At 36.4% G+C, this 120,000-nt stretch overlaps 1 protein-coding gene across 1 annotated transcript; it reads left to right on the top strand.

Moving 5' to 3' along the window:
• Positions 1-29,159: 29,159 nt before the first annotated feature.
• On the top strand, positions 29,160-97,056 carry LOC121385899 (scavenger receptor class F member 1-like). The gene is made up of 14 exons (XM_041516690.1): positions 29,160-29,205; positions 45,440-45,503; positions 51,334-51,651; positions 55,735-55,860; positions 67,286-67,378; positions 71,360-71,404; positions 72,266-72,310; positions 74,630-74,722; positions 81,239-81,292; positions 84,312-84,428; positions 85,104-85,141; positions 87,126-87,572; positions 95,920-95,937; positions 97,045-97,056. Exons 2-14 carry the CDS (start codon positions 45,449-45,451, stop codon positions 97,054-97,056), a joined length of 1,461 nt encoding a protein of 486 aa, XP_041372624.1. The 5' UTR covers positions 29,160-29,205; positions 45,440-45,448.
• The last annotated feature ends 22,944 nt before the right edge of the window (positions 97,057-120,000 follow it).

Genomic DNA, 120,000 nt, shown 5'->3' on the forward strand with positions numbered 1-120,000 from the left:
AAAGCAGTCTGTTTTTGTGATTTTCTAAACCAAGTTCCTAGGCTGATTTACCTGACATTTGGTGTATGGGGGGGGGGGGGGGGGGGGTGATTTGATTGTGGCGTGCAATGTGTATTGGCCTCTATCGCGAATTATGTGGACTTTTTCATCAACAAAATTCTTCAGCTGTCTGTTTTGTCATTTTGTAAAACACGTTCTACACCCATATTGCTGAGATTTGGTAGTTATTTAGTCCCGCCAGGTGGATTGATCGTATTAAACAGTTGTGTTTATAGGTTATGTGTATTGACCTCTATCGCGAATTTCGTATTGTATGTCAGTTTTTATGAAATGTGCAGGTAAAAACTCTTGAAACTGGGGGTTTTCTACTGCCTATCTATATAAAAGTCGATCTAATTAAAATTAGCTCCACTATTACATGTGGATCTAACAGCAGCCCGTTGGAGCCCATGTCCAGTTGACCATTCATTCAACCGATCAAAACCTTACTTGCAAAATCATGCCATTGATTTGAAAACATTTGGGATTATGCCGAAGGTATACAAAATGATTCGAGTGAATTACCAAGTATGCCGGAAACTATAGTATAGCCATAAAATCTATTTATACTAGTATACAATCCAGAGTTTATTACTGCACTTTCCCCCAGTTTCTTCAGTGTTGAAATTGACCAACACGTTCGCCTATTGCATAAATAGTCTCGCCCGATATTTTTAGAATGTGTATGCTCCCGAATAATGCTTTAAAAGGCGAAGTGTAATTGGTCGATATTTAAATTGTTATTTATAGATGAAATATCACCTGGACATTGCAGTCCACGCAATGCTGTTAAATCTACTGGTAGACCCAGTAGAGCTAATTTTAATTAGATTGTATAAAAGTGTCTCTATAAATCTTTTAATGTGAGAGAAATACAATGTGTATGTTATAATTAATCATTTACTGTTTTATTAACGTGCAAACTATGAAAGAAGTGAAATGTTATTTATTTGTTAATATGGCAAGACATTTAAACAAAATACATCCTCAATGCGTGGCTACTTTCGATTCGTCGAGATGCACTGGGCAATAGGTCAGCTCTGTGTGTAAGAGGTCAGCCATCGAAAGTTCTTTAAGGAATAGTAAACTCAAATATGAGTCTCACGTTTTATGTGTTTGATTTTAACAAGTATTATTGTTCTTTGTAAATTACTTTCTGGGACGATTTGCCTGAAATGCGGTAGTTGGTTTGGTGATAGTGTATGCGGGTTTGGGGGTTGCGGGGGGGGGGGGGGGGGGGGGGGGGGGGGGGGGGGGGGGGGTAATTATTAATGTAATTAGATAATATTTGTGATTAATAGGTCATTGGGTGTGTGTGTGTGTGGTAATGTATGTATTATGTATGTAGTATTATTACTATATGTATGTATGTATGTGTGTAGTAGTAATAGTAGTATAATTGTTTTATGTGTGTATGTATTTATGTATGTATATATGTATGTATGTATTATTATTATTATTATTATTATTATTATTATTACTATATGTGTGTATGTATACTCTTCAAAAGAAGAAACGCTAAACCACATTGTCGTAACATTTGGAGAATTGATTTAATTATTGAATGGTGAGTCCGATAATTACCAAATGTTGCAGGATTGTTCACAATTCACTCTAGTCCATTGTGAGTAAGTGATAGGACACACCACCAAGGTCAAGGTCATCTGGAGTCAATACCGGGTGTGGCCTCCGCGTGTGTTGACAACTGCCTGGCACCGCCTGCCCATTGAAGCAACCAGAGTACGGATGACGTCCCGGGGGATGGTGGCCCACTCGGCCTGCAAGGCTGCTGCCAGCTCGGGCAGGGTCTGGGGCTGTGGTTGTCGCTGTCGGAGGCGTCGGTCCAACTCGTCCCATAGATGCTCAAATGGGTTCAAATCCGGTGATATCGATGGCCAAGGAAGGACATTAATGTTGTTGTTCTGTAGGAAAGCCGTTGTGAGACGTGCTGTGTGAGGCCTGGCGTTGTCATGTTGGAACACTGCGTTGGCGTTGGCCATAACTGGAACGATGTGTGGCCGGAGGATCTGGTCAATGTAGCCCTGTGCATTCAGGTTGCCCTGCACGTGGACCAGGTCAGTTCTGCCAGTGTGTGAGATGGCTGCCCACACCATGACACTACCTCCGCCGAATCTGTCCACTTCCTGCACGCAGTTTGCCGCATAACGTTCACCACGACGCCTATACACGCGACATCTTCCATCATGACGTCGGAGCAGAAATCGGGACTCGTCACTGAACCACACCTGTCTCCATCGCAGTTGAGGCCATTGTCGATGAATCTGGCACCACTGCAGTCGGAGTCGACGGTGTTGTGGTGTTTAGATGACACCTCGAACTGGACGTCTGGCACGAATTCCTACCTCACGTAGGCGGTTCCGTACGGTCTGGTCGGATATCCTGCGCAAACCTGGTATTGCTGCGGCTGTGGAGGTGGCAGTAGTCAATTGTTCCCGAAGGTGGCGTACCCGGATGTAGCGGTCCTGCCCGGGGGTAGTGACCCGTGGTCGACCGGATCTAGGGAGGTCACGTGTTGATCCATGTTGCTGGTAACGGTCCCACAGTCTGGAGATGGTGCTTGGGGACACATGGAATGCCCTGGCAACGGCCGTTCTGGATTCGCCTGCGTCTAGTCGGCCGATGGCATTGTTTCTCTGCGGTTCACTGAGATGTGGCATGTCCTGGATTGTCAACTGTCGGCCAGATACAGAGGCCAGGCAAGCGAACACCCTGCACTTTTATACTGTCGGTGTTCATGTTGCACGTGCAGACAACGCACGTGCAGTGGTGACATGGTTTGCACGTGGCTGCGTTTTTGCGAATATTCACATTTTGGAACTTTATTGTACAGTAGCTGCGTTTTATCGAATGTAACCGTGGGAATGACCTTATATTCACAAAGCATGAACCGGTAGGAAACATAAAATCGGATTTATAACCCATTTGTACCCTTTTGCGTTTCTTTTTTTGAAGAGTATGTGTATGTAGTAGTGTTAGTATTATGATTACTATATGTGTGTGTGTATGTATGTAGGTATGTAGTAGTAGTAGTAGTAGTAGTAGTAGTATTACTGTATGTGTGTATGTATGTAGTAGTAGTAGTAGTAGTATTATTACTATATGTGTGTATGTATGTATGTATGTAGTAGTATTAGTATTATTGCTATATGTATGTATGTATGTAGTAGTAGTAGTAGTATTACTATTACTATATGTGTGCATGTATGTATGTATGTATGTAGTAGTAGTAGTATTACTATATGTGTATATGTATGTATATATGTATGTATGTATGTATGTAGCAGTATTAGTAGTATTACTATATGTATGTATGTATTTATGTAGTAGTATTAGTATTATTACTATATGTATGTATGTATGTATGTATGTATGTATATATGTAGTAGTAGTAGTAGTAGTATTACTATATGTATGTATGTATGTATGTGTGTGTGTGTGTGTATGTATGTCTGTGGTAGTATTAGTATTATTACTATATGTATGTATGTAGTAGTATTAGTATTGTTACTATATGTATGTATGTATGTATGTAGTAGTATTAGTATTATTACTATATGTATGTATGTATGTATGTAGTAGTATTAGTATTACTATGACTATATGTGTGCATGTATGTATGTGGTCAAATCCATCGTTATGGGTGTTACATTTTGAGAGGTGGAGGGTAAATGTTTTAAAGTGAAATTGCAGAGAATATTATTTGTATCACTCTCCTCATTATTTAAGTTTTATACAGCTAACATGTTTCTCTCCCAACTTCCACAAAATATTTAAGATTTAAAATTCTATGTACTAATTAAAAGACCTACCCACTTCCGTTACGGGTGTTACACTAAATGGACAAATCTTTTTTTCAAGAAGTACATTTTATCAAAATCCTGTGATGTGTATGGGCAACTGTAATAAAACTTGTATCATATGGGTAGGTGGCCGTAGGTAATTACTGGAATAGAACCTGGTTTCATTGCTTGTTAGATATTAAGTCAATTATGCACAGTGATAACTGTTACGGGTGTTACGTTACGAGTGTTACCTCGCCCGCCAGCCCCCAGTAACACCAACAGTCTAACAACCGAACCAGACCAGAGTTTCATAAATGTTCACCTGACAATGACATGTAAAAGTGCAAAATGACTATATACCTCAATTTCATATACTGAACTTTTAAAATTATTATTATAATATTAGTATTACTATTAATTATTATTATTACTATTAAATTACTATTAAATTATATATAAAAATGTATTTTACATATGTATGTATGTTCTTCTTCTTATTATTATTATTATGATTGTTGTTATTATTATTATGGCACCGAATCTGAACTTGCTACACTACGTTCTGAGCTAAAACTGAGGCCTCCACAAACTGGCGGAAATGTACACTGAACTACTAACTTTCATTCGCTCCTGACAATGATATGCAAAAGTGCAAAAGGACCGAATACCTCAATTTGATATACTGAACTTTTAAAATTATTATCATTATTATTATTATTATTATTATTATTATTATTATTGTATGTATGTATAAATATTCAGTGTAAAAAACGTTTTTGATAAACCTAGTACAATTTTTTTCGTTTTGAGGTGATATCAGATTAATGAAGATAATTGCTAATGGTAGACCAGCATTTACTTTCACAAAGGGTAAAATGTACACATTTCTCAAATAACTATATTTGTTGCATACAAGTAGTACATGGAGCTGATCTTCAATAAAAAAAAACCCTGGTTATTATCTTGGCAAAAAGTGCATAATCTTCTCTCATATACAATACTATTAAATCTACCTGTATCTACACATAAACCAAAACTATTGCATCTAAATTTTGATAATGCAAAGGAATCTCAAGGGGATATTCATGTGTAAATAACATTCAACATTTAATAGAGATTTATACTGGTTATAATAATAGCAAGAATCCGAACCGCTCATAGAGGATGCCCATTCTTGTTGTAGAATATCATATAGTCTTTGCTTAAATACATTAATAAACCGAATAATGTCTCCAACATCCTGGCTTATCCATACAAATCCAAAACCAAGTTTGAAAAAAATAATAATGCCTGTCGCCCAAGTAGTATGACCTGCATCATCAAGATATTTAAGCATGACATAACACGTGTCTGGGCAATCTGAAAAGAGGAAGCTGTATTAATTTACACCAGTATTTGATAGCACGAGTCATGTAAATTGGTTGCAGAGGAGCTCTTCCACACTTACCTAATACCATATAATTTGTTACTGACTTCCCCACCTTTAAAAGGTGTTTACACAATTTAATCTGAATGGCTTCTATTATCTTGCTTCTTGTAATACCCCAGATTTCTATGTATTACTCATATGGTTAAACATATATTGATATATTGGTGACGTCATAGACTGACGCACTACAACCTTACAGGAATGTCGACCAAAGGAGTTCAGTTATGAACATTAATATCTATTATGGGTAATAGACAAGATATTAAACTTGCTACAATATTGTATCATTATTCAATGGAAGCTCGTTTAATATCCTATAAATGTTGTATCTATGTCGAGTTTGACTATTACATACATTTGTTGTTGTTATTGTTGTTTTTGTTGTTGTTGTGGGTTTTTTTTTTTTGGGGGGGGGGGGGTTCTTAACAGTTTGCAGATGTAAAAATTCTTTTTTTTATAATATTACCAATATCAACACTACGTCGATTGTAAATTAATCGAAACATTATTTTATCTCTTTGTGTGGCTTTACCAGATTCCAAATAGCTTTTCTGTTGGTAATCTACGAATCCAGAAGACCCCTCGTTCAAGGAGTGCTCCGCAGGGCTCAATGGGTAGGTGTAAACCACTTGCACCGACCACTGATCCATAACTGGTTCAACAAAGGTCATGGTTTGTGCTATCCTGCCTGTGGGAAGCGCAAATAAACGATCCCTTGCTGCTAATCGGAAAGAGTAGCCCATGAAGTGGCGACAGCGGGTTTACTCCTAAAATCTGTGTGGTCCTTAGCCATATGTCTGACGCCATATAACCGTAAACAAAATGTGTTGAGTGCGTCGTTAAATAAAACATTTCTTTCTTTTTTCTCGTTCAAGTCTCAAGAGGTCTGCTTCGTCTTTTGTACAAAATATCAGGTGTTGATCAATTGGAATTATATACACACACACACACACACACATCAAATATGGGGTAATCGTAGTCGACTACTCGTTTTCATACATCACAATCGTAATCGATAACGTTGCTTATGTAATCGTAGACTGTGATTACTTTCACGCTTGGGTAATTACTGGTTAAACCAAAACATTTTTTAAAAAGTTTTTAATTATAGTGTATGAACGACTAAGAGATCAATACCTACAAGCCTGGATTCATAACTTAAACTCTTATCCAAAATGCATTACTTATTGGATATTTAAAACACAACATGAATGTGAAAACTACCTTCTGTACTTGCCTGGAAAACCTCGCATTATTTTTAGCTGCTTCAGAACAAGCAATCATTATCTGCTGACTGAAACAGGCAGATAGAATATTGAGAAGAAAAACAAATTCAATATGTCCTCTCTGTAACATTGCAGTAGGTGACGAGTTCCATTATTTATTTTAGTGTCCTCATGTTACAAATGAAAGAAGCACATATGTAAAGAAATATTTTGATATTAGTCCCAACACCTTTAAATTAACTCCACAAAAATATGAAATATAAAGAAATTATGTGCATTTATTAATTTGATTAACGACGTGTTTAAAAACATTTATCTTTTGTAACTTACTTAGGCGTAAGTTTGATTATGTTACCTGTATATTATTGTGTACATATGTTGTAAATGTATTTATTTAGTTATTTGAATGTTTGATTGCATTATTCTTTTAAGCAATACACCAACATATTTCTAAACAACCTCTGAGTGAATAAAGTTCTGTTCTGTTTTTTCCTGATTACGTTCATGATTACTCATAATGTCCTGAACCCATTAAGCTGTATCCTAACCGGACACGAGCGACGCGAGCGAGTATGTTATACATCATTGATTTGTATTGCCGCATTCTAACTGCACGCGCACAATGCGACAGGTTTTTATGTCACATCGCATGCGTGCGGTTAGGATACGTCTATTGAAATACATTAGTTCTAAAATAATCGCTCGCGCCACGCGCAGCCGGTTATGATACCGCTTTAGAAATGTTTAGCAGTAACAGCGCCTGCATATTATGTTTCCATGTTAAAGCCAAATTAGCAAATAGACTGTTAAAATCAGGTTTAAAACATCCTATATGACATTAAAACATTTAATACTAAAATAAACACATTTAATTAAGAAAAAATATTAACATCTGCATTTCTTTCTTCTGTTGCTCAGTATAGCATATTATCAATATATTATTCTACAATATTTTATTATGTCCTGTAAAGCTCGTCTTCTGACTGTAACATATTGTTACAGTATGTTCCTCACATGCCGTTGTGTAACGGCCTGAGCCTAATAAAGTCATGTTCTGTTCTGTACTTGGATGCGGCACTAGGCAGTCAGTGTAGACAATATAAGTGATCTCCCATTGTCTTCTACTCTAATAGTGGAACTATCCTTTGCCTAAATAGAACTGATCTCCCATTTTGTTCTACTCTAATAGTGGAACTATCATTTGCCTAAATAGAACTGATCTCCCATTGTTCTCTACTCTAATAGTGGAACTATCATTTGCCTAAATAGAACTGATCTCCCATTTTGCTCTACTCTAATAGTGGAACTATCATTTGCCTAAATAGATCTGATCTCATATTGTCTTTTACTCTAATAGTGGAATTATTATTTGCCTAAATAGAACTGATATCCCATTGTCTTCTACTCTAATAGTGGAATTATCATTTCCCTAAATAGAACTGATTTCCCATTTTGCTCTACACTAATAGTGGAACTATCATTTGCCTAAATGGAACTGATCTCCCATTTTGTTCCACTCTAATAGTGGAACTATCATTTGCCTAAATAGAACCGATCTCCCATTTTGCTCTACTCTAATAGTGGAACTATCATTTGCCTAAATAGAACTGATCTCCCATTGTTCTCTACTCTAATAGTGGAGCTATCATTTGTCTAAATAGAACTGATCTCCCATTGTCTTCTGTTATAATAGTGGAACTATAATCTGATTAAACAGAACTTTAATCTCAACTGATATCCCATCTTCGTCTACTCTAATAGTGGAACAATCATTTGCATAGAAACGGGATCATCATGACTGGATTATTAAATGAACAATAACCAAGGAGGATGAGGCCACATACTATCATAAGAGCATTTATCTTGTTTAGTTGTGTTATAAAACCACATCAAAGAATAGCAATACATAGCAGGGCACTGGCCTTGCCCCAATTTTATGCCGCCCTGCTGTTTGTTGTCACCATGCCACGAGTATCGCCGCCTGCCTAATTGATTGCCATACACGATTTTAAATAATAATAAACAATAAAAGTAAACAAAAACTTATGGGTTTTGGGGTGGGTTTTTTTTCCCACAAATCACGTAACTAATTCAGCAAACAACTAGTTGAAACTAGACAATCAAGATAAACCTTTGTTTATTTTTCCTTTATGCTAGATTCTCGTCGCATAACCCATTAGGTTTTAACCTGAGCGCACCTGCCTTAAGAGTGACAGCTGACAGTCCGAGTAGTAGGGTCTGCTGAGGCCTATGTATGCAAATTAGGTCACGTGACCTGGGCGTGGCCTCTTCTGATTGGCTGAACTCTAAGCGTGGAGTGTCACGTCATGGCGTGGGGACGCTAACCTTGAAATACTTCAAGTATATAGACCTAATGGGGTTAATGACTTGGACAGCTGTGGGAACTTGAACTTTCTGTCAGGAATCACCGGATGTCCAGATTTATGGGTGTGTTAACCGTCGGGGGTCCTTTGATGTACAGAAAACAGATGGTGCGGAAGTTGTTAATGACCCATAGTGGTTTCGGATTATGGAGGGTTTATCTGACTGTGACAGTTGGTCTTTTATGTACAGGGAACAGTTGTTGAGGAAGTTGTTAATGGCTATCAGATGGCAAGATAGTGTGGGTTGAATGGATTTTAGCTGTCAGGGATCTATACAGGAAACAGATGGGGCGAAAGTCCTTAATGGCTATCAGATGGCAATATAGTGTGGGTTTAATCGTTTGGACGTGCGTGCATAATAAGAACCAGATGTGAGTCTTGGTAACGGGGAGTGAAAATTTCCATATACGGCGATGGCTATGATTGATCCCAGAACGTGCATACACGTCTTGGCCTCGAGATAGCGTTCGTTTAATAAGCTTGACAGCTGTGTACATTCGGGGAAGGAAAGGTTTGAAACGTGCCCATATACACCGACGATGAGGGAACGCCATTGATTCATCCCAGAACGTGTTTAAACCTCTTGACAGCGTGGGGGACGCTATGGATGGGGTGGGGTAAGACTGGTCACTACCCAGACGTTTCACTGACCACTACCTCCCACTGTTCTGGACAGGTAGCCCCATAGATAGTTTAATTGCATGTGCACCTGCGTGTGTCCAGGATAGCGTGCTTAAACCTTAATTGATTATTGGATTAGTGTTAGACTAGAGAATCTCTCTCACGCCTCCACTATCACCAACTGTCCTACATAGCCCCCAGATAGCTTAACTGTATGTGTCCAGGATAGCGTGCTTAAACCGTAATGGCTTATTGGATTAGTGTTAGATCGGAAAATCTCAACAATTAAATAATACCCCCACTGTCCTAGATAACTGAATTGTGTGTGTGTTTGCCCAGGATAGCGTGATTAGATCTTAATTGGATAGAGTACAGAAAATAAATATAAAGAAACAGTGTTACATGGTTTGAAACTTTATTTCACAAAGAAAACATTAGATGCGTAGCTAGGTCTTAAAATACAGAATATATGAAGGAATATATTAGATCGTGTGCTAAAATACGTTGATGAAGAACACATGCCGTTTTCAAGTGAAAGTGTTGCTCTCTTGTGAAATATGTCGCCTGGCGGAAATATAATGCCCTGAGTCAAAACAAATGTCGAAGCCGACGATACGTTTCAAAGAAAAGAAAATAAGACTGGGAAAAATAGATACTGTTAATCGGTGACCACTATGGGAAAAAAGGAATATTCGTAACATGCCAGCCCATTACTTTAAAAGCGGAAATGATTTAAAAAAAAAAAAAAAAATGTGTTCTTAAGGGGAAGAAAGGAATGTGTGTGTAACACCCCAGCCCATTGTTTTAAAAAGAGACAGTATTGTTAAAAGAAAGGAATGCATAAATGCCTTAATCAGTAGGGGAAGAAAGGAATATGTGTATTTAACACCCCAGCCCATTGTTTTGAAAACAGACACGATTATTAAAAGAAAGGAATGTGTAGACGACTTCATCGGTAGGGGAATGATGAATGAATGAATGAATGTTTAACGACACCCCAGCACGAAAAATACATCGGCTATTGGGTGTCAAACTATGGTAATGCAAATAAATAAAATGATGATCAACATCAATATAAAAATTCAAGACTTAAACAATAACAGTGTAAAGAACTGTGCAAAAACACACATATCACAGAATTTTACGGATACTGAATTTTACTCAAAACTTCAATTTTGTGCTGTATTGGCCATTCTCAAAGATAATGTTACACCCCTGCACCACGGGAAAGAAAGGAATGTGTGTGTAACACCCTAGCCCATTGTTTTTTGTTTATTTGTGGGGGTTTTTAAACATTATTATTAAAAGAAAGGAATAAATAGACACCTTAATCGGTAGGGGAAGAAAGGAATATGTGACACCCTAGCCCATTACTTTAAAAGCGGAAATGATTAAAATAAAAAAAGAAATGTGTGTTAAGCGGAAGAAAGGAATGTGTGTGTGTGACACCCCAGCCCATTGCTTTGAAGAAGGAACGCGTGTATTGCAACTCAACGCTCCAAACTAACCTATGGTCAAGGGAAATAACTACATTTTAAACACAAGTACTTCCCTAGAGGACTAGCCTTTACAGGATCGTTTAATATAATGTTTACCAAATGGGTAAATACAGTGGTCGATCTAGGCAACCAGTGCATTATGACTGGTATATCAAACGTTGAGGTATGTGCTGTTTTGCGCACACATCCCTTGATACTATAAAGTAGCTGGTAGTGGTACAAATATCAACTGACATTCAATCACAAATCTAGTCATGAAGTAAAACACACACAAAATAAATGCAATGCTTTTGTTTTTTTCATTTTATTTCTAAATTACAAATCACTATAGACAACTACACATATATAAAATGGACACACATTGGGTTACATCAAGTGGCCTTAAAGGTGACATGTGAATGATATTAGTGTTCATTTCTCTTCATCATCATTTTCGTCCTTATCATCAGTATCATTGCCATCGGTATCGTCGTCATCTAGTTTGTCAAAATATTTGCTGATCCAGCAACGATAGTGATTTAATTTAGAAAGAATCTGGGTCTCAGATCTCTGTTGGGATTCACAGACTGTAGAATTTTCCTCTTGTTCAGGCCTTTGTCAAGCTAATGCATATATGTCAGGAAGCGAGAGTACGTGTCTTTAAATAACTTCCATTGTAAAGTATTCATGTTTCTTTCGATGACATCATGGAACATATTTTTACTTCGTAGCGTTTCCTCTAACTTTCAAGATAGTCTCTATTGATGTCAAAATTCAGTCTCGATCATCAGACATACACATTCGTTTTCCAGATCGGACGACGGCTGTTCTTCTTCATTTCCCTCCTCGCACATTTTAAGTCACAGATGTCGCTGCAAGTCACCCCCGTCTTTAAAGACCAGACCACATGTATTGCAAGACTGCATCCTCTTGACGTTTTTCAGATAGGGCTCTACCTCATCTTCTTCTTCGTAGTCACTTTCATAGGCGGGTATGACTGGTAGTTTTATCTTGAATGTGTTCCTTTGCATGATTTGCACGTAGAGCTCTTTCTCCGACGGTGGTTGAAACTTTTCTGAGACATTCACCATTACGTTCATGCTTTTATACCATTCGGACGGCCCCTTCTCTAAACCATTAGGTCGAAGACGCCAATGTTCGGGCGTGTTCACAAGAATTGTCCGTATGGCTTGTGGGTAGCTTCCTCAAACAGTTGCATCAAACGACGAGTATTGTCAGGATACATCTGCTGTGCCAAGGTTAGGACTTGTTGTTTGTCGATGGGGTTGTTGAACAGTGCCAAGTAATGACAGTTTCTTCTTCTTCTGTAGTGACTTCCTTCCATGAACAGGTCGGTGATGCGAGGGTCTTTTCATCAGATTATCCAACATGATGCGATTTCTGACTTTGAGATCCAAATAACGATCCTTTTCCAAATTCTCGGGTATGCCTTGAAGAAATTTCACGCGAACGGCTGCCCCAATGATGTTGTAAAGGGGTTGCCATAGTTTGCACAGCCAGATGATGCGTTGAGGCTATGTACAACGGAAATGTTTTTCGACACGAAGTCAGTCCCGACACGATCATGGTGAATGGATGTAACAATCTTAGGGGCTGCTGCTGCTACTGCTGCCGAGAAGGTTTCTTTTCAGATTCTAAGAGTCCATGTTTATTTCGTACGTGCCGAGTTAGGTCGTGGTTCCAAACATATTTTGTTTTGCAAATGTGACACTGATTCATGATGTTGACTGTTGAAATGCTCGACGTGAACAGACGATGTTGAAACTGCCATGCCCCGTTTTATAGTCTTCTCAGAAATGCTTGTGAGGTTTTTTATCCACGCCAGTCTACTGTCGTCGTTTCTGTTCCATGACACTCTGTTCTCGCTTCCGTTTCTGCTCGGCCTTGGCTTGTTCTGCTACCTGTTGCACTGAGCAGACCATGACGACTCTGGGTGTCGGGGACTTGTCCTCTTCCTCTTTTTCTTTTCTCCACGTGGAATCGTAGAGTTCTAGACATTGATCTACACTGTACATCGTCTGACTTTTCCCACCACGTTGCACTGGAAAATGAGGCTGAAGTTTGCCTTAAGCTTGAAACTTGTAAAAGCGGGTCCACTTGCCTCATTGGGGAATGTACAACTTGTACTGATATGACATGTTACTTCTCTGAAGGTTATACCTCAAATGGCGAAGTTATCTATTGTCCTTTTACTTATACTCTCTATACACACACAAATGTAGTTTGCTTTTGTGTCATACGCTGTACCTGTGCCCCCCCCCCCCCCCCCACACACACACACACATCCCGAAAGCATAGCTCATGCACGGCCCAGGGTCACCCTTACATTAATAACAAACAAAACGTGTTATTCACATGTTTGTTTTACAAAACAAAAAGTAGCACACACCCAAGTAATACGTGTTTAATGTCTGAACACATTTTTAATGTTGGGACATCTCAGGGACAGTCTGTAATGTTCCATTACTGGATCATCCATCTTCTTCCATCCGCGGGTGCCTAGTCCACAACAGTAACAGATGACGGCATCATGGTCTCCCGTGTAGAAGAAACCGGCCTTGGTGAGATCCCTCCGTTTCTGGCTCATCTGGATGGACCATCGACCAAATGTGTAGAGTCGTCTGTATAATCCTCTCATTTCGGAAAATGGCAGAACAAGTAATGTCTCGAGAGGCCATCCCATTAGTCATCGGCGTCGTAGGCATCATCATAGGGAGCAGAGTCCGTTTTATATTCTAGAACAGCATCCGTCTGATCCATGGGTTCTTCTTCCACGATTTCGACGGGTTAACGGGTATCCACGGGTTCTTCTTCCACGATTTCACCGGGTTCACGAGCAGCATCTGTTTGATCCATGTCATTTTCTTCTGGTTCTTTTGCATTTGATCGCGTGTCTTTTGGAACATTTGGCAAAACATCGTCACCACTGCTATTGTGGCTGTCCATTCCCAAGCCATTTGGAGCGTACGTCTTCTCTCTAGCAGTGTCACTGAGCGAATGACAAGCACTCTGAATGTGAGATTTTTATAGGCCCCAATGTAGCGTCCCCACGCTATCTCGAGGTCAAGACATGTCTGAACAGGTTCTGGGATGACTCGTGGCCATCGCCGTATATGGGCACGTTTCAAACACCGTGAAATTTTCCACTCCCCGTTACCAAGGTACTTATTATGCACACACGTCAAACCTATTAAACCCACGCTATCTTGCCATCTGATAGCCATTGACGACGTCCGCCACATCTGTTTCCTGTATAGACCCCCGACAGCTAATAGACCCATTAAACCCACGCTATCTTGCCATCTGATAGCCATTGACGACGTCTGCCCCATCTGTTTCCTGTATAGACCCCCGATAGCTAATATACCCATTAAACCCACGCTATCTTGCCATCTTATAGCCATTGACGACGTCCGCCCCATCTGTTTCCTGTATAGACCCCCGACAGCTAATAGACCCATTAAACCCACGCTATCTTGCCATCTGATAGCCATTAATAACTTCCGCACCAACTGTTTCCTGTACATCAAAGTACACAAAGGTCAGGTTCCACGCTTATCCCACATGTCAAGGTTAGCGTCCCCACACCGTGGCGTCATTAGGCCACGTCCCCACGCTAAGGGATCAGCCAATCAGAACAGGCCACGCTCCCATACTACTAGTCAAAGTTGGCATTACTTCAAATGTAAACACTTCCTCAAAGCGGATTTTAATGGATTTTGGATGTTTTACAAAACACTTCATGAGCTACTCTTTTCGATTGGCAGTAAGGGATCTTTTATATGCACCATCCCAGAGACAGGATAATACATACCACGGCCTTTGTTACACCAGTTGTGGAACACTGGTTGGAACGAAAAATAGCCCAATGGGCCCACCGACGGGAATCGATCCTAGATCGATCGCACATCACACGAGCATTGTACCACTGAGCTACGTCCCGCACCCGTGAGATTATAAATGAATCATTAATTTCATCCTTATTTATATGTCACAAAGCAAACTACCAATGCTATTTACTTGATGCATATTTTATGCATTGATACAATAATTCTACCTATAGATATGGGTGTTCCTTTTTGTTAACAATCCAAATTTAAGAATAATAAGTCTGGTTTTGGAAAATTATTCACTTACTCCAAAACCTCGAAAAAAGGAGACAAAAGTTATCAAATGGTTAGTAAAGTAAAAATAACCATGAATAATAACAATAATAATCTGATCAGTGTTCTTAGTTTATAAATTTCTAAAATTATTTAATAAATGATGCAAAATTATTCATTATGTCTTTCAATTAATGAAACTGATATGATTGTTGAAATATAATGAACAAGTTCCCATTGGTAACATTTTTCACTAGTTTTGCATATTTGTGGAAATGTGATGATGAACACTGGACAATGTATTCACAATCGTCATCAATTACTCTTAATGTCCGTGTAATCGTATTCAGGACATTCTTAAATACTCGTACAGGGATGCACAAATGTGAAATTGTGATAGTTGCCAAGTGGGCAACCAGTAGCTGAAGTTTGGTTGCCCAACATCATCTCTTGGTTGCCCACATATTTCATAAAACGTTTTATGAATACAAGTTTGAACTGTCTTTAAAATGAAACTGAAATTTAAAATGTTTTTATTATTACCATTACTTATCAGTTTAGTTTTATTTCTTTTTTAACATTATTTATCTACAGCTCATCTTCGCTTAGGCTGAAAAACAGTTTGTTTTGTTTAACGACACCACTGGAGCACACTGATTAATTAATCATCGGCTATTGGATGTCAAACATTTAGTAATTCTGACTCCCGCTACATTTTTCCCAATGCAGAAAGGGATCTTGTATATGCATTTTCCCACAGACAGGAAAGCACATACCACAGCTTTTGTTCGGCTGTGTTGCACTGGTTGGAACGAGAAACAACCCAATCAGCTGAATGGATCCACAGAGGTGGTTCGATCTCGCTTGGGTTGTCACAGTCATAATACCTGATGAACTCAGGGCTCATCCAAGATTAAAAATACCTGTTGCCAAAACATTTGCCAAATGGGATTTTTATTTGCCATAATGAAAATGTTTTAGCCAAAATTGTTTTGTGTAGTACTGTATAGAGTATTTATATATGAATATGAAACTTGTATCTTTTTCAGCTAATTATGTACAAACTGGAATACATCTGAATAACAAAATTATTCCCGATCAAAATCAAAGACAGCAATGGGGGTAGGGGCAGTTAATATACTTTGATTTTTCAGTGGGTGAGAGGAGATATGCAGAGTTGGAAGTCAATGCCCTCTGCAAACACACCCAAAATTCTAAGGCCTATGGTATTAATAAAAATCTAAGAGCCAATACTCTTCTTCTTTTTTTAAACAGTGCTAATTATTTCTGTAAAATAGCAATCTTTATTTTGGTTTTAACTGCTTTTACTTGTATTTTAAAATAACCCATCTATTCCCCACCCCAACATTATCGTAATTTGCGCCATTTTGTTGATTTCCGCGTCGTGTTAAATGCTTGTTGTTGATTTCAGCTTGTAAAATACGTAGCCTAAGAATGCTGACTTGACGTTATGACAACTATCCATTTACGTGAAAAGGTTTTGATTAAAACAAAAATTGCGGTCTTTTTAAAATCTAGCTAACTTTTGAGATGTCACCTCACAGTCAACAAATTTATATATTTTATCTAACAAATATCATGGTTATTGTAAACTAACTGTATTCAGTGTACGTTTAACCGCAATTTGTATAAATACTGCATGTTCTTTTCCCGCGATCGCGAAATGCATGAGTGCGAAATTAACAAAGACAACGGAAATAAACAAACGAAACAGAAGTTAAGTATTCATTAATGTGAACAACTATTTGGTGGTGGGGTTTTTTCTCACAAATTTACATCAAGATTTACTTGCGTGTAATCGTATTGTTTAATGTCTGCAACAATGTATTTTGATACGTGCAACAGTCTCGGCTGACTGTCAAGCGTGACCTATATGCACACTGAGAACTATGCGATTGGTTCCCGACGTGGACATTGGGTTTAACGTGAAGCGCATAAACCAGTTTAGCGGACGTTTTTGTTTTGCTCGGTCTACCTGAACTTGGCCCTCGTCTACTTGTTTTGGCCCTGAACTAGCATGCGTATTGAAACTGACACGCAATTTCGGTCCGTTTTTATTACTTTGGCTCAAAGACTTTACAGAGATAAAATAACACGCTACAGATTTTTCAGACTTTTCTTGCATACATGTTGCCGTTAAAATTAATAACTGTGATTATTAAAATAAGCAAACATTGTTATGCTGAATTCTTGATGACACCGCTTCTCGTTACCAGTCGCGAGATCCCTGTTAATATTTGCTATTATTATTATTATATATTAGGTGTCGGATAGATTATGTAACCGACTGTTCACATCGGAAGATAGAAAATGGCTTAGCCAAATTTTTACCTCAGAACTGGATGCTTGTTGGTGTAGTTTGTGACCTTTGACATGTCTTGTGTCCTTTGCTAATAGGCACCATTCTGAAACGTATCTGTCTGCACTGAACTCGTCAAAATCATGCACGGTGGACGCTGAGTGGATGGCAGCGTTAGGGTGGATATCTATATTGCCTGCCAGTCAAGTTATCAGTTTCGATACTTTTGAATTGCCCATGACTGTCCGAGTGTCGGGAAGTTTTGTTTGACAAAGAATGGTTGCCCGCAACATATTTTGGTTGTCCCGGGCACGTGGACAACCGATTTGTGCACCCCTGTCGTATATCTCTATATAACGGTTTTTTGTTTTTTTGCAATGTTCCATTAATTCATTTGCTTTGATGGTATACCATTTGTACAGTAGTCCCTGTTATATACACTGACTTGGACTCTGTGTGCGTGTGGGTGGGCGCGGGGGGGGGGGGGGGGGGGGGGGGCAATCAGAGGATAGGTACCACATAGGGTGTTTGATCTTACAATTAAAAAAGTCAGGCGATTCCTATTCCAACTGAGCTAGCAATGAACACAACATACATGTACAATACTTAGTAAGATTGTTCAGATATAAATGCAGGCTAATACAAATTCACCCAACGTCATCAGTCCCACCCAACCATTTAGTTTGCAGATTACCTGCCAATGATGGATCCACCAAATATCTTATAAAAGGTATATACAGGGTTTCATGAAGTGTCACAATTAAGAGGAATATAGTTCATATATATCATTGTTTCTGCTAATTTCCGTTCATGTGACATCAATTTACTCCCCCACACACACGCACACACCCCGCCATCTATTCTAAATAGTCCTGACACCGAGCTACAATTAGATAAACTAATAACATTACAAATATGTACAAAACGTATACATTTTGTACAGGACGCCACGTGTGTTACCCATATAGTCACGTGTGTTACATTGCGTATCACAAGTGTTACCACGGTTTGTGGGAAAGTTTAATAATGTTTAATTCATCTCGTGTAAGAAGCCTTCGCCAGACGCCAACACAGAATCCAGCTTGAGATTTTTTTTTATCACAGCTTTTTGCAGGAAACAAATCTTGTACTGTGACATGTGTACCACCAAACCTGAAAAAGGAATTTTTTGACTGAACTATGAAACTATAATGAAAAACTGTGTATATAGTTTTGGAGACTGATATTTAGTCCATTACTGAACGAACACCACTAATTTGGCTTAATTGTTAATAGTTTTTTTTTTTTTTTAATGTACGTGTGTACAGCTACAGTCTTTGCAATGTAGCATTCTTACCGTCCACTCAGTATAACATTTAATAGCTGAAACAGTGAGTAACACGTTGGATATATCAATTATGCAGAACGGTTTAGTTACGTGGGTCTTTGTCCTTGTCAGATAAGAATAAACGACATTCACCCTGAGGTTGATATTTTCGTGGAATTGCCCATAATTTCACACCTATATTGGTGGCCAGCTTGGATTTCTTATTATGTAATCCCTAACCAAATTTGTAAATGTTTAAACAAATGCATTGACCCCACATAACTGTGACTAGACACTAAAATGAACAGTTGTGATGGAATTAATGCGAAGAAAGTTATATTCAAAAGATAAATTGCCTGCCATGTTGGGGTCCATCCCACTCCCAAACCCTATGGCTAGGCACAACACTTATCATCCTAGGCTTAATATAGAAGCAGTTATAGCCAATAACATGAAATGGTGGCCATCTTGAATTCTGTAACACCCTCACGCACCTTGCCATTTGGAAAATAACTGCTTGGTATATAAAACATATTTATTAAAAAAAAGAAGAAGACCGAACCAGACAGTTGTGTTGTTTGTGTTATTTAGCATTAATTAATCATACCCCCAAACTCAAAATATAAGGCTGAAAGAAGGAACAATGCCTTTTATTTCGACCCCCTGTTGCCAAAATAACCCGTTTACAGAAGGAAAACACATGCATTTCATCTTTCTATTCTATGAGCTTTCTAAAAAAAAAAAAGGTCACAGATCCCGCCCCGGGGTGGGTGGGGGGGGGGGTGTGTGTGTGTGTGTTACACTCTCCCTGCTGACGGTCTATGTAGGTTACTCAAGTGATACACATTTCGTCGTCTTAGGATTATAATGTTCTAAGTTCATTTTTTGAACAACAAAAAATAGTTCTATATACCATTTAGTTGGTAATGAAGTGTTCTATCTCCTTATTAATTGTTCATTTAGCTAAAAATAACTATAAGTGACTTATTGCCAATTCTGTTTTGTTCTATGTCCAAAGATAAAAAAAACGATCAGTACTTTAATGTTTTATGTCCATTGATCAATCAGTTTTCTCAATATCAATCACGTGACTAGATGTGTATATTACAATCGGCATGGCCATGGAATGGCATATTTGATGTCTTTTCTTAAACACATTATTTGTTGTAGAATTAATTTATTAAAAACATAAACAGAATTTAAATTTAATGAATCCTTTTGTCGGAAAACATTATTTTACATCATTTTATTATGGAGAAAGAACATTATATCTACAATCTTTGTCAATGTTACCATAAAGATAGAACATCATTTAACTTATTTCAACATTACATGATATAATTTATTCTAAATACAAACAGTAAACACAATAGAGCATGTTACGGAAAGCTCATAAAACATACCACCCCATTAAATAGCATTATCTGTTTTATTTTTACATTTTCACATTATTTGAAATTAATATTACAAGAGTTATGAGTTTGTGCACAGTGTCGTTTCCTTTTCATTCATCCCCATTTGATCCATTTCAATCTTGATGTTATTAATATAAGCTGTTGAAGTCAAGATTGTTACCTTTTGTTGTTTTAATGTCACTTTAAAGAATTTGCATCCCTAAAGTGTCCACTTGATTGAACTGTTTTAATACATGCAATTTGCGTTAGGTTACTTGCACCAGCATGCTCGTTACCAGAAAATAAAACTGTTTCTCAGAAATAATAATTATAGAAAATTATACATTTTGTTGTTATGACTTTATATAAATAAAAAGAACACCGAGCTTTTTTACTATGTTAATTTTTATATTAACCCTTATCAGGTTGCACTGTTTTTATAAAAAAAATCAATAATTTGACCTATCATACATTTTTAATGATATCTTTCTTAATTTTTGGTATATTGAAATGAAAATATACACACATATTCTATAATGGACTGGCTACTTTACTACAATATTTTAAAATAAATATATTTTATTTATGTTACCCTGGCAACAAGTACAAAGTTCAAAATATTTGTTCTTTGATACTACTTAATAATTTTTTAATTTTTTAAAATCAATTAAGTTCTTGTAATATAAGACTATATCTTTATTTATTAACTATGTTTATGATTCTAATGGATTCCCCCCCCCCCCCCCCCCTAACCTTCTAGCTTTTAGGGGTCACCCGATCAAAGCGCAAAGTCATATTTTGCTCATCGTGTCACTACCAAACTATTTAACAAACCAGGGGCAGATGCCCCCCCCCCCCCCCAATTAAACCTTTTTTTAACTATTAAATTTTATAAAATTATACACAAATACATACATAGTGTGGGTTGCCCCCTCCCCAATTTGGGTTGTGCACCCCCACCCCCACCTCCACGTAACAATTTGACCTCAGTTGTCTGCTGCATGACCTTAGTGATAGATAGCCACATGTATTGGGGTTGGGTCATTAGGTCAAAGGTCAAAATTACTTACATAAAAACTAAAATTTCAAAGTAGTTTGTTTTACAAACCATTCAACAGATATCACTATTACGTGCTAAATGATTTTAAGTCATTATCAGTAAAACGTGTACATTAGATTTCTATGTATTGCTGTTGAAATCATTGAGAACAAACACCACAAAATCCTCATGTAAAGAGTAGTTTTAGAACGACTTTTAAGGTCACAGAGTCATATATCAAGGTCACTCTACATCATTTTGTAAAAGAAGGTTTTTACATCATTTTACTACAGTCAATTTGACATGTTCACCTAAAACCTGTAACATGAGGATGGACAAGCTTCACTTACATCTTTAGAAACAGGTCGCTGCGAAAAAAATGTAACAAATGCACACTTTGATACCACTTATGTGCAAACATCAGCAGGGCGGAGCGTTTGTAAAGAAAGGCTACATGACAAAATCCCCTTGAAATCCACTTCACAAGTGTAGGAACATGGGGATTAACACATCTTCATAAATCAAGGCTAATATTCGTTCCTCGTATTCAGCCTTGATACATGTAGTCAAGATTACTGATATCCACTACTAGCGCCCTCTATTGGAAGAAAATTTGCAACACCGATTATGTCCCTTACACGATGACATCGCTGACCAATCACAGCATAGGTAACATGTGACAATCTTGAAAGCAATATCACTGTTCGCCAGCCAACATGGAGTCCGTTTATGACGATATATGCACAAGATTTAAAATTTATAAACTAACAAACAATCAGGTGAAATCAATCAAAGCTGTATACGATGTTTTAGAAATATTATCATTGTCTTTTGGGACATGCCCTAAGATTTCGCACAATTGTGTGAACACTCCAAAACTTTACCCAAAAATTAACCGCCGAAACCTTTTTTTTTTAACATATCGTGACAAACACGACACGTTTCCACGGACGCTGACATCTTTGTTTACAATAACAAGGGAATCTATAAGGAACGTTGCGATTCGTTGCAATCAGATCTCATCGCATCCAATGAAATTTAAGCATTTTGTGGCACGATTTCTTGACTACATGTATCAAGGCTGAATACGAGGAACGACTATTAGCCTTGATTTATGAAGATGGGATTAACAGGGACATAGGCTGGGCTGCAACCCCCCGCCCCCCCCCCCCCACCCCCAATTTGTTTTTTTATAGTGCATATTAGGCTTGTTTGTACTAAGAAGTATGTTAGTATGTAGATCAAACTCATCAGATACAAGACCAAACTCCTGAGCTATGTATAATACTACATTGTGTAAATTGAACCCAATTATTGTAATACATTTACATTGGGTTGCCCTTATATTGTAATGTATGCATTATGGGATGGGACAAGGCCACGATTCACCCTCTCATTGAGAGCTTTACGTAAACAGGCACGGTGGAGAGAGGGCTCTAGTCCCACCACCACCACCACACTAATTCTGAATCAAAAATAATATTGTAGTACAGATGAATTTTATTTGTATAATGCTGGAAATTGCATTTCAGGCCATCTAGTTTTCACAAGTTTACGGGGGAGTATACCCCCGAAACCCCAAACAAATTATTTCCCTCGATCTGTCAGCCCCCTTCTCTCCCCCCCCCCACCACCCCCCAAATGTCTACTTAATTCCGTCGTGCCTAGTAAAATGTGTCGAATGGCCCCGTTATTCATTCGTAAAAAATAAAGTAATATCGCTGGTCGGTAAATTATGTAAATTTTTGACCGGATCGACACGCACTCTAACAACCCTTATTGATATTGATATGTAGTTCCCCTACATGATATGTAGTTCCCCTGCATACCAATAAGCGGAGGGATGGAGGTGAATCGAGCTAGCAATTTAACGGTCGCTGAGCAGAACTATTAACCGTATGCAAACACGCACATTATATTCGACCGACACACGACTTTACATAATGAGCACAGACATTACTTCAAAAATAGGAAGTTGCACATTTTAATTAGTGTTTTCACTTAATTTACAACTACTGTAATAACTACTTTTAACTTAAAAAGACGTTATCAGAACATTTTTTTTTTTTAAAGAAATAATAATGATATGAAGAAAAAAAGTACGAAACATATGCACACCTTTTGGAAAAACAAAATCGTCTGCTCAAACTCGCACAGAAAATATCGCATTGAATGTGTTGCCGAAGATCCCAAATGATATGTGTTAACGAAAATGGTTAAATCAAAACAAAAAGTTGTATTCGTCTACCAAAAATGTATTATATCGAACAATGTAGGTCTATTACTAAAAAGTACGATACAACAGACTGTATCAAAACAGGATACACCTAATTTGCATATCTAGGAGAGCCTGCTTTGTCACGTGATTCTCCATTTAACTGTCGGTCGGAAAGCCCGAAACCATGGAAACTAAATTTTATCGATATCAGTTTTATTTTAATCTAGTGTTCATCATTAAAATAATTTATCTTGGGTGTCAAATATTATTTTGACCGCCTTTATAAAAACGAAACTACTTTTATAAGTTAGCGATATCAATGCGATGGATTCATTTGAAGAATATAAAAAAATAAAACAAACAGAAAATTTTATCCCACGTTAGGGGATTATTTCCAAAAATCTTTATTCTTTTTTTCAAATCTCTTTAAATCTTTATTAAAATATAATAGTGAAACTTTGTATCGGTTCAGGTGCGTGTGCAAGGTAGGGTTTCAGGGTGGAAACCTCTGCGTATTCAAGGACACTTTTTCTCTCCCCCCCCCTCCCCTCTCCCCCCCCCCCAATATATTTTCTCTTAAAACTGCGCTCGTCAGACTAAGACCCTCGACCCCCTCCTTGTTAAAATGCCTGCATACAAGCATTACTGGACTAATCCAAATGCAGCGCCATTCCGCTCCATAATTATATGTGTGACATGCCATGTTCGGATTGTGTGATTGGTTCCTAAAATTTAGGAAGTTCATAGCAATCCTCTCTGCGGTCCTATCGGCCTCCCCGAACTTCTAAGAATACATAAGCTACCGGTAGTTTCGTTTAATGTAAGAGTGATATGATGGGAATTGGGGAGAGAAACAGTATCGAGAGTAAATGTAGTTCACCTTTATTATTATTATTATTATTATTATTATTATTATTATTATTATTATTATTATTATTATTTATTTATTTATTGTTGTTTAGACAAATAGCGATATAGGCCTGTAAATCGCATGTGATATTATACTGAATTACCGTACCATAGAGTTTAGTGAATTGTTTATGAAGTACAACAATAATAACGTAATGATTTAATAATGCATGATGATATTTGTTGATACGCTGGCGCTACTGACATCTTTCGTGATAAAAGGAAATGGTACTTGTGCTGTCAAATGATCCATTTTTGTAATAAATATCAACTGCTTTATGACATCTGATATAACATCAACAAATATTTTTTTTTAAATCGTTTGGGAAAGCGGAAACGAGGTCAACAATGATATCACGTGATCAGCTGTCGAAAATGGCGCGAATGTCCTTTTGGGTACCAGACGTCGTCAGGTCGTTATAGTAAAACGTGTTCCATATAACTACGTTTGAGTAATAGTTCGAAGTGAAACTACACTGTTCTTGTAACTCTGGTGATATAGCAATGTATAATACAGTTCGTTGTAGCATGTGGGTAGACCTACACTAAGGAATAAAAACCGCAACATCATAGATTAAAAACAAACTCATCTTTATTAAAACAATTTTTTTAATTTGCAATAAACACCGATTCTCAGCTGTCAACTGTCTATGTCTTTGAGGATTTTATGCACCTATTATCCGTTTACGTTTTCATATGTAAAACAATTAAAACAGACAAACCATAGCGAGGCTATGACAACGGTTCTATGTGACGTCATAACATTTGACCATAGATTTAAAACAAACGCATCTTTGTTTGTTTGTTTGTTGTTGTTGTTGTTTTTGTTTTTGTGGGGTTTTTTTATTTTGCAATAAACACCGATTGTCAGCTGTCAGTTGTCTATATCTTTGAGGATTTTATGCACGTATTATCCATTAACGTTTTCATATGTAAAAAAAGAAATAAAACCGTCAAACCATAGCGACGCTATGACGACGGTTCCATGTGATGTCATAATACTTGACTTAGAAAGTGTATGTACACGTCTGCAGCAGTCTACGGGTTAAATAGAATTTGCATATACGTGTGTCTTAATGTGTTCTCTCTCATTGTACTTTAAATGCTATGGCCTTTGTTCTTACGTATAGACATGTGCTTAAAGCGGCAGTATCCGGAATATTTTTTATTATTTAAGCATATAGAACAGAAAATCCAATTACGTTTGGTGCATATATGACGCCGCACTCCGCATTGTTTTCACTACGCTGGCTTATCCAGGTCAAAAACAAAGCCAGTATTTTGAAAGTGGGACGTACCCATCTCGGTTTTCATTGTCTTATCACAAGTATAAAATTCCCCAACAAGAGATCACGTGAGATTTCGCAATTTTTGAACAAATTTAACTGTCTTGATTGAAGGGGTCGTCTCATATCTCCAAAACACATTTATATCCATAGAGGTATGGTACAATGCATTTCCAGGGGTCGGTGGGTGGGGGATTTGCCTTGAAATTTGGACAGTGGCCAGCTATTGGCATACTCGTTACATGTAAGGGGGTGTTACTAATTACGTAACGCTCTATGGGTAGAGAAGAAGGGTACTGTGTTCGATTTACGTAACATTTTTTAAAGACTATATGTTATTTTTATGCATTACTTGGACCTAAAAAGGTGGGGGGTTTTTAAATGCGCGGTCAGTCTAGGATCGATCCCCATCAGCGGGTATATAAAATACCATGGTATGTGATATCCTGTCTGTGGGATGGTACATATAAACGATCCCTTGGTAAAAAAAATAAATATATAGTGGGTTTCCAAGGCGCGTGTGCAGGGATTTCAGCGGGGTTGGGGTTATAGACTGTGCTGAGCGAAATTTATATGGGGCCATGCTCCCCCCAAAAATACATTTCAATTTTTGTTTTAAGCTTGGGCAAATAAGGGTTTCGACCTCCAATACCCTCCCCCTGCACATGCACCCGATTCCTCTCTAAGATTATATGTCAAAATCATGGGCGTCAATCCGGCTTTAAAAGTGGGGGGGGGGGGGGGGGGGGGGCGTGTTAGTGTCTGTGTGTGTGTGCGTGTGATAAAGGAATGTCAATGAAAATCATAAAACTACACATTAGTTGTTAAACTTTTAATTTTTGTTGTTGTTTTTGTTGGTGTTGTTGTTGTTGCTTTTGCTAAACGAAAATTTGGAGGGGGAGGGGGGGTGGGGGGGGGGACACTTATATAGATTGTCCCCCGGCGTTGAAAAGTGAGGGGGACGCGTCCCCCCTGTCCCCCGCCGATCGACGCCCATGGTCAAAATTACCAAATGTTAGACATCCAACAGCAGACGGAAGGAAGGATAGGATATGTTTTATTTAACGACGCACTCAACACATTTTATTTACGGCGGTATGGGGTCGGATGATTATTAAATCAATATGCTTTATCTTTGATGATGTTAAACACACCTCTCCGCCCCCACCCCCCAACTTTACCCTTTCCAAACGAAATAATAATTATTTGAATTTGTCCACGTAAAATTAAGAAGTGAAAACGTTCATTGTCTACTTTAGTATATTTTATTTTTAAAATATATACATGATTAATGTGTTACTAGTATACAAACTAAACTTAGAAAGTTCTACTGACACTTTATAAAAGATCAATTCTGAAATAGGAAGGTACGACTGTCGATAATACGTTGTCAAGATCAAACCAGTTTTAACGAAATACTCTAGTACCGTATCCTCAACCGAACGTTCTTCGTACAGCGCTAGATTTCTCTTTTAATTTTTTGAGACGAACCCTACAATTTGAAATCGGCAAACGCACGTGTTAACTGAAACTGACAACAGGCTGTCGTTTGTGCTATGCCGAGCTATGGCGGCACAGGCGACGAATCAAGCGTATACGTTTGACGATATCCGTTCATAGCGAACACACACGACGTTTTTTAAAAATGCATTTGAGCTTGTATTTCACATGTGTACATGATGTTATAATATGGTAACCAGAGAATGTAACTTTAAATATATGTTCTGTTGTAAAACACTATAGTTCAAAAATAATCAGTCAAGTTGTATGTCGCAATGCTCTAAGTCCAAATCGAATTTTACAATTTTACAGAGAATGCGATGTTTTGGAGCAGTGCCAGCTTAGAATAAGAATATTTAGAAAAACAATGTATACTCTTCAAAAAAAGAAACGCAAAAGGGTACAAATGGGTTATAATTCCGATTTTATGTTTCCTACCGGTTCATGCTTTGTGAATATAAGGTCATTGCATGTCCCAAACACATTCCCACGGTTACATTCGATAAAACGCAGCTACTGTATAATAAAGTTCCAAAATGTGAATATTCGCAAAAACGCAGCCACGTGCAAACCATGTCACCACTGCACGTGCGTTGTCTGCACGTGCAACATGAACACCGACAGTATAAAAGTGCAGGGTGTTCGCTTGCCTGGCCTCTGTATCTGGCCGACAGTTGACAATCCAGGATATGCCACGTCTCAGTGAACCGCAGAGAAACAATGCCATCGGCCGACTAGACGCAGGCGAATCCAGAACGGCCGTTGCCAGGGCATTCCATGTGTCCCCAAGCACCATCTCCAGACTGTGGGACCGTTACCAGCAACATGGATCAACACGTGACCTCCCTAGATCCGGTCGACCACGGGTCACTACCCCCGGGCAGGACCGCTACATCCGGGTACGCCACCTTCGGGAACGATTGACTACTGCCACCTCCACAGCCGCAGCAATACCAGGTTTGCGCAGGATATCCGACCAGACCGTACGGAACCGCCTACGTGAGGTAGGAATTCGTGCCAGACGTCCAGTTCGAGGTGTCATCTTAACACCACAACACCGTCGACTCCGACTGCAGTGGTGCCAGATTCATCGACAATGGCCTCAACTGCGATGGAGACAGGTGTGGTTCAGTGACGAGTCCCGATTTCTGCTCCGACGTCATGATGGAAGATGTCGCGTGTATAGGCGTCGTGGTGAACGTTTATGCGGCAAACTGCGTGCAGGAAGTGGACAGATTCGGCGGGGGTAGTGTCATGGTGTGGGCAGCCATCTCACACACTGGCAGAACTGACCTGGTCCACGTGCAGGGCAACCTGAATGCACAGGGCTACATTGACCAGATCCTCCGGCCACACATCGTTCTAGTTATGGCCAACGCCAACGCAGTGTTCCAACATGACAAATTCCAGGCCTCACACAGCACGTCTCACAACGGCTTTCCTACAGAACAACAACATTAATGTCCTTCCTTGGCCATCGATATCACCGGATTTGAACCCAATTGAGCATCTATGGGACGAGTTGGACCGACGCCTCCGACAGCGACAACCACAGCCCCAGACCCTGCCCGAGCTGGCAGCAGCCTGGCAGGCCGAGTGGGCCACCATCCCCCGGGACGTCATCCGTACTCTGGTTGCTTCAATGGGCAGGCGGTGCCAGGCAGTTGTCAACACACGCGGAGGCCACACCCGGTATTGACTCCAGATGACCTTGACCTTGGTGGTGTGTCCTATCACTTACTCACAATGGACTAGAGTGAATTGTGAACAATCCTGCAACATTTGGTAATTATCGGACTCACCATTCAATAATTAAATCAATTCTCCAAATGTTACGACAATGTGGTTTTGCGTTTCTTCTTTTGAAGTGTATATATCCAAATGAGAAACCGCACACAGATAACTACTACAAATAACTTTAACATTGTTTTTCTCGGTAACGAGTAAATGGCGCATATAACATTATAATTGTAAGACGACGACTTTGTGATGTGCCCGATCACGGTGTCACGTACTGTAGTGTGTAAATAGACTAACCAACGTCATTGTCATCACATGAGCTAATGACGTCATATCTACCCTGCATTTTGAAGATACGTGTTAAACGTGAAGCGTCTTATTTAAATTGGGTAAGTGTAATTAATCATTGAAATAGTAAAAAGACTAAGGCAGTGGCGGATCCAGAAAATCCATTTGGGGGTGGGAAGGCAATGACAAGAGGCGCTATACCAAGGAAACTTTAGGCTGCAATGTTGTTTACAATATGGAATTTCATTCTACGAGTTCACGTTGTGAAAATCCGTAGCCTCTGTGAGATCAACAATATTCACTTTAAACAACAATTATATTTTACAGTATTTTCACTCCAGTCTCCAATAATAGATTGTTTCGAAAATAATCAGGCGCGGATTCAGGCCCGGACCCACCCCACCCCCACCCCTATATTTGGTCAAACAATATATATTACGGAATACACCAAAAATGCCAACTTATCCGGACCATCTGTCAAGGATCTTTAAATTCTATTTTCAAAAAGAGCGGCTTCTATTAAACATATTCTGGATCCGCACCTTCTAGTTTGTTTTTTGTTTTGTTTTAAACTAAAATCCGAACCAAATTTTTAACATCAACTACCATAAATTAGTCTCCTACCTTTAATTACCGTTACATTTCCCCCAAATTCAGGCTGTCAAGCACAACGTTATGAAAAAGTAGGACAAAAGTTGGAATTAAAATATAGAAAAAATAGGATAAAAGTAGGAAAATGGAAGAAAAAATTAGGGCACAAGTAGGACTGAAACAGTACGTAGCGATGTTAGCCATGTTCATACTGGATAAATGAATGTGTTAACTTCAAAAGGTGTATTATTGAGAATACACTTAAATCTGTTTTATGTGGTGTTCAGTTTGTAGCTACCGTATACGTTTTGTTCTATCCAAAATAGTATGAATCTTATGTAACGGTCACGTTATACAGTGATTTGTATTAAATAGTTTTACACTATATTAAGAAATACACCTATTTATAAGTACAGTAATGTTGATGCACCTAGCTTGCAGCACACTAAATCAGATTAACATGATTAATTTAAATTTTCCATAACGCATTATTAAAGCGATTCGTAAAGCGATTCGTACACGTTGTACGCCTACATTGTAATATTAGTCACTGGAAAAAATTGTATTTGAAGCAATATCACAAACAGCTAACAGAAAAATTTACAATTATACTGAATTTAAAAACTGTTACTAGCCCTTATTTTTCAGACACAAGATATTACAGTTACACAAACTTAATATAAAAATATCATCTGTTAAAACTAAACATGTTAGAATGGCTTTTTAAAACTACTGCGGATAACATAGAAAGTATATTAATGCAAAATGCATAAAATAATGGAAATAGCTGCAAGTAGTGCTATCTTTGTTTGGCATGGGATAAAAAAAAGGTTTTACAGAACCACCTTTAGACTGGGTCTTTTAATGTATAAAACCGAGGTGGAAAAGTATAAATAATGTGAACTTTAACGGCAACTGGATATAAGGAGTGGATATTTTGAGGCTGAAATTCTAAAACACCACAGAAAATTACTAAAGTTGAACAGTGATGTGAGTTAAAGTTTATTTGTTTTGTTTAACGACACCACTGGAGCACATTGATTAATTTAGCATCGGATAAATGGAGAGAGGAAATCACATACCACGGCCTTTGCCCAGTTGTGGTGCACTGGTTGGAATGAGTGGAGAAAAAACAAACAAACCCAGTGATGTGAGAGGCATCTGAGATAAAAAATACAAAAAGTCAAAACCTGTCTACAGGCTATGAGTATAGATGGTGCACACTACTTAGACATTGGCAAACATAGCATTTGAGTGTCAGAAACTAAATTCTACCTCACACAATATTATTGACTTTTAGGCTCTGAATTTAATATCTTGAAATAATATGGTACCTCAAATTGGGAAATACATCTTGCTAAAAAAATAAAAATCCATAACTGTTGATTTTTATAGTAATACAAGCAAGATGCACACTTTAACATTATATTGCGGCATTTTGAAACAACACTAGGACAAGGAAGGAAGGAACTATTTTATTTAAGGACGAGGCACTCAACACGGTTGTTTGGCGCCAGACATATGGTTAAGGACCTGTCGCCACTTCATAGGCTACTCTTTTCGATTAGCAGCAAGGGATCTTTTATATGCACCATCCCACAGACAGGATAGCACATACCACGGCCTTTGATATACCAGTCGTGGTGCACTAACAGGAACGAGAAATAGCCCAATCGGCCCACCGACGGGGATCGATCCCAAACCGACCGCGCATCAAGCGAGCGCTTTACCACTGGACTACGTCCCGCCCGTGAAAAAGATAGGACAAAGACCTACAAGTAGGAAACGGTAGGAAAAGAAGGATCGCTGGACAACCTGCAGATGTTGTCCAGACAAAAATCATGAAAAAGAAATGTTACAGTGACACAGATTCCACATACGATACTGTAACGATGTCACCGATATCAACTTCGCTGAGATCGCATAGGGCAAAATACATGCAGTTTCTCCCACATTTAAAGGGAAATGCTACTATCGCGCGCAGCACCACTATGCTTGGTATATGGGCACGTTAAAATAGTTATTTATGTATCACTGGCCTGGGGACTAGTAGCTGAAAAAAGTTACTAGTCCCCAGGAAAAATCACTAGCCCCCCATTACGGCAATTTTCGGAATTCGGAAACAAAAACCGGAAAGTTCCGATTGTGTTTGCAGTAAATATGTATTTATCGAGACCAAACGAAACTTTAATACATCTACAGTTTGTATATTTAACACGTTTCATTGGCAACATAGTTTGACTGTCTTCATCATGAATCTTGGTCACAACTGCCCAGTATTACTCGCCCGGGGGATTAGCGCCATTTAAATTGCACTCGCACCCAGGGATGTCTACTCGCCTGGGGCGAGGGGGCGAGCGTTAGCTTCTATCCCTGCTTTTAGTTTCCAACACATGTTTTATTGTGGGGGGTTTTCATATATAATTTTTGTTTGTTTCAACGTAGGGAAAAAAGAAAACACTGACACATACACAATGATGTAACAAAATCCCGTCTGTCTATATAGGCTATAGCCATAGTCTGCTTTAAGTTTTCAAAACATGTTTTCTCATATCATTTTTGTTTCTTTCAACGTAGGGGGAGGGGGAGGGGGGGGGGGGGGGGGGAAGAAAACACTTTTGGCAAAAACAGATGATGTTCTGTGAAATTCAATAATTTTCAACGATTCTGTGATTTAAGGATACTGTGGTGTAGGCCTACGTCCATGTTAGTCCTACAATGGACGGCAATCACAGGACTCATTTTACTTCGTATTCAATCAAATATCACATATCTTAGTGTAATTTGTTTAAATAGTTCGTCAGGTTTCAGTAGATACAGATATATGGGAATAGTACCCCGCCACCCACCTCCATTCTCCACCCCGACCCAAATCCCACCCAAACCATAACGACATTTTTTTTTTAAATGGAAAATAATGTTATTTGTACTGTTTGTGTTTCATCGGTGACAGTACATTTTTTATTAACTTATATAAATTTACTATATGTGCAAAAATTAAAAAGGTGTAATGACTTTTAGATCATGTATACAATTGTAAAGTAAATAATCGTGAAATATTTTTAAAAGTATATTTTTTTTTTTTGCTTTAGTTTCCATGTATTTAAAAACTCCGTTTTAGTAGTGACGTTATGTACTTGAGTGTCTGTTGGATTTAATTCTAAGCGACACAACTAATGTTCTCTCTGTTGCCTTACAGAACGGTATACAATAAAATATGCTTAATGGATATAAACCATGATTAATTCAACTACGCACGGCAAAACGGAAACGTCATAGTGGTTCATACACCTATTCACTTTATGGCCCATGGATCAAACTTTTGTCCAGTGGCCTATGAATTGTGTTGGACATTCCAGTAATAATAATAATAATAATAATAATAATAATAATAATAAATAATACTAAAATTTAATACAAATCAATAACATGCATATAATTACAGAAATAAATATTAAATTTTCAAATGAATCATCAGTGTTCGAGATTAACGGTATCCCGATATCGCGGGGATACCAGAATTTAATTTTGGATACCAGACTTGAATAACCCAGTATCCCACCGGGATACCATACAAAGTTTTTTTTTTTTTTTAATCCTGCCATTTTATTTTTCGCTGAAACAATGAAAGTCGTCATTTATTGGTGAAGTTAGGTAACAGTATTTTCGAGCTCGTACCCAATCTAATGCTATGCCGTAACAGTATCTCCCCCAACTCGTACCCAGTCTAATGCTACACTGGAGCAATAGCGGGGTAGCAATACACTGGAAACTGCTACGTCACTATTGTTATTGTTGGATGCTTCCTCCCTTAAAATGTTTTTGAGATATTGATTCCACATCTGCAGAAAATTGATACAGGTAGGTTTATCATTAGTAATGTCAGAAACACTATAGATTACTGCTAAATATTAATTTATGTCAGTATTACTCAACAATAGATGCAGCAAATAATGTTGCCGATTCTGTTTGATTGCGAATTTCACGAATTCCGCGATTTCGATTACGGCGTAGTAATAGATCGGGAACAGTCCGTCCCATCATTCTGTAAAAATGTTGTAAATAATGCCAGTTTGGTTTGACGTAAGAAAAAAGTAAAAGTGGTTTGGAAATAACAAAACAATACTATGTTTCTGTGTAACTTACAAATCGGTCGGCTCAGAAATAAATCATTTGTAGTAAATTCCATATCATGAAAAAAGGCGTTTTCTGTTGGATGGAATATAAGTGGGATACTAAATTATCATGTGGGATACCAGATTTTAAAATGTTACTATCTAACTGGGATACTGCCTAAACATTTTAATCTCGAACACTGATCATAACCCCCCCCCCCCCCTAAAAAACAAACCCAACAACAACAACAACAACAACAACAACAACAAAAAAACAAAACAAAACAACAACAACCCCACATCGCGCTTCTAATAATACCCAAATCATTTCTATACCATATTGTTTTCCGGGTTCAGCCTTTTTCGCACCCTTGTTTTTGCTTCGTACACAATAAATATTAAATATTTAAGTAATATTTTAATATGATATATTTGACAAAAGGTACTTTTTGTATCTTTTCTTTTAAATTTTAAACTTAATAGCGAGAGAAATTACCTATACCAACTGAGTCCCTATGAAATGAAATTGCGGTAAGAAAAACAACAAATAATGTATGTTTATTTGCGTCTATACACTTTACGGCAATCTGACTGGTCGAGAGGTACTGGCTTTTTTGTTCATATCTCATTGAAGCGAAAACAATTAAGCCACGTCTACCCCTCCCACCCACCCTTGCCGACTTGCGGTTCTTTTCTGTAAATAGCCGGATTATTCAGGCAAACATATTTATAAGTTCCGTCCCATCATTCTATAAAAATGTATTTTGTAAATATTTTTAGTTTGGTTTGACGTAAGAAGGAAAGTAAAAGTGTTTAGAAAATAAAATTAAAACAGAAATACTGTTGTTGTGTTCAATTCAAAAATCAATCAGTTCAGAAATAAATAACTTAAGCCATCAACATGCACACAGCTAAAACTAGCAGAAACTAGCTTATCGAAAGTACTAGTCTGTGTGCTGACGGGGCCCACCTTGCACCCCCCCCCCCCTCCCCCGAATTGACCAAACTATGTTTTTCTAACAGTTTCGGACCTATATTTTAGGATTATGAATGTTAACATTGGATAAACAGGGACGCATTATGGTTTTGGAGGGGTTAAAGTGAACCATGACGCAAGATTTTTGGAATTAAAATTATGAGGTAGGTATAACAAAAATGGACATAACTTAAGTTTAGAATGACAGAGAATACTCTGTGACCACTCAAAATATTGGTATCGGTGGCTTATGTTCGTTGGTGTGTATATTATAATTATTATTTAGGTGTCCAAAGTTCAAAAGGTCGCAGATTTCAGGCAATGTTTAAAATCTGACATATGTATTTATTTGATTAGTACTCTCTTAATATTATTTTTTTTATTTATTAACAACTTGAAAACTGTAGGGGACATATCTTGCAAAAAATCTGAAGTGTTCGTGTTTGCGTGACAAATGGGAAAAGGTCTTACTTTTAACGTTAACAAAAATTTAGCTGTAGCTAAGCGTGATTTAGCGATATGTAAAGATGTCTTAGGGCTATTGACATGCTTCAAACTGGTAGAATTCAGCGTGATGTAGCCAATATATGTTCAGTGTTACGCCAGCAAACCCATAACGTTGATGGTCGATCCCATTAGCAGGATCGATTCATCAGAAGTCAGGGTCTACGAAATGGAGCTCAAACAACGACTCAAATCAGGGTCTACGAAATGGAGCTAAAAATGTGACTCAAATCAGGGTCTACGAAATGGAGCTCAAAGAGCCACTCAAATCAGGATCTACGAAATGGAGCTCAAACAGCCACTCAAATCAGGGTCTACGAAACGGAGCTGAAACAACCACTCAAATCAGGGTCTACGAAATGGAGCTCAAACAGCCACTCAAATCGCTGCACAATTACACCAGGCTACTAAGGTCTGAGTGACGGGTCAGACGATTCGAAACTGTCTAGATATTGCTCATCCGCATGCTTGACGACCACGTGTTGCGTCACTGTGAACGAATCACCACATAGTGAAGAAACGGGGAATTGTCGATGGTCTCGTGTAATATTTTCTGACGAGTCCAGATTCACTCTGCACTTCTTGGATAGGCGTGGTCACGCTTGGTGACATCGAAATGAACGCCAAGCAAACATCAACCTTAGGCCAAATAACAAATTATGATGTGGAGTGGCATCACTATGACTGACGTATTGTTCAAGGGAGGGTCATTGGTCAGTATTACTGGCAAGCAATGAACCGTGACCTTTTCCCCATATAGCATGTCTGGGACGTGATCGAGAGACATGTACAACGACGTCAACAGCCGCCGGCTACTTTAACTGAACTTGGCCTGGCGCTGCAAGAGGAGTGGGATATACTTCCTCAAATCATCATTGCGAGATTGTTACGTAGCAAGCAACGTCGAATAACGAAATGTTTGACGAATTGTGGAGGTATTACCCATTATTGATAAAAAGACGTGAACGTTCAATTCTCACGTCATCCCTATCTTGTTTCAAAAGTCGTTTTCAAAGGTCGTTATCATTCATCTATTCCTAGACAGTGATACTTCTTAATACTTCTTTAATTGGTTATTACTTCCTACATTCCTCTAATTTTGTTAAAGAGTATATTAACCATTAATACACACACCCGACAGTAGCCCCTTTCAATAATGTTCTGGTTAAGTACGTAAATATGTGATGAAGGTCAGTGACGGGTTTCTTCCTGTACTGTAGTGTGTGTATTAGTGATTAATATGTCAAATATTTGGTATAATCGAACTCAAAAATGATCAATATGTTATTAAGAAATGACTAGGTTTTGCTTCAATTTTGTTTTCCAACGTGCGCGTTGCCGTGACTGCTGTACAATAGTTCCCAATCAGAAAGTCAGTAGGTTAAAGAGCATCTGTTTCATATACTATAGCAATAGAAAATAAATGTTGAAGACTCACCGTGAGTTCTACAAGTGAGCATTTCCACCATATTTTCCGTTTACCAAATTAAGAGGGACCAATAATCTTGAAAAAAAAAAAAAATCAACTTTATTGGAAAAAAAAAAAAGTTTAGAAAATCTGAAAAGTCATAACATGGAAGGAATTTATACTCGGTCCCGTTCGCGTTGGATAGATGAAGGCGAGAAAATTACTAATTACTTTTGTAATCTCGAAAACCGTAACTTCAGAAGCAAAACCATGACTTGTGTAGAAACAGCTGATGAATCCTTAATCACAGATGCTGATGGTATTATTTTAGAAACGAAGATATCTAATGAAAATGTATATATGTCCAAAGAAAGTAGCCTTTCTAATATTGAGTTGTCATCCATATTGTCGAAGGATGATTTACCGGTTTTGACATCTGAAAAATCAAATCGTTTTGAAGGACTAATTTCTTACATAGAACTGACAAAGGCTATTAAAAAAGATGAAAAATAGTAAGTCGCATGGTAGTGATGGTTTCTCCGTTGACTTTTTAAAGTTCTTTTGGAAAGATTTGGGTCACTTTATTGTTAGATCTGTTAATCTTGGATTTTTAGATGGAGAACTCTCCACTACTCAGAAACAAGAAATTATAACCTGTATTCCTAAAGGAGATAAACCCAAACAATGTTTACATAATTGGCGTCCTATTTCTTTGCTTAATGTTGTTTATAAACTTGCTTCTTCTTGTATTGCTGAACGGTTGAAAGCCGTTTTACCAAGATTAATGCATGAAGATCAAACAGGGTTTATGGCCAAACGATATATAGGTGACAATATTCGTATCCTTTTGACAGTTTACTGTATATTGAAGCTGAAAATATCCCAGGATGCTCTTTCTGATTGACTTTGAAAATGCATTTGATTCTGTTGAATGGTCTTTCATTGAAACAACTTAATCTTTTTGCATTCCCAGTCTGGAGCTCCACGCGGTAAGACATGTTTGTTTCGCTTGTGCACACTGCACGTTCTTTATGACATTTTACTGTATATTGAAGCTGAACATATCCCAGAATGCTCTTTGTTATTGACTTTGAAAATGCATTTGATTCTGTTGAATGGTCTTTCATTGAAAAAACTCTTAATCTTTTCGGTTTTGGTGAATCTTTTAAACATTGGATTTGTACATTTTATAAATATATAAGCCTCTTGTGTAGTAGTTAATGGGAAACGATCAGAATTGTTTGATATTCAGAGAGGTTGCAGGCAGGGCGATCCTTGCTCGCCATATATTGTTTTACTTTGTGCTAAAGTGCTTACAGGCCTCATTCGTAAAAATAAACAAATAAAGGGTCTAAAAATAGGTGATAAAGAGTACCTTCTTTGTCAATATGCAGATGACACCAACTTTTTATTAGATAGGAGTAAGAAGTCATTTGAAGAAACTGTAAACACTCTTGATTTATTTGCTAAAATTTCTGGTCTGAAAATCAATTATAGAAAGTCACAAGTTGTATGGGTAGGATCTAAAAACAATTGTTTGTGTCGATACATGTCTCACTTAAAGTTAGAATGGAATCCAAAAATAGTTAAAACATTGGGCATACTTTTTTGTACAGATATCTCAAATATAGTTAACTTAAATTTTAAACGAAAACATTTTGAAATTTAAAAAATCATGAACAGTTGGATGAAACGGATTATCACCCCACTTGGTAGAATTGCAATAATCAAATCGTTGTTAATTTCTAAACTAAATTACCTCTTTCTTATACCTCCCCCCCCCCCCCCCCCCCCCCTTCCCCGAGAGAACTTAATTCAATACTTTTTTAATTTGTATGGAGTGGAAAACCTGATAGAATTAAAAGAGACATTCTGTGTAAATCAGTCCAATAAGGTCTTAGTATGATAAATATATTTAATTATGTGAAATCTTTGAAAATCACATGGATACGTAAGCTCCTTGATCAAGAATCAAAATGGAAACATATTTTGTTAACTAATTACCCTAAGCTGGAGAATTTAGCTGTTTTTGGTAATGACTATACTAGCGTTATAGTTAAGAATATCTCAAATTATTTCTGGAAATATTGTTTAACTGCTTACAGTAGTTTTGTGGAAAAAATTGCAGTGACTGAATTTAAAGACTACCTTTCTGAACCAATTTTCTTTAATAGCAATAATAAAAACTGGCTTTAATATGTATAGTTGGCTAAGAAAGGGTATATCGCAAATTTGTGATTTGTATGATGAGAATGGATAATTTCTGATATTTAAAATGTTACTATCTAACTGGGATACTGCCTAAACATTTTAATCTCGAACACTGATCATAACCCCCCCCCCCCCTTAAAACAAAACCCAACAACAACAACAACAACAACAACAAAAAAAACAAAACAAAACAACAACAACCCCACATCGCGCTTCTAATAATACCCAAATCATTTCTATACCATATTGTTTTCCCGTGTTCAGCCTTTTTCGCACCCTTGTTTTTGCTTCGTACACAATAAATATTAAATATTTTAGTAATATTTTAATATGATATATTTGACAAAAGGTACTTTTTGTATCTTTTCTTTTAAATTTAAACTTAATAGCGAGAGAAATTACCTATACCAACTGAGTCCCCTATGAAATGAAATTGCGGTAAGAAAAACAACAAATAATGTATGTTTATTTGCGTCTATACACTTTACGGCAATCTGACTGGTCGAGAGGTACTGGCTTTTTTTGTCATATCTCAATGAAGCGAAAACAATTAAGCCACGTCTACCCCTCCCACCCACCTTGCCGACTTGCGGTTCTTTTCTGTAAATAGCCGGATTATTCAGGCAAACATATTTATAAGTTCCGTCCCATCATTCTATAAAAATGTATTTTGTAAATATTTTTAGTTTGGTTTGACGTAAGAAGGAAAGTAAAAGTGTTTAGAAAATAAAATTAAAACAGAAATACTGTTGTTGTGTTCAATTCAAAAATCAATCAGTTCAGAAATAAATAACTTAAGCCATCAACATGCACACAGCTAAAACTAGCAGAAACTAGCTTATCGAAAGTACTAGTCTGTGTGCTGACGGGGCCCACCTTGCACCCCCCCCCCCCTCCCCCGAATTGACCAAACTATGTTTTTCTAACAGTTTCGGACCTATATTTTAGGATTATGAATGTTAACATTGGATAAACAGGGACGCATTATGGTTTTGGAGGGGTTAAAGTGAACCATGACGCAAGATTTTTGGAATTAAAATTATGAGGTAGGTATAACAAAAAATGGACATAACTTAAGTTTAGAATGACAGAGAATACTCTGTGACCACTCAAAATATTGGTATCGGTGGCTTATGTTCGTTGGTGGTGTATATTATAATTATATTTAGGTGTCCAAAGTTCAAAAGGTCGCAGATTTCAGGCAATGTTTAAAATCTGACATATGTATTTATTTGATTAGTACTCTCTTAATATTAATTTTTTTATTTATTAACAACTTGAAAACTGTAGGGGACATATCTTGCAAAAAATCTGAAGTGTTCGTGTTTGCGTGACAAATGGGAAAAGGTCTTACTTTTAACGTTAACAAAAATTTTAGCTGTAGCTAAGCGTGATTTAGCGATATGTAAAGATGTCTTAGGGCTATTGACATGCTTCAAACTGGTAGAATTCAGCGTGATGTAGCCAATATATGTTCAGTGTTACGCCAGCAAACCCATAACGTTGATGGTCGATCCCATTAGCAGGATCGATTCATCAGAAGTCAGGGTCTACGAAATGGAGCTCAAACAACGACTCAAATCAGGGTCTACGAAATGGAGCTAAAAATGTGACTCAAATCAGGTCTACGAAATGGAGCTCAAAGAGCCACTCAAATCAGGATCTACGAAATGGAGCTCAAACAGCCACTCAAATCAGGATCTACGAAACGGAGCTGAAACAACCACTCAAATCAGGGTCTACGAAATGGAGCTCAAACAGCCACTCAAATCGCTGCACAATTACACCAGGCTACTAGGTTCTGAGTGACGGGTCAGACGATTCGAAACTGTCTAGATATTGCTCATCTGCATGCTTGACGACCACGTATTGCGTCACTGTGAACGAATCGCCACATAGTGAAGAAACGGGGAATCGTCGATTGTCTCGTGTAATGTTTTCTGACGAGTCCAGATTCACTCTGCACTTCTTGGATAGGCGTGGTCACGCTTGGTGACATCGAAATGAACGCCAAGCAAACATCAACCTCAGGCCAAATAACAAATTATGATGTGGAGTGGCATCACTATGACTGACGTATTGTTCAAGGGAGGGTCATTGGTCAGTATTACTGGCCAGCAGTGAACCGTGACCTTTTCCCCATATAGCATGGCTGGGACGTGATCGAGAGACATACACGGCGACGTCAACAGCCACTAGCTACTTTAACTGAACTTGGCCTGGCGCTGCAAGAGGAGTGGGATATACTTCCTCAAATCATCATTGCGAGATTGTTACGTAGCAAGCAACGTCGAATAACGAAATGTTTGACGAATTGGGGAGGTATTACCCATTATTGATAAAAGACGTGAACGTTCAATTCTCACGTCATCCCTATCTTGTTTCAAAAGTCGTTTTCAAAGGTCGTTATCATTCATCTATTCCTAGACAGTGATACTTCTTAATACTTCTTTAATTGGTTATTACTTCCTACATTCCTCTAATTTTGTTAAAGAGTATATTAACCATTAATACACACACCCGACAGTAGCCCCTTTCAATAATGTTCTGGTTAAGTACGTAAATCTGTGATGAAGGTCAGTGACGGGTTTCTTCCTGTACTGTAGTGTGTGTATTAGTGATTAATATGTCAAATATTTGGTATAATCGAACTCAAAAATGATCAATATGTTATTAAGAAATGACTAGGTTTTGCTTCAATTTTGTTTTCCAACGTGCGCGTTGCCGTGACTGCTGTACAATAGTTCCCAATCAGAAAGTCAGTAAGTTAAAGAGCATCTGTTTCATATACTATAGCAATAGAAAATAAATGTTGAAGACTCACCGTGAGTTCTACAAGTGAGCATTTCCACCATATTTTCTGTTTACCAAATTAAGAGGGACCAATAATCTTGAAAAAAAAAAAAATCAACCTTATTGGAAAAAAGAAAAAGTTTAGAAAATCTGAAAAGTCATAACATGGAAGGAATTTATACTCGGTCCCGTTCGCGTTGGATAGATGAAGGCGAGAAAATTACTAATTACTTTTGTAATCTCGAAAACCGTAACTTCAGAAGCAAAACCATGACTTGTGTAGAAACAGCTGATGAATCCTTAATCACAGATGCTGATGGTATTATTTTAGAAACGAAGATATTTAATGAAAATTTATATATGTCCAAAGAAAGTAGCCTTTCTAATATTGAGTTGTCATCCATATTGTCGAAGGATGATTTACCGGTTTTGACATCTGAAAAATCAAATCGTTTTGAAGGACTAATTTCTTACACAGAACTGACAAAGGCTATTAAAAAATATGAAAAATAGTAAGTCGCATGGTAGTGATGGTTTCTCCGTTGACTTTTTAAAGTTCTTTTGGAAAGATTTGGGTCACTTTATTGTTAGATCTGTTAATCTTGGATTTTTAGATGGAGAACTCTCCACTACTCAGAAACAAGAAATTATAACCTGTATTCCTAAAGGAGATAAACCCAAACAATGTTTACATAATTGGCGTCCTATTTCTTTGCTTAATGTTGTTTATAAACTTGCTTCTTCTTGTATTGCTGAACGGTTGAAAGCCGTTTTACCAAGATTAATGCATGAAGATCAAACAGGGTTTATGGCCAAACGATATATAGGTGACAATATTCGTATCCTTTTGACAGTTTACTGTATACTGAAGCTGAAAATATCCCAGGATGCTCTTTCTGATTGACTTTGAAAATGCATTTGATTCTGTTGAATGGTCTTTCATTGAAAAAACTTAATCTTTTTGCATTCCCAGTCTGGAGCTCCACGCGGTAAGACATGTTTGTTTCGCTTGTGCACACTGCACGTTCTTTATGACATTTTATTGTATATTGAAGCTGAACATATCCCAGAATGCTTTTTGTTATTGACTTTGAAAATGCATTTGATTCTGTTGAATGGTCTTTCATTGAAAAAACTCTTAATCTTTTCGGTTTTGGTGAATCTTTTAAACATTGGATTTGTACATTTTATAAATATATAAGCCTCTTGTGTAGTAGTTAATGGGAAACGATCAGAATTGTTTGATATTCAGAGAGGTTGCAGGCAGGGCGATCCTTGCTCGCCATATATTGTTTTACTTTGTGCTAAAGTGCTTACAGGCCTCATTCGTAAAAATAAACAAATAAAGGGTCTAAAAATAGGTGATAAAGAGTACCTTCTTTGTCAATATGCAGATGACACCAACTTTTTATTAGATGGGAGTAAGAAGTCATTTGAAGAAACTGTAAACACTCTTGATTTATTTGCTAATATTTCTGGTCTGAAAATCAATTATAGAAAGTCACAAGTTGTATGGGTAGGATCTAAAAACAATTGTTTGTGTCGATACATGTCTCACTTAAAGTTAGAATGGAATCCAAAAATAGTTAAAACATTGGGCATACTTTTTTGTACAGATATCTCAAATATAGTTAACTTAAATTTTAAAGGAAAACATTTTGAAATTTAAAAAATCATGAACAGTTGGATGAAACGGATTATCACCCCACTTGGTAGAATTGCAATAATCAAATCGTTGTTAATTTCTAAACTAAATTACCTCTTTCTTATACCCCCCCCCCCCCCCCCCCCCCCCTTCCCCGTTCCAAGTAACGTTTTTGAGAGAACTTAACTCAATACTTTTTTAATTTGTATGGAGTGATAGAATTAAAAGAGACATTCTGTGTAAATCAGTCCAATAAGATCTTAGTATGATAAATATATTTAATTATGTGAAATCTTTGAAAATCACATGGATACGTAAGCTCCTTGATCAAGAATCAAAATGGAAACATATTTTGTTAACTAATTACCCTAAGCTGGAGAATTTAGCTGTTTTTGGTAATGACTATACTAGCGTTATAGTTAAGAATATCTCAAATTATTTCTGGAAATATTGTTTAACTGCTTACAGTAGTTTTGTGGAAAAAATTGCAGTGACTGAATTTAAAGACTACCTTTCTGAACCAATTTTCTTTAATAGCAATATAAAAACTGGCTTTAAATATTTTGTAAAGTATAGTTGGCTAAGAAAGGGTATATCGCAAATTTGTGATTTGTATGATGAGAATGGATAATTTCTCTCTCTGGCGGATTTTAAAGAGGTACATGGCATTAACATCTCTTTTATGGACTATTTAGGAGAGGTTAATTCTTGTAAACAATATCTCAGGAAACTGAACTTTAAGACTGATTATACTAATATATCTTTAGATGACAGTCCTCTTTTACATAAACTACTGTCTGTCAAGAAAGGCTCAAAACTGTATTATTTTGTTTTGGAATCATCTGGGATTAATAATAAAGCCAAATCAAAATGGGAAATTCAATTTGGATCAGAACTTAATTGGTCTAGCATCTTTGTAAAACCATTTAAAACAACTTTGGAAACAAAACTCAGATGGTTTCAATATCGAATATTAAATAGAATATTAACAACCAATACCTTTTTGTATAGAATAAACTTAAGAAACGATGATAATTGTATTTTTTTGCTCTGGGCAAAAAGAAACCTTATCACACCTTTTTGGAGAATGTAGACTTGTTTCCAAATTTTGGTCCGATTTAATCCATTATATTATGGGTAGTTGTATCCATATGAATAATATGAGTTTTTCTGAAGAAATGATAATTCTTGGCATAAAAATCCCCACATAACAACAGATGCTGCATTTGATTTTTTATTACCCTTTGCTAAATTTCACATTTACAAATGCAAAGTCCAAAAATCAAACCTCAACTTTAAACATTTGCAAAAGGAAGTTCAATATAGATATAATATTGAACATTCAATCCACCAGGGAAGAAATAATCTGCATCTGTTTCATAAAATGTCCAATTAAATGTCTTTGTGGCTTTGCTCCCAGCAGTTCATACCTGTTTCAGGCCTCTTTTTTTTTTTTTGTATATACATAGTAATTGAACAGGTTGTTTTTTGATGGTATTACTTTTTCTGTGACTGGGAAGCTGAGGGCATTTACTAGTATGTGTCAGTGTGTGGGTGTGTATCAATTAAATTAGGTGTGAATGAATGTTTTAAAAAAATCTATTCACCATTCTATAATAAACTGTTTTGTTGATACAACTTCCTGGGTCCTGTTGACCACACGCCCTCTGTTTCCTCCCTGGATAGAGGGTAGGCTTTGTTGTAAGGGAAAGGTGAATTAAAAAAAGCAAGGACTGTAAAGACAGAAATCAACGTTGGTGTGACAGTGGCTTTCAGCCGTAATTACAGAAATAAATCAACGTTGGTGCGACAGTGACTTTCAACCGTGTCTACAAGCAGAAATCAACGTTGGTGTGACAGCCATGATTACAGACCGAAATCAACGTTGGTGCGACAGTGACATTCAGCCGTGACTACAGACAGAAATCAACGTTGGTCCGACAGTGACATTCAGCCGTGATTACAGACATAAGCCAAGGTTGTGTCAATGTACTCATGTTTTGTTGTCTGTGTTATTGACTCATGCATATAATCACGTATCCTGTTGTTTAGTTTAGAATATAATTTTAAAATACATTTGTTTTATTTATAGGCACTACACATGAAGTTATCAATCCTGTTTGTTGCTGTCTTGACTACCATCAAGCTTGATCTAGGTAATGTACAATTATTGAATATTTTTATCATATACTGACACAGACATGTATTTCCATTAGCTTAATTAAGCTTCAGACTATAACTTCTAGCTTTAAGTTTAGAATAACTTAGGTACTGGGCATTAAATTCAACAAATCAGATTGCCAGTTGTAGGTATGCGCAACTGACGTGAGAGACTGAGCACTTATTCTTTGACATGACAGGTGGTGTGGGAACTGACTTGAGAGATCGTCCCCTATCTCTTTGACATGATATGTGTTAGTAACACGAATTACCTATGACACGAAAGATGGTATGGGCAACTGACAAATGTTCCAGGAATTAAGTTTAAAATGTTTTCTTCATCACTCACACCTGCCGACCTAAATGAGTTGGGGTTACCCTTCAAAATGTTAATACCCACTAATCATTAAAAGCGACTTACAATATTTTGTTGCTTCAAACCTAACAGAAAGTTAGAAACAAACATTGGGAATCATAAACAGTAATAAAAGTTGACTTTTGAATATATTACTCTAGTGGTAGTGTCAGCCGTTTCATCTTGAACTGGAAACATGTTGACACCATTCCTGAAACTGTCCATAACCATTAACATGTATCTATTCCCACTAGGTGTTTTTGGTAACTGCCAAAACAAAACATGTCGCTAACCTATCCATCGGGGCACCTACTCTCATATTTTATAATGAAGCTTCATGATATTTTGGAGGTGGTTTGTTGGCACCACATATACTACACTGAACTATCCAGTTATTTACATCCTTTCCAACTCCACACCAATAATATATCTGAAGTACCTTTCTCTTCCTTTTTCTCTTCTCAAGGTGGCCTGCCAAAATTGCATTATGCATTTGGTAGAGAACGTCTTTCTTCATACACCTTGAAGTAAGAAACTGCAGTTTCAGTCCCATTCTTAGATATTTTTCTTATAAAGAGAAACCCATGCTTCATCTCTAGACTGTCCCAATACAGAAGATAATGTCTTGTATAGGGACTCGCTGGACATGCTATTGACCCATCGGGACGTTTCTCTTGATCCATCTACTCACATAGTGGCCTTAAATCTGGATCACTACGCCGTTTCTTTCTCAACTCACTTGCTGAAAGAAGCTAATTCCATGGAAACCAAACATCCGTCACCAGCATATCCATTCTTGTAAATATTCTCCTGCATGTATCACTAGTGGCCAAACACCACATTAACTGATAGAGACTCTTCTCTATCAAACCATGACGTCCATCAAGATCCCTCAAACCTCGAGTGGAATAATCACTTCATTTTATTCCATTAAGTAAATATTGTCACTTCTTTCCAAGATGTTTATACATCTTCAACATCACAGGCTCTCCTTGACATGTTAAATTTACATTTGGCACAAATATGCCGATCACACACAACAATACTGCTAGCAATAGACTCATTACTCGGTTGCAATACGACTCCACTGCATACAAAACTTGTTTGTGTGTTAAAAATCTTCTGACTCTTCTACAACATCTTTTACATGGGCCACATTTCACATTTTCCATAATTTCCTATATATTGTATTAATTTTATCTTTTTGAACTGCCCGCTCTAAAATTGGCGTCTAAAATATTTATTTTAAAAATTATTTAGGGTTATATTGTTATTTATTTTTGGACTTACACTTTTAAATTTAACTATTATTAAAGTCCCTATTGCCAATTTTGGTTTAAAAATCTAAATTTTCCATTAGTATTCTCTCCTGGACCAAGGGTTGGCTATCCAGAAACTTGGCCCGCGACATACATGCCTGGCACCTTAGTGGTATATGGGCATGTTACAAAATACTCTCACTCACACCCAAAGATGACAAAGTGGCACCCTACAGAATTTCATTCATATTTTTAAACAAATCTATGAAAAATTAGCTTGTTATACCCCATTTCAATGTTCACTTCATTCACTGCCCGACTATTAGGAAAACGTAGTGTGTTTCCTGTGATGACTCCTGGTCAGAATTACCAAATGTTTGACATCAAATAGCCGATGATTAATTAATCAATATGCTCCAGTGTTGTCGTTCAACAAAACAAACAATTATTCAACATTCTACTAGCGTATGTTGTAACTTTCTCAACGTCATTTTGAACATTGGCTACATTGCTAGATGTTGAAGATGAGAATGAAACGTTAATTGAGTAGCATTTGCAGAATTTCATTTGTTAAATCACAAAACTAATCCTAACAAATAGGTTCTAAATTCACACACAAAAAAAAAAAAAAACGCGTTTAGCTGAACAACTGCAAAATTTAACGAAACAAATACCGGAACACATGACTGGGTTATTTTTAGTTTTAGATGTGACTAAGGGAAGGAAGGCTACTGATTTTTGTGATTTGACAAACCTAGAATGATATCATAGGTTTTTGGGGTCAAATAACCGAAGTAAACCATTTCAAGACTGGGTAGGGATTACATCTTAGGACGTTTTTAATAGGATTAGCGAATGATATTAACAAAAAGCGAAATATATTGTCAAATATTAACCAAAAAATTATATAATAAATAGACAATTTCATGGTGTTTTTTCGAATACATTTTCTATATTGTAGCCAATAACATGAAATGGTTGCCATCTTGGACGCCATCTTGAATTGATTAAAATACACGAAGATGACCATGGTTTATCAGGCACTTTCCACAAAGGGAAACAATAAAAAACACACCCAAATACAAACTTTTCAGGGTTTGCCATAGTCTACCACACACTTAATTATCACTAAGCCACTTGTTTCCCCGAGGGGAAGGGCACATAACCCGCTGCCAGAGGTCAAACACCTGGCAATCAGTATCAAATGGAACAAGCTTTCATGCTGCAGACCCACATAGTGGCAAACATTTGATAGCCTGCTCTATCTCAAAACAGGGGGTTACCTTTCATAATTGTTAATAAACTATTTTCTATATTTTAAATGCTAACGGTTAACCCCTTACCCTGTATATAATACATCCTGCTGTTATAATACTTATATAGGGATCAAAGATCGAAAATGTGGATTTTTCGCTTTATGATGACTGTTTTGTTTGGAATGTATCTTGTAATATGTCATTTATAGGGTTTTGAAGGTCGTTGAGCACGATTTCATGCTGGAAAATCAATTTGGAAAATCCAGCATTGCTCAAATCCAAGATGCTGTCATAAAATGCAATACGGCTGACTCAAATAATCATATTTGAAACATGTAAATTGTTATATATCTTTTCCTTGTGTGTTCATGGCCCATGTGTTCATGTTCTCGGGTCATTGCATTTTGACATTTCGATAATCCGTAATCCACGATGTTTGACCAATACCACGATATTGACTTTGGCAGTGAACTCAGAGACTCATAAACTACTTCATATGTAAACAGAAATATTAATTTGTTTACAACAGTAGAGCAAATGGTCTGCTAGTTTTAGTGTTCAGCACTTCATTGAACCCAATGCAGAGTGATAGCGGCCAGGGTGTGTACGTGGCCTTAAAATCCTTGACAGTGCTGGAATTTAACCTCCTCCCATTCAAGGCCTTAAAAGTGCTGGAATTTTACTGTGTGCTTGAAAATCCTTGAAAACTGACACTACCACATGATTAGTTTTCTTCTATTATTCCAAAGAACTATGAGACAACAACAGACAACCACGACTGGCCCCAAAAGCAGCCAAATCGTAAATACAGCAATGTGGTCCTCACAACCTGCCACCCCATGTATACGTGGACTGTGCCACTCATCGCATGGGCTATCCACAAATGGATGTGCTCATGTAGCTGACAGGGGTGGAGAGTTTTAAACTTGTTATATACCTGGGAGGAAGCACCTGGTATTGTATACATCATGTGCACATGCTCAAGGCGATTCGTTTTAGCGTGGATCTAATGGATCTATATTTATTTTTTTACGCTCGAGATAATAATTACAAAGACATGGGAAAATGCCGATTTCAGCAGCTTTGGTTAAATAGGCCACAGGTCACCTGCTGGCTTGTGCCTGTTAAAGATCCTTACAAAGAGCACAGCAGGTCGTGTGCGCGTGCCTTTGATGTCTCTAGCATGGGGGAATCAGCAGAAAAAGAAGACAATGATGGGCAGTAATAGCATTCATCATGTTTGATTTTATAGGTTACCTGATGGTAAATATGTGTGTAGAAATAAAATATATGTTCTTGAAAATGTAGACGTATTTATGGCCTTGAAAAACTTGTTTTACACCCTTGAAAGTCCGGTAAAAAAGCCTTGAATTTTATCCTTGCAATGGTGTATGCACCCTGGGTGGCAGGTGGAGGGTTAGGAACTTGGGACAATGCAGGGGCGGATGTATAATGTTTACATTTTAAGGGGGAAAGGAGTATGATGGAAAATGGAAACTTTCTATGAAAATACTTTGAAAGTGTGTAATGTTTTATTAACATAAATGCATTTAAATGCGTTCTTGTGGCATCCTGATTGGTCTGAGACAGCACCAGAAACCACAGGAACGCAGCAACGACTCATCAGTTCCACATTCCACATTCCACATCTATCTATATATCTATATATATATATATGTTTTAAAATAATAATAATAATAATAATAATAAAACATTTAATAATTTGAGGACATGGGGTTGGTTTAAAGCAATATATCTCAAAAGGATATGTTCTTAAACAAAATCAACAATGAACAAAATATACAAATAATACCCCAATTTTGACTTTCGATAAATATCGCATATTGTGCATCTAGTTTAACGTGCAATATTCAATGAAATTGAATAAAACACTACTTTTAAATTGTCTTAAACCATATTTTGTATAAAATAATTTTTAAAAATAGGTAAGTCCACTTTCTTAATAATATAACCAAGTAACCATGCAGTGGTTATAGACATGTGGAATAGGTTTCAACCCGATGTGGGGCGGGACGAATTCCAGTGATAAAGTGCTCGATTGATGAATGAGTCTCTTTCCTTCAATAATTAATTGTAAAAGTTTTTAAAACATTTTGATTTCTATACAATATTTTAAAATATACATACCTTGTTTTAGATATTGTATTGTACTATACAGCTACTTACACTGTGGTTTTACATAAATATATACAAATAATATGTTCATATATTTACCATTTGTGTCACTCAACAGCCGATGTGAATTTGTGTGCTGGAGTGTCGTTAAACAAATATTTATTCATTCATTCATTCATTTAAACAAAACAAATCTAACTTTTTCAACCTGATTGGTCTATAGGAACATGTATATAAAATATAATTTTGTATACCCCATGTATGTATGTATGTATTGATGTATGAATATCTATACATTGTATGTATGTCGAGGTTGACTGTTACATACATATATATTAACGCACTGGCGCAGGGGATAATTACATTCTTTCTGGCCTCACAAATTGTCCCATGCCGTTACTGGGACTCGAACCTGTGGCATCGAATCGCCCAACTATGCGTATTCATAGAAAAGATGCTCTAAGTCAACTGTATGCATGAGGCCTACAAGCTATGCGTTGGATCCCACTTACGTACATGAAACGGTGGGCAGATGTATGTATATATGCATGCATGCATGTGTCAGGGAACATTTTGTTCAGTATCGCGTTGCAATTCACCACACAATTTTAAAACATTAAACAGTAATTGCTAATCAATTTTCATTTGATTAGAAATCTCGCTAATCAAGGTTTTGAAAACAAAATGTTCCCTGTGAGTGTGTGTATGTGTGTGCGTGCGTGTGCGTATGCGTGCGTGTTTGTTGTGTTAATAAATGTGTATACATGTATATTTTAATATATAATAGTTACCTTTATTCACTTATTTGTTTTTTTTCTAGGGGAAGGAAAGCTAACCGCTGTTTGCATATCGCCGGAATTCTTTGGGCAGGCGGCAACATTAACCTGTTATGGATATTTTACAGCGGCACTATACTGGGTTAAACCAGGCGGTGAAATTGTCAGACAGTGTAAGCCGCAAAAAAAAGAAACGTGTTTGATTAAAGCTCAAGGATACAGCAGTCCCACGGATAACGATCTAACCAAAGACATTTTGGTGATAAAGTCCATACGTAAAGACCATGTTGGTACGTGGACGTGCCGAGATGATTTTCGCCGATCAGATGCTACTTGTTGGATAGGCCCTAAACGGAAGAAAGGTTCTTATGCGTCTTTACAGTCTTTGCTCCTTTAGTTTATTTATAGTGCGCATGCGTCGGCTAAATGTATTGCCTTAGGTCTTACTACGCAGATGTCATCTGCCATTGAACGCCATGTTAAATTGCCCAACTTCAAACGAAGATTGCCAGTAGAATGGGTTTTCGTTGGCACTACCAACATATACCATTGCGAACATACATTATATAAGCATTTACATTCATTCCAAAATTGGGATCATTTCCAATCTAATTAAAATTAGTTCCTGTATTACATGTGGATCTAAAACCAGCCAGTTGGAGCTCATGCCCACCAATCAAAACCTTACTTATCCTGAGGGTATACGACATGTTTCGTGTGAATTACGAATGCCTTAAAATATGTTTTATTTTATAAAATAAATAATTTGTAATGTAAACCTGAAGACTGATTTAGTTGGGTTTTTTTTTATAAATAAATAAATAAGTTTTAATGTAAAATTGAAGAATGATAACCCACCCCGTACGTATTGGTATGGTTCGCTGTACTGCGGCCACTAAAATAGACTCGCCCGATATTTTTAGAATTTGTATGCTCCCAAATAACGTTATAAAAGGCGAAGTGTGATTGGTCGATATTTAAATTATTATTTCCAGACAAAATGTTACCTGGACATTGGGGACTACGCAGTGTTGTTAGCAGTCCGATTAAAATTAGTTCTACTGGTCTAAATAAGGCATTCGTAATTCATATGAAACATATCGTATACCCTCAGGATAAATCGGAATTGAACTCCATGTTAAATTGCCCAACTTCAAATGAAGATTACCAGTAGAATGGGTTTTCGTTGGAACTAACAACATATACCATTGCGAACATACATTATATAAGCATTTACATTCATTCCAAAATTGGGAACATTTCCAATCTAATTAAAATTAGCTCCACTATTACATGTGGATCTAAAACCAGCCAGTTGGAGCTCATGTCCACCAATCAAAACCTTAATTATCCTGAGGGTATACGACATGTTTCGTGTGAATTACGAATGCCTTAAAATAAGTTTTATTTTATAAAAACCTGAAGACTGATTTAGTTGGGGTTTTTTTATAAATAAATAAATAAGTTTTAATGTAAAATTGAAGACTGATAACCCACCCCGTACGTATTGGTATGGTTCGCTGTACTGCGGCCACTACAATAGACTCGCCCGATATTTTTAGAATTTGTATGCTCCCAAATAACGTTATAAAAGGCGAAGTGTGATTGGTCAATATTTAAATTATTATTTACAGACAAAATGTTACCTGGACATTGGGGACTACGCAGTGTTGTTAGCAGTCCGGTTAAAATTAGTTCTACTGGTCTAAATAAGGCATTCGTAATTCACATGAAACATATCGTATACCCTCGGGATCAATCGGAATGTCTTCAAATTATTTTTAAATCACTAGCAGGATTCTGCAAGTAAGGTTTTGATTGGTCGACATGAGCTCCAACTGGCTGGTTTTAGATCCACATGTAATAGTGGAGCTAATTTTAATTAGATTGGAACATTTCCATCTCAGTTGTTTTGCTATATGGCCGCATCTGGCTGTAGTAACAGTCCGAACAGGTAGTTCATTAACCAATTCACTCTGGCTGTCTCTTCCGCTATACAAAATAACATGGGCATGATCCACCTAGAAGGCTTACCATTAAACATACAAATTGTTTAAATTCTTACCCAATTACTAGAAGTAAATATGTGAATCTCAACATGTCACAATTAGGCACTATAGTGGACCGTGGTGAATTAATTCTCACCCGGAAGTGAACTGTTTAGTGAGACCTTACTCCGACTCAGCAGAAAAAAAAACAAAAAAAAACAAACCCACACTTAATGAGGTTTTGTGGTTGTTTTCTTTTTCGTTTCTTTTTTATTTTATGCCCAACATTAAACTAATTTTAATACAGTACCTGTGAGAGTAAGCCAAACAAAATCCAAACAACAACAACAACAACACAAAAACAAAACAAAAAACAGGTAAACAAATGTTGTCGTAGCACCCCAAATATTCAGAAGGTTTTGTTAGTTGCTCATAGGAATGTTTTAGGGTCGGTAGCAGGGGTCGCGTTAAGATATGGAAAGCAGACTTGAATGCCTGCTCATCACCACAAGTGACAATAAAACCGTCTCAGTTTATTTTCAAAGATGCATTCCAGACGCATGTTTATTCCATTATTTCATCATCACCATGTCCTAAGTGATCTGGACACATGTAATCAGTTAGCCAAGTCAAACAATCCGTCACTCACAATCCCGACATGATCTCCGCTATCGTTCCCACTATAAATCTATTGTAAAAAATGAGTGAAAATCACTTTCTTCTCCTGATCGTCTGGTGGAATTGTGGGAATGGCAAGACGAGACTATACTTTGAAAGGCATACAGGACGCTTCGGTTGATTATGGTATATTCTCTCAGGCCGAATTAATCAATGGGATTTCCGTAAGCAGAACACGGGCTACGTTACTAACACTGGTTACTAACACTGGAACCGTGTTAACAGTCGATGTGTACCTTACAATAGTGGAAAAACAAAATGTCACAATAATTTAATAATTGCGGCCACTATATCAAAACAGAACCGACTGTAGCTATACAGTTTAACTTGTTTGAATATTCTTACAAGCGGAGATATTTTCTTACACATAAATCAATCTAAATTCGATATGCATCACTTATTGTTTATTTTGATAACAAATAACTAAACTATAACAACATAATATCAACACGGTAACTAAGAGAGTGACAAGAATCGCACCCCAGTTTGAAAATCGGACTTGCCCGACATCAGACCTAGAAACAATCATGGCCGCCAGTATTTCAAATCAATGTTTTATCGAGTTTGGTGTCAAAATAAAGGGAATTTAAAACTGAATAATATTCTAGTCCTCGTGACCTACTTTCCAAACGTTTTTATTTTCAAAGATAAACGTATCGTGTTTGGTACCAAAATAAAGGGTATAATAATATGGACTCATGGATTTTGAGAATGGACTCATGGAAATGAGTCAGTTGAGGAGCAAATGAGTCGACTGAAAAAAATGGACTCCTGAAAAAAAAAATCCTTAATGCTACCCCTGATGCTCGCCTGTTACACCGTTATCTAAACCTCGACAAATAAACATGATATCAAAACGTAGTAACCTGATATTATATATGTCAGATACCAAACCTACTCTTTCCCTACTCGTATTTTAGACTTATTACAGTATTTATTCATTCATGTACATATGTGTAGTTATAGAACTACGGATAATTATTACACATAAACAATGTAACTAACATGTGAGATGCACAATGGACATGCGCCTATGTTAATAATCCATTCAGTGGATGATTAAACAGCTCAATTAAATGCTTTTTGTGTGTGTGTGTGTGTGGGGGGGGGGGGGGGGTTAGTCCAAAAGCAGATTACCAATTTGTTCTTGATTGGCAAATATTTTGTATATTGGAAATGTTTTTAAATTGTCAGAGGCACAAGAATATGAATCTGAAATTGTGCTACTTTCTTTACATTGCATCAATATTGATTAATAGTCAGTGAATCGATGAGTTATTATGTAATGATATGCATACCGTTTTACATGTCCGCCAAAGCTTCAAATTCCTCGACCTGTCCTCGTGTCCAAGCCTCTTTTCGTTATCTAATAAGGTACTAATGCATAGTCAAGGGGACCTATACAGTCTCCAAACAATTGTCAAACTTGATAGTTGCAGCTCCAGTGGTGGTTTTGAACAGAAGAAACATTTTTAATAGCTACAGCTCCAGTGGTGTTTTTGAACAGAAGAAACTTTTTTGATAGCTTCCAAAAAAGAACTTGTTAGAAACACAATTAGCTTTTCTTGAAAAAAAAATTCGCAAAGAAAAAAAAAATCATATCATTAAGAATTATGAAGAAATTCATGGAAAAGGATCATTTTAAAAATTATTTCAAAATATTCTCTCTGGTAACTGCTACACAGTTATGGTTATAGATTCAAAACAAAAAATAGCGGTGGAAATAGACGAGTTTCATGTGAGCGACATGATATTAAAAATGTTATTGTTTTCTTACAGCATGTGTACCTGGCTTATGGGATCAGTCTTGCAGTCAGGTATGTGGTCACTGTAAAGAATCTACATGTGACAAAGCTACTGGAAGTTGCACGTGCAAGACTGGATGGGCTCCGCCAAAATGTACAGGTTGGTATGCGTTATGCATGCATTGTACAGTACTATATAATGAAAACCCAACAGATAGACATTTTCAGATACCGCTCTAGCATCAGATTGAAATATTCTCACATTTGAAATTTAGACATTTATGAATAAGAAAAAAAAGATGCTATTCATCATATATTCTGAATCATATATACCTGGCTATTATGTACTAAACAAATCGTAGTATATATAACTTGGTAAAGAAATATAGTGAATTGAATCTCTTATCACATTTACCATTTGTACACGTAGTTATATACCAATGTTATCTCCAACTGCTAAATATTACTTCAATTATATCAACACAATATTATGTTAATTTTGATTTATGATCTGTATGCCAAAACCGTTATCATGATGAAAATCGTCGTCTGCACTTATGTTTGGGATATAACTTCCCAAGTTTTGGTCCACAGCAAATATCAAATTATTTTATGTAGATACCAACCTGACACGATATGGTAGCTTTACTTTGATATTGCAAAATCTGTCAAATTAAAGCTGTGACGCAACTACTATTTGATAAACACGAATGACGTCATTAAGTGTCGCAGAAGTTCATGTTTTACAATTGATATATTTTCGTTAAAGTGCTTTTCCAAACCATACACTAAAATTTCAAATTCCACAACTAAATGCCTTCTTAATTCATTGCAATAATATTTTAACCGATATATAAATCAATAATTAAGAAAATGCCCCATAAAAGTATTAAAACATCACTCCCGTAGAACACTGCCGGAAACGACCGAGTAAAACTATCGGTAAAAACATTTGCCTGTAAATAGCCGTGACTTCATGAAAGGAACTCGCTTCACAGAAACCTACCACGAGATAACTTCCAGCGCCAGCGAAAGTGGGACCGATAGCGACTGCCAAGCTAAATTATCATGCGATTCTTCTTTCGATGATGAATAGTGTAGTGATGATGACTGGACTAATATTTGTGCAACACAACAAATAATGCCGTATCAGTTTGAACCTGGAACATCTTCCGAAGAACCACCGGCCTGACAGATGACGATGAAAATGGTCGTGGAGACAGCTTACCACTAATTTACAACTTTTATTCTCGTTTTGTTCTTTAGCTTTTCGTGCGAATTATTTTGCTACACTGTATGTTCTAATACTTGTGATGTAGAAAAGACGATAAATAACACTTGAATTCTACGAGTCAAGTGGGCCCGATATCGGTAATTTTAAGAAATAAACAAAAACGACTTTTAGTCCGTCCCATCCCTCTATAAAGATGTGTTTTTTTGTGTGAATAATTTCAGTTTGATTTGACGTAAAAAAAAAAAAAAAAAAAAAAAAAAAAGTGTTTTGGAAATAACAAAACAAATACTATTTTTTGAGTGCAGTTGTGAAAATAGTCGGCTCAGAAATAAATAGCTTATAGTACATTTCATAGTATGAAAAAAGGTGTTCTCTGTGGGAAGGTATAGTAAAATTAATTTAATGTATTTATAGTCTGGCTCACAGGGAACGCCTTTTTTTCATACTATGTTATTTATTTCTGAGCCGATTGTTTTCTAAGTTCTAATAGCAATTTTTTTTTTTTTTTTTTTTATTTACAAAAAGACCCCCACATTAACATTTTTGTAGGATGGGACGGACTAGGCTTTAGATACTTACTTATCTGGACTGTATTGTTAATAAAAATGTTCTCGAACTGTAAAGAAAAACCTCACAAATGCAAACGACAACAAATCTTGATTGCACGAACCATGCATGAGAAAACAAACTGGCCGGAGTTTGAAGCATAACGCAGTTTAGGACGTTGATGGTATGCACCCCAAGGTCGTGTCGATGTGAATGGCATCGGCTTGTTGTCATTTGTTTTGTGTCTCAGAAAACATTGTTGGTACGGCATCTTTTTTTTTTAAAACCATAACACATGGTATTCCCATATCTCGCTTAAGCCGACAAGCCAGTTCGGACGAATCAAAACTAAAGTGTGTGTTGTCGCAGCGGTCTCCGGCATTTTCTTCCTGTCCAGTCTTTCCACGTTGTTTTAATCAAATTCACACATAGCTTACAAACAGCAACATTACTAGGAAATGCGTGAAGACTAAATTGATCGGCTTTTGTATTGCTACAGCCGCCAACAACACGCTGTTTAACCATAATAAACACACAAGAAGCAATGAACAATGGCGCTGACTATCGAAAGGAGTTCCCTTCGTGACGTCACGGATCAAATCTTACGGAAATTCCCGAAACGAATTTAGCTGGTTCTGTTTTTCAGGGGAATATTTTTAAATGGAAAATATACCGGTATATATTTTTTTTATTATTTTTTTTTAAATTGTCTAATCATATTAAATAATATGTTGATTGATATAGCCCAATACACCATACATCTGGAGCAGCACTTTAATGTTTACCCCCCCCCCCCCCCCAAAAAAAAAAGAAGAAAAAAAGAAGAAGAGAAACAAAATCCCTCAAAGAAAACCCCCAACAGACACACACACACACACACACACACACACACACACACACACACACACACACACACACACACACACACACACACACACACATACACTCACATACACTCACATACACACACATGCACACACACACATGCACATACACACTATTTATCAAAATTACCAACATCCATTAGCCGATGATTAAAAATCAATGTGTTCTAGTAGTGTATTTCGTATATGATTTAGAGTGTGTTTGTGTGTCTGTGTGTGTGTGTGTGTGTGTGAGAGAGAGAGAGAGAGAGAGAGAGAGAGAGAGAGAGAGAGAGAGAGAGAGAGAGAGAGAGAGAGAGAGAGAGAGAGAGAGAGCGTCTAATTCGGCAAGGAACGTTACTCTTCGCGCACATGCGCAACGGGAATGTGAAAGAGGTCTATTATATGATCACAACATTATGTTAATTTTTATTTATGATCTATATGCCAAAACTGAAAATCGTTGTCTGCACTTATATCTGCGCAGTCGGTTTGAGATGGTGGGCTATTTCTCGTTCCAGCCAGTGCACCACGACTAGTATATCAAAGGCCGTGGTATGTACTACCCTGTCTGCGGGATGAAGCATATAAAAGATCCCTTGCTGCTAATCGAAAAGAGTAGCCCATGAAGTGGCGACAGCGGGTTTCCTCTCTCACTATCTGTGGTCCTTAACCATATGTTTCACGCCATATACGATAGATAAAATGTGTTGAGTGCGTTGTTAAATAAAACATTTCTTTCTTTCTATATTACTTTTTTTTTTTATCCATACATATCCATATTGGTGGAACAAAGAAAGACTATAAGAAAATATTTTATTTGGGTAATCAAATAATAGAAAACATGAATGAATACAAATATATAGGTATCTGGTTTGAAAAAAGTAACAAATGTAATTTATGCAAGAAACATTTAACACAACAGGCAAAAAAAGCCATGTTTTACATTTAAAAAAAGTCAAATGAACTTTCTTTGTCGATCGAATATAGACTTCAGCTCTTTGATGCAATAGTTGTTCCTATATTACTATATGGCTGTGAAATTTGGGGATTTGAAAATATAAAATTTATAGAAAAGATTCATATTCAATTCTTACGATATTTAGCGCCTGTCAGAAAAAGTACTCCAATATATATGTTATATGGTGAATATGGAAGAACACCTCTATCTCTGAAAATACATCTAAGAATAATTTGCTTTTGGTCACGACTGTTAACGGCTAAAAGCCTAAAACCATCTGTAAAGGCTTACCAAATAATGTATTACGATTTTATTCAATTCGGTACGCATTATAAATGGATAATTAATATCAGAGATCTATTTTACCAGCTTAGCAATCATTTTACCAGACTAGCAATCATTTAAATCTGTGAAGTAGTTAAAAAGAGCTGTGAAGAGAAGACTGTCTGGTCACTATCTACAAACATGGATAAATGACATCTTTACGACCGGCAAAGGAACTACTTATAGAATATTTAAAGACAAATTGAAACTAGAATCATATTTTAACTTTCTTGATAAAACAATGTACACAAAAACATTTCGATTTAGAATTTCAAATCACTTTTTGCCAGTTGAAAAGGGGAGGTGGGCACATATTTTAGATGAAAATAGAAACTGTACGCTTTGTAATAGCAATATTGTTGGAGATGAATTTCATTATCTATTTATATGCAAAACATGTAGACAAGAAATATTAAAATATCTTAACAAATACTATGTAAATAGACCAAATATATACACATTCCAGCAACTCTTCAGCTCAAAACGTATTAGTGTTCTTGAGAAATTGTGTAAGTTTATATCAATTATTAACAAACAATGTTGTGCTTCTTGACTTAAGTGTAATTTTAACTGTTTTTAATATTTAGCTGCTAATCTGTTTGCATCGTGGTATATATATTTCTGAAATCATCTTGACAATTTGTATTTTTATTATTATTATTTATGTTCCTGTGATGCCACCGAATGGGGGCCATAAGAGTAAATAAAGTTCTGTTCTGTTCTGTTCTGTTCTGTTCTGCAAATATCAAATAATTTTATTTAGATACCACCCTGAAAAGATATGGTTGTTTTACTATGAGACTGCAAACTGTGTCAAATTAAAGGAGTAATTGTGACACAACTACTATTTAATAAATCCGAATGACGTTACAGAAATCAAATGTTTTACAATTGGTATATTTTCATTAATGGTTACCCCCAACCTCCCCTCCAAAAAAAACCCCAACAACAAAAAACCCCAACCCAACAACAAATAAATAAAAAACAACACCAAAAACACATAGAAATAAAACAAAACAAAAACCCGAACAATAACACACACACACACACACACACACACAGACACACACACACACACACACACAGAGAGAGAGAGAGAGAGAGAGAGAGAGAGAGAGAGAGAGAGAGAGAGAGAGAGAGAGAGAGAGAGAGAGAGAGAGAGAGAGAAACAAAAGAACTATGAAAAAAACAAACCAAACGCAACAAAGCAAATCCCACATCTGACCATGCAATGTTTTCTGTTCTAAATTCTATTCTAAAGACGGCAACCACGACGCCAACCACCACGCTAGGTATGTTTATATTAATTTATAATTACCCAGGAGAACAAGCAGTAGAGAGTTTTGTTTTGTTCAGACTTTTGGTAGGCACAAAATTTGGCACGAACGATTTTATCGATCGTCAGTCGGTTATGCAAAACCAATTTCAACATAAACGAAAGATCGTTCGAGCAAAAGTTGTAATCATTTGTCAGACAATGTATAAAGACATGTTTTGTAATCATGTCACTGTTTTTGGAAGAAAATAATAAGATAACGGGCTACAGTGTTGGTGTTTGAAAGAATGAATGAAAGAATGTTTATTGACACTCAAGCACGAAAAAATACATCGGCTATTGGGTGTCAAACTATGGTAATGCAAACAAATGATGATCAACATCAATATAAAAAGATCTAAATAAAAACACAGTGTAAAGAACTGTCCAAAAATGCAAATATCACAGATAGATACTGAATTTTACTCAAAATTACATTTTGTACTGTATTGGCCATGCTCAAAGAGAATGTTACACCCCTGCACCACGGTGAGGTTACAGCACGCGCAGGGGTGTTTAAAAGATACAAAGTAATCGGTTTGAAATCAGCATCGCAGTCGATAGAAGTCTCGAAAAAGTTAAGCAACATAGCTGCAAGGTTCCATTTGGTCATTTCGCTATGTGCACAAAATCATATACTGTTCAGAAATTAAATGGACTGGCCAGAGTTTCAGCCATAGTAAGCATTCCGGGGTGTTCCCCTTGCAATTTTGCACATTTGAAATATTACTAAATACAGCAAAATAACCTTTTAGTCATACAGTGTATTTATTTGCGGTAAAATTAACTTTAAAATTTGTTTACGTAAGGAGCCTCAAAATTGCAATCGGTTTAAAATTATTACGTTCAAGCCCTGTTGATAGTATGCCGCAGTTATGACACTGTGGTTTTGACACTGCGGTTAACAGTACGTCCGCAGTTAGTTTCTCTTTCAGATAATCTACCTTAGCAGTTGATAATTATCAATTATTGCCCGTCATTGAGGGCAATATCATGTTTTATGGACCGAAGAAATTGATACTGACCGAGGCCAACGGCCGAGGTTAATATCAATTTCTTCGGTTCATAAAACATGATATTGCCCGAAATGCGGCCAATAATTGTTTTATTACATAATGTCATCCATAAGACTCGTACATTCCTGCTTTGTTTATCAGAATCGAAATACGCCAACACATAATTTCCCGCAATGCCTTAAAACGAAGGGATTTAGTGACGTCACGTAATCCTATGACGTTGTATGACACGCAGTGGAATGCGGAAATACACAGTTGAAACATTACTAAGACAAAAATCAAATTCGAGACATTATAACCAGCAATAGTGTCAAAAATCAGAGGACGGTCAAGCGTTCTCGTTACACAAGCTTGGTAAATTGTTTTGACACTGCGGTTATTCGGGGGTTGCCCATCACGTGACTACAAAAATAATACGTCACATCTCTTCGCTCCAAATAGCCGTTATTTTTTCCTGAATTATGAACCGTTGACATAATTCAATTATTTTTACAAAATATCACTAATAAGTGGGTTATGTTAGTTAAGTAGATGGTTAAATAAAGTATTTTTAACGACAAATCAAATGTATATATTTTCAGATAATACTTTGTTAGGTCATTAATTAGGTCAACATCCGTGACAGAGCGCCTTTAAGTTATATATTCCGATTTAATTTCTTAAAATTAATCTACAGATCCCATACATGAATGTAGGCTAATACCAGTTAGTGAGAGATATGAAATTTAGCGAACTACAACATTTCGCACCAATGTTTTTCAATTATCTGTTACATATTGCACCCCACCCCACTTTATTCAGATTCCTGTATCCACTGTGGCGTAATTTCATATTTTGTTGGTGTCGTACTGTCGAACGATATCGTTTCATTCTTCGGTTGGTAATGGGCATGATGTAAGCTGGTACTTGGGGCGGACAAAGGGTCGAATGGTTTTATATTTAGTTTTGTTTCTGCTGTGACAAGTGTTCTCGCTGCTCCATTTATTTTTTTCCATCCCTCTGTATTTTCCCGCATCCTACTACATTTTATAGAATCCATCTCCGCTATTTCATATTGGACACTTTTTTTCACAATGAAAAAAAATCGATCAATCGGCACACATTTGTTTATTCGGCAATTCTTTATAAAATATTAGAAACTTTTCATTTTGGGGGTATCACCGCTTATAAAAGTAACGGAAGTGGTAGTGTTCATCAGTAAAAGGATTTTTCTTGGATGCCAAATTATATATACACCGCCTTTACAAAAACGAAACTACGTTTTATCACCTGGCGATATCAGTGCGATCACTGGTCGGTGCAAGTGGTTTACACCTACCCATTGAGCCTTGCGGAGCACTCACTCAGGGTTTGGAGTCGGTATCTGGATTTAAAATCCCATGCCTCGACTGGGATCCGAACCCAGTACCTACCAGCCTGTAGACCGATGGCCTGCCACGTTTTCACGAATACCAAATCATTAATATACAGTTAGTGACCGTTGAAAAACAATTCAGTTTACAATGGACATTTTACAATAGTTTACAATAGCGACATGAATTAATGCGAGTGACCTCCCTTTGAAATAGCACTGTGTGTGTGTGTGTGTGTGTGTGTGTGTGTGTGTCTGTCTGTCTGTGTGTGAGGTGAAATTTTAATAATATTCGGAAAATCATTATTTATTCGTTTTGTGTACGCCAGTCGAGTATTGTCAAGGCGTTTGTCTTACGTCGTCATACAAGATACATGTCGCCATTATTTATAAGAAGCTAGCTACATTCTGTCACATTAAAAAAATCGTTTCTAAACTCTAATTAATAAATAAATATACAGGTTGTGTATTGTTATCGCGAAAGTTATTTGTATTTACTGTACTTCAACAAATGATTTAAAGAGTATGTTTATTGAAAATCTACTCTAAAATACTCGAGTCGAGTCGGGCTTATGTCACGTGACCTATATTTGTGGTCAGTGGCAGAAAATATAGAGATTTATCTAGTCATCATATCTTTGTAGTGGGGCGGATATAGATATATAAATGGATACTGAGTTAAAAGTATATATTTGGTATACGTCTTGATCCATTATAAACATTTTTATATATATATATATATAATTTGCTTACCCATTTACATGTTGACAAGAGTAGCTATTGTTCTAGGTCAGTGTGTAATACAATCGTAACAATACTAGCGGTTGACATTTAAATATATAAATTAATGCAGGTGTATTTGAATGACTTGTAATGTACTAGTATACTGAGGTCGCACCAACCACTTCTCACTTTCTCACCCCTTTATCTTTTCTCTACATGATATAAAATTCATTAGTGTACGCTTACCTGTGTTTGACAGCCACTGGCCTATTGGTGTGGGTTTTTTTTGTTTGTCTATTTGTTTGTTTTGTTTTCTTGTTGTTCTTTCTTTCTTTTGTTGTCTTTCTATCTTTCTTTCATTGTTTTTCTTTTTCAATATTTTTTTTGAACTTTTTTCGAGGGAATTCCATGATACGCATTATTTTCTTTTTTTTTGTTGGTTGTTTAGTTTTAACTCTTCTTTTTGATGAGAGGCATGAAAAATAATTTGGGAGGGGGGGACTCTTTTCACATTTTGTATTGGTCCTTTGTTTTATTATTATTTTTTTTTATTTTTTTCTTCTTCGTGTTTGCTGTTTGTTTTAGCTGGGGTATCGTTAAAATATGCATTCATTCATTCATCCCTTTGCTTCGCTAAACTTCTGGCGGAAAGTTTTGGGTTGTCGTAGGTGGCCTAGAGCGTTCGCCTCAAGTTGGGGGTCATTGCCTCTTGCAATTTTGCGCAATTGAAATGTGACTAAATATACTAACTAATGTTTTAGTAAAATTTATTTACGCTAAAATTAACTTCTTTTTTTCTTACAAAATTTACGTAAGCAGCCTCAAAATTGCAATTAGTGAAAAATTATTAAGTTCAAGCCCTGTTGTTAGTTTGTGTACTGTCCGTAGTTAGTTTCCCTTTCAGTTAATCTACCTCAGCCGCTGATAATTTGTAATTGTTATTTGTATTTATTTATTTATTCATTATTCATCATTATTCATATTATTCATATTATTCATATTATTCAATATGACGCTATTCATATATCCATGGAAAACGTACACAAATTCATATACTAGTCGGGATTGTCGATGTTTAACATGCTTCTTTTACTAAAATAAGCTTATTGTCATTCCGTACATGTTTTTATTAATTTTTAATAACTTATTTTCATTGTGTTTTTTTTTCCTTCTATTTACCCTACGTCGCAGAGGACGGTCAAGCGTTCTCGTTACACGAGCTTGGTAAATCGTTTTGGAACAACGGTTATTCGGGAAATGAGAGAGGTGTTTAAAGACGCTCAGTCACGGATGGTTGACCTAATTATTTACCCAACAAAGTATTATACGAAAATATATATATTTGATTTGTATGTAAAAGTACTTTATTGAACAATCTACATTACCAGCATATTCCACTTATTATTGATATTTTATAAAAATAATAATTTAATTATGTCGACGGTCCATAATTCAGAGAAAAATAACGTCTATTTGGAGAGCAGAGGTTTGACGTATTATTTTGAGTCACGTGACGGGCATCCCCTGAATAACCGCAGTGTCAAAACTATTTACCAAGCTCGTGTAACGAGAACGCTTGACCGTTCTCTGCGAAGTAGGGTAAATAGATAAAAACAATAATGAAAATAAGTTATTAAAAATTTATAAAAATATGTACTGAATGATAATAAGCTTAGACATTAATTTATTTTAGTAACAGAAGCATGTTAAACGTCGACAACCCCGACTAGTTAGGCATCTATAGGTAAATGTATCGTTAGTCGTAGGCCTACGCAAGAAAAAAACCCCTCTAAACATTTGGGCGATTCACTAGCAAAATGTGGAAGCTAATTGAACAGTTTCCACCTCTTATCAAGAAATCAAGACTATCATCAAGCGAAAGCAGAAGGAAGTATTGAAATCACAACAGGGAGTGACAAACCACGACCCATGGGAGACACTTGAAAGACTAGGCCAGACTACAATCTTCAGGCTTCGCACAGGTCACTGCCGCCTAAACTTATATCTCAACAAGCTTAATATATGTCACACAAGCGACTGTCAAAGTGGCACAGGCCTGCAAACACCAGAACATATCCTACAACAATGTCCACTACACAACTCGGAGAGAAGCCACTTCTGGCCGTATGGAACAGACCTACATCAGCAGCTATGGGGATCCAGGGAGGACTTGCAAACAACTGCCCACTTCATCACTGAGATCGGAATATCTGTATGAGACAATTTTCACAAATTTGAACGAAGAAGAAGAAGGGAGGGCGAGACGTAGCCCTGTGATAAAGTGCTCGCTTGATGCGCGGTCGGTTTGGGATCGATCCCCGTCAGTGGACCCATAGGGCTATTTCTCGCTCCAGCCAGTGCACCAGGACTGGTATATCAAAGGCCGCGGTATGTGCTATCCTTTTTGTGGGATAGTGCACATATCGAAAAGAGTAGCCCATGGAGTGGCGACAGCGGGTTTCCTCTCAATAGCTGTGTGGTCCTTAACCATATGTCTGACGCCATAAAACCGTAAATAAAATGTGTTGAGTGTGTCGTTAAATAAAACATTTCTTTCCAAACATCTGGATCACAAACACCTTCATTTTCCACCTTGTCAAATACATTTTATGTAAAATATGCCATAACAGCTGACTTGGGATAGGAATTGTTACATTTTAAAAGAATACTCTGAACTAGACGGTGTTTGTATATCATGTGACTATATATAGGACGGCAGTGTATATAGACGGGTGTATTGGCCAGTGACATCAAACGTACTGTGCGCGACCTTGAGTATTTTTTTTTGGTTTAAATCAATATATTTTGAGGAATTTGATGTTATGTTCCGATTTTTGAGGGGCGTACAATCCCATACGCCTATCAAAAAACTGCGTGACTAATAGTATTGGTTACCAATATAATAGCACGCTTCACAGTCTGCATATATACGTATTGTAGACGATTTACCAATATCAAATCATGTAACTGACCTTTTACTAAAACATATTGTGAGTTAATCACTTCTTGCATTAACTACTGACAGCATTGCTTTAAGTTCCTGGTTGTTTGTGTGTGTGTGTGTGCGTGTGCGTGTGCGTGTGTGTGTTTGTTTTTTCATTATTTCTTTTTCTTTGGGTTTGGGGGTATTTTAGTGTTGCTTGTGTTGGATGAGTTTTGTTCGGTGTTTAATTTTTCATTTTTATATTCCATTTTATTGTACATAAAATGATGATGCTAGCTGTTGACATTTATAAAAAAAAATTATTACAGCATGTGCAGATGGCGTTTGGGGTCAGTCTTGCTCTAAGAAATGTGTTAGCTGTAAAGGATCTAAATGTGATAAAGATACTGGAAGTTGCATAGGTTGGTATTCGTTATTGATGCATTGTACAGTACTATATACTGAATACCCAACACACATTGATTTTGAGATACCGCATTAGCATCAGATTGAAATATTCTCACATTTAATCTTAAGACATTTATGGATAAGAAACAAGATGCTATTCATCACATATTCTGAATCATATATACATGGTTATTATATACTATAAAAATCGTAGCATATATTATGTGGTAAACAAATACGTGTGCATTAACATACTGAATTGAATCTCTTGTCACATTTACCATTTGTACACGTAGTAATATACCAATGTTATCGCCAAATGCTAAATATAACTACAATAGACCTCTTTCACATTCCACTGTGCATGTGCCCATTGCGGGGTAACTCGAGGACGAAAACCGCGAAATCACGCGAAATCTCGCAAAAATAGACCTGTGGACAAGTTGGGGGGGGGGGGGGGGGGGGGGCATAGCAAATGGGAGGACACGCAATAGGAATGTGAATATATCCATGATTAATTATTCTAAAAGGAGTGAACCCGAAAATTATGTTGACATCCATCAAGACTTATGGGAGACATTTGTGAATTATGGCCTCAGATTACAGTTATCTTCCCATTTGGTTGTCCAAAATCCGGAAATTCGTCTGCGCAAGTAGTCTGCTATTTGACTGTGATTAGTTCATGGCAGACAGCTATGAAGTGGCAAGTATTTGACTGAAGTGACAGAGAAGAGCATGTAGTTTGTAAACGTGTGTAACTTGTTGACATTGAAGACTTGTTTGTGGTAATGCCGGTCCATACAAAAGTGCTTTTTGTGTAACATGGGTGAACTCCGGCCAGGTTTAGAGGGTGTGTTTGTTTAAACCAGTATGCTGGAAGAAAGAGCTATGTGTCCCCAAAGGCAGGCAAAGGTACATGCAAAAATCCACGGGCCTGCTGATATTAATAAAAAAAATCTTATGGCCACTAAGGCTATATAGAAAAATATAGCGAAATTAATTGTGGTCTGTGGCCTGATATATTTCACACATTACACCAGTTAAATGCTTGATACGGTTGAAAATATAGCCAGAGAGGTGAAATTATAAAGACTGACTGTGAATATCACAAGGAATATGAAAACTGATTTATTTATTTTCTAAATATTTTATTAAATTAAACAGAAATAATAATAATTTATTAAAAATTTAAATTAAATTGTTCAACTTTTAAATTTCAGTATCCTCCAAAATAGCATAAAATGACCTCTGATGTTACTACATGTTGTTGAATATTTTTTTTTTTTACAGTTTTGAGCTAAACATATTGTAAAAAAAAAAAGAGCAAAAGTTGGATTTTATTGGTCAATATTGAGATTTTGTTTTTTAAATATTGAATTTTAATGAGTTTCTCAATTATTGCAATTGAACAGAAGATCTAAATATAATGAATATATAAGTACTAAATATAATTAAACACTTTAAGTAAATAGTATGGTTTTTAACAAGATTTAGTACTCTAATAATACATTTCAGCTACATTTATGTAAATTACACACTTCGGTCATTGATCTAAAAATGGTCTTTTATCCTCTGACCTCATACTTCTGACACATTTCTAATAAGGTACCATGAATTCAGTCACCACATCTTTAATAAGCCTCGAATTATCATATATCTAAACTGCAATATTTTACAGATACAGGTTTTAATTTTTTTCTAAAAAAATTGAATTTAAGTTTAATATTTCATAAAAAAGAAGTAAAATCTAAAAAAAAAAAAATTCTTTAAATATTTCAAAATCTGTCCAAGACAACACTTGTAGATAGAACATATGTAGACGAAAAAATAGCTTTTTATTGTATGAAAAAATTCCAACATTTGATAAAGTTATTACATTCTGAAGTTGGTGTCCCTCAAGTTTCCATTGCTAAAATTGGCCATGTCAAAGCACTGTGGTAGGTGTTTTAATACAGCCTCTATATACTCTCATTTTAAAGGTGACAACCCGATACTTACCGAGCATTGCTTTAATATGTATATCATTGGAATGCATTAGTGTGGGCCAGTTTTTAGGGGGGAAAATGGACTGATAGGCCTCAGATTGCAGTTATCTTCCCATCCGGAAATTTGTCCTCGCAAGTAGTCTGCTGTTTGACTGAGATTATTTCATGGCAGACAACTATGAAGTGGCAAGTATTTGACTGAAGTGACAGGGAAGAGTATGTAGTTTGTAAACATGTGTAACTTGATGACATTGACGACTTGTTTGTGGTAATTCCGGCCCATGCAAAAGTAGTGTTTTTTGTGTAAAATAGGTGTACTCCGGCCAGGTTTAGATGGTGTGTTTGTTTAAACCAATATGCGTGGAGAAAGAGCTGGACAACAGGGGTTGTCCTTTTTAGGGTATGTGTCCCCCAGACATGCAAAGTTATATGCACAAATCCACAGACCTGAGACCTGAGAATGGTCAGAAATGTAATTGTATTGCATATACAGCTATTTAAATTCGAAACAAAGATTATTTGGCCTAAGAAACATGTAGGTTTTATTTATAACAGATTAGACTAGCCAACATCTTGATAATGTGGCTACAAAGTATATAAGTGATAGTGAAAAGTAAATAAATGAAAGAAAAAAATAAATACAATAAAATAAATAAAATAAATAAAATAAGATAAATAAATAATAAATAAGGTCATGGTGCTACACACACATAAAAACACACGCGCGCGCGCGCATGCATGAGCGCACACACACAGACACACAAATATATATTTTAAGTAAATAAATAAATACATAAATAAATTATTTGTGGATAGACATGTGACACTAAATAGTAGTTGTACGACTGTCTTTTTTTAATGAAACGATAAAGGTCTACCGTCTATGTGAGTTAGGCGTTTTATTGGGGGGGGGGGGGGGGGGGGGAATGCAGGTAAAATGGTTAGGGGGAAGGTGGGGCATATTTTATTAAATTTTAAACACTGATACACACGGATAATTAAACATCCCTGGAAATCCGTGTGAATATTTAACTACAATTCTAATTGTTTAAAGTAGAAAACACATTCCACTAAAGTTTATTTTATTTTATGAATCTTTAATTTAGCGTTGTTAAAAAAACAAAAAAACACTGACAGGCGGCTCCAGACACTTCGTCTAAGTTAATGTTTCACTGCTTTTGGACTTAAACCATTCCGATGTAAACTTTAGTAAACCGTTTTCGCAGCTATTTTACCATCCTATACGAAATATATACGTTAGTCGCCTGAGATTCAAAGCTCTACGAAGCTACGCACGATGCTCATGACAACTGTCGATCATGCCCTAATTTGTATATAGCCTCGATACCGTCTAAGTCGGCAAGGGACGTTACTCTTCGCGCACATACGCAACAGAAATGTGAAAGAGGTCTATTATATGGACACAATAGTATGTTAATTTTTATTTCTGATCTATATGTCAAAACTGTTATTGTGATGAAATTCGTTGTCTGCACTTATATCTGAGATATAATTCCCCTTCTATATTCCAAGGGGCGGGACGTAGCCCAGTGGTAAAGCGTTCGCTCGATGCGCGGTCGGTCTAGGATAGATCCCCGTTGGTGGGCCCATTGGGTTATTTTTCGTTCCAGCCAGTGCACTACTACTGGTATATCAAAGGCCGTGGTATGTACTACCCTGTCTGTTGGATGGTGCATACAAAAGATCCCTTGCTGCTAATCGAAATGTGTGTAAAAAAACAAATTAAAAAAAACAAAAAACAAAAACAGCAATAAGCAACAACAAAAAACACACACAAATAAAACAAAACAAAAACACGAACAATAAGACACACACACACACACACACACACACACGCACGCACGCACACGCACACGCACACGCACACGCACACGCACACACACACACAGACACACACCAAGACAAAAACAAAAGAACTATGAAAAAACAAAAAACAACGAACAAACAAAACAAACCCCACATCTAACCATGCAATGTTTTCTTTTCTAGAATCTAATCTAAATACGCCAACCACGACGCCAACCACGACGCCAGGTATGTTTATATTAATTTATAATTACCCAGGGGAACAAGCAGTAGAGAGTCTTGTTTTGTTCAGACTTTTGGTGGGCACAAAATTTGGCACGAACGATTTTGTCGTTCGTCTGTCGGTTATGCAAAACCAATATTAACATAAACGACAGATCGTTCGTGCGAAAGCTGTAATCATTTGTCAGAAAATTTATAAAGACATATTTCCTAATCGTGTCACTGTTTTTGGAAGAAAATAATAAGATAACTGGGCTACATTGTTGGTGTTTGAAAGATACAAAGTAATCTGTTTGAAATCAGCATCGCAGTCGATATAAGTATCGAAAAAGTTAAGTAACATAGCTGCAAGGTACCCTTTGGTCATTACGCTGTGTGCACAAAATCATATACTGTTCGGAAATTAAATGGGCTGGAGTTTCAGCCATAGTGAGCATTCCGTTGTTTTTATTTTTTTGTGTGTTTTGTTTTTGTTTGTTTGTTTTTTTGTTGTTTTTTCAACCAATCTGTATTCAGCTACTACGAAACATTAGGATGAATAGAAATGTATTGGATTTACAGATACTCATATTCTCATCAAGAAAATGTAAGTAAATTATGATTTTAATAATTGTGAAAGGTTGTGTTGGCCAAAACAATTATACGATTCGCATAATTTTGGTAGTTTAAAAAAAAACACCCAGCAATAAGCAATAACAAAAAAACACACAAATAAAACAAAACAAAAACACGAACAATAACACACACACACACACACACACACACACACACACACCAAGACAAAAACAAAAGAACTATGAAAAAACAAAAAACAACTAACAAACAAAACAAACCCCACATCTAACTATGCAATGTTTTCTGTTCTAGAATCTAATCTAAATACGCCAACCACGACGCCAACCACGACGCCAGGTATGTTTATATTAATTTATAATTACCCAGGGGAACAAGCAGTAGAGAGTCTTGTTTTGTTCAGACTTTTGGTGGGCACAAAATTTGGCACGAACGATTTTGTCGTTCGTCTGTCGGTTATGTAAAACTAATATTAACATAAACGACAGATCGTTCGTGCGAAAGCTGTAATCATTTGTCAGAAAATTTATAAAGACATGTTTCCTAATCATGTCACTGTTTTTGGAAGAAAATAATAAGATAACGGGCCTACATTGTTGGTGTTTGAAAGATACAAAGTAATCTGTTTGAAATCAGCATCGCAGTCGATATAAGTATCGAAAAAGTTAAGTAACATAGCTGCAAGGTACCCTTTGGTCATTTCGCTATGTCACAAAATCATATACTGTTCGGAAATTAAATGGGCTGGAGTTTCAGCCATAGTGAGCATTCCGTTGTTGGTTTTTTTGTGTGTTTTGTTTTTGTTTGTTTGTTTTTTGTTGTTTTTTTCAACCAATCAGTATTCAGCTACTACGAAACATTAGGATGAATAGAAATGTATTGGATTTACAGATACTCATATTCTCATCAAGAAAATGTAAGTACATTATGATTTTAATAATTATGAAAGATTGTGTTGGCCAATATACGATTCGCCTAATTTTGGTAGTTTACTTTCAGACCCGGAAGCATTAAAGACGCTCAATCACGGATGGTTGACCTAATTATTGACCCAACAAAGTATTATATGACAATATATATATCTATATCTATATGAAAAAGTACTTTATTGAACAATCTACATAACCAGCATATTCCACTTATTATTGATATTTTATAAAAAAAATATTCAATTATGTCGACGGTCCATAATTCAGAGAAAAATAATGGCTATTTGGAGAGCAGACGTGTGACGTATTATTTTGAGTCACGTGGCGGGTATCCCCCGAATAAGCGCAGTGTCAAAACTATTTACCAATTTCGTGTAACAAGAACGCTTGACCGTTCCCTGCGACGTAGGGTAAATAGATAAAAACAATAATGAAATAAGTTATTAAAAATTAATAAAAACATGTACTGAATGATAATAAGGTTATACATTACTTTATTTTAGTAACAGAAGCATGTTAAACGTCGACAATCCAGACTAGTTAGGCATCTGTAGGTAAATGTATCGTTAGTCGTAGGCCTACGCAAGAAAAACACCCTCTAAACATCTGGGAGGGCGAGACGTAGCCAAGTGGTCACTTGATGCGCTGTCGGTTTGGGATCGATCCCCGTCAGTGGGCCCATAGGGCTATTTCTCGCTCCAGCCAGTGCACCACGACTGGTATTTCAAAGGCCGTGGTATGTGCTATCCTGTCTGGGATGATGCATATAAAAGATCCCTTGATGCTAATCGAAAATAATAGCCTATGAAGTGGCGACAGCGGGTTTCTTCTCAATATCTGTGTGGTCCTTAACAATATGTCTGACGCCATATAACCGAAATAAAACGTGTTGAGTGTTTCATTAAATAAAACATTTTGTTCGAAACATCTCGATCAAAAACACCTTCATTGTCCACCTTGTCAAATACATTTTATGCAAAATATGCCATAACAGCTCACTTGGGATAGGAATTGTTACATTTTAAAATAATACTCTGAACTAGACGGTGTTTATATACGATGTGACTATATATACGATGACTGAGCATATAGACGGGTTTATTGACCATTGCCGTCAAAGTACTGTGCGCGGCCTAGCGTAGTTATTTGTTAACCATTTGTTTAATAGTTTGAGTGTTTGAGTGTCTTTGGGGGGTTGGGGGTATTTATTTAATGTTGTATTTTTTGTTTATTTATAAAAACAGATCTAAAAGGTAACAAATTCATTACGCGGGTGTTTGTACAGGATTGTACGCCTCGAAAATCTGTATTGCCTGACCATTTTTCGAGGGGCTTACAATTCCGTACGCCTGTCAAAAACCCGCGTAACTAATAGTATTGGTTACTAATATAATCGCACGCTTCATAGTCTGCATATACACGTATTGCAGACGATTTGCCAATATCAAATCATGTAATTGACATTTTACTAAAACTCATTGTGAGTTAATCACTTCTTGAATTAACTACTGACAGCATTGCTTTAAGTTCCCGGTTGTTTGTTTGTGTGTCTGTGCGTTTGTTTCTTTTTTCTTTCTTTATTTTTCTTTGGGGGGGTTGGGGGTATTTTATTGTTGCTTGTGTTGGGTGAGTTTTGTTCGGTGTTTAATTTTTCATTTTTATATTCCATTTCATTGTACATAAAATGATGATGCTAGCTGTTGACATTTATACATTTTTTTTATTACAGCATGTGCAGATGGCTTTTGGGGTCAGTCTTGCTCTAAGAAATGTGATAACTGTAAAGGATCTAAATGTGACAAAGATACTGGAAGTTGCTTAAGTTGGTATTGGTTATTGATGCTAGACAGTGTTTATATACGATGCGACTATATATACGACGGTCATGTATAAAGCCTCCGCTAACGAGGGCTGGCTATATTCACAACACAAATGTATTAGGCGGTAAATAAGTATTTGATTGATCCATATTCCCGAACCATCTAGAACAGGAGTAATACATGCTAAGTACTGTACGAACAGAGCGTTTTCTGAACAGGGGAGGGGGGTGGGGAGTGCAAGAATTTAGCGGACCCTTTTGTGTACGTTTTCCATAGACATATAATTCCATTTTATAATTACTGATTTGTAAAAAGCGTCTTAATTGGTTAAAATGCTACCACGTGATCTGATTCTTCCATGAACGTGAACACTGCACTTGTTCGGTAAACAAGGCAATAACGCGCTACGCCATTCATTCAGTGTGTAAAACGGTTTTGGTGTTTATCATCACATGAACGTCAAAAACATAACGTTCAATTCTTGAATGAATAGCGTAATATTGCCCGTGCAGTACTAACAAAAAAATAAAATAATAAAAAATAAAAATAATAATAAAATACTACTAATAATAATACACAATTTTTTTTTTATTTTTTTTTTATTATTATTATTATTATTAGCCTACTACTACCTTTTTGGGGGTGGAGGGGGCGGTGTTTTATCAGGTGGAGATTTGGCTATAAAAATGCAAGATTAACGTTTTATCAGGGGGAGTTTTGGCTATAAAAATGGAAGATTAACGGAAGGTTTAAACCGAATGACCGAATAATAATAATAATAATAATAATAAAACGGAATGGCCATTTTGCGAACCAGTCAAAATAATTTGCACACACGCCTGATAATAATAATAATGATAATAATAATAATAAGAAGAAGAAGACGAAAAAGAAATGGTAAGTTCATGTTCCGACTGTTTATTATTTTATTTCAGCGTATTCGCAATTATTTTCGTCATGAAATTAATAATATATTTTTATTATTTGCCATGTATATAGCCGGCCCCCATTTGTAAACACGGCGGTCGTCTATATAAAATTCAAAAATACATTATACGGTTGTCATTTAAGAATTGAACGTGAATTTTTTTTAGTTTCATGCTAGTATGAAACGCAAAACCGCTTTACACACTTTAGTATGAATGGCTTCGCGCTAACGCGCTACGCCATTCATACAGTGTGTAAAGCGGTTTTGCGTTTCATACTAGCATGAAACTCAAAAATATTCACGTTCAATTCTTATAATTCCAAACACATAACCATGTCATTAATGTAAACCTCTTTAAAATAAAAAGTGAACTGTATTTTCCAACTATTTACTATTTTATTAACACGAAATTCATACTCAACATTAGCGGAATGCCTATGGTAGTTTCGGCTTTTTCCGTCAATAGCCGAATGAGAGAATGACAATGTTACAATCATTAATACAATTCATATTAATTTTTTGCATTAAATATCAATACCAAGTAGAAACCTTTTGAATTCACTAGAAACATATAACGTAAGTAATTTTAATAACTTTTAACCTGTAATAAAAATGTCTGAAGTGATCTATTTTATATGGTATAATTTATATGTGAAGCGGTTGGTGTATGAATATTTAACTACGAACTGTGGATGGGCGCCATTTTTTTATTACTGTCCAGATTAACCAATTACGACTTTGAAAATACAGTTATAAAATATCTGAGTGCGTGAAAATTCCATGTGTTGATAGATTTGATATGGAGAAAGTGGTTTCAATGTTTCCAGAAATGGATGAAACAGGTGTGTCGCGAGTTTCTGTGTTTACTGGCCTTGTAATTGGGGAAGTGGCAACACAGGATGGTTTTGGCATGTGTGACTTCAAGTGGTGCGACACAAGTATTCGTGACATTTGACAGTGCCATGCTGATGTTTCGTTTTTGGAAAGTGGAACATTCTCTGTTGTAGCTTCGAATTGAAGCTTCGTTCCTGTGTCCCGACATGTACATGATATGCCTAGTTTCAAAACCTGAGTCGTTTAAAGATTGGATCGCAGTGGCTATGTGTTGTGTACCGTGTACGTCATACTACAATGCCGTTGAATGCGCGTTACTGCTAATGGTTGGCATGAACTGACTGAATTTTGTTTTTGAAATCTTTTTTATAAAAGACCAAATTCCATTGGAATTATACACTTTTTTTGGATCGACAAAATAGATTTTTAGCTGTGGGATTTTGAATTCACTATAAACATGTAACGTAAGTAATTTCAATAACTTTTAACCTTTAATAAAAAAATGTCTGAAGCGACCTATTTTGTATGGTATAATTTATAAGTTGACGGCAGACGATTACTGTTTGATGTCTAAAAATAGAATCTCAAGGAAATTCCTCGGGGATTCCTTTGTTGACATAATTCATAAAGTAGTTCCGGCTATATAGCCAAAAATAGTGCTAAACTGAGATTCATGGTGCTATGAATGCCAGTTTTTATCATCACGTGATACGAATTTAACCAATCCAAGGGTTTATAATAAAGGGATTTTTAGAGATTGGAATTATATATATATATATATATATATATATATATATATATATATATATAGCCTCATCACTACGAGTCTGTTTTGCCGTATTTTTTTTATGACTTATCACATGAAGAGTTCCAAATTTTAAAAATGAAGTGTGTCATGGAATTCCCTCGAGCGTAGTTCAATTAAAATGTTTTGGATCAAACAGTTACTAGGTTTGGTATTCTAAATGAATGTAATTTCCATTTATAATCCATATTTAGAGAAATAAGGCCCACTAAATCCGTGATTGAGCGCCTTTAAGCTCAATGTAGCGACGAGCAAGCAATGGGCCGCTACTCTAAACGCATATGTAATATTGAGCGCCTTTAAGCTCATTGTAGCGACGAGCCAGCAATGGGCCGCTACTCTAAACGCATTTGACAAAATCGAGACTCAGATTATATCATTTTTCTGCAGCCTTACGTACATTAACGACTGGTGTAATAATGGGAATTGTGCCTAATATGTAAAGTAGGGTGATGAATGCATTAAATCAACGTGACTTTGCCATTTTAGTGCGAAGTAGATATTGATAATTTTATTTTTTACAAACATTCATAAACACTTTAAAGGCATTTAAACATACAGACCCAACTTCATATGTTTATAATATGATGGGAAATACTTTTAAGAAATGATTTTCACCAGTAACATATTTTGAAACAACTGTATCCATGGTTTGTTTCTTTATGAATCGTCGGTACTGCGTAGCTATGGTGACCGGAAAAACACGTCGCTAATGGTAGTTGTGCTTCTTGATAATAGCGCGTATACTTCCGTAAATGATATATAAATAGCGTGTTAAACGTTCAATAAAGCTTTTGTAGGTTTAATCAATACCAAATTAGTTTGCTTTTCAAGAATAAATCACATTGAAAAAGTATTGAGCTGCTGAAGACCAAAACGTTTTTTTTTTTTTTATAGTGTTCAACAGAAATAAAAATAATATAATATACAGCTATTAGCCAAAGGTTTTCAGTGATACAGTTGTAGAACACAATTGCACATTTTGATTCAAAGTTTACTCATATTTTCTCTCTCTTTATCTGTTGGGGTTTTCTTTGGAACACATTAAGTAACTGAGTGTGAATAAAAGAACTTGTAGATGGTTTTTTTTTTTTTTAGATAAATTAAAATACAATATAGTAATTAGCCAAAAATGACAGTGTTAAAGTCATTTTTGTTGTATTTGCATACACTGACAAATTATTGAGTGACAGTCACTATGTGGCAAAAATATGTTGTATAGTGTTTGAGAAATTGATATGTAATACACCAACATTGCCAAATGTATGTCTTTTATCGTACTCACTGATGGTGATTTGTAGATGTAACAGACTGCTATGAACATTTCGTTATTGACTATGGGGGATTCACTGCAAATTTCTCAAGTAACTAATAATTAAACAAAATCTTTCTATATTCAAGATTACCTTGTATTATTTTGTTTGTCATGGTTGTACCTGTACTTGTATGTATTTAGCAAAATACAAATTGGTGTTTTTCAAACAAACTATTTAAGTTACGAACATCAGGAATATAATCATAATATTTAGTGGTAAGTTCAAGACAAACGTTTCACATAATATTTTAAATGACCAATCAAAACCAATTGTTCATACATAATGTTAGCAAATACTAACAAAACTGTGATTTCAACTGACATCTGCATTTTAACAACACCAATCATGTTTTTTATTCCATTTCTTTTTTTTCTTTTTTTTCCGAAAAACATGCTTGTTTTATTTTAGTATTGAAACCATTTCCTCGTTCCAGCCAGTGCACCACGACTTGTATATCAAAGGCTGTCTATGTGCTATCATGTCTGTTGGAAAGTGCATATAAAATATCCCTTGATGCTAATGAAAACATTTAGCGGCTTTCCTCTCTAAGACTATATATGGAAATTACCACATGTCTGAAATCTAATAGACGATGATTAATAAAATAATTCTGATAGCAAAACACGATTCATAATCTTATAACTAGATGCTTTCAAAATCAACTGCTGCTCGTAAACGGTCTTTCAGCAAGCTGAACCAGTTGAAAACACTGCAAAGAAATAGAATGTCACAGGAAACTCTTCAGTCTCTGCTGTGCATTATGCATCTTTGCCCTGAAATAGAAAGTTTTGATCCAGTATTCAACACTAGATTGAATGTGCAAAAGGTACACACCATGTAAATGGACACAGCGTTCCAACTCTGAATTCCTGTGGTGACCATATGAAAGAGTTGATGGAGCTTCATTAATAATTCTTGACCTTTAGAAAAATTTAATGACATGGTTTATATTCTTGTGTGTTTTACGCTCTTGCTTGTCTGGCTTAAAATGAAAGTTACAACATGATTTAATTGTTTGTTTCATTTTACTGTTATAATTATAAATTTGTAATGTTACAAATTATATAAAAAATCCAGTTATAATTGATCAGGAATTAGGGCTAGTGCTTTCTCTTGGTCTGCTAGTGGTATTTGCAAACCCACTAGCCCTGTGGCTAGTGATCTTCAAAACATTCGTCATATTCTGTCTTGTTGTTTAATGCATGTTTTCTCTCTCTCTCTCTCTCTCTCTCTCTCTCTCTCTCTCTCTCTCTCTCTCTCTCTCTGTCTGTGTGTGTGTGCGTGTGAATAGCTATATATAAATTACTGTGTGCCACTGAATTGCAAATGCATGTACTGTTGTAAAATGTCGGTGATGGGAAAGCCTTTCAACTCAATAAACGTTTGATTTGTCCCATAGTATGGTTTCACATTACATAGACATATATACCAATAAATAAACACTGTAAATTTGTATTAGTATTAGTAAATTTTATTACCAATTATGTATATATCCTTAGTAGAAATAATATACATTGTATATAATTTGGTTATAATTTGAGGATAGTTTAAAAAAAATAAAAATTTAATTAATTATTTTTTTTTAAATTATTTTTTTATTATTATTTTGTTTGTTTGTTGTTTGTTATACTGCTTCATTTTAGGGTGATACGCTGAACACGCATTTTTGCCAAAGCTACCAAATTAGCGTCTGCAATACCTGTGAAAGCGTCATTTTTCCGACTATAAATTTTTTTCTATGAAAAGTTAAAACATTTTGTTTATTTTCCTTAATTGCTTCAATTTACATAAAACAGTGAAAACAGTGTTTTAAAAAATGCTTGCTCTATGCTACTCAATGCTTCTGGGAAATCCCTGTCTATTATCATTTCATTCAGACTATTGTTTGGCACCAACAAGGAATCCTCTATAAAAGAACCGATGGGGTAGTGTGTTGTAATGTAAATGGCAGCTTTCAAGTTGGTACTAGCATAGGATTTTTTATTTAAATTTTTTTTTTATTTGTGACAGGACATTTGATGGTCAAAAGCAACGAAAATCGTTCATATTGCATTGTCGTTTGATTACCGCGACACATTAAAATTTGCATTTATATCGGTACTACTGTAGTAAATCGTTCGTGTAAACACTAATTACATGTGTCGAAAAATTCAAATGTGTGCCCCTTTTGTGTTACCAAGTGTGTTACAAGAATCCTGTGTTTGATACGAAGCCAATTGTTACAGTAATCGTATATCAGATGCCAAAACTATTGTTTCCCTAATCGTATGTTAAACTCCAACAAAAGTATTATAGAAATCTTATGTTTTGCAATTGCCATATTTTCATTTCTGTGTATCCTCCCCCAAAACACCCCAAAAACAAAACAAAAAGCAAACACCCAAAACAACAACAACAAAACAACAACAGCAAACAATAAAAAAAACCCCAAAAAACCCAAACAAAACAAAAAGAGAACCCCCCCCCCCCAAAAAAAAAAAAAAAAAAAAAACAAAACCACACAACAATACTCCCCCCCCCCCCCCCCACCGCACCCCCACCCCTTGGTAAAAAACCCAAACAAAACACAACCCTATGAAAAATCCCAAACTAAACAACCCCACAACATCTGACAATGCACATTTCTCTGTTCTAGCATCTGGTTCTACAGCTGGTCCAACCACACCAACCACTACGCAAACCACGCCAGGTATGTTTATATTAATTAGTAATTACCCATAACTTATACTTATAACAAACAGCATATAGTCTTGTTTTACTTATACTTTCAATATTAAGACATTCATGTTTATGTATTTATGAACAAACTAAAAGTTGTTTTGCTCAAATATGCATGCATTTCAACTCGGATGTATACTTATTATTGTGTGTTTACATATACATTTTGTATAGTCCGTCCCATCCTCCTATAAAAAAATGTGTTGGCTTTTTGTTGTAAATACAGTGCAATTTCAGTTTGGTTTGACGTGAGAAGAAAGTAGAAGTGTTTTGTAAATAATAATATTTTTATTTTATTTTATTTTGGTGTGCAATTTAGAAAACAATCGGCTCAGTAATAAATAACGAAAAATAAATAAATACGAGACGTTTTGCTCAGCTGATAGACCACTTTGGAGTTCCGAGTATTTCCGGATTAGCGCACAGACTGCACAGATATAATTTATTTTGTAGACAAATAAATTCCACCAAACACTCCACCAAAAGGAACTCATCCCCGGATGAATTTGCTCTGCCTGAACATTTATATAGGCCTATCGGCCGAGTTATTTTTTAATTGTTTAAAACCGTTCACACTGGAGTTGAATATCGATAAAAGATCACTCATTTAAAAAAAAAAACAAAACGTACAAAACCAGTACATTGTGTTGTGCACTGATGAGAAAATGTTGATGTATTGATACACGGCTTAAATAAGGCGTGATTGAAAACGTGGTGTCAAAAAAGCTATACCAATATTTATTGTAAATACTAAAAACAATAGTCTATTGTCCAACTATATTATTTTCGTTTTTTTTTTTTTTTTTTTTTTTTTTTTTTTTTTTTTTCCAACGGAACGGTTTATTCAATAAGACTGTTTTTTCCGAGAAAGTGGAAAAAATATCAAAATGTTGACAGCAAAATTATCACTCGAAGAAAAAAAGAAGTGTATAATATTCTAAGAAAAAAGAAGAAGAAAAAAAACAAACATGGGTTGTAAAAAAAAAAAGAGAGATAAAATAATGGGACAGTCGACCAAAGTTTTAGTACAGACAGAAACTGTTGAGTAGTCCTACGTGATTAATACGTTTTGTATTACGTGCAACTTTAAAAGTAAGTCATGTGCGACAAACATTGCACGCAGTAGACAACATAATATTAGACTATTTTTTATTTGCAAAATATCAATGTTCTATACTGCATACATCGTCCCTACAGGGCCGTAGCTTTTTGTTTTGTCTTGTTAAAAAGGGTGGCATTACTATGAAGAAAAAAAATCCGGAAACATAGAAACTTAATAAAATTCTCTTCTTAACAGTTTTCTTGAGTGGCACTAGTAACTGCTCATGCATACCCCCCCCCCCCCCCCCGCACAAAAAAAACAATCCTAGCTACGGCCCTGCGCTATTCAGCTTCAAAAAGTGGGATTTTATTGTTTAAACAATCTGCCAATTGTATATATAGGAAATTTCTGGTTACTGTCGTACAATTTATCGTTTTGTCCTGCGGAGGTTCCCGCATTCGCTTTTCGCCTCAAATAAAGCCGATAACCTAAAACAAATAACCACATTTATTTCTTTTATCCTGCAATCCTACGGGAATAGTCGGAAAAGCATGGTTTATTCCATTTTTGTGTACGCAATAGAGTATCGCCAACCTAGCAAGTGCTTTTCCCGTATGACATCATATAAGATACATGACGTCATTTTTTGTAAAACGCTAGCAACATTCTGTAACAATAAATAAACGTTTGTAAACTCTATTAATAACTAAATAAACAGAATTTTGTAATTGTTTAAAAAACTAAAACAACATGTATTTACTGCACTAAGCAAATGACTTATAGCAAAATATTGAAAATCTAGTCTGAAACACCGGATTGGACTTTTATGGTTTGTCCGTGGCCTATATTTTTGGTCAGTGGCAAAAAAATTAGAGATTTATCTAGTCATCATATCTTGTCAATGAATACAGTGATTGCGGGATAAATATATATATATATGTATGTGTGTGTGTGTGTGTGTGTGTGTGTGTGTGTGTGTGTGTGTATATTTTCAAAAAAGTAGGAAAATATTAATATTAATATCAACTAGTAGACCGAGCATACGTTTTGACCATAGCCGTCACTTAATGAACGTTCAGGTCTGTTTATCAAAACACCGAAACACATTCCATAGTTTGCACATGCATCACGCTGTTGCCCCGTACACTTGCGTGGGGTGTCATTCTCGATTTTGACAATTTCCAGGAAGATCCATTAATCACTGTGGAACATTATTTCTGTCAATCTTTTTCATTCTGTTGATCGTACAGTTGTTATTGTTTTGTTTTTAGTCATTTTTATTGTTTGAATTTGCGATTTACTGATAAAAAAAACGTCAACTTTGAAATTTCACTTCTGACCCCAATCGTCCTTCAAGATCTTTGGTGGTCATAAAACCTACTGTAATACTGAACTACCCTTTGTAATGTTTCCCAATTAATTCACTATTATTTTATAACCATTCCCAACAGCTAATATACCTTACAATTTTGTCAATTGTAAATTCTCATTAGAGTTCCCCTACTTTTTTGAAGAGTATACACACATACATACATACATATATATATATATATATATATATATATATATATATATATATAGATATAGATATATATATATAATACATACATACATACATACGAGAACGCGGTTTTTGTCGCGCCTTTAGACAGGTGCTTTAATATGGAGGCAAGAATCTACATTTGTGCTAGTTGCGATGGCGTCAAATTACCGATGGAGGCGACTTTAGAAATGTCCTTTACTAAATATCGAACTAAAATGTTATTTTAGAAGTGTTACAGGATAAACAGAATTCGACACTCGTTTATTTTAATATATTAATGTAAAATATCAATCTCGTCAAGTTCTAATCAGTAGGCCTATTTTTTTCTCGACAGAGCCTTGACAAATACCGTTCATAAAACCATGTATCATTATTTTAATGGAAATGTTATTATTTGGTTTTCAGACGAGAAACCGCCGACTTTCTGGATTATAATTGCGATAGTGGTTTTCTGCGTTCTGAGTCTGATTGTAGCACTATGTGTATATTTGGCACTGAGGCGAAAAAAACAGAAAAACAAAGGTATTGCCATAAAATTATTCTTTGAAAATTGTGAAAAAGAGATGCCCAGTGACGCGTTTTCAGAGCTATTTAGAGTTCATTCTTGTGGAATGTGAAGTTTTAAAAATGCAGACCCGTACGCAAAAACTATTATGTGGGGAGGGGGGTGGGGGGGGGGGAGGGGGTTGGTAATCGGGCCCAAAGGAGTTGCAAAGTAATCGACGGCCCCGCCAATTTGTTTTAAAATCTAGAATGCAGGAGATGGATTTTCCTGCATTCTGGGAAGTAAATTTGTCACATCGTCGGACTTTTTTTTTTTTTTTTTTTTTTACACATCCACAGATGGACCTCGGCAGACTATGGGGGTGCGTACGCACCCTTCGCAACCCCCCCCCGCCCCTCCCGTACGGGCCTGAAATGTACTTAAAAAGGGAAAGCATAGTTATACATTTTTCATGAACTGTTTCTTATATAGCACATATTACAGTCTTTGATATACCAGTCGTGGTGCACTGGCTGGAACGAGCAATAGCCTAATTGACCCACCGAAGCTTTTAAGGAGATTAATCCCAAACCGACTGCGCACCAAGTGAGTGCTTTACCACTGAGCTACGTCCCGCTACGACAACGTTGATATAGATTCGATCAATAATTGAATAATTTATTCTTCATCCAGTTGTTTTGTTTTTTTCACAGAAAATCCAGAGACGCCATACAAGATAATGGCAGACGAGGTAAGCATTCAGATCTCGAGGCCTATATTACAAAGCTCGAGGTTTCCAGGGCCGTATTTAGCGGTGGTGTGGAGGGGGGGGGGGGGGGGGAGAGAGAGAGAGAGAGAGAGAGAGAGAGAGAGAGAGACCGAGCAGCAAATAGAGGTAAAGTGCATGCTTGGTATGCGGTCGGTCTGGGACGTGTTATACTGTTTGTGCGATGGTGCATATAAAAGATATCTTGCTACTAATGGACAATGTAGCGGGTTTGACATCCAAAAGCCGATGATTAATAAATAAATGTGCTCTAGTGGTGTCGCTAAACAAAACAAACTTTCATGGAGATGACTATCCATTATTATTTCCTCACTCTCTTCTTACTGCCATGCCACTTATGTTTTGTTGCTCTACTTTCCGGGAATGCCTCCCCCCCCCCACCCACCCCACCCCACCGCACACACGCCTCAAACACCACTACTTTATTTTTTTTTAAAACGTAGGAAAAGGCAGATAAAATTGAGCAGAGGAGTGGATTGCGGTGCCCCCTAAAATGTAGTGCCCTAGGCCTAGGCCTACTTAGCATGTGCATTAATACAGCTCTGGGTGGGGTTTGGGGTTTGTGTGTTGTGACAATGCTTGAGGATCTAATATGTGCATTCCGTGCCTATTCCATATTTAGTGTTTCCATCGAATCGATAAGAATAACGAATAGTCGAGATAAAAGTTACCCGGGAACAATGGGCCATACTTTAAGTTTTAAATCTTCCGCAGCCTCCGTACGAACTCAAATAACGTTCCAGGTTTGAAACAATTACAGGCACTGAACTATTGAAAAACAAGAACAACAACAACAACATTAGTGCAGATAAAAGAAGAAGAAGAAGGTTTATTAACAAATTACCATCAAATTGCATAGGATAAATCTTCTTTTCATACAGGTATGAAGACAACTGATAGAACAGCCAATATAGAGCATGCGCAGTTCTACCTTTAGTCTTTGTATACTGCCCACATCGGTGGATCCATTCAACTGATTGGAATTTTTCACGTTCCAACCAGTGCACCACAACTGGATAAAGGCCGTGGTGTGTGCTTTCCTATCTGTGGGAAAGTGCATATAAAAGATCCCTTGCTGCATTAGAAAAAATGTAGCTGGTTTCCTCTGATGAATACGTGTAAGAATCATCAAATGTTCGACATCCAATAGCCGATGATTAATAAATCAATGTGCTTTAGTGGTGTCGTTAAACAAAGCAGACATACATAGGGGTCTATAGTCCTAGTGAGAAATAGTCCAATGATTACCAAAGGGGTCGATCCTAGACCGACCGCACATCAAGCGAGCGCTTTACCACTGGGCTACTTCTCGCCCCAGTGGAAGATGGGCGTATATATATATATATATATATGTGTGTGTGTGCATGTATGTATAAAAATAAACCCGATTCTACAGGAATAGTTGGAAAATCATTATTTTTTCTATTTTGGTCACGAAAATCGAGTATCGTTAACCTAACAAGGCTTTTGCCTTTTGACGTCATGCAAGATACATGACGCCATTCTTTCTAAGATGCTAGATACATTCTGTCACATTCAAAAAGCTTTTCTAAACTCCAATTCATAAACATATATATACGTTTTGTATTGTTATCGCAAAACTAAAATTTATTTGCATTTAGTGTACTAAAACAAATTATTTAAAGAGTATGTTTTTTTAAAATCTAGTCTGAAATAGACGGGCCAGTGACCAAAAATATAGAGATTTATCTAGTCATCATATCATGCCAATGAATATAGTGATTGCGGGATAAATGTATTTAAGCCTATACATAACAGTTGAGAATATTTTACACTTTCTAATAAAAAAATTACCTATATAGTACAAATGGCTGTACTAATCGATAATGTCTTGTGATATAAAGGCGATATTGCAGGTTTAATTTTTACTTTTATTATTCTTATTTTTGTTTTTTCTTCTTTCTTTAACAACAACAAAAACAAAAAGAACAAAGAACACCATACAAACAAACACCACCAAAAACACCAACCACATCAAAACACACATCAAAAACACAAAGGGTATCAAGAACACAAAGGATACCAACAACACAAACAACACAAACAACACCAACAACAACACAAAGAATATCAAGAACACCAACAACAACACAAAGGATACCAACAACACAAAGAACATCAAGAACACCAACAAAACAAAGAACATCAAGAACACAAAGAAGACAAAGAATATCAACAGTACAAAGAACCTCAAGAACACAAAGATCCTCAAGAACACAAAGAACCTCAAGAACACAAAGATCATCAAGATCATCAAGAACACAAAGAACCTCAAGAACACAAAGAACCTCAAGAACACAAATATGACCAAGAACACAAAGCTCATCAAGAACACAAAGAACCTCAAGAACACAAATATGACCAAGAACACAAAGCTCATCAAGAACACAAAGAACCTCAAGAACACAAACAACCTCAAGAACACAAAGATCATCAACAACACAAAGAAGAGAAAGAATACCAAGAACAGAAAGAACACCAACAACACCAACAACATCAACAAAACAACGAAGAACAAAACAAATAGGACACCAACAAACAAACCCACATAAACATCTCACAGGTCTACAAGGCGATAGAGAACCGGCGAAAGTGGAAAAGGACCGAATACCTCAATTTGATATACTGAACTTTTATTATAATAATAATAATAATAATAATAATAATAATAATAATATTATTATTATTTATTATTATTAGTAGATTTTTTTTTGATTTAAAAAAAAAGAAAGAAGTTTATGTATGCATGTATGTATGTATGTATGTATGTATTCTTCAGTGGTCTGTTTTGTCAGTTTGTGAAAAACGTTCTACGTCCATGTAGCTGAAATTTGGTAGTTATTTAGGCCCACCAGGCGGATTGATGGTACTAAACAGTTGTGTTTATAGGTTATGTGCATTGACCTCAATCGCGAATTTCGTGTTGTATGTCAGTTTCTGTGAAAGGTACAGGTAAAAACTCTACTGCCTATCTACATAAAAGTGTCAAAATATTGAATTAATCCGATGCTTGCTTCCTGGGGGAATCTACTCTTTAGAGCATACTAAACTGTCGATTTACATTTTTTAATTTTTGACATATTTCAGATTGATTTTGCAAATACAAATTGCACACATTTGCGCAGATTGTATCTTTAATTCTTTTCATGTGAGAGAAATACAATATGTATGTTATAATTAATCATTTACTGTTTTATTAACGTGTAAACTATGAAAGAAGTGAAATGTTATTTATTTGTTAATATGGCAAGACATTTAATGAAATAGTCTAAACAAAATACATCCTGCATACGTGGCTACTTTCGATTCGTCGAGATGCACTGGGCAATATGACAACTCTGTATGTAAGAGGTCAGCCATCGAAAGTTCTTAAAGGAATAGTAAACTCAAATATGAGTATCAGGTTTTATGTGTTTGTTTTTAAAGAGTATTATTGTTGTTTGTAAATTACGTTCTGGGACGATTTGGCTGGAATGTGGTAGTTGATTTGGTGACAGTTTATGCGGGTTTGGGGGGGGGGGGGGGGAGGGGGTAATTATTGAAGTAATTGGATAACATTAGTAAGTCCGAGTAATAGGTGGCTGTGTGTGTGTGTGTGTGTGTGTGTGTGTGTGTGTGTGTGTGTGTGTGTTGTAATGTATGTATATATGTATGTATGTAGTATTATTAGTATTATTACTATATATGTATTGATGCAATAATATCTATGTATTACCCATATGGTTAAAAGTATTTGGTATATTGATGACGTCATCAATTGGCGCACTACAACCTTAAAGGAACGTCAACCAAACGAGTTGAGTGATACAACTTAAGATCGATTATGGGTAATAAATATTATATTAAACTCGCTACCATTTCTTATCTTGTTTATAAACCCTCGAGAAATAATTTTCATTGTCACTCACTAAAACTCGTCACAACTAAAAAAATTTAACTCTGGACATAAACATGGTACGAAATGGAACCTCCTTTAATACTCTATAAATATTGTATGTATGTCGAGTTTGACTATTACATACATAGTTATTAACGCACTGGCACAGGGGATACTTAAATGTATGTATGTATTTAGGAATGAATGAAAGCACTTGCTCAGGACTTTTTTTTAAACTAAAACATTATTATTTCCTAATTTTGCCTCAGGGATTTGAAATTGATTTTAAATTGACTGTTGTGGTATACAAAATAAAACTGTTTTTCGATTACTCTTGTTTTTAATTTGTTTGTTTCGTACTAGGTTTTGTTTATCAGCCGAATACAGTGTATTTGTTTTGATAAGTCTGTTAGGAAAAGGGATAACATAGAAACAAACCGATGAAAAATGGACTGGGTTACAAGCTTACACGCAGGCTTAGGCGGCGGGTAGTCATCTGGAGACTAAAATATCATTGAGACTTGGTTCATTTTTTCTGTGTGCAACAACAGGACGTGATGTAATGGGTTTTTTTTCATAACAGTTTGCAGCTTTAAAAATTGTTCCTTCATAATTTTGACAATATCAATACTACGTCGATTGTAAATTATTCGAAAAATTATTTAAATTTCTTTGTGTTTCGTCTTTTGAAGTATCAGGGGTTGTTCCATTGGAATTATTTCAATATTTTCATCTAATAAAGATTGAAGTGATTGTGTGTGTGTGTGTGTGTGTGTGTGTGTGTGTGTGTGTGTGTGTGCATGTGTGTGTGTGTGTGTATGTGTGTATATAATTACAAACTTTCCGAATTTATACGATTTACTGTATTCTGATTGGCTGACGTCACTAAAAAACCAAGCGTTATCCTTCCATAAACCTCATAAAAATACGTCATCACGGAAGACCAATATCGATTGGAACTATTTTTAGCTGGATGGGCGAGAAGCCCAATGACCCAGTTCGGTGATCGTTTTAAAAATAGAACAAGGAAGTGACCTGTTCTCTCGATTAAAAAAATAAGGGAAACTGGATGAGATATTCATGTTATAAAAAAAAAAAAATTAAAATATATTTTTTATTTGTTTTTATTCTGTTAAAAAAAACCCCAAAACATCCAATAGTATGTATACATGTATTCCTACGCTTATTTACATAACATGGCTGAGGGTAAGAACGAAAGAAATTATTTTTGAGTGTTTTAAGGTACACTTCTTGTACTGTTTGTAATTATAAGAATTGTTTCTCATTTTTTAGGAATTTATCGATGTATAAAATTCACAAATGTAGTATAAAATCGCTTCACTACGCTACGCGATTTTATACCATTTGTGACTTCTATACATCGATAAATTCCTAAAAAATGAGAAACAATTCTTATATATATATATATATATATATATATATATATATATATATATATATATATATATATATATCAGAGACGGGGTAATTGTAATCGATTGTAATCGAATACTCGTTTTCATATAATCACAATCGTAATCATCTACAATATTTTTTAAGAACGCCATGTAATCGCAATCATAATCAATTACATTGCTAATGTAAATGGAATCTGTGATTACTTTCATGATTACGCATGATTTCGTAAAACCGTTAGATATGTTTAGCATCAACTCCAGTAACAGCGCCTGCAGTTGGATACCGGCCTCGGTGGCGCAGTGGTTATGCCATCGAACTATGGTAGGCACACGGTTCGCAGCCCGGTACCGGCTCTAACCCAGAGCGAGTTCTTAAGGGCTTAATGGGTAGGTGTATTGCCACTACACCCTCTTCTCTGTCACTAACCACTAACCAACTAACAACTAATCCATTGTCCTGGACATACAGCCCAGATAGCTGAGGTGTGTGCCCAGGGCAGCGTACTTGAACCTTATATAAGCACGAAAATAAGTTGAAGTGAAATATAGTTGGATGAGGCACTGGTCAATCAGTGTAAACAATATAATCTCCCATTGTCTCTAATCTAATAGTGAAACTATCATTTTCCTAAATAGAATTGTTCTCCCATTATGTTCTACTCTAATAGTGGAAGTATAATTTGCCTAAATAGAACTGATCTCCCATTGTTATACTCTAATAGTGGAGGTATAATTTGCCTAAATATAACTGATCTCTTATTTCGTTCTACTCTAATAGTTGAACTTTCATTTGCCTAAATAGAACTGATCTTCCATTTCGTTGTACTCTAATAGTGTAACTAGGATTTCCCTAAACAGAACTGATCTCGTATTTTGTTCTACTCTAATAGTTTAATTTTCCTAAATAGAACTGATCTCACATTTCGTTCTACTCTAATAGTGGAACTATCATTTGCCTAAATAGAACTGATCTCCCATTGTCTTCTACTCTGATAGTGGAACTATCATTTGCCTAAACAGAACTGATCTCCCATTCTCTACTACTCTAATTGTAGAACTATCATTTGCCTAAATAGAGCTGATCTCCCATTTTGTTCTACTCTAATAGTGGAACTATCAGTTGCCTAAATATAACTGATCTCCCATTGTCTTCTACTGTAATAATGGAGGTATAATTTGCCGATATAGAACGGATCTTCAATTTGTTCTACTCTAATTTTAGATAAACTATTTTTATGACACCAGGTGATCAATAAAAACACCCAGACAAAGATACATATTGGTTTTTTTCATTGTTATAGTGTTTGATTATAAGGAAGGAAATGTTTTATTTTATGACGCACTCAACACACTTTACTTACGGTTATTGGACGTCGAACATATGGTTAAGGACCACACACATTGCGAGTGCACCATCCCACAGACAGGATAGTACATACCACGACCTTTGTTATACCACTTGTGGAACACCGGCTGGAACGAGAAATAGTCCAATGGGCCCACCGACGGGAATCGATCCTAGATCGATTGCGCATCAGGTGAGCGCTGTACCATTGAGCTACGTCCAGCCACCTTGTGACTATGAATGATAATTTCATCCTTATTTATATGGCACAAAGCAAACTACCGAAACTGTTTACATGATGTATATTTTATGCATTGATACACTAATTCTACCTACGGATATGGGTGTTCCTTTTCATCAATAATCCAAATTTAAGAATAATAAGTCTGGTTTTGGAAAAGTATTCGCTCCCTCAATATCCTCAAAAAAGGGAGGAACATGATCAAAATCAATGGTTAGTACAGTAAAAAGTAGCATGAATAATAATAACAACAATTTGATCAGTGTGCATACGTTCCTAAATTTCTGAAATGATTTTATAAATTATGCAAAGTTATCCACTATGCCTTTCTATTAATGAAATTAGCATGGTTGTTGAAATATAATGAACAAGTTCACGTTAGTAACATCATTTACTACTTGGGCATATTTGTGGAAATGAGATCACGAATACTGGATAATGTATTCACAATCGTAATCCATTACTTTCAATTTTCGTGTAATCGTATTCGGGACATTCTTAAGTACTCACAATTGTTAATGGATTAAAAAAATTTCAAGTAATTGGCCCATATATCTATATGACGTTTTTTGCAATGTTTCATTAAATCACTTTGATGGTATACCATTTCTACAGTAGTCTCTGTTATATACAATGTATATAATGTTTGGTTTTTCCTTCTTCTTTTTTTCCGTTAAACAGAGCTAGCCAAGACATGGCTATCTCCCTTCGATCGTAAGTGTACTGTTGCTTTCGTGCCAAAGGTTATCTGGGGGTAAAACACATTTTATATGCATATCAAATCCATCGAACCTGAACGCCTTCAGCTATTGAATACATTATATGTTCTCAAATATTGTGTTTGAATACGTTTCTACCACTCCCAGACTAGCTTACTAAATCAAAACCAGAACATGATAGAACCCATTGGAATAAATGTAGCTGATATGACATGCACTCATGAATCACTGCCAAAACAGTGATGACATCAGGTGTTTCAGAAAGATGAAAATATCCTGCCCCACCGGAGGCACCCGTCATACGTACTGGCACCAGAGCTGCAAAGTCCGTCACTTCATCTAAATCAATAATAAATAAATGTGCAAGAGATGGAAAAGTATGTACAAGTTCAAAATATGGAATAGCATCAGCCATTAGTTTGGTCAGTTACGCATCGTATTTAATCAATATATCCTCCAAATGTCTATCATAAAACATTTTGAATGGCTAACGGCGTTGTTTGAAATCTGCACACAATGATCATGCTGTAAGGTATCTTGTAAGTTGTGATATGTAAACATCAAACGCTGGAGCAGAGGGCATAAAGTGAAAATTTATTGGAAAGTTGAATTCATCCCTTTTCCCATACAGATTTGAATTACAATGCACAGATCGAGGAATGAAACCGAGTTGATACCTTTAGATCAGGCCTTTCCCCAGGATTTTTTTTAAGGTGCTTACATTTTTAGTATCAGTATAACAAAAATGAAGCCAAAATAAGTGGGGTAGAGGGTTGAAAACAGTTAAGTGTTTGCCTTCAATCCAGCTAATCATGCTCTTTTTTTTAAACTTTTTTTTAAAGTAACCCATCAATTCCCCACCCGTAACAATTTCATAATTTGTGCCATGTTGATGCTGTTGATTTCAGCGTCGTGTTAAATGCTTGTTGCGATTTCTGCTTGTAAAATACCTAGGCTAAGAATGCCGACTTCACAGCATATTCCATTTACAAAAAAAAAAAAAAAAAAAAAAGTTCATAAAATTAAAATTTATGGTGTTTTTAAAATCCAGCTAACTTATTAAATGTCACCTCACAGTCTTACAAATATATATCTAACATTATCTAACAAATATGATTATTGTAAACTAATTCAGTGTATGTTTAACTGCAATTTGTATAAATACTGCATGTTCATTTCCCGCGATCTCTCGACCATAGGTACAAAACTAACAAAGACAAAGGAAATAAATGAAACTGTCGTTAGGTATTCATTGAATGAATGAATGAATGAATGAATGAATGTTTAGCGACACCCCAGCACGAAAAATACATCGGCCATTAGGTGTCAAACTATGGTAATGCAAATAAATAAAGTGATGATCAACATCAATATAAAAATTCAAGACTTAAACAAAAACAGTGTAAAGAACTGTGCAAAAACACAAATATCACAGAATTTTACGGATACTGAATTTTACTCAAAACTTCAATGTTGTGCTGTATTGGCCATTCTCAAAGAGAATGTTACACCCCTGCACCACGGTGAGGTTACAGCACACGCAGGGGGTATTCATTGATGCAAACTATTGTTTTTCTACAAATTTACATCAAGATTTACTTCTTTGTAATCGTATTGTTCAATGTCCGCAACGAAGCCTCTTGACACGTGGGTGTCAGCTGACTCTGAAAGCGTGACGTATATTCGCGTCGAGAGCTTTCCTCGGTTCAGCCAACGTTCTTCCTAACGTTCGCGAACTATTTGATTGGTGTCCGTCGTGTCCATTTGGTTTAACGTGAAGTTCACAAACCAGTGTAGCGAACGTTTTGTTTTCACTCGATCTAGCTGAATTCAGCTCTTGGGATAGCCCACATGTCTTTCGGCCCTAAACTGGCATGTGTATTCAAATTGACACGCATTGTCGGTTTGTTTTTATTACTTTGATTCAAAGACTTTACAGTTAAAATAACAAGTTACAGATCTTCCAGACATTGAATTACCGTCACATTGCTGTCACACATGTCGAATGCATGCCGTTAAAATTCTGGATAACACAGTTTCTCGTTACCGGTCGCGAGATCGCCATTATGCTAATTGAATATTTGGTATTATTATTATGTTTGAGCTGTCGGATAGATTATGTAACCGTTTGTTCACATCAGAAGATATAAAATGGTTTAGCCAAAATTTTAGCCATTGCAAATTTTATTAGCTTTTTTTTTTTTTAGTAAGTTTTAATTAGCCAATGACTAATTTGGCTACCGACAGCACGAGCTTTGGATGTGTTCAGTGTGTGGGAGTTTTTGGGAAGGGGGTGTTAGGATAGAAGTGATCGATTGCCAAATTAACTGTACTTTTAAAAAGTGCTTCACCTATCGTTTATTCAGTTAAATGGTCCAGTTGATTCTGTCAATGGGCATCTTCTTTGATCGATCTTGAAGCTTGATTGCTCGCCGTTAAGCGTAAGGGCCTTCCTGACGGATTAGCGGTCCCAGTAGATGTGGTAAATTTACTAAACACCAGTTGTGAGCAGACGACTGGTCCATTGTTAGGTATTTAGGAAGTGTATTACCTGTCATAGTAATTAGGTGTGCTAGATATACGTGTACACAAGTTGTTTGCAAGAGGTAGTCGACTGCCACGCTCGTACTTGTGCATTTTTTTGTTTTTTTAAAGCACTTCAAATCAAGGCTTATCGGCAACTGATTTAAGGCGCTTCCACGCCGTCAAAGCGCTTACTTTACGGACCAAGGCGTGTCAGGCCGCTACGCCTAACGGCCCTGGGGAAACCCCTGTAGATGTTCCTTTTATTTTGTTGTTATATAAGACCATCCGATGTTTCTATATACAACAGAGTGACCTAGTGGAAATAATTTTTCCGGATTTTTAGGCTATTTTCATTTTAAAGAGCAAACGCCCTTTTCAAAACAATAATTTAAAGCATGCGAAAACGCCATTTTCATTTAAAACAAAAATTAAACTGCGTGAAAAATGCCATGTTTGACAAATTATTTATTATATTTGCAAGATAAAATCAATCAAAGAGATACATAACAATACAATTTTGTATTATGTATTGGAATGTTATGTATTGAATAGTAAAAGCAGTATAAGTGACAGACTTTTTCTACTTCCTTTTTAGGCAAAAGCCTACTTTATGGTTTGTCTAGTAAAACATGCTAAATATATTGATCAGTGTAAATGAAGTTACTATAGCTAGTACAACAATTAACAGCATCAAACAGATGCATTCTTTGTCAATTGTAAATGAGTATATAATTATTTACATGTGAATGAGACCCCTCACCCCCTTACAAAAAAGACAGGCCCTCAAAAAACGCACACCAAAAATCATCAGCATCAACAAAACAGCCTAAAAACCCACACTTTATTAGCAAATATTGCATTACAGTTTAAGACTCTCCCAGACATAATTATGGTTAAGGATTACAGAGATATTGCGACAGGAAACCCGCTGCCGCCACTCAACATTCACCAGACATGATATTACATACCACGGTATTTGTTACATCAGTTGTGGAACACTGGCTGGAATGAAAAATAGCCCACCGACGGGGATCGATCGTGGATCAGACGAGCACTGTATCACTGAGCCACGATCCGGCCCCATGTTAACAGGGTGACAGACAAACATAAAACATATATTTTGGTTTCGTACACAATAAATAAAACATATCCAACGGTATTTTTTGTTTTATACGATATATTTCACAAAAGGTACTTTTTATTTCTTTCATCTTTTAAAACTTAAAATTAATATTTTGTCCAGAAATATGATTTTTTTTTTTTTTTAAAATGTCTGCTTGTTATACAAATTTGACAGGGGTCAAGGTTAATAGACCAGTTTTTATTTTAATGTGGTGAAACATTGTAATAATATAGCTAATTTTGAATTTGAATGGCGTCAGTATTCCAATGACGTCACTTTGGGTTACAGCTCTATAATTCGAAAGTTCAATGGTGCGAAGGTTACATAGTCCGAAGGTTTATAGGCCTTACTATCATCACTATAATGGCTAAAGAACAGTGTCAAATGCACTAAACAAATGCGAATTACTAAGTAATCACTAAGCTTATCTCTGTGTAAAAGGTTTAAGGCAAAAGTGTAAGATATAACATATTACGTTAGGACACAACGATATGATACATGTTGGATATCAATTTAAAGGCATCTGATTGGCTTCTTTCGTACAAATCCAAACCATCCACTGAGATTAAGACTACACACGTTGATTTCTATTGCCAGATGATGTACTAGTCAACAGTGTATATTACGTAAACACGTGCGCCGTATATAACTTGGTTCAGAATACGTTTTAATTTCTCTTAACTCTGTATTTTAAAGAAAAAGATATGTCAGAAAAAGAATTTTACACTCGTGTCTCCAGCTCTCGTGTCAGTTAGATACCATTTATCTTGCATTTCGTTTACAACTGTATTCATCTCGCGTTCGCTCCCATTGGCGTAGTCAGGATTTTATATTGGTGGGGGACCACAATGACATGGAGGGTCAACCACATTGCTTTTGAGACTATCAATAGTGAAGGAAGTAAGCAAACAAATTATTTACGGTCGGACATAATTATGGTTAAGGATTACACAGATATTGAGACAGGAAACCCGCTGCTGCCACTCACATTCACCAGACATGATATTACATACCACGGCATTTGTTACATCAGTTGTGGCACACTGGCTGGAATGAAAAATAGCCCACCGACGGGGATCGATCGTGCATCAGACGAGCACTGTATCACTGAGCCACGACCCGGCCCCATGTTAATAGGGTGACAGACAAACATAAACAATATAGTTGGGGGCAGACCATAATCCCTCTACCCCTCCCCAGGCAACGCTAATGCTTGCCCCTTAGGTGCGGTTTGAAGCAACTCGGAAGCTAAACGGTATGTAACGATCATTCATGCAGTTTTCTATGTTTATACAAGAACATTCTACAGTGGTCACAGTTTAAACGCTTGGTGATGGCATTAATATATAATTATATAAATAATATAAATAAAAATAAAAAAAATCCCTTTTAAGTGTGGATATTTAAAAACATAAGCCACACCTGGATAGGCCAGTAGTATAATAGAAGGCCACACCTGGATAGGCCAGTAATTTAATACACGAGTTGACAAAAAAGAAATATCAGTTTTTAATTAAAATTACTTTTTTGAAATCCAACAGTTAAAGTTCCTATATCCGGTTTTCATGTTATGTCGAATGCTAATGCAAAATAAAAGCACAACTGCACCTTTATTGCACTCGTCCGTCATCGCTATCAACGGATATCGTCAACAACCTGCTACTCAATTCGCAAGACGTAAAAGTGCAGTTATTCCTGTATTTTGATTTCGTAATCAATGTTATAACATAGTAACCGGATATAGCAGCTTTAACAATGACTACAACACACACAACGTCCGGTAACTGCTGTCCAATAGTCTTTCAACGTATGCCGCCCATTACTGTAAGACTGCGCCACTTTTCCTTTCGAATGTTTGGTGGATTTTCTCTGCGTGGTGCTGCCGCCGCTAAAACCTCCAAAAGTTGCTACGCCCCACAAAATACTATATCCAAATAATTACATGTACTACCATTTTATAAATATTTTTATTTAAAAAACTAATAAGGGTGGCCCATGGGTTAGCACAATTTTTGTTTTCAGTAATGTGTGTTGTAATAAATATACGGACGTCCAAAAGAAACTATACCAAGACTTGAGAGACTACTGAAGAAAAACAAAAATATGTTGCATGTTCCAAAGCTATATACTAGTATACATGTGCGGTGTTTTGGCATGATGTGAACAAAATGTCATTCCCATTATCCAAATTATAAAGGGTGAAATATATGTTAATATATAACGCCCTATTTATACCATGCACATATTAGACGTAGTAAAATATTAGCCTATGTTCACGGAGTACAGTGTTTCGGATCAGTGAACCTTCGGACTACTAAAATTCGGACTATTGAACCTTCGGACTACTGAAACTTCAGACCATTGAACATTCGGACTAGAGCGGTTCCCTCACTTTGCATCTCCTTACAATAACCATAACTGGGTACATGGCGTTTCCGTTTTAAGAATGCTGGAAACATTCCAATGCAAAATTGCTATTGAAATGGGTTTTTTTTGTTTGAACATTACAAATGCACCTGGATGTGTTTGAAGAAAATCTTGTGATTACAAAATTGTACCTTTTACGAAATATGGATTTCAAGTGAAATTACGGTAAAATATATGCTATATTTATTATGTACGAAGCCAAAAGAAGGGTGAGAAAAGTGACTGTCGTCGAACTTAGTAGAGGAACACTTTTGGGGTGTAAGTATAAAAAAAAGCCTCGCGGCAATGACAATTAGGACATAACCATACTATACGGAGAGTTTAGATTTGCGGGTGTTACTGTCTGGTTGATCCCGCAAATGTCATTTTTGACCGAAAGCGTTAGATATTGAGGTTAAAAATTAAACATTTACGGACATCAAATAAACAATAACACCTGTAAATCTAAACAATCCAGATCCTTATGTCCATTGTAAACTGAATCGTTTTTCTACGGAACTAGCTGTATATTTGGTATTTCTTTAACATGACAATCTAACTGTTGTCCCTTGAACCGTTAACTTCGCCTGTTCCGATTGCTTGTGACGTCACTTTCTAATGACGTCATTACCTTTCTGGATGTTATTTTCAGGTGACACGCCCCCCCCCCCAAAAAAAAAAAAAAAAAAAAAAAAAAAAAAAAAATAACAAAAGAAAAGAAAAGAATATAATTAACCAATCAGGATACAGAACACACACACCATCAGTTTTCAATGGTTTGTATTTACATTGTTTATATATAGTTTAATTTACTTTAATAAATAACATTGGTAGGTATATATAATGTATTGGATGGGTCACAGATTACTGGTGGCCAAACATTATTTAGTGAAACGTTGCAGAAAATGGAAAGACGAGAATTGTTGATCCGTTTCATTTGTTTTCATACGATGACAGTGCTCTGTTATAGATTTTTTAGGAACATAAGTAGGCCCTATATGATATTTGAAATAACTGGAATCTCTCTAAAATACAGTGTATGAACGGAACTGTATAGTTTGTTGAAATTGTGATTATGTATAACGATGGTCAGTCACTTGCTATTATCAAGACGTTTCACGGGTTAACTGTTATTGCTATTATTTATTGTATGGGCTATAGCGAAAAGATTGATAATATATCGCTAATTCTGAGATAAATGAACAGCTGCATTAATTTAGTTCCTTGGATCATGGTTGGGCATACTATTTAAAATCGGAGGGGAGGGGGATATCAGTGGAACTATGTACTAACTGAAGAGAAAGCATCTGCATGGTTCTGGCTAGGTTATGTTGACTCTATATGGGCTTAACGGGACATTCCTGAGTTTGCTGAAATGTTTAAGATGTTATCGACTAACACAGACTTTTTGACGATTGTAATTACATATCAAATATATTTTTCTGCATACAATATTAGTGGCTGTATATTAAACGTGTTCCTGATCGTTGTAATATTAGTACTAGGTTAAATTTCAATTTATTTCCTAAAATATGTTTTTTTCATACGTACGAAATTAGTTGAAGACAAAATCCAGACTGGGCTTGTTACAAATATTAAGATGACCAGACGCACATTGAATATACACACCAATATTCTAAACAAGAAAATATATTTAATATGCAAGTTTAATAGTAGAACTATTTTATTAGTCGGAAATTTCTTACAATGCAGCAAACTCAGGAATGTCCCTTTAAGATGTGTGAAACCGTTCAGATGTTATGTCTATCTTTTAGGTGCAAAACTATTTTAAAGCACACAGTTTAATTGACTGTGAATATATCTTCATTTACCATAGTGTTACATTTGTCCAATTCATTGACTTACTGTTTGCAGGTGTGTGTTTTTTTCTCTCTCTCCTAAATTCATCTGTCCCACAGGACCCATATTCACAAAACACCGTAAGCCTAGTTTTACACGTAAACGTAAATCTAAGACTGAAGAGCTATTCACGAAACAACGAACACGTAAGTTACGTGTAAAGTTGGACGTAAATATAAGAGTGCCTCCGGTTACAACTAACGCTGCACGTAAGTCGTGTATATATAATAAATCAAGTACGATTGCCGTTATTTACTATTATTTACGGAAACTGGTAGTATTTCCATTAACTGAAGCAGTTTGCGATGGCGAACGCTCACGGATTTAATATATTTTTGTTGGTGATCAAACGGATGTTTTCGACTCGGTCAATTTCTCCTGAGGTATCTTTCCTTTTTAAGAAATGTCCTCAAGTTCGTACCAACACGCGGAACTTCGCCAATACCAAAATGTCTTGGTTTGCCGTTCGCGATGTTATTGTTAGCAGACGACAAACGAAAATGCGTTTTGCGCATTTGCAATTTACCCGGTAGCCATCGTTTCTAATATTTTGTTTTTTAATTTCTCCGATGAGTGTGTTAAATCGTAGATTTACGTCCAACTAAGTTACGTTTACATTTACGACCGTCTTTAAGAATAAGGTGCTTCTTGCACGTAAACGTAAATCTACGGCAGACGTAAGTGCTAGTCGTAGACGTAAATTTACACCTTTTTGTGAATATCGGTCCTGGCGTAGAAAGTGGGAGCAGCAATGTTTTGTTTTTTAAATATATTTATACATACATACATACATACATATATAATATATATATATATATATATATATATATATATATATATATATATATATATATGTTTAAACAATATTTATTTCACAAAAGAAATGGATTTGGCAAACATGCCATTGGCCTATATTAATGTCTCTCCACACACACTTTGTTACATACAATTTATAATATACACATATATCAGAGAATTAGAAACAATTAAATAATTTGCACTCAAACATAAAAACAAGTCTAAATGACGATTAAATTAATATACTTGTCCATGCGTATACGTACCCACGTACATAAATATACCCGATTTCCTAAGATTAACGTAATCAGTGATTCTCGCCCACAGTAAAGCAGCCACAATTGCAAGTGACAATGTGATGTAGGATAAATAGCTTTTAGAAATTAAAACGTGAAGCGTTTTGACAATTCGACAAAATTATGAATAGATTCTGCTATACGTAAATTAAGTTCCAGAGGGTAATCATTATTACCATATAGCACTGTATGGAGATCAAAACCACGAAAGTAAAAATACATTGTTGTACGAATGTTATCATATAGACAGACAAATAGGAAATGTAACGTATCTTCATATGGGTGTCCACCACTACAAATGGAATTATCATAAATACGTCTTGTATATCTATGAACGTTTAGGTCACTGCATTCTAAACGAAGTCTACAATAAATCCGAATTCGAAATATGTCTTATTTAACCCATTTATCTGCGGGTATACAATCTTTAAATTTTCTAAAATATTCTATTTGTCTTATATTTTCATCAATACTATTCCACTCACGAACTGTTGAGGGTAAAAACGATTTTCTGTATAATTCTGTTCTTGCGTGAATATATTGCAATTGGTCAGCATTACGGAGTGAGTGATTTCCAGAAACTGTTTGGGGTACCAGCGATGATAAATACTGTGGAGTTATGCCTTTAACCATTTTATAAAAGGTACATATTTTGTGAATTACACGACGTTGGTTTAAAGGACTGAATCCAGTTTCGCTATAAATTTTCTCATGGCTTGTTCCCCTAACAGCACCACATATTGTACGAAGGGCATCCAACTGAAGTGTTTCTAATATATTTGCTTGGGCTTCTGTACAATTATCCCAAATATAATCACAATAGTCAAATACTGGCAAAATAAAAGATTTATATAATGTTTCTAGTGTTTTCCTTGTTAGACTATACTTTAAACTACGGAGACAATTTATCATTGGGCTAACTTTATAAACAAGCTGTTCTATGTGGCAATGCCACTGGCCGTCCATTTGGAATGTAAGACCAAGATGTTTATGATTGTTTACATCAGTTATTTTTGAATAGATTTTGAAAAAACATTTCATACGGTTGATTGGGATTTTATAGACAAAACATTAGACACATTTAACTTTGGACAATCTTTCAGAAAATGGGTAAAATTGCTTTTTAACGATAGCTGTAGTACTAATATAAACTTTGGGTACCTTTCAAATTTCTTTAAGTGTGAACGGGGATGTAGACAAGGGGACCCGATTTCACCGTACCTGTTCATTTTATGTGTCGAGCTACTTTCTCTTGCAATAAAACGTAATGAATATATCAGAGGTATAAAAATCAATAACATCGAATATTGCATATTTCAATATGCCGATGATACGAATTTCACTTTAGACGGATCAGAAAGAACTTTATTAGAATTATTTAAAATAATTTAAAATTTTCAAATATGTTCTGGTCTTAAAATTAATTTAGACATATGTGTTGCTATGTGGATCGGCTCCAAAATAGGATCAACTGAAAAACTTTGCCCACACATACCACTACCTTGGTCAAAAGAGCCATACAAAATTCTCGGTATAATTTTTTCTACAGATCTCAATGAAATGCCTTTCCTTAATTTCGAAAAACAAATGGCCAGAGCATGTAAAATATTATTCACATGGTCAAATAGATCGCTAACTATTAAAGGTAAAATTACTATAATCAAATCTCAGATTCTGCCACTTTTCATTCACTTGTTCACAGTCCTACCTGATCCAGATAAAACATTTTTCAAAAGATTAAATACAATGTTTTATAAATTTATCTGGTATGGTAAACGTGATAAAATTAAAAGAACAATGCTTATGAATGACTATAAAAATGGTGGACTTAAAATGATTGATGCCATATCATTCTGCAGATATCTAAAAGTGAAATGGATAAAGCGACTACTCACATCAGATGGTTTGTGGCAGAGTCCCATGCATTAATATTAAATATTATATATGCACATGCCTCAAGTATCACATGTGTGCATGCTAACCATGTAACAGTATTACTTTTATAAACACCCGCTGTACTCGCTCCAGCGCAACACGTGGTATAGCACATGGCATATACAAGCTGACACATATTCACCGAATAATAACTAAAATCAATTACAATTTATTTTGAAATTATAATTCTACGGCTTCACATTTTATATTCCTTAGTCCCTCGAATTCACTAAACGATCACTATAATTATAATATTTACAAAATATCGTATGTGTCCGATCAAACCCGATACTAGTTATTCAGTCCCACGGGTTTCGCAAAATGCGCATTATCAAACGCTTGCCACCAAGAATAGACAAACCAAGCTATGCCTTCGACGAGGAAAGACGTGTCGCTCTGCTCTCTCTCTCGAGTTGCCCCCCCCCCCCCCCCCCCCCCCCCCCCCCCCACCTGGGGGGACTTATTGCAAGCTACGGCTCTTTGTTAGAGTACCGCGTCGCTTACATTGGCTCACAGGCAACCGTGACTTTGGTGTATGGCGACGCGGTAACGAACACGACGAAGAAGAAGGGAAGAGGAAGGAGGAAACCTGCACCAGGGACGGCACAGGGGGGACCTAAACTGGCGGCTCAACCGCCAGCGGCGATCCTGTCTGCGTCGCCGCCCCCACCCCCGGGACCCGATCAACCAGTGCCAGCCGACGCAGAAACCTCTGAACAGACTGAGCCAGCGGACCAGTCGACGCCGCTGTTGGACACAGCGATCTGCGAAACTCCACGGCGTGCGTCTCCCGTTCCAACCCCTTCGAGGCGGTCGGCGTCGAGTCCCCCACCCCCGGGGGGCTCCGCCAAGACCCCTATGGATGGCGCTGCTGCGAAGCGGAAGGCCGTCACCCCACCGAGTAGTGACCAGCCAGCCAAGGCCCGGCCTTCCGCGACCGCCCGAGGCAGGGACGCCTCCTGGAGCCTAGCCATCTCCAAGATCAAGGGCCAGTACGCTCGATACTTGGTCGGGGACACCTCGGACACCAGCTCACTGTCGGGAGGCATTCTTGAGGGTAACATTAAGAAGTTTCCTGACGGAGTTGAGTGTGCCATCCACGCCATGGAACTACGAGACGGGAAGTTTGGACTTGTGGTGACGTCGCGCCGAGATGATCTCTACAGACAGGGAATACTCTTCGAAGACATGGACAACTACACCATCCACAGAGTACTGAAGATCATCGCCGGTGCCCATTACGTCGAGCTAGCTAAGACCTTGCTAGCCCACCGTTGGAGGAAACTGGTGCCACAGTTCAACGCCAAGCACTTCATCTCGTCCCCGTAGGCGCCAACCGTTCCAAGGGCTTAGTTGGACTTTAATTATTATTATTATTATTTTATTTTTTTTAAACAGTCCGACGCACTTTATTTTGGCAGCCCGTCTAAATTGCTCAAATCACCTTAAAACCCTTTCGGTCGAGCAGTCTAATTTTGTTCTTTGGACTTAAATTTTTGTCAGACATGAGTTGTATGAATGAGCTCATTTTGGCTTTAGGTCTTTGACCTAACTACTAAATTCGTACTCCAAATTCCGCCCACCTTAAACTCACACGCCCCCCCCCCCCCCCCCCCCCCCCCCGGACCATTTAGATCGGACTTTAAACTTTTAGACCTCCGTTCAAAATTATATGTCGACATTATTCTCTTTTGTTTTAATATTATTAAATAGTCCGATCCTCTCTTCTTTCTCTTATTTATTTTTGGACTGTCCATCTAAAATGCTCCAAATCATATAAATATTCGGCCGAGCAGTCAATTCTTTTTATTTTTGGCTTGTAACTTTTTATTTATTTTTATTTTTTTAATTCTATTAACTTTTTTACTAATAGCTATTTTCAAAATTCTGCCCATTTTCAACTCTATCCTCCCCTCATCCCGAGTCAGGCCACCGATCTTATCGGAGGTCGGACTTTAGATGGGCGTGTTCGAAACCCTAGTGGTATATGGACACGTTAAATTGTTATCTATCTATCTATCTATCCAAGAATAGATTGTCAACATAAACATATACACGTGCACTATTACTCACGAATTGGTGACATTTATGACATTTTGAACATATCCAGATTAATAACACACATTGTTCATAACGGTTGTATTATTACTTTGTAAATGTCATATTTGAAAGTGTTCTCGAACTTGGATATTTAAATACTGTCACAACACCTGTATGTTTTATAACTAAAAACTATTTCAGACCCGTAGTTTATATGACCACTTTAGGAATAGTAATGTTTATACTAAAACTGTTCTCCACTTTAATCAACTCCTGTTGGCTTGTCACTCTTTGTACATTGTCACTGTGTACTTTTATGAATATAACACCGTCCCGTGTCCATGTGTCTTTGATTTTGGTGTCCTTTTTCATCTGTCGTGCCCGTTTCGCTCACTCGGCCCGAATTTTGGTCAAATCTTCGTTGATGGAAATACTGGGTGACCCACTATCGTTCAGGTTTTTCTTTTTCATCAGCATTTCTACTTTTAAGTTGTGGGAGATAAATTTCGCTATGATTGGCCTTTCTTTCCCAGCGACTGGTTTTCCTACCCTGTGACTTCTCCCAAGCCCAAAAGGAGCAATATCTGCTCCTATCTTGTTTGTCATTTCAAGGACGATTTTATCCGTGTTTTCACCTTTTTCTTCCTTTATCCCATATATACGAATAGCATTTCGTCTGCCATACATCTCCAATTTGTCGATCCTCGCTTCGAGAGTTGAGATTTGCTCACTACTCTGTTGAATTGTTTTCTGAAGATCAAATATAGTTTTTTTCTAATTTATTACATACCACCTCACCAACTTTATCTGCAAGCGCTTCAACAGCTTTAGGGTTTTGAATGGCTTTTATTAAAGCACTAATGAGATCCGCTGACCGTTTCTGTGGTGACGTTTCGGCACTCGACATATTCGCGCTACCTATAGTATCACTATTTAAAGTATCACTATTTGCTTCAAAGAACTCACTTTCGCTGTCACTGAAATCCTGATGTTTTACTTTCTTCAGGCTTTAACACTGTTGTGGGGAGGTGTCGTCGTGGCAGGCCATCGGTCTACAGGCTGGTAGGTACTGGGTTCGGATCCCAGTCGAGGCATGGGATTTTTAATCGAGATACCGACTCCAAACCCTGAGTGAGTGCTCCGCAAGGCTCAATGGGTAGGTGTAAACCACTTGCACCGACCAGTGATCCATAACTGGTTCAACAAAGGCCATGGTTTGTGCTATCCTGCCTGTGGGAAGCGCAAATAAAAGATCCCTTGCTGCCTGTCGTAAAAAGAGTAGCCTATGTGGCGACAGCGGGTTTCCTCTAAAAACAGTGTCAGAATGACCATATGTTTGACGTCCAATAGCCGATGATAAGATAAAAAATCAATGTGCTCTAGCGGCGTCGTTAAATAAAACAAACTTTACTTTACTGTTGTGGGGATGAATCAGACTCTTGTGGTAATTTTGTACTATGTCCAAGTTCATTTATTTTCCTTTTCTCTTTGCGTGTAGCTTTTTTGGATGGCACGTGCAGTATTGACAAAACACGACAATAATTCTGCAGGCCCCGAACTTTGTTATTTTGAACAATAAAGGAACAATAGGGTAATATTATTAACACCACTTCTGTTAAAAGTCCGTTCTGAAAGTTCATTGAGAAAACTCAGTCACTCCATACCAGGACACGAAAGTTTACAAAACCTAACGACAGCAATCTTGTTTAGTTTTACCTTAATACACATGACACAGAAATCCACCAATATCAGAACTTCGAGGAGACATCCGCATTGGAAACACACATATACACATAATCACCGCTTTATCTCCAAAATCAATGTCATTTTCATACCTCCAAGTCCCAGGTACCACCAAATATTTGAGTTTTTTCACATATGTCTCCAGGAGTAAGAAAGACGACCGACCATCAGCAAGGGAGACCACTCATTCATATATATATATATATATATATATATATATATATATATATATATATATATATATATATGGGCATTTGTTACAAATTAACAGCTACTAGACAAGTCTGGTATGTTACTGGTTCATTTGTAAAGGCTTTTTTTTAACATAACATTTAAAGAAATAAGTATCTTATTAGAAAACGTTACAAAACTTTTAAACTATTATTTTTATTTTTATTTTTATTTCTTGAAGTTGCCGATATCGGATACATATTAACTTGTACAAATTGTATTAAAATGGAGGATACTAAATATAGTTTCAATACCTGGCCCCGTGCTTATAAACCTTAAAGTCTAGACTTTAATAAAGTCCGGACTATAACGTCATGACAACGCCATTCAAATAGCATTACGTTAACGTCTGGACTTCATTAAAGTTTAGACTTTAAGTTTTATAAGCACGGGCCCTGTTCCATGAATATTAGTACAGAACTTAGCCTTTTAAATAGGATACACCTTAAATTTACTGGGCCCCTCAATTTTGCGGTTCCATCTTCAGGACGTTTTCTAGCATTCTGTTTTTTTTGTAAATATATATATATATATATATATATATATTATTTTATTTTATTAAAAATAATAATAATAATTAGAAAATGTACCATTAATATTTTAGTCATTTAATCCAATGCAGGGTAGGACTTAGTTTGATATGCAGTTGGTCTAGGATTGATTTCCATTGGTTTTTATGATCAAACATGAAAATAATAAGTTTGCCTTGTCTCGATATAATTGTATTAATTTTGTAAATTATGTTTTTATTAGGAAATAGAGATCCTGGTAAGAACGTTGTATTAATGTCATTATCACATGGTAGCTGGATTCAGAATTCAAGATGTTGGTACATAGGCAGTCGCTTACATTACAATGTTTGTCCAGGTTCTAATAGACCAAATCAGTTCCTATTGTCGATAATGTTATCGTTTACTAATAAAACTGATATAAGCAGCGTTTCAACGCACCCAGGAAGTACAGCAATAGAAAGTGTGGCACTTTCTAATCTAATCTACCTGCAAGAAAATGGAGGGTCACATATCACTTACGAGATTTAATGGGAGATTTAATGTTTTTAATAGTAACCGTAATTTTTGCTGAAAATTACAGTTCCATCGTTTGGGATACCCCGCATTAGTTTCAACCTCTGGTATATACTGCATAACAACTGTATAACAAATAAAAGTGTATTTATTTATTGTCAATGGATAATAGTATTTGCACAAATAATCAATGTCACATATTACTACCAGTCACATCCACAGCTGCTTTTACTCCGTAAATATTTCACGGTGCACATCGAACTTTGACACACTCACACACGAGTGATCTTTCAAGCAGTTCGTAATATGAAATACTGCTCATAAAGGGGCTTCTCATTAAACGATTAAGGCCACCGCAGACCTATGCAACAAGGTGCAATTTTTGTTGCATGCAACTGAAACTGCTCCGATCAAACATTTTTTATTTTATTGCATGTAATTGCATCTAATTGCACGCTGTCGCAAACGTGTGCGCCTTCAATGCAACAAAACGTTGACGCAATGATTTAAACTGCCAATGAGCGGATAGATAGTCATCACATGACTCAAAATGGCAGCCTCCAGCAGCATGTTATCTACAGAAAAAGAAGATGAATTAGTTGTGATATGGCAGACAATGCCATGTCTTTTTGACACAGTATCCCCTGGATATAGCAACAATGCTGAAAGGTAGATGTGTCTTGCAGAAATTGAATCTGCGCTTGGAATACCAGGTATGTGTAGGTATGTTTTCTACACAAATTGTGTGGTTATATCCTAAAGGACAAAAAAAAAAAACGTTCGGACGAATTCAGTGCTACTTTACGTATATTCAGTCTTCTTCGTCATAACAAATATTTTGTAGAACGTGTCTCGTTGACCCCTGTCGAAACAAATACGGGAAAACCCCCCGCCATTTTGACTGTCACGTGATCACTGCTAGACTAAAATTACTGGTTGTCGCATGTGTGCGCGGATCAGTGCAACGAGAAAAAAGTGGCTTGCAACCATGCAATTTCAGTTGCATGCGACAAAGTTGGAAAGGTCTGCGGTGGCCTTTAGTCGTAGCGACTTGTCGCATGCGATCGATTCGTACTGTGAGAACACCTGAATGAGAACGACTTTTAGTCTTATATACGACAAGTCTGGTCGGAATCGTACCGATTAGAACATGTTCTATTTCTCACGACAAATCGTAAGCTCTCAGCCAATCACATTAAAGTTCATCCGTTCAGTTTTGTCACCTCTGGTTTTGTTTGCTTGTTTATAAACATGTCAAAATGTCCGGATTTCATGGGTCCATAAAACTTATTATTGTTCAGATGTGGTCAATAATTGTTTTGTTACACAATACCATTAATAAATTGTCTACATTAATGTATTCTCAGTGGCATAGGAAGGTGCCAAAAATGGGGGGGGGGGGGGGGGCACTTTTCTTTTATATTTACACACTATTACACTATTATAAAGGAAATATATAGCAAAATATCTCAAAAAGTGTGCGGTTCAGCGAGCTTGTTACATCGTTATCTAAACCTCGCCAAATAACCACTATAGTAACCGGATATTCTATATATTGATGTGACGTTATTATCTACGAAACTATTGTCAAACAACATGAGCAGATTACAAGCACTCGTGACCCGATTCGCTCGGTGGCGTGTATTTACTACAGCGTGGCCTGAATAGACCTAGCCACGCAGTTGGGGTGACGCGTACTCTATTTATAGCACAATAGGATATTACACCACACCATGCACCGTTTCTAAAAATATGTGGCTCTTAATTAATGAGCCAGCTCTGATGTAGAATCCGCCTTTTCATATTGTCAGAAATGTATTAACGGAAAAAAAAAGAGAAAGAAGAAAACAAATTATATATATTGTAATGTATATAACAGAGACTACTGTAGAAATGGTTTAAGCAAATGAATTAATGGAACGTTATATAGATATATGGGCCGATTACTTGACAAAATTAGTACTTAAGAATGTCCCGAATACGAGTACACGAAAATTAAAAGTAATCGATTACGATTATGAATACATTATCTAGTATTCATGATCTCATTTCCATAATATGCCCAAGTAGTGAATGGTGTTACCAACGTGAACTTATTTATTACATTTCACAACCATACCAATTTCATTAAAGGGACATTCCTGAGTTTGCTGCATTGTAAGATGTTTCTGACTAATAAAATATTTCTACCGTTAAACTTACATATTAAATATATTTTCTGGTTTAGAATATCATTATATGTATATTCAATTTAATTCTGGTTGTCTTAATATTTGTAAGAAGCCCAAACTGGATTTTGTCTTCAAATAATTTCGTACGTACGAAATAAAATGAAATTTAACCTAGTACAAACATTAGAACGACCAGAAACACGTTTAATATACAGTCAGTAATATTTTATGCAGAAAAATATATTTGATATGTAATTACAATCGTTAAAACGTTTTTGTTAATCAATAACATCTTAAAAAATTACAGGAAACTCAAGAATGTCCCTTTAATTGAAAGACATAATGGATCATTTATAAAATCAGTTCAGAAATGTATTAATGTATGTACACTGATCAAATTGTTATTATTATTCATGCTTCTTCTTACTGTACTAACCATTTGATAATGTGTTCTCCTTTTTTGAGGTTTTGGAGGCAGCGAATAATTTTCCAAAACCAGACTTATTATTCTTAAATTTGGATTATTGACGAAAAGGAACATCCATATCCATAGGTAGAATTATTGCATCAATGCCTAAAATATACATCAAGTAAACCGTTTTGCTAGTTTGCTTTGTGCCATGCAATAAGGATGACAGTAATGATTCATATAAAATCACACGGGGGCGAGACGTAGCTCAGTGGTAAAACGCTTGCTCGATGCGAGATCGATCTAGGATCGATTCCCTTCTGCAGGCCCATTGGACTATTTGTGGTCCCAACCAGTGTTCCACAACTCATGTAACAAAGGCCATGGTATGTACTATCCTGTCTGTGGGATGGTGCTTATAAAATATTCTTTGCTTCTAATAAAAAAAAGTGTAGCCATGAGGTTTCCTCTCTCAACATATGTGTGGTCCTTAACCATATGTCCATATAACTGTCAAGAAAAAAGAAAAAAACCCGTGTTGAGTGCGTCTTTAAATAAAACACTTCCTTCCTTATAAGCACACCCTGTAGCAGTGAAAACAATAGGTATCTTTGTCTGGGTGTTTTTATTGATCACCTGGTGTTATAAAAATCGTTTATCTAAAATTACGTTCAACTTAGTTCATCAAGATAAAGCTTGATATGAATGATTGTCGAAATAAGTATAATTGTTGTGAGCGAAAACAATGCGAAAGAAAAGTTGGTATCATTAGAAGCATCTCCTGCATTCTAGATTTTAAAAAAATGTCCGGACCCACCTAGCAACCCCGATATAAATGTCTGCGTACGGGCCTGCAAATGATAGTTCCACTATTAGAGTAGAATACAATGGGAGATCAGTTCTATTTTGGCAAATGATAGTTCCACTATTAGCGTAGAAGACAATGGGAGATCAGTTCTATTTAGGCAAATGATAGTTCCACTACTAGAGTAGAAGACAATGGGAGATCAGTTCTGTTTAGGCGAATGATAATTCCACTATTAGAGAAGAAGACAATGGGAGATCAGTTCTATTTAGGCAAATGATAGTTCCACTATTAGAGTAGAAGAAAATGGGATATCAGTTCTATTTAGGCATATGATAATTCCACTATTAGAGTAGAAGAAAATGGGATATCAGTTCTATTTAGGCAATTGATAGTTCCACTATTAGAGTAGAAGACAAAGGGAGATCAGTTTTATTTATGCCAATGATAGTTCCACTACTAGAGTAGAAGATACTGGGAGATCAGTTCTATTTAGGCAAATGATAGTTCCACTATTAAGAAGACAATGGGAGATCAGTTCTATTTAGGCAAATGATAGTTCCACTACTAGAGTAGAAGACAATGGGAGATCAGTTCTGTTTAGGCAAATGATAGTTCCACTATTAGAGTAGAAGGCAGTTGGAGATCAGCTCTGTTTAGGCACATGATAGTTCCACTATTAGAGTAGAAGGCAGTTGGAGATCAGTTCTATTTAGGTAAATGATAGTTCCACTATTAGAGTAGAAGACAATGGGAGATCAGTTTTATTTAGTAGAAGACAATGGGAGATCAGTTTTATTTAGGCCAATGATAGTTCCACTATTACAGTAGAAGACAATGGGAGATCAGTTCTATTTTGGCAAATGGTAGTTCCACTATTAGCGTAGAAGACAATGGGAGATCAGTTCTATTTAGGCAAATGATAGTTCCACTATTAGAGTAGAAGACAATGGGAGATCAGTTCTATTTAGGCAAATGATAGTTCCACTACTAGAGTAGAAGACAATGGGAGATCAGTTCTATTTAGGCAAATGATAGTTCCACTATTAGAGTAGAAGACAATGGGAGATCAGTTCTATTTAGGCAAATGATAGTTCCACTATTAGAGTAGAAGACAATGGGAGATCAGTTCTTAACCATATGGGTAATACATATACATACATACATGCATACATACATACATACATGCATACATACATCAATACATACATACATACAGTAATAATACTACTAATAATACTAATACTACTACTAATAATAATTTTAAAAGTTCAGTGTATCAAATTGACGTATTCGGTCCTTTTGCACTTTTGCTTATCTTTGCTAAGTGAGAATGAAAATCAGTAGTTCACTGTACATTCCCGCCAGTTTATGGATGCCTCAGTTATAGCTCAAAACGTATTGTGGCAAGTCTGTAACCTATGGGCGATTCGGTGCCATAATAATAATAATAATAATAATAATAATAATGCATACATACATACATACATATATACATACATACATACATAATTTAATAATAATAAAAATTAATAATAATAATAATAATAATAATAATAATAATATTATTAATAATAATAATAATAATATACCAATAATAATTTTAAAAGTTCAGTATATCAAATTGAGGTATTCGGTCCTTTTGCACTTTTACATGTCATTGTCAGTTGAGAATGAAAATCAGATATGCTTCCGTGGTCAGGCTGTTGGTGTGACTGGCCGCTGATTTTTCTCACTGCTTTAGCCGCAGTGGCCACAGTCCGTAGACTATAGGTTTTCCAAGTGATCTCCGCCGGTTTTCTATCGCTTTTTAGACCTGTGAGATTTTCCTGTGCGTTTTCTTTTTGTGTTTTTGTTTTTTGTTTGATGATGGTGTTTGGGTTGTCTATGTGGTTTCTTTTTTGTATGCTGTTTATGGGGTATTTCGTGTTTGTTCTTGGTGTTGTTAAAGAAAGAAAAAAAAAGAAAAAAAATAAAAGTAAACATTAGACATCCAATATCGCCTTTATATCATAAGACATCGATCATTACAGCCACTTGTTCTATATAGGTAATTAGAAAGTGTAAAATATTTTCGTGATGTTCTACAACTTATAATAAATTATATATATTAAAATAATCCTTCGTATGTGTCCATGTGGGGTAGGGCTATTCCACCCGAGGGTACATACTTTGTTGCCAGGGGCGAGGCTTGCCGAATCCCTGACATATTATGCATCTGAAGGTGGAATAGCCCTGTCCCACATGGATGCATAACGGAGGATTATTTTTCTCCCATCCAGTAGATAAAAAATAAGCAATTTTGCAATGGATTTTCCCCAGCATTTTTAAAAGTCGTGTACCCAGTTATAGTTATTGTTTTTAGATGCATACTGACGCCATTCAAAATCAAAATCAGCTATATTATTACAATGCTTCGCAACAGTAAAATAAAAACTGTTTTATTTACGTTCTAGCAGACACATTTCTACATGGTGCATTAATACAATAACAGCAGTCTGATGTTGCAGGTGGGATATAAAAAAATTGACTTCACGCACGTGCGGTATAAGGGTTTTGTCCAGGGCTAAACACCAATGAAATGAGACTATATACATGAATGTGACTAAGGCGAGACGCAGCCCAGTGGTAAAGCGCTCGCTTGATGCGAGGTCGGTCTAGGATCGATCCCCGTTGGCAGACCCATTGGACTGTCTCGTTCGTGTCACTGCACCATGCCTGGCATATAAAATGATCTGGTATGTGCTATCCTGTATGTGTGTTGGTGGACATGGAAGATCGCTTGCTACTAATGGAAGAATGTAGCGTGTTATCTATATGTCTGTTTTGTTTAATGACACCACTAAAGCACATTGATTTATTAATCATCGGCTATTGGATGTCAAACATTTGGTAATACTGACACGTAGTCATCAGAGGAAAGCTATATTTTTCCATTAGCAGCAAGGGATCTTTTTATCCTGCAACCACTGTTTCTATCGACGGATTATGACTGATTAAAGCAAAGTCATAAACATATTGTAACGGCCGCATAAATTGTGCATACAAGTTCACGTTGTTTTAGTGTTTTATCAATAATCTGATTAGATTTACTTTGTAAATAAAGTCGAAACACGTGGTTAAAAGCCATGCAATGTTTACAAACACAGCATTCCAATCATTGTCATAATAATGTTACGTCCCTGACGTCATTTTTCATGACGTCATTACTTAACGTTTGTGCGGATATATAGCTAATAACATATATTTGAACGGGGAGTTCTTCACTGGATTTTGAACGCGCTAGTCGTTTTGTTCTTTTTAAGATAAGTCGGGTTGCCGGGAAGAAATATATGCTTAGTTTTAAATAAATAAAAATGTTTACTTTTATTTGTATGTATTAGTGTAGTATTTAAGTAAATACGTATAATGGCATTTTTATTACAGTTTTGGTCTGGCCAGTTAGCTGGAGAAATGTACTCTCTCAAGGGACGAATTTTGTAGGAAAAGTGGGGGAACACTCTCCACTAGAAATCATCACTGGAGGGCCACCAGCCTCCACAGTTAGTGTTTAGTAACGTAGCTGGTGATGATTTGGAAGTTTAGTCATAGAAGAATTATTTAGTTTGACGTGTTCCGCCAGTGTTTGTTGACGCTTTCTCTTCATGGAGGAACTCTCTCCATGGAGGAAAGTTGGAGGAACTATCTCCATGGAGGAAACTTGGAGGAACTCTCTCCATGGAGGAACCCTCTCCAGGGAGGAACTCTGGAGGAACTGTTTTTATGTATGCAGTTGTACATGCAATTAGTGTTCATTATAAATTATAGTCAGATTTATACTAATAGGAATACAGAAGAAGAATTAGTTGACGAGTTGATTAAAAAGAAAGAAACAACAATAAATGTATAAATTTTAAAACGCATTGAATTACGTGTTTATTTCCATACTAGTTTTTTATAAAGCCGATGACTCGAGCAAACGAACCCTAATAATGTTGTCAGTGAACCACTCGAAGAGAGGCCACGCCACAATATACTAGCAGATTATGACTTTTTGACGTCACACATGATGTGACATCACGTACACTTGGCTCTTAGGAATGTTGACCTTTGACCCTGATAACAGAATCATAACAAACCTAACGTGTTTTAGTAATGACTAAAACTAAAAGTATAAACATATTACAAAATATATTGTTTCAAAATATATATATATTTTTTTTTTTAAAGAACAGATATAAGAACTATTACTTTATATATTTAAACAACATTCTGTATGGCACAATATCTCGTCTGCTGTCAACATAGATGAATTAAATGACCGTATGTTTGACGTCCTGTGGGATGAACAGATTCTCTAAATATCACAACATTTTCGAACGATGTGACCGATTTAGAACTATTGACGAACTTGAAAACCTTTCAGAACTAAAACATACAGGTTTATACATATGGAGTTTCTGGTGGTGCAAAAACAAACTAGAAAAAGGTCCACTTGGTTCATATACGAACCTCAGGGATGTGAGTGACCAAATGTCAAAAACTCTGAAAATTGTTCGGTGGCCGACAGGCCCCGATTAGGGTCCAGGGGCAACGCCCCGGTGGGGGGATCAGAGGGGCTATTTTTCCTATTTAGATCACAAAAATGGTCATGTAATGGTACTTAACAACAAATTTATGAAGTGTGTTAAATCACTGCGTTAAGACTTTATTATTCATATTTACCTACAAAAAGTGAACTTTTTCAATACCTACTTACCATGGTGTCTTGCATCCATTTCAAATCTTTCATTTCTTGTAGATAAAACAGTAATGTCACAACTTATGTACAGTGCATTTAGTAATTAGTATGCACTATTTACAATGACAGTACACAATAATGTCAAATACTGCAACAGGCTTTTCCACTTGCCGACTGTTTCTCAAAAACGCTTTGTAACTGAACACCGTCCACCTTTTTCTCTAGCCATTCCCATCGCCAGGGATTTTTTATGTTTACGTCAAATTTAAATTTATCTGATTTCTTCTCGATATCTTTGCGTCGGGTTGCCATTGCCGCTTCACAAAAGGCTGGCTAATTGTCTAACGCTATACACGGTTGGCGAAAACGAACCAATGAAATTTCGCCTAACAACAGAAAATCCTCGGCAAACCTCGTTACTGTTCGGTGCGGGAAGGGAGATAAGTCGAATGACTTCCGTGTTGATTAAAAGACGGAAATACCGGTAAAAAGCTTAAAAGTCGGACAAAACCGTTAAATTTATATGTTTATTTATTCGCGGAAAAAAAATATAAAAATGCGGAATTTGGGTCATGAAAACGCGGAATTCCGCGAAAACTCGGAAATCTCACATCACTGGAACCTCCCCCCCCCCCCCCCCCCCCGGTCCAGATCACGCTACGCCCCTGTAAATGACGTGATAATATAATAAACTATTTAACTAAATATGATAGTTCCAAATTTGAACAGTTTAATCACGTTCGCACCGACTACCAAATGATGAATTCAACCGACGACAAGTTCTACCTGACGCGTGAAGCTATTCGAGCAAAACAACGAAAGTCAAAAAAGAAAGTAAAGGGAAGTAAACGAAACAAAGCTCAGCCACTCACCGATTCCGAAATTAACATGCTGTACAAAAATAAACTCCTAGGTCCCAACACTCTAGAAACATTAATTACCACTTTATGGCTTAATGGCATGCGTTTCGGACTTCGTGGTGTCTCTGAACACTACAATCTTCAATGGGATGTATTAAAAACAACTTCCAACGGCACCGAGTGTCTCGAGCTCAACGAACGTCAGACAAAGACGAAAACTGGTGACCACTTAACCGACATACGGCTGATTTTCCCCAAAATGTTTTCTTCTGCAGGTGACGAGGATCCAACAGGCGCGTGCGCGGGGGGCGGGCAGCCACACCCCCCCCCCCCCCCCCCCCTCCTGCTCAAGGCGAATTTTTTTCTTTCCTATCCCGATTTTTTACATTCCTGTGAAAGCAGCTCGGCTAGCCAGCAGAAAACACCTCAGAATAGCCCTAGAATGGGTCAGTTTTTCAAAATTTTCCGGGGGAGGGCACCCAGGACCCCCCTCCAAGGGCTTCGCGCCTGCGGCGCTCGCGGTGTCGTGCTTCGCCAAAATTTCCTGCGTACGCCCAAGTAACCCTGTTTACATTTACAAAGTGTATGCCTCCAGACGTCCACAAGATTTCTTAAACAGCGGCGATCCATTTTACAGTTCAACTCGTACAATCCCATTCACAGATTTCAAATCCGAAAAATGTTTTTTAAAAGCAAAAATAGGTGAACGAAAACTCAAAAATTATGTCCACAATGACACTGAAAGGTAACTTGCCAAACAAAATTTAAGCTTTACAAATCACACATCACGAAAAACCGTCGTCCAAAAACTGAGACAATCCAACATTCCACCCACAGATACCATCCAAATAACGGGGCACAAGAATACACAGTCCATAAATAATTACAGCTCTATCACAGAACAAGAGGAAGAATATTCACAACTGATAACTGGCGTGAATCAGCGTGCTACCGCTAGCCAGACTGCGTCTCAAATCGGGCCACTTGTCCGCTGAAGGCGTAACAAATCCAAATGTAATTAAGTCACTGTTTCATGGGCCACAGTCAATATGCACATATTAAACATTCATGTAGGAAACACAGTTGCAACAGAAACAGTCTCGAATGTTTCTCTATAATGTAATATTATATTAAATCCAAACTGACATTTTCAATCTATCACGACCCAATCATAAATAACATAATTACATTGTCCCAATGTTTCACACTTTTGTGTGTTTAATGTTTTTTTTTCTGTAAAAACTGTGTTATAGTTTTGGCTCTTCATACGTTAATACATTAGTTCAGTTAGAGTTATGAATTTAATACAATGAAAATAAACTGACACTGTTTATGATCTACTTTGTGCAGGGGCGTAGGATGGGGGGGGGGGGGGGGGTCGGTTCGGACGACACCCCCAACGCCGAAGCAAATGGTCCGTTTTCAGAACTAAAACATACACGTTTATATATATGGAGTTTCTGGTGACACAAAAACGAAATAGAAAACGGGTCCACTTGGTTCATATTCGACCCCCCCCCCCCCCCCCCCCCCCAGGTCCAGATCACGCTACGCCCCTGTTGTGAGGTGTATTATAAAATGTATTTATAATACTGGAAGTGAAGAGGTCTTTTATATATGTGACATCATGTATTACTGAGCACCAAGGGAGACGTCACAGAAACGTTTGTTTATGGAGATTATTCGTATAATTTAGTTAAAACAGCTATAAAATATTGATCCACTCTATTATTTGTTGGGTTGCAGGATAAAGATGATAGCTAGTTAGTGACGTCAGATATCTGCATTATCCTGTTCAGGCCGAATGAGAACTTCCCATTCTTACCTTCACAGGACAAAGCAGATATCCGACGTCACTAACTAGTTATTCTGTATTTAGGAGAGCACATACCACAGCCTTTGACCAGTTGTGGTGTATTGGTTGGAATGAGAAAACAAACACAATCAGTTGAATGGATCCACCGATATGGGCACTACACAGAGACTAAAGGTAGAACAGCGCATGCTCTATATTGGCTGTTCCATCAGTTGTCTTCAAACTTGTATATAAAAAAAATATTTAACCTTTTCAAAGATTTTTTTATTTATCTGCACTGATGTTGTTTTTTTTATGGGGTTTTTTTTTTTCTCCAATAGTTCAATGCATGTGATCAATTTAAAGCTGCATTTTATTTTATTTAAAAGTGATGGAAACGCTAAATTGAAGTGGCACGGAATGCACATATTCGATCCTCAATCGTTGTCACAACACACA

The sequence above is a fragment of the Gigantopelta aegis genome, chromosome 12, assembly GCF_016097555.1.
Source record: "Gigantopelta aegis isolate Gae_Host chromosome 12, Gae_host_genome, whole genome shotgun sequence".
Classification (NCBI taxonomy): domain Eukaryota; kingdom Metazoa; phylum Mollusca; class Gastropoda; order Neomphalida; family Peltospiridae; genus Gigantopelta; species Gigantopelta aegis.

Excerpts from the sequence above, each read along its gene's own strand:
- LOC121385899 (XM_041516690.1), top strand. The coding sequence starts at position 45,449 with ATGAAGTTATCAATCCTGTTTGTTGCTGTCTTGACTACCATCAAGCTT. Across the intron at positions 71,405-72,265 it reads GACGCCAACCACGACGCCAG|AATCTAATCTAAATACGCCA; the intron begins GTATGTTTATAT and ends TTTCTGTTCTAG. Across the intron at positions 72,311-74,629 it reads GACGCCAACCACGACGCCAG|CATGTGCAGATGGCTTTTGG; the intron begins GTATGTTTATAT and ends TTTTTATTACAG.